Source organism: Oncorhynchus masou, chromosome 9 (genome assembly GCF_036934945.1).
Source record: "Oncorhynchus masou masou isolate Uvic2021 chromosome 9, UVic_Omas_1.1, whole genome shotgun sequence".
Classification (NCBI taxonomy): domain Eukaryota; kingdom Metazoa; phylum Chordata; class Actinopteri; order Salmoniformes; family Salmonidae; genus Oncorhynchus; species Oncorhynchus masou.
Window position 1 is genome coordinate 66,104,212 of NC_088220.1, and position 144,179 is coordinate 66,248,390.

At 41.5% G+C, this 144,179-nt stretch overlaps 5 protein-coding genes, 1 non-coding gene and 1 pseudogene across 11 annotated transcripts; 5 read left to right on the forward strand and 2 right to left on the reverse strand.

Moving 5' to 3' along the window:
• Positions 1-22,996: 22,996 nt before the first annotated feature.
• Positions 22,997-83,696, forward strand: LOC135546498 (CD166 antigen homolog A-like). 2 transcript variants are annotated; one of them, XM_064974976.1, is made up of 16 exons: positions 22,997-23,245; positions 59,587-59,693; positions 66,514-66,715; positions 66,890-66,954; positions 67,392-67,479; positions 67,745-67,903; positions 71,882-72,006; positions 72,265-72,397; positions 72,949-73,061; positions 73,362-73,488; positions 73,769-73,890; positions 75,384-75,516; positions 76,127-76,156; positions 81,854-81,965; positions 82,075-82,224; positions 82,336-83,696. In XM_064974976.1, exons 1-15 carry the CDS (start codon positions 23,194-23,196, stop codon positions 82,187-82,189), a joined length of 1,683 nt encoding a protein of 560 aa, XP_064831048.1. In that variant the 5' UTR covers positions 22,997-23,193; the 3' UTR covers positions 82,190-82,224; positions 82,336-83,696. The 2 variants fall into 2 exon arrangements, with proteins under 2 accessions (XP_064831048.1, XP_064831049.1); XM_064974977.1 differs by lacking the exon at positions 76,127-76,156.
• A 1,082-nt stretch (positions 83,697-84,778) lies between these two features.
• On the forward strand, positions 84,779-97,064 carry LOC135546499 (dual specificity tyrosine-phosphorylation-regulated kinase 1A-like). 4 transcript variants are annotated; one of them, XM_064974978.1, is made up of 12 exons: positions 84,779-85,556; positions 87,323-87,392; positions 88,913-89,109; positions 89,285-89,377; positions 89,519-89,707; positions 91,266-91,413; positions 91,540-91,826; positions 91,999-92,145; positions 92,263-92,403; positions 92,526-92,829; positions 93,045-93,169; positions 93,506-97,064. In XM_064974978.1, exons 2-12 carry the CDS (start codon positions 87,383-87,385, stop codon positions 94,073-94,075), a joined length of 2,211 nt encoding a protein of 736 aa, XP_064831050.1. In that variant the 5' UTR covers positions 84,779-85,556; positions 87,323-87,382; the 3' UTR covers positions 94,076-97,064. The 4 variants fall into 4 exon arrangements, with proteins under 4 accessions (XP_064831050.1, XP_064831052.1, XP_064831051.1 ...); XM_064974979.1 differs by lacking the exon at positions 84,779-85,556 and adding an exon at positions 85,572-86,316; XM_064974980.1 differs by lacking the exon at positions 87,323-87,392.
• Positions 97,065-97,479: 415 nt separating this feature from the next.
• trnap-cgg (transfer RNA proline (anticodon CGG)) lies at positions 97,480-97,551 on the forward strand. Its single transcript has one exon. It is a non-coding gene; the product is annotated as a tRNA-Pro (tRNA).
• A 654-nt stretch (positions 97,552-98,205) lies between these two features.
• Positions 98,206-101,763, forward strand: LOC135546500 (52 kDa repressor of the inhibitor of the protein kinase-like). Its single transcript, XM_064974983.1, has 5 exons — positions 98,206-98,484; positions 98,920-99,040; positions 99,209-99,316; positions 99,479-99,515; positions 99,611-101,763. Exons 1-5 carry the CDS (start codon positions 98,396-98,398, stop codon positions 101,512-101,514), a joined length of 2,259 nt encoding a protein of 752 aa, XP_064831055.1. The 5' UTR covers positions 98,206-98,395; the 3' UTR covers positions 101,515-101,763.
• A 13,535-nt stretch (positions 101,764-115,298) lies between these two features.
• On the reverse strand, positions 115,299-118,460 carry LOC135545070 (diacylglycerol O-acyltransferase 2-like; annotated as a pseudogene).
• A 3,379-nt stretch (positions 118,461-121,839) lies between these two features.
• LOC135546501 (microtubule-associated protein 6 homolog) lies at positions 121,840-127,730 on the forward strand. 2 transcript variants are annotated; one of them, XM_064974985.1, is made up of 4 exons: positions 121,840-123,018; positions 124,176-124,401; positions 124,912-124,960; positions 125,739-125,824. In XM_064974985.1, exons 1-3 carry the CDS (start codon positions 122,273-122,275, stop codon positions 124,954-124,956), a joined length of 1,017 nt encoding a protein of 338 aa, XP_064831057.1. In that variant the 5' UTR covers positions 121,840-122,272; the 3' UTR covers positions 124,957-124,960; positions 125,739-125,824. The 2 variants fall into 2 exon arrangements, with proteins under 2 accessions (XP_064831057.1, XP_064831056.1); XM_064974984.1 differs by lacking the exon at positions 124,912-124,960 and having other exon boundaries at positions 125,739-127,730.
• A 3,550-nt stretch (positions 127,731-131,280) lies between these two features.
• On the reverse strand, positions 131,281-143,310 carry LOC135545071 (mucin-2-like). Its single transcript, XM_064972717.1, has 8 exons — positions 143,197-143,310; positions 140,243-141,931; positions 134,617-139,767; positions 134,170-134,427; positions 133,923-134,035; positions 133,613-133,829; positions 133,286-133,423; positions 131,281-132,764 (listed from the first exon to the last, which is right to left on the reverse strand). The coding sequence occupies exons 1-8, from the start codon at positions 143,243-143,245 to the stop codon at positions 132,505-132,507; spliced, it is 7,875 nt and encodes a 2,624-aa protein (XP_064828789.1). The 5' UTR covers positions 143,246-143,310; the 3' UTR covers positions 131,281-132,504.
• Between the last annotated feature and the right edge of the window lie 869 nt (positions 143,311-144,179).

The following is a 144,179-nucleotide window of genomic DNA, read 5'->3' on the forward strand; positions in this document are numbered from 1 at the left end:
GAGGTGTACACTTGACCAGCTCAGAAACCGGATTGCACAGTGGAAAAGGTACGGTGGGATTCCAAATGGTCAGTGATCTGTTTATTAACTTGGCTTCTGAAGACTTTAGAAAGGCATGGCAGGATGGATATATATCTATAACAGTTTGGGTCTAGAGTGTCCCCCCCTTTGAAGAGGGGGAAGACCGCGGCAGCATTCCAATCTGTAGGGATCTCGGATGACATGAAAGAGAGGTTGAACAGACTGGTAAAAGGAGTTGCAACATTGGCAGCAGATAACTTTAGAAAGAGAGGGTCCAGATTGTCTAGCCCAGCTGATTTGTACTGGTCCAGGCTTTGCAGCTCTTTCAGAACATCTGCTGTCTGGATTTGGGTGAGGGAAAAGCTGGCGAGGCTTGGGCAAGTAGCTGAAAAGAGAACAAATAATACAACAAATATTGTGGTTAAAATCAAATATACTAATTGATTGAAAAACTATTTTTTTTTTAAAAGTATAATTTTTGTGAATGTTATCATAAATAGGACTGGTGGAGTTACAGTATGTCACACCTGCAGCTAACACAGACATACGGAAATGTCTGCTCAAACCAAAATTACAACCAATTAATTGCAGCATTACCACAAAAATGGAAGAGGCAAGTAGAAGGGGAAAAAGTAAGGAACTTGTATGTCATCCCTGTATTAAAGAACATAAATGGTTAAAGAAAAGTGTGATAAATAAAAACATACCAATTTCATTTAAGGACCAAAAAACTGACAGCGGTGCCATATAAACTGCAAAATAGTTGGGAAGAGATTTGCGATGTACCCATTCCATGGCACATGGTTTATGAATTGATACGCAAAACAACGGCGGATGCAGAACTTCACATTTTTCAATTTAAATGACTATACAAAATTCTTGCATCTAATAGAATGTTATATATAATGGGGGATACAATCTTCATAGCTCTGCAGATTCTGCTGTGAGGCAGAGTCATTAGATCATTTATTTTGGTATTGTCCATATGTAGCTCGTTTTTGGTCACAGGTCCAGGAATGGCTGAAGAATTGCAACATTTGCCTCGAACTAACGCTGCAGATAGCAATACTGGTTGATTTGAAAAGCCATAGTCAATCAACAATATAAGAATTATTTTAGCAAAAAAATGTATTTTTAATTTACAATCCATAGAAGCTATGAGAATAGAAAGGTTCAATTTGTTTGTGAAGCATCACAGCACAGTTGAAAAATAAATGGCAAATAGAAATCCAAAATGGATGATGCTGAGAGATAGATGGGAGAGGTTGAATGGAGCTGAAGGGTGGGACTAAAAGCAAGATAAAACATACGTGGTCTGTAAAATGTATATACTGTAGGTTCAGAACTTTTGTGAAATAGCACAGTGACAAATAGATATCAAACTGGATGGACATCAGAAATAGAGGAAGGAGTAAAAACAAACAAAAAATAACTATTGTAAAATAGACTGTAAAAGTATTTATTAGTTTACTCCAATTGGGGGATCGGCGGAAGGGTTTGTGGGGAATAATAATAAAGGTATATTCTTTAAAAAAGTATGTATGTCTATATAGGTATGTGTATGTAGATACAGTGGGGAGAACAAGTATTTGATACACTGACGATTTTGCATGTTTTCCTAGATTGTAGAGGTCTGTAATTTTTTATCATAGGTACACTTCAACTGTGAGAGACAAATCCAGAAAATCACATTGTATGATTTCTAAGTAATTAATTTGCATTTTATTGCATGGCATAAGTATTTGATACATCAGAAAAGTGGAACTTAATATTTGGTACAGAAACCTTTGTTTGCAATTACAGAGATCATACGTTTCCTGTAGTTCTTGACCAGGTTTGCACACTGCAGCAGGGATTTTGGCCCACTCCTCCATACAGACCTTCTCCCGATCCTTCAGGTTTCGGGGCTGTCGCTGGGCAATACGGACTTTCAGCTCCCTCCAAAGATGTTCTATTGGGTTCAGGTCTGGAGACTGGCTAGGCCACTCCAGGACCTTGAGATGCTTCTTACGGAGCCACTCCTTAGTTGTCCTGGCTGTGTGTTTCGGGTCGATGTCATGCTGGAAGAACCAGCCACGATCCATCTTCAATGCTCTTACTGAGAGGAGGTTATTGGCCAAGATCTCACGATACATGGCCCCATCCATCCTCCCCTCAATACGGTGCAGTCGTCCTGTCCCCTTTGCAGAAAAGCATCCCCAAAGAATGATGTTTCCACCTCCATGCTTCACGGTTGGGATGGTGTTCTTGGGGTTGTACTCATCCTTCTTCTTCCTCCAAACACGGCGAGTGGAGTTTAGACCAAAATGCTCTATTTTTGTCTCATCAGACCACATCACCTTCTCCCATTCCTCCTCTGGATCCTCCAGATGGTCATTGTCAAACTTCAGATGGGCCTGGACATGCGCTGGCTTGTGCAAGGGGACCTTGCGTGTGCTGCAGGATTTTAATCCACGATGGCGTAGCGTGTTACTAATGGTTTTCTTTGAGACTGTGGTCCCAGTTCTCTTCAGGTCATTGACCAGGTCCTGCTGTATAGTTCTGGGCTGATCCCTCACCTTCCTCATGATCATTGATGCCCCACGAGGTGAGATCTTGCATGGAGCCCCAGACCGAGGGTGATTCACGTCATCTTGAACTTCTTCCATTTTCTAATAATTGCGCCAACAGTTGTTGCCTTCTCACCAAGCTGCTTGCCTATTGTCCAGTAGCCCATCCCAGCCTTGTGCAGGTCTACAATTTTATCCTGATAACATTTTATCCCAGTCCGCCCACAGGAAGTTTGTGCTGGTTAAGGGCAGTCAGGTCTGGAGTGAACCAAGGGCTTTATCTGTTAGTTCTACATTTATGGAAAGGGGCATGCTTATTTAAGGCATCCTCGACTGACGGGATGAGGTCAATATCCTTCCAGGATACCCGGGCCAGGTCGATTAGAAAGGCCTGCTCGCAGAAGTGTTTTAGGGAGCATTTGACAGTGATGAGGGGTGGTTGTTTGACTGCGGACCCATAGCGGATGCAGCCAATAAGGCAGTGATCGCTGAGTTCCTGATTGAAAACAGCAGAGGTGTATTTGGAGGGAAAATTGGTCAGGATAATATCTATGAGGGTGCCCTTGTTTACAGATTTAGGGTTGTACCTGGTGGGTTCCTTGATAATTTGTGTGAGATTGAGGGCATCTTGCTTAGATTGTTGGACGGGGTGTTAAGCATATCCCAATTTAGGTCACCTAACAGAACGAACTCTGAAGATAGATGGGGGGGGCAATCAATAAACATTCACACAGGACACAGCTGGGAGCTGAGGGGGGGTCTATAACAGGCGGCAACAGTGAGAGACTTATTTCTGGAGAGAATCATTTTTAAATTAGAAGCTCGAATTGTTTGGACATAGACCTGGAAAGTATGACAGCTCTGGAGTAGAATGCAACTCCTCCCCCTTTGGCAGTTCTATCTTGATGGAAAATGTTGTAGTTGGGTATGGACATCTCATAATTTCTGGTGGCCTTCCTAAGGCAGGATTCAGATAAAGTACGACTGGAATTCATATATAAATGCCTGGAATATTTTAATTTTGGAGAATCTCTTATACAATAGGTTACGGTTTGTTTTGTTTGATCGTAGCTAGCTAGCTACATAGCCGTCTTTGTATCTAAGACAATTGTGTAGCCTAGAGCGATTTTCTAGGTTAGCCAGCCAGCTATTGTCGTTCTTTTAAGTAACGGAACGCAATCAACCTTGCTAGCTAGCCAGCTAGCCCCCGAATAGCAGCACTGTAGAAACTATTACACTCGACGGAACGACTTGATTAGTGTAGTGTCAACATCGCAGCCACTACCAGCTAGCCTACTCCAGCAGTACTGTTTCATTTCAATCATTTTAGTCAATAAGATTCTTGCTACGTAAGCTTAACTTTCTGAACATTCGAGACGTGTAGTCCACTTGTCATTCAATCTCCTTTGCATTAGCGTAGCCTCTTCTGTACCCTGTTAACTATGTGTCTATCTATCCCTGTTCTCTCCTCTCTGCACAGACCATACAAACGCTCCACACCGCGTGGCCGCGGCCACCCTAATCTGGTGGTCCCAGCGCGCACGACCCACGTGGAGTTCCTGGTCTCCGGTAGCCTCTGGAACTGCCGATCTGCGGCCAACAAGGCAGAGTTCATCTCAGCCTATGCCTCCCTCCAGTCCCTCGACTTCCTGGCACTGACGGAAACATGGATCACCACAGATAACACTGCTACTCCTACTGCTCTCTCTTCGTCCGCCCACGTGTTCTCGCACACCCCGAGAGCTTCTGGTCAGCGGGGTGGTGGCACCGGGATCCTCATCTCTCCCAAGTGGTCATTCTCTCTCTCTCCCCTTACCCATCTATCTATCGCCTCCTTTGAATTCCATGCTGTCACAGTTACCAGCCCTTTCAAGCTTAACATTCTTATCATTTATCGCCCTCCAGGTTCCCTCGGAGAGTTCATCAATGAGCTTGATGCCTTGATAAGCTCCTTTCCTGAGGACGGCTCACCTCTCACAGTCCTGGGCGACTTTAACCTCCCCACGTCTACCTTTGACTCATTCCTCTCTGCCTCCTTCTTTCCACTCCTCTCCTCTTTTGACCTCACCCTCTCACCTTCCCCCTACTCACAAGGCAGGCAATACGCTCGACCTCATCTTTACTAGATGCTGTTCTTCCACTAACCTCACTGCAACTCCCCTCCAAGTCTCCGACCACTACCTTGTATCCTTTTCCCTCTCGCTCTCATCCAACACTTCCCACACTGCCCCTACTCGGATGGTATCGCGCCGTCCCAACCTTCGCTCTCTCTCCCCCGCTACTCTTTCCTCTTCCATCCTTTCATCTCTTCCCTCTGCTCATACCTTCTCCAACCTTTCTCCTGACTCTGCCTCCTCAACCCTCCTCTCTTCCCTTTCTGCATCCTTTGACTCTCTATGTCCCCTATCCTCCAGGCCGGCTCGGTCCTCCCCTCCCGCTCCGTGGCTCGATGACTCATTGCGAGCTCACAGAACAGAGCTCCGGGCAGCCGAGCGGAAATGGAGGAAAACTCGCCTCCCTGCGGACCTGGCATCCTTTCACTCCCTCCTCTCTACATTTTCCTCCTCTGTCTCTGCTGCTAAAGCCACTTTCTACCACTCTAAATTCCAAGCATCTGCCTCTAACCCTAGGAAGCTCTTTGCCACCTTCTCCTCCCTCCTGAATCCTCCTCCCCCTCCCCCCCTCCTCCCTCTCTGCAGATGACTTCGTCAACCATTTTGAAAAGAAGGTCGACGACATCCGATCCTCGTTTGCTAAGTCAAACGACACCGCTGGTTCTGCTCACACTGCCCTACCCTGTGCTCTGACCTCTTTCTCCCTCTCTCTCCAGATGAAATCTCGCTTCTTGTGACGGCCGGCCGCCCAACAACCTGCCCGCTCGACCCTATCCCCTCCTCTCTCCTCCAGACCATTTCCGGGGACCTTCTCCCTTACCTCACCTCGCTCATCAACTCATCCCTGACCGCTGGCTACGTCCCTTCCGTCTTCAAGAGAGCGAGAGTTGCACCCCTTCTGAAGAAACCTACACTCGATCCCTCCGATGTCAACAACTACAGACCAGTATCCCTTCTTTCTTTTCTCTCCAAAACTCTTGAACGTGCCGTCCTTGGCCAGCTCTCCCTCTATCTCTCTCAGAATGACCTTCTTGATCCAAATCAGTCAGGTTTCAAGACTAGTCATTCAACTGAGACTGCTCTTCTCTGCATCACGGAGGCGCTCCGCACTGCTAAAGCTAACTCTCTCTCCTCTGCTCTCATCCTTCTAGACCTATCGGCTGCCTTCGATACTGTGAACCATCAGATCCTCCTCTCCACCCTCTCCGAGTTGGGCATCTCCGGCGCGGCCCACGCTTGGATTGCGTCCTACCTGACAGGTCGCTCCTACCAGGTGGCGTGGCGAGAATCTGTCTCCTCGCCACGCGCTCTCACCACTGGTGTCCCCCAGGGCTCTGTTCTAGGCCCTCTCCTATTCTCGCTATACACCAAGTCACTTGGCTCTGTCATAACCTCACATGGTCTCTCCTATCATTGCTATGCAGACGACACACAATTAATCTTCTCCTTTCCCCCTTCTGATGACCAGGTGGCGAATCGCATCTCTGCATGTCTGGCAGACATATCAGTGTGGATGACGGATCACCACCTCAAGCTGAACCTCGGCAAGACGGAGCTGCTCTTCCTCCCGGGGAAGGACTGCCCGTTCCATGATCTCGCCATCACGGTTGACAACTCCATTGTGTCCTCCTCCCAGAGCGCTAAGAACCTTGGCGTGATCCTGGACAACACCCTGTCGTTCTCAACCAACATCATGGCGGTGGCCCGTTCCTGTAGGTTCATGCTCTACAACATCCGCAGAGTACGACCCTGCCTCACACAGGATGCGGCGCAGGTCCTAATCCAGGCACTTGTCATCTCCCGTCTGGATTACTGCAACTCGCTGTTGGCTGGGCTCCCTGCCTGTGCCATTAAACCCCTACAACTCATCCAGAACGCCGCAGCCCGTCTGGTGTTCAACCTTCCCAAGTTCTCTCACGTCACCCCGCTCCTCCGCTCTCTCCACTGGCTTCCAGTTGAAGCTCGCATCCGCTACAAGACCATGGTGCTTGCCTACGGAGCTGTGAGGGGAACGGCACCGCAGTACCTCCAGGCTCTGATCAGGCCCTACACCCAAGCAAGGGCACTGCGTTCATCCACCTCTGGCCTGCTCGCCTCCCTACCATTGAGGAAGTACAGTTCCCGCTCAGCCCAGTCAAAACTGTTCGCTGCTCTGGCCCCCAATGGTGGAACAAACTCCCTCACGACGCCAGGACAGCGGAGTCAATCACCACCTTCCGGAGACACCTGAAACCCCACCTCTTCAAGGAATACCTAGGATAGGATAAGTAATCCTTCTCACCACCCCCCCCCTTAATGACTTAGATGCACTATTGTATAGTGGCTGTTCCACTGGATGTCAGAAGGTGAATTCACCAATTTGTAAGTCGCTCTGGATAAGAGCGTCTGCTAAATGACTTAAATGTAATGTAAATGTAAATGTAAATGTTAAAGTTATGCATAGTAAACCTAGTATCATGGCTCAGGATAAGACCAAGATGCAGTCACAGGAGGGCGGAGGGTTCGAATCTCAGATATTTATTATACGACAGGCAGGTTCAGGATCAGGACAGGCAGAAAGTTCAGAACCGGGAAGACTATAAACAAATCTTGAGAACAGGAAAATGGCAAGACGAACGGGCAACAGACAAACAGAAAATGCAAGTATAAATACACAGGAGATAATGGGGGAAAATGGAAGACACCTGGTGGGGGGTGGAGACAAGCACAAGACAGGTGAAACAGATCAGGGTGTGACACCTAGCTGTAAAATAGTAAATAATTCTCGAACGTATTAAACTGTAAAACAAGGTTGTCCACTATCAGCATATCTATTATTATGAAACGTTAGCCATTAAAATCAGATCCAACAATAATATCAAGGGCCTAGAAATCCACGGCTCAAAAACAAAGGTGTCATTGTAAACTAATGTTTGCTTTTAAACCCACAGCCTCATAGATGATCTAGATACTTTTTTCAAACCTTCAAACCTTTTCAAACCTCTCTGGAGTACATGATGAGTGTACTATATTTCGTATTGGATCACAAAAAAAATATAACTTTACATTATAATATAACTACATTACCGTGTAGTTCACCAATAAAATGGTCTGACAATGAAGTGGACATACTCTGTATTCATATCCCAAAAGAAAGAAATTCTCACTACAATATTTTTTTATTAGAAAGATGGGAAAACAGAAAATTCCTGTCTATTTGTGGTAAAATCACCTTGATTAACTCTTTAGTCATATCCCAATTCACATATGGCCTTGCCTACAGCTAGCAACTTAAATAATAATATTCAATTTTATTTGGAACAGCAAGCCGGAGAAAATCAAACGGGCCTATTGTTCAGAGATAGATGGGAGAGGTTGAGTGGAGCTGAAGGATGGGACTAAAAACAAACAAAAGATAACTATTGAAAAATATACTGTGTCCGTAAAATGTATATGGTATGTATAAGCTGGAAGTAGAAGCCTAAGTGTTGTTGTCCATTAGTTTACTCCAATTAGGCGGCAGGGTAGCCTAGTGGTTAGAGTGTTGAACTAGTAACCAAAAGGTTAGCATAGTTCAAATCCCTGAGCTGACAAGGTACGAATCTATCGTTCTGCCCCTGAACAGGCAGTTAACTGACTTGCCTAGTTAAATCATGTAAAAAAAATAAAAAAATAAAAAAAATCTTCCATATCTTAATTTACTTCCACAATTAACAAATATTATGTGTAATAATGCTGGCAGTTCATACGAAAGATTGTTACCTTTAACCAGGATTAACATTACATTAAAATTACATTTTTGGAAAGCAATTATTATTTCTGCGAACAATTATTGTGATTCATCCTGTATTGTCCCTAACATCATTACCTAATAGCAACAGATATGGGTTACATAAACCACACACACTCCCCACCGTTCCCCCACAAACAGTCACAAGCTCAGATGTTCAACAATTGTTCCATCCCAGAGCCCAACTCAAGAGAAGACTTGATTTGTGAATACATTAATGTAAAGTATTGGGTGGCAAGCACAAAATGCATCAGTTTGTGCATTTTACCATGGGGCTGGCCATGGGCCTCTTTGTGTCACACCCTGATCTGCTTCACCTGTCCCTGTGATTGTCTCCACCCCCTCCAAGTGTCGCTTATTTTACAAGTGTATTTATCCTTGTTTTTCCTGTCTCTCTCTGTGCCAGTTCGTCTTGTATGTTTTCCAAGTCAACCAGCGTTTTTCCCGTTCTCCTGTTTTTTGCTATTCTCCTTTTTCTAGTCCTCCTGGTTTTGACCCTTGCCTGTTTCTGGACTCTGTACCCGCCTGCCTGACCTTTCTGCCTGCTTTGACCACGAGCCTGTCTGCCACTTTGTACCTCCTCCACTCTGATCTTGTATTGACATTTTGTCTGTCCACGACCATTCTCTTGCCTACTCCTTTTGGATTAATAAACATTGTAAGACTCCAACCATCTGCCTCCTTTGTCTGCATCTGGGTATCGCCTTGTGTCATGATATTTTGGTGTTGTATAGAGAAGGAATCAGATCCCCATTGGTACAAGTACATTAAAATCACAGTAGTAGCACACTCTCCAACACATTTACCAAGACCTGAGTCAAAGAATTAAAGAGGGCTCAAATATATTTGGTTCCTTTTGAGAAAAACATCACAGGTTGTTTTCATGCAGCAAACAATCCTCAACCATAATCGGGAGAAAAGATTGGATTCCACTTCTTTGTCAGCTATTTTAATATCAGAACATATTTCCCTGTGAATGAAAGTACCCGGTGTGAGATGAAACAAAATTGCACAAAACAACAGTTGAAAAAGAACATCAAATAAAAGAAAGCGTGTACCCCCCATGTAGAATACTTACAGACAATAATTTGTGTGACTACAGGCTACATAGAAATGAATTGATTCTTTTCAGATGTCTTATACTGTCTGGATTCTTACAATAGACCTAGTCATCAAACATTTACATATCCTGATTCAAATCCACCGTACCATCCAAAGGCATTGCTATAGGGAGAAATATATTGCCAAGATGGGCTTTACTGTTAGCTGCTGCTTTCACCTCCTCTTGAAACAGGTAATCCATTTCATAAAGATTGTGTTTCACTAGAACACATTAGTTTTGAATGGCACAATTAGATTATCTCCATATGAAATGAATGCAACAAAGAATAAAAATTAGGCCCAAAGTTACATTTTTTTCCAAATAGGCCATTGGGGGAGGCAGTTGAGGTTGTGAAGAGTGAGAAGGCACCAGAGCAGGGACATGGGGGCTTGCTCAGTCAAGTGCTGAATTACTTAGACGACCCCCCCCCCCCCACCCCATGTGTTCCTGCACTGAAACATTTTCTACCAAAGGTAATTAAAATCTGCAGCAAGCACTTAACAAGATTAATTCCATCTTGATCTCCCAAATAAGGGGGGTTGCAACACATGTGGCTCAGGATCTCAAAATATGTTTGAGCTAGGAGGCACTGCACTCTAATAAATTCCCAGGTTTTCTAAAATAACTCAAGCAATGAGCTTCAAAGTAAACACACCAAGACAGTCATGAGGGGGGTACAACAACACCTTTTCCCCCTCAGGAGATTGAAAAGATTTTGCATGGGTCCCCAGATCCTCAAAAAGTTTTACAGCGGTTGCATCACCGTCTGGTATGGTGACTGCTCGGCATCTGACCATAAGGCGCTCCAGAGGGTAGTGCGTACGGGGTAGTGGAACAAAGCTTTCTGCCATCCAAGACGGTAGGCTGTCATTGTAAATAAGAATTTGTTCTTAACTGACTTGCCTAGTTAAATAAAGGTTTAATAAAATATTATAATAATAATTAAAACTGTACTGGAGCTCCAAGTCTAGGACCAAAAGGCTCATTAACAGCTTCTACCCCCAAGCCATAAGACTGCTGAACAATTAATCAAATGGCCACCAGGACTATTTACGTCGACCCTTCCCCCCAAATTCAAATGTCACGGGACTTACCTTCTCCGCTGTTCTGCTTTGCCCCCTAGGCCAACTTTAGAGTGAACGACCTCTGTTGAACCAATCTATTAATCAGTTATGTTTGATGATTGAGCCGTTGACAGAAAGTTGAACAGGATCAGGTGTTACCGGTCTGTAAATTGAGAGAGGGGATTGGAGGACAGGAGTTCTGTACAGTCATCCCTCTGGCGCTGGACAACATGCTCTCCACAGGTTCTTGTCACCACTCTTGTCATGACAGTAACAAATTACTTTTGCTTGTCTTTTTAGTTTTGACTTTGCAACTTTGTAATTTTGGGCTAGGGGTTGAAAGAACTGTCATTACATCAAAAAGTATTTTCTCTGGAGTAGTTTTTGAACCACTTTGTTCCTACCTGACAGGTCGCTCCTACCAGGTGGCGTGGCGAGAATCTGTCTCCTCGCCACGCGCTCTCACCACTGGTGTCCCCCAGGGCTCTGTTCTAGGCCCTCTCCTATTCTCGCTATACACCAAGTCACTTGGCTCTGTCATAACCTCACATGGTCTCTCCTATCATTGCTATGCAGACGACACACAATTAATCTTCCTCCCCCTTCTGATGACCAGGTGGCGAATCGCATCTCTGCATGTCTGGCAGACATATCAGTGTGGATGACGGATCACCACCTCAAGCTGAACCTCGGCAAGACGGAGCTGCTCTTCCTCCCGGGGAAGGACTGCCCGTTCCATGATCTCGCCATCACGGTTGACAACTCCATTGTTTCCTCCTCCCAGAGCGCTAAGAACCTTGGCGTGATCCTGGACAACACCCTGTCGTTCTCAACTAACATCAAGGCGGTGGCCCGTTCCTGTAGGTTCATGCTCTACAACATCCGCAGAGTACGCCCCTGCCTCACACAGGAAGCGGCGCAGGTCCTAATCCAGGCACTTGTCATCTCCCGTCTGGATTACTGCAACTCGCTGTTGGCTGGGCTCCCTGCCTGTGCCATCAAACCCCTACAACTCATCCAGAACGCCGCAGCCCGTCTGGTGTTCAACCTTCCCAAGTTCTCTCACGTCACCCCGCTCCTCCGCTCTCTCCACTGGCTTCCAGTTGAAGCTCGCATCCGCTACAAGACCATGGTGCTTGCCTACGGAGCTGTGAGGGGAACGGCACCGCAGTACCTCCAGGCTCTGATTACACCCAAACAAGGGCACTGCGTTCATCCACCTCTGGCCTGCTCGCCTCCCTACCACTGAGGAACACAGTTCCCGCTCAGCCCAGTCAAAACTGTTTGCTGCTCTGGCCCCCCAATGGTGGAACAAACTCCCTCAACGCCAGGACAGCGGAGTCAATCACCACCTTCCGGAGACACCTGAAACCCCACCTCTTCAAGGAATACCTAGGATAGGATAAGTAATCCTTCTCACCCCCCCCTCCCCTAATGATTTAGATGCACTATTGTAAAGTGGCTGTTCCACTGGATGTCAGAAGGTGAATTCACCAATTTGTAAGTCGCTCTGGATAAGAGCGTCTGCTAAATGACTTAAATGTAAATGTTAAATGTTTTGGCCTGTACTTTCTCATATTTCCAGGCTTTAAATAAATTATATTAATCCCTTTCAAATTCCAAAGTACTGGATTCTGAAGAAAGCGAATCGATACATGCAATGTTAGGTAAGGGTAGCTAGCCTATTACCTTTTTCCTCAAAGCAAGAAATTACAGTTTTTTTTATTGCTTTGGTGCAATTTTCACAGGTATGTGGTAACATTTTCACCACTCATAGTACAAAACTCAAAACAGATAATCAAAAAGGCAGATGTTTCAAAACTCTAAGCACATTTTCATTTGACTAAGCACAACACACAAAATCATACAGATTTTTCTTCACCAAACTTAATCAGTGTTTCATCTAGAAATATACAGTTGAAGTTGGAAGTATACATACACTTAGTTTGGAGTCATTAAAACTCGTTTTTCAACCACTCCACAAATTTCTTGTTAACAAACTATAGTTTTGGCAAGTCCGTTAGCACATCTACTTTGTGCATGACACAAGTAATTTTTCCAACAATTGTTTACAGACAGATTATTTCACTTATAATTCACTGTACCACAATTCCAGTGGGTCAGAAGTTTACATACACTAAGTTGACTGTGCCTTTAAACAGCTTGGAAAATTCCAGAAAATGATGTCATGGCTTTAGAAGCATAACATAACATTCAGTTGTTCCATGAGGGTTAAAGCCATTAGAACTAAAACGCTTAATAAACTAAAATGTTGAATGTAAATTGCCTTTCACGTTCCTTTTCTTGCCCATACCATCAAGGTACCATAGTACACCTCAGTTATCAAGGGAAGGATCACTTAAGAATGTTAATCAACTCAAGAATGTTAATCAACTCAATCATATAAATACAGTTGTTTTTATCGTTTTGGTGCTATTTTCATTCAGTATGTGGTGAATTTTAAAATCACAGTACAAAAATCCAAACTGGTAATACTTGTAATGTCTCATATTTAAACGTTTAAAATTAATTTTGCTTGAAGACAACCATTGATACAAAATCTAGGTTTACTGTGAAATATCATGAGAACATTGATTTAATTGCCAAAAAACAACATAATGATATCTTCTCAATTTAGTTATTTGAACAATCAAATCAAATTTTATTTGTCTCGTGCCGAATACAACAGTTGAAATGCTTACTTACAAGAACTTAACCAACAATGCATTTTTAAGAAAATAGAGTTAAGACAATATTTACTAAATAAACTAAAGTAAAAACAGTTTTTTTAAGTAACACAATGAAAACAACAATAACGAGGCTATTTACAGGGGGTAGCGGTACCGGGTCAATGTGCGAGGTAATTTGTACATGTACAGTACCAGTCAAAATTTTGGACACACTTACTCATTCAAGGGTTATTCTTCATTTTTACTATTTTCTACATTGTAGAATAATAGTGAAGACATCAAAACTATGAAATAACACATGGAATCATGTAGTAACCAAAAAAGTGTTTTATATATATTTTATATTCTTCAAAGTTGCCACCCTTCGCCTCTATATTTAACCAGGCAAGTCAGTTAAGAACAAATTCTATTTACAGTAAAGGCCTAGGAATAGTGGGTTAACTGCCTTGTTCAGGAGCAGAATGACAGATTTGTACCTTGTCAGCAGGGGGATTCGATCTAGCAACCTTTCGGTTACTGGCCCAAAACTCACCACTAGGGTACCTGCCTTGATGATAGCTTTGCACACTCATGGAATTCTCTCAACCAGTTTCACCTGGAATGCTTTTCCAACAGTCTTGAAGTAGTTCCCGCATATGCTTTTTTATTTACATTTTATTTAACCTTTATTTAACTAGGAAAGTCAGTTAAGAATAAATTCTTATTTACAATGACGGCCTACAAGCTGAGCACTTGTTGGCTGCTTTTCCTTCACTCTGCGGTCCAACTCATCAAACCATCTCAATTGGGCTGAGGTTGGGTGATTGTGGAGGCTAGGTCATCTGATGCAGCACTCCATCACTCTCCTTCTTGGTCAAATAGTCCATACACAGCCTGGAGATGTGTTGGGTCATTGGCCAGTTGAAAAACAAATGATAGTCCCACTAAGCACAGACCAGATGGGAGGGCATATCGCTGCAGAATGCTGTAGTAGCCATACTGGTTAAGTATGCTTTGAATTCTAAATAAATCTCTAACAGTGTCACCAACAAAGCAACCCTACAACATCACACCTCCTCCATGCTTCACGGTGGGAACCATACATGTGAAGATCCTCCGTTCACCTACTCTGCGTCTCACAAAGACACCGTGGTTGGAACCCAAAATCTCAAATTTGGACTCATCAGACCAAATGTTCATTGCTCGTGTTTCTTGACCAAAGCAAGTATCTTCTTCTTATTGGTGTCCAATAGTGGTTGGTAGTGGTTTCTTTGCAGAAATTCAACCATGAATTTCTGATTCACACAGTCTCCTCTGAACAGTTGATGTTGAGATGTCTCTGTTAATTGAACTCCGTGAAGCATTTATTTGGGCACAGTTAACTAATGAACTTATTCTCTGCAGCAGAGGCAACTCTGGGTCTTCCATTCCTGTGGGGGTCCTCATGATAGCCAGTTTCATCATAGCGCTTGAAGGTTTTTGCGACTGCACTTGAAGAAACTTTCAAAATTCTTGAAGTTTTCTGGAATGACTGACCTTCATATCTTGAATTAATGATGGACTGTCATTTCTCTTTGCTTATTTGAGCTGCTCTTTATATAATATGGACTTGGTCATTGACCAAATAGGGCTATCTTCTGTATACCACCCGTACTATACCTTGTCACAACACAACTAATTGGCTCAAATGCATTAATTAAGAAGGAAAGAAATTCCACAAATTAACGTTTAAGGCACACCTGTTAATTGAAATACATTCCAGGTGACTACCTCATGAAGCTGGTTGAGAGAATGCCAAGAGTGTGCAAAGCTGTCAAGGGAAAGGGTGGCTACTTTGAAGAATATCAAATAAAATATATTTGGAGTCTTAAGACATTTTTGGTTACTACATGATTCCATGTGTTATTTCATGGTTTTGATGTCTTCACTATTATTCTACAATGTAGAAAATAGTACAAATAAAGAAAAACCCTGGAATGAGTAGATGTGTCCAAACTTTTGACAGGTACTGGATATAAACAAGGTATTTCTGTTTATTATTATTAATTTAAAAAAAAATTCAAACCTGTTTTCACTTTGTCATTATGGGGTATTGTGTGTTGATTGATGAGGAACATTTTTTATTGAGCATTGCATTAGCCAAATACATTTAAACTCAGTTTCCCAATTCCTGACATTTAATCCTAGTAAAAATTCCCTTTATGTCACGCCCTGATCAGAGAGCCCTTGGTTCTCTATGGTGTAGTAGGTCAGGGCATGACTAGGGGGTGTTCTAGTTCAAAATTTCTATGTTGGTGTTTGTATGGTTCCCAGCCTTTATATTCTCTATTTTGGTAAGGTTGAGGTGTGACTAGGGTGGGTGATCTAGTGTGTTTATATCTATGTTGGCCTGGTATGGTTCCCAATCAGATCCAGCTGGTAATCGTTGCCTCTAATTGGGGATCAAATTTAGGTAGCCATTTTTCTCACCTGTGTTTGTGGGATATTGTTTGTTAGTGTGTATGGGCACTACTACTTCATGTTCTTTGTAAATTTTGCATTTTTGTTTCCAGTTTCACTTTGTATTGAAAAGATGTGGAACTCAATGCACGCTGTGCCTTTGTCCGCTCATTTTGAAGATCGTGACACTGTCTTAGGTCAGTTAGGATCACCACTTTATTTTAAGAATATGAAATGTCAGAATAGTAGTAGAGAGAATGGTTTTAGTATTTGGTAGCATTGCCTTTAAATTGGATCAAACATTTTGGGTAGCCTTCCACAAGCCTCCCACAATAAGTTGGGTGAATTTTGTCCCATTCCTCCTGGCAGAGCTGGTGTAATTGAGTCGGGTTTGTAGGCCTCCTAGCTCACACGCTTTTTCAGTTCTGCCCACAAATGTTCAATAGGATTGAGGTCCAATACCTTGACTTTGTTGTCCTTAGCAATGTCATGAAGTTGGCCTGGGGGAAGGTTTATGACAGTCATAAATACCTCTTCCCCCCCTTTCTCCACTCTCTACCCTACTGATGTTACATTTGCAAAACCCTTGGTTAACAGAGATTCTGGGGACATCAGAAGGTGGGGAGAAATTAACTTTATTCTGGTAATCTGACCAATCAGTGGCCCACCCCTGTGAAGGGACACGGGCTATAAAACTTTTCAAACACGCCCTTCTCTCCCTTCCCATATAAAGCCTTGACGACAATATAACCTCCTGTTCCGAGGACGTGAAGACGACGGTCCAATGTCAGAAAGGTTCAGAAAATAACTACAGAACGAAGCCAACATCAGAGTGAGCTTTGGTTGCGAATGGTATGAACTTTGAACTCTTATTCACTACAGAAGTGATACCTCCTAGCCGTTGAGTTAGCAACAGCCGCTGCAAACGAGGGTAGGAAGGAACAGACAGAGTATCCCGTCTACCACACAACAACAATACTACAACGTATTCAATTTACCTTCATTTGCCTTCAGGTACCTTCAGGCATTTGAAAATTGCTCCCAAAGATGAACCAGACTTGTGGCGGTCTATAATTTTCTGTAGGTCTTAGCTGAGTTCTTTAGATTTTACCATGATGTCAGGCACTGAGTATGAAGGTAGGCCTTGAAATACATCCACAGGTACACCTCCAATTGACTCAAATTATGTCAATTAGCCTATCAGATGCTTCTAAAGCCATGACATCATTTTCTGGAATTTTCCAAGCTGTTTAAAGGCACAGTCAACTTAGTGTATGTAAACTTCTGACCCACTGGAATTGTGGTACAGTGAATTATAAGTGAAATAATCTGTCTGTAAACAATTGTTGGAAAAATTACTTGTGTCATGCACAAAGTAGATGTGCTAACGGACTTGCCAAAACTATAGTTTGTTAACAAGAAATTTGTGGAGTGGTTGAAAAACGAGTTTTAATGACTCCAAACTAAGTGTATGTATACTTCCAACTTCAACTGTATATTTCTAGATGAAACACTGATTAAGTTTGGTGAAGAAAAATCTGTATGATTTTGTGTGTTGTGCTTAGTCAAATGAAAATGTGCTTAGAGTTTTGAAACATCTGCCTTTTTGATTATCTGTTTTGAGTTTTGTACTATGAGTGGTGAAAATGTTACCACATACCTGTGAAAATTGCACCAAAGCAATAAAAAAAACTGTAATTTCTTACTTTGAGGAAAAAGGTAATAGGCTAGCTACCCTTACCTAACATTGCATGTATCGATTCGCTTTCTTCAGAATCCAGTACTTTGGAATTTGAAAGGGATTAATATAATTTATTTAAAGCCTGGAAATATGAGAAAGTACAGGCCAAAACAAAGTGGTTCAAAAACTACTCCAGAGAAAATACTTTTTGATGTAATGACAGTTCTTTCAACCCCTAGCCCAAAAATGGTATCCGTAGATCCAGCTGCTTCGTTTGTGGTTGAAAAATAGTGTCTTTAATGTTGGATTTCTGTGTCATCTCTTTGATATTCTTGACATGCCCTTTTCACTCAAATCTATCAGGTTTTATCTAGCTTTTTCTGCTATATATCTCCAGCTTTTGCTTTAAAGATTAAATGGCTAATAGAATATCAACCTGCTTTCTTTCTCACAAAGATTTCTGTGTTGTTTGAATTTGGATCTGTAGCAAATGCTGGTGAACAGAAAGAGGACTATTACAACATCTTTACCTCTAAAGTCAAACACAGCTGGGTCAGAGGATTAGCAGGCTAAGGTTTTCCAATGCTTTCAATTGTTATAAAGCCACACTACAGTGAATAATAAGCATATAAAACTGATGATGTAGTAATTAATACCGTGATACCTAAAGTGTAGTAAGTAAAGTAGTATTAAAGTAATAAACTATTATTGGTTGTAAACATCTTTCACTACATTTTTGGAGAGTCCGCTGTCTTTGGAGACTGAGTAAAATGAATCAGCAAAAGGGTCCACAGTCCCAGACTTGTTCGAGGCAAGACAACATTGCAAAGTTGGAGATCCATACTCTTTGGCAGCTTGGCAGATGCATAGGTTATTGCAGGTCTGTGAGCAAGCCCAAACCATCCCCATGATAGACACAATGTTTATAATTACGTATCAAAATCCAATAATCAAGATACTGTAGTGTTCCAGTGCAATAACTATGAATTGGACTAGACTCCTAAATTAATGTGGGACTTGATCTGGCCTCACATTAAAGAGAGCGAAGTTCAACATTTAATGATTTTCCAGTTTTCCTGTAAAAAAACAACAACAACATATACATTAAAACACAATCCATAATTAACCTGTATCATTGTCATCATTCATTGCATTAGCTTGTAATGTTATACAAACAGTTGGATTAATGAAACGCTTCAGACCATTGTGCACATGTTGCACATTGGGAGAAAAGAGTAATTAGGTATCTATTAACATAGCCGGGAAGATGTTTTGCTGTCAATATTTTCTCTAGAGGGGGGACCAGATTTATTTGTTTGCCAGTGCTACAGACGGCTATGATGGTCCACTAATACAGCACAGTAATGGCCCAGTGCACTACTTTTGTAAAGAAAAAAACATGTTTTATTCTGATTTTTCAGTGGGTGCTGCAGCACCCTCAGAACCCCTACTTTCCCACGGCTATGTCTATAAATCTCACCTCATTAAACACACAATTTTCAAAAGTTATCATTTGTTTATTTTCTGGGTTTGCTTTCTGATTGTAAGCCTGCAGGCAGAGAAAACATAAGTACGGTTGATTCCAGAGGCATCATTAGCTGACAAACCAACAAATAATTGCAGGTTTGGGTGAGCATAAACATTAGTGATGCCTGACAGCTGCCTGAATCCTAGTAGACAGGACGATGTCTTTATGAATAAATTCTTCACCTCTCTAGCTATTAGCGAGTAACATTTAGGGATATAACAGGTACCAAACAAACAGCACAACACAGCACAGCACAGCACAACACAGCAGCATGCATGGCAGACTACACAGTGAATGCCACAGACTGCGTAATAGAGACTGTGGGTAATTAGCCCAAGAGAAACAATATGATGGGCCTAACTACAATAAAGATGCAACCTGCCTTGTTGCTTTAATAGATAGCATCAATAACCCATTTTTATTGATTAATGTAATATAATGATGGAGGACTTGAAGGGGATCAAAAAAAGTTGAACTCTACAAAGAACAATAACATTGATTCCGACACTGACTCTTCGCAGAGGCAGAGCTAACCTGCCATTGACCACTGGGCGCTCGCACACTCAATCAGATTAACTAGTGAAGCAATCATCGATTGGAGGCTCTGCGGCTGGCTGACACAGGGTTGGCCATTAAGTGGATCCTCATCTCCCATGGACACAGCACAGAGAGAATGTCAGGGTCACTGTGTTCTCCGTCCGCTCTGTTCCACGGCCTTGTCACAGAGCCTATTCACAGGGAGACTAATCACTCCACCACTGGCCCCTGGAGGAGATGTGACCTAGGCCTCCTGCTTCATGGGACTTGCAATATCATGTCCCCAAGGCCCAGTCAGGGGACAGCATGCACTGTGTCATATCATACATGCTGCTTCTCCACAACGGAACACAGAGACAGAAGCAGGATTAGTATCAAGGCTATGATGGTGTAATTAATGCACCATGTTTCATTAAAATGTCACACTGCTGTCCTGCTCAATGCTTTATATAGCCTATTCAGAGCATGAGATGATAAAATGCACTTAGGTAATCAATATGTCATTATGTTAGTCACTTAAAACCCTCAAAATAAGTAATAAAAACTCACCAGCAATGTAATGATTTCAACCCATGAAAGATTCACTGTGTCGGTATGTTGACTGCCCCTAGATATAACTAGTTTTATTCTACGAATCCATAGAAACGCAAGGTTATTTTTATTCACCCTGATAGCAAGGGCAATGTCACAAGATGTCTCAAAAGATTTCAAGGCGAGAACATTCTCTTTCATCAAATAAAAATGTGAGCATCGGTACAGTGGCTCAGATATGACATGATATGCTGTAATTCATTATTCTCTGTGAAACCTTATTATTTAGCTCTGTGGATAGCAAATACTTTCCAGTGCATACTAAATAGTACTACTAAATTACTGGGTATTCATTGTCATTCTTTCCCTCCTAAACATTTTTTTGTTTGTTCCCGAGCCACTGTGCTTCTACATCTGCATTGCTTGCTCTTTGTGGTTTTAGGTGGAGTATCTGTATGAGCACTTTGTGACAATTGATGGTGTAAAAAAGGCTTTATAAATATTTTTGATTGATTTTAGTATTGTACTATTTTGTGTGCATCTTTTAGAACTAACAAAGCTAAATTCGCTAGGATTTGCATAATATGTCATTTGTAATCTATAACACAATAAAAAAACTCTGCATTTTCTTGCAATCTTGTATAGTATGAGGAGTTAGAGATAAAGTTTTTCATGTTCTTGTTCAACTATCTCAACTATATATGTTGGCCATCACTTCTTTCAGATGTTCAGTCTTGGAATAATTTGCTTTAGCCTTGTCTACCCTAGCTAGTTTATGGGTCTCCTGAGATCCTAGCTCAAGTGCCAATTATACCAACCTGTTTTTGTTTGGTAATTGAATGACCAAGTCTAAGGCTTTGTTACCATTCTGACCTAATCATTCTCACCCTTGTGGGAATTTAAAAAAAAATATTTTTCTTCCTGTGCAGTCAGGCATATCACTCTCACAGAATATTGCTTTGTGGTTCACTCCTAATCAAATTGCATTTAGTTTTTCACAACCAGTGCACGCAGTACATCCTTACAAAACCATTGTACTTGAAATCCTTCCCCGGTTAGATACATTTTCACCCCCACAAATCGGCTTTTTACCCAAGCTTGACCACTCAGTTAATAGCACAGTGAGAGCTAAGTTCACAGTGTCTGGTTTTGTCAAACGCAAACTCCATAATCTCACTCACTTCTGATTCTCAGTCCCACCTCTGAATGTCTAGCAGCATTAGAAATGATGCTCTGCTCGTCTGATCACCTCCTGAAATTGGTGCTTTGGTGGAGTCACTGGCAGAGGCTTCAAGGTAAGATATGAAGCTCAACAGACACAGAAATAAACTCTGAGTCACAGAAACCATCTAAAACCCACGGCCATCTCAGTTAACTGCAGCAGCAGCACACCTCAGCCTTGTACAAATTATCTTGACTAACCCCGCACATTGACTCGGTACCTCCTGTATATAGCCTCGTTATTGTTATGTCATTTGTATTAATTGTTCTTTTCTTTTTTTTCTCTTTAGTTTATTTAGCAAATATTTTCTTAACTCTATTTCTTGAACTGCATTGTTGGTTAAGGGCTTGTAAGTAAGCGTTTCACAGTAAGGTCTACACCTGTTGTATTCGGCACGTGACAAATACAACTTGATTTGAAAACAAGTAAAGCCAGCAGCAGCACAGTCTGAGTCTAGTGGGAGTATTGACTGTATAGTACTACCTACCCAAACATAAGTACTGACAGCACACATATTCTCCAACCTTTTAAGATACCGCTGTCCTCATTTCAATCAACACAGGATTAAAGTTTAACACCTGACGTTGCACAATGCTGAGCCTCTAATCAGGACGTTAGTAAAGGGCTAGTTTGAACACCTACTGTCTCTCTCTGCCATCAGCAACTGAAATCAGGATTCAGTATGGGAGGAGCAATGTAATCTAGACATCATGCATTTGAAATTTTAGTAATTTAGCAGACACTCTTATCCAGAGCGACATAGAGCAGACATTGGCAGATCTTTCACATAGCGGGCTCTGGGATTTCAACCAGCAACCTTTCGGTTACTGGGCCAGCTCTCTTAACTTCTAGACTACCTGCCAGCCTCATCATGCATTTTATTTCAGTCATTAGCATTAGAAACCTGGGTGGCACATAAAACAGCAACTTAGCTATGAGGAGTCACAATAGAAACTGGCTGCAGTGGAGACTTTAGTGCTAGCCCACACCCCACCCTTTTCACATCCAGCCTGGCCTCAGAGCCATACGAAACATACTATACTTGGGTGTAATCCACGATAGTCTAGCAATCCAGAGGTTGCAAATTCCACTGGTATTTTATTCAAACTATCTCTTGCAATGCAAAGAGGCAATGTAAAATAACAGTGCGCTGCAGTTATGAATTTAAACTATGAAGAGCCACCTTGAGCCTTCCCACTGGGCAAAAACTGGTTGAATCAACGTTCATTGTGATGATGTTGAATCAACGTGGAAAACTTATTGATAAGGGAAATTCTTGTTTTTTAACCTAAATCCAATGACATGGTGATTTCACATTGAATTCACATTAGTTGACAACTCAACCAAATGTAAATCTAAACTAGACGTTGAAATGACATCTGGCCACTCTGTATGCATATATTCGTCTTATTTCACACACCTACAAGTGTGTATTAATTTCAAAATGTGTTTTTTGCAAATCCCAGTCTCCCTGAGAACCTCTGAGCGTGGGGTCACGGACAGGGTCTGCCATTATCAACAGCGGACCTGAAGCAATTTGGGTTAAGTGCCTTGCTCAAGGGCACATAAACAGATTTTTCAAATTGTTGGCTCAGAGATTCTAACTAGCAACTTTTTCGTTACTGGCCCAACACTCTAACCGCTAGTTTGTGTGTGTGTGTGTGTGTTTGCGTGTGCGTGTGCGCGTGTAATGCAGTGCGGAGTGGGATCCTCAAGATTGTGGTAGATCCTGGGCGGAGTTGCTGTAAAATCCTACCCTACAGAGCTTCCCGTCGTCGCTCACTCGATGCACTCCCACATTTGTTTGCCAAGGCAAGTGAGAGAGCACATGTTATACAGCAGTAACTGCACGCTGTTAGTGAGTATTTAACCCTTAAGTTTACGGAAAGAAGTTAACTGATCGATAATAACAAACATATTATCGAACTTTAGGAACAGCAGGGCAAGGATATCTGGCATTCGCCAGGATGCATTTTTCCGGCTGTCTGTGTGCCCTCCTCGTCGCGCTTGTCTACCAAGGTACTGTATGTAGCCTATCATGCATCATATCTTACATTGTTTAAAAGAAAACGGATAAATTTTGTCAACATTTTTAATAAACACATCATGGGAATTGCATGGTGATGATGAGTTTGTAGACGATACATCTGAAGTGAAAATACATGTCATTCGATTAGCAATCTTGATTTGCACCCTAGGTTTGTGAATACAGAGTTATAGCTAGTTATAGTCACGGTTAGAACGTTATTTTTCCGCTCTACCATTATTGCTCATAGCATAACTACTGCGTAACTACAAGTTGTATAGCGCATTAAGTGTGTACAACCACTGGCCACACTTCCTGGGAGTGTTGAGCAGGTTTCGCCAGGTGATAGTCATGCGCTCTCAATTTGGGAGCGCTGTCCTCTCATTTTATTTCAATAATTACAACAGTAAATCGACTTTTCACAATAATTTGTGTGGTAATCGTTAATTCCGAAACATATACATTACTTACTCAAACGCGCACACTTAGCAGTGTTTTCCCACGAGGCAGGAACGCCTTGCAGATTAAAGTTGGGCTTTTTTACATTCTGTAAATGTCGTTAAAGAAAGCTTTTTTTTCCCAATCCAACAAGTACGCACCATGTGTTTAAGCATTCAGACGCAACATTTAACCAATCTGCAGTGGAGCTCTGAATAGTCCTTTGGGAGAGGGAAAAACCTGTTCTCAGAGCATTTCGTATTATTTTTTTTACGTAAATCAGAGACGTGCCATTTGGTATGATATGTTATGTTTCGTATGGTATGTATTAATTTATGGATGTCCATCACCCATTTCATATGATATGTTACGAAATACAATTAGTATAATATGTTACGAATTTTCAAACTTTCAATATGTTACGAATTTGCAAAATGCATGATTTGTTACGAATTCCAGCTAGGTGGCGCTAGCTAGGCTAGGGGTTAGGTTTAAGATTAGGAGTTAGGTTAAATCAAATCAAATTTTATTTGTCACATGCGCCGAGGGGTTAGGTTTAGGGAAATAATTAGCTAAAAGGGTTAAGGTTAGGGGAAGGGTTAATTAGTAGCTTAAAAGTAGTAAGTAGTTGAAAAGTTGCTAATTAGCAAAATAAATGTAAGTTGTCCTTGATGAGATTCGAACGCACAACCTTTGGGTTGCTAGACGTTTGCGTTATATGCCCGACCAACCAACTGCCCTTTGTTTTTGTCTTAAGCAACCATCTGTCTTATGTAACCATACCAAACATAACATATCATACTAAATGGTGCGTCTCGGAATTACATACAGAATAATATGAAATGCTCTGTGACCAGGTTGGGAAGGGAGCTGGGTGATCTGACTTAGGTCCTACTCTGTCTGACACTGTCACTTGACATGCCTGTCATTGTAAATTACAGTGTGCCTCACTTGTCACTGTCACCCGCTCTCAGGCGTTTTTACTTGAACTGGTTGGAAAAAAGAGCCTCCCCTATAATAATAGCATGTCGCATGTTAACAGTTTTTCTCGTTGGACTGTGTGTTGTCGTTCTGTTGCCAATTGCCACTGGTTTTAAAATAGTGGAATTTGAAGGCCTTTAGGGTGGGGCTGTAATTTAGGTTTATAGCCCCCCCAAATCAACATTTGATGAGTTAACATGATGCTGGCAGTTTGGCCGTCAGTCCTCCATAAATGGTGAAACCATGTGTCTTTTTGTTTGTTCTATGGAGGATTGATGATGACTTTTCAATGTGCTGGTTAGTCATTACAACTTCATATGCAGTGTCATTTTAAGAAGCACTAGGCAACCATCTAGTTATTCATGTTCATCAAATCACAAAATTCCTTAGTCTAAACACCACATATTTCATCTATCACTCATGCCACCTTGTAAATGTTGAATTGGAGGTTTTAAACTAAGTGCTCAGTTTGTGAAGGTAATTTTCAGAATAGACACCATCAGTCAGTAATTAGATACACTGTTGATCTTTTATTCCAAAAATTCTCCTCTGGCAAGCTGTTCAGGCCAATCATGACCAAAACCTCCCGCAACCTGAACAGTTTCTTTCCCCTGGCTGTGGCCCTCACCAACCGGCCATTGGGCCCATAGAGACTAAAGGACTATGCACTCTATGCACTCTATGCTGCACACGGGATCAAGCCATCTCTGAACTGTACACAAAATAACTGCACTATACTATATTTGTTTACTGACTGCACATTCTCTTATATGTTTATCCTCAATCTATCTAGTTGTATATAATGTACCATATGTCAACTTTGTTTCAAATCCACTGTCGGTATTCTGGCTCTAAAGGTTGTCTATGACTAGCAACACCATATCACCAAGTCACATTCTGAGTATGTGTAAACGTACTTGGTGAATAAAGGTGATTCGGATTCCATTGTTTTAGAGGGAAGCGGAGGTTGTTAAATGCAGTACCTCCGGCTCAAACACTGAGAGCTGTGACCCTCAGCCTAGACCAGATAGTCTGGAAAAACAGGGCCCTGAAAGACTTTTAGAACAAATAGTCTGCATAGGTGCATTTGTTTTTTTGTTCCTGCTTTCCCGCCACCCCTCCCCTCCCCCATCCTCACCCTACCCCCCCTGGAATAGACAACACTCAGTCACACCTGGTATTACTCGTCAAGCAAGTAGGGCCCTTCATTTGCTAATGGACTAATCTGACCCCTGTTCGCGTGGGGACCACAAGGTTTCATTGTCTGAGTGAAACCTCATTGAAATATATTCATCCACTCTCTCACTCTCCGTAACCAGTTTTTGTCCTGACATGATAGATACATGTTCAGTTGATTGGTGTAGAGAAAGACTGGAGCGATTTGCATTCTCAGTTTGCACTTGGGATTTTGCGCATGTTAATTTGTGTGACTGCACGTCACGTCTTGTTTAGAGGCGGGTTTGTCTAGATGTTTGTGCTTGTTCTATCTCCCATTGACTCCTTATACAATATAGCCCTTCATGCAAAATGTAGTTTCATGGACTGAAAGCACAATAACATGAAACTCTTCATCTTTAATCGTAGATGTTTATGATCCAGATCCTATTTTCAAAGGAGAGTGTATGTGGGTGGGGCAAGACAGTGATATCAGATAATGCAATTGTAATATCATTATTATTAACTTGATGTCCTACAGTTAAATAAAGGTTAAATAATAAAAATGTAAACGCTGATGACAAGTTCCATGACAGTGTTACAGGGAGGTGACATGTTAGAATATAAATAAAGTACCACTGCCATGCTGAAAATGCCACACTTAGCTCTAAGGAGAGCGGGTGTCACTCAGGATGACATCATCATTTTGTGTGCTCTACACTTGCATTTACAGGTCTTCCTGTAGTATCTTTACAGAAAATGTCACCATCCTACATCATAATACTGCAAATATGGATGTTTTTAATTAGTTATTTGTGCATTGCATGACAGTATCAACAGTTTGGTATACAGGACTATATATATATATTCCTATGAGTGTCTTTCTCTCCTTTTCTGAATTCATTTCCTACCCCTCATTTAGATTTGAATTACTGAAAATGGCCTAAATCACACATCATACCCAATAAACATACCACTTTTATCCAGCTTTGCAAATGTTCAACTCGCACTGACAGCTCTTCATTTCCTTCAAAGCCACTGTGGGACAGTCAGTGTTGTGTTTGAACTGACAGTTTATGTATGTCATAGGAAATTGCAATGAGCAACGTTAAATGGTCTCATTCTTTGAGGGTATCTCTTGCTTTTCTCAGTCTTTCCACTATATCATTGAAGTGCTAGAAAACAACTGGTGAAAAAAGAAAATAACATGCATATTTCGATAAGGGGCATCATATTTTGGGCAATCTGGGAGTGGGAGGACATATTAATTCTAGTAAACCTACTGCACTATTGTGGCTCTGCCTCTTTATAATTGAATCCAGATTAGGGTGACCGAGACTAGTTTAGTTTTAATCCACTTTGAGGCCTCTGGAGAAAAGGGGTGAGTGAAAGATGGACCCTATCCTTTTACCCAAATGCTGTGGATGAGGGTGAGCTAGCCAATAGGTCAGGGTTCCCCAACTGGCCGCCCATGGCCCGAATTTGGCCCGCAGGTGTTTTTATTTAATTGGGAGGACAATGTGTACAGAGACAGTTGACTAGGTGGAGGGTCCAGGATCCTACTGAGGGACCTGTAGTGGTTGCAATGGCCCTGCTCTTTGTGTGTTCTCAGTCGTTAGTAGGACCAAAATTCAGTGTCTTTATGTCTACATATCATTACGATAACTGCTGGTGAACTGGCCAATATTTACCTAGCTATTTGAAGTGGAGCTTTCCCGATACAGCTAATATCACAGGTGAGATGGAGAGCATATAGCTCTATGAATGAAAACTCATCCCTACACTTTAGGAAAAGGGGTTCCAAAAGGGTTCTTCGGCTGTCCTCATAGGAGAACCCTTTTTGGTTCTGTGGAGAGGGTTCTATATTGAACCTAAAATGATTCTTCCTCGAACCAAAAAGGTTTCTTCAAAGAGATCTCTTATGGGGACAGCCGAAGAACCCTTTTAGGTTGTAGATAGCACCTTTTTTTCTAGGAGTGTACATGAGTGAGAATGGGCTGTGATATGCAGACATCTAGCATACTAGATTCATTCACTCTGGTTCAATCTCTGATTTCTCCCCTGAAATGTTCAATTCTCACTATTCACTTAGTTTAGAGAAAAGTATCGCCACTTTCTGTTAAGAGCTCAGGATTCTCCGACATTATCTGTAGTGAGAAAATGTTTCAGCACTACAGAGCTATAGTCAGGCAGCAATGAGAACATTTAAGCCAACACAGAAAACAGTGAACTTCCGCAATGTAAAAAATAGTATTCACAGTGACTGGACACACACAGCTATAAGATGTACAGCTTTGCTTAAGGAAAATGAAAGGGCTTGTGTGGCCATTGTAATCAGTCTCAAACAATGACTCACTGGTGAAAAAAAAACATTTTGTCTGCCTGTGACAGTTTTACACATGAGGGTATCAGTAAAACAGCCAAGGGAGTCTCAATTACACTAGCTAGTATGATTAGCTCATCCCAGTTTTAGAAAGGAGCGGGAGATACGTTCGGTTTCAACAGTCATGATTGAGATTTCTCCTTCATCCTCCCCTTATCCAGAAAACTCACAACTCTGCTTGTATTGTCACTGGTTAGACAGGTTATAAAGGCCTGGGTTGGGTTTTATTAGACAGCTTAAGATATATGACATGTTTTACATATAGATTACATTTCCAGTCACACATTCCTGCGTGAAAGCTATAATGTAAAAATGTTGGAGAATGGCACAGAACACCTTGGTATTTCATTGAATGGAGATGCCAGCCTTCGAGTCTGCATATGTATTCTACTCCCCATTATCTCTCAGCAATCTTTCTTCATCATAGCACTCCTGCTATTCACACACAAAAAATATATTTATTTGTTATATAGAGGGAGTAACTACATTTTAGAGAAAGCCTTTAATAACAGGAGTGAGACAACTGTGCAACAGCACTCTTTCCCTAGTCCCTTATGCTGAAATGCACCCATTGACATGTATGAGGGTATCTTTGGTTTTGGGGAAAGCCTACAGATCACTGGAAACGGCTCGCCCCCTGTTTTGGGACAAAATGTGACGTTGTTTCTCTGTTTTGTTATTCACATTATCCCCCCTGCTTTCTCTGGGTTCCTGCGAACTCCCCCCGACAGTATTGATGCTGACTTCTCCTGCTGTCTCCTCTCTTTGTCATGAAGATGGCACAGCCCACCCCCCCCCCCCCCCCCCTGGGAGGGCATGGAGTATCTTCCCCCTGTTCTCCCACCTCTCATATGCGCAAGGCAATCCAAGCCTACTGGGGGAAAGTATGTCTGGTCCATATGAAAGCTAATGACATGGCCCATAATGAATGACACAACAATCTTAGTTGAAATATTCCCTGGAAAGCTTTTTACTAGGTGTCATTTAATGAGAATAGTTCATTAGCTATACCATTAGCTGTGTGCATGAAGAGGAAGGGGAGGTGTTCCCAAGCTCTTTGTTCTCAGAACTCATAGTTCTCAGAACTCAATGTATCTTGTCTTCATTTCCTCACATTGCCTGATGGAATCTGAAAAGAGAAAAAGCAGAAATAGCTCTCAATAAGAGAGCTCCCAAGCACTAGGAACGCAACCAGACCCACTAAAGGTCAGTGGGGAAACTGCCAAAATGTACACACCCATAAAGTGATTATATTGCCACCTATTTACATGGAGTCAGGGCTGAAGCCGGTGGTACTATTTTATCACACCTATTTTTGAATCTCTGCAATCCAGATCGGTCTATTGAGATGACAATGTCATTGTCCAAAAGATGAAGCAGAAATAAGAAGCATTGGGCAATAAAATGTCATGCAATTTTCACTTTCCCATTCACTTTTAAATCGCTTTTTGGTCAGAAACAGTCCATCAATAGTGACTGGTCTCTATTCATTCAAACTTTATTTTGCAATTTTCAGCCATGAAAACACAATGTCATATTTAGTGTAGCTCCATGAAGTATCCTGCCCCAGGGATCCAAACATAAGTGTTTTGTGTCTGCATTTGACCTCAGTAGTCCCCCATTCTAGCCTTTATAAAAGCTAGTTCTTTGTGCACTGTTGATGTCCCTCATCTATCCTTCTGAGAAGGCGGCACACTACGGAGCCTGGAGCTATCTATGATTACATGCTGCTTCAGATGAACTTGCAGGAGTTCTCATTCAAACCCAGAGAGCGCCTCACTTTCAACAAGGGACAGACACTCAGTCACTGCATATCTCTGCTTTCTGGAGATTAAAACGCCTGTCATTTTTGCATGCCAGGGTATATAAACTCGTAAAAATACAGAATATCATATTCAACCCTTTTTCTTCAGCCCACTCACATGTCAAGAGTGCAGGGTGTACTCTTCCTTAGTTGCTTTGAAGTATTCTTCAAGGTCCTAAACATGTTGCTCAGGCAGTTTCAAATGCATGCTTCCTCTCATGCGTTGGATTCCTGGCTCTAAATCCCAGGTGGTAAAGGACTTTGTAAGAGAGTGGTATTTATGCTGATACTTATCTGGCTGTGGAGCTCTCGCTGCCTGGAATTCAAAGTCTTGTATTAGCCTTGGGTGTATGGAGTTACTTCACCTGATGCGTACATGAAAAATCCAGAACCAAGGCTTTTGTGATAATTTGTAACAATACATTTTAGTACATCTTTTATATATTCTAAACATAAATCTGAATGATTCTTTTTACAATATGATAAAAGTATGTTAAAAGGTGTCTGGTGAGGTTGAGAACTAGACATATTTACTTGTCACTTCCTGACCATAGTGAGCCCTTATTTTCTATGGTAGAGTAGGTCAGGGTGTGACTGGGGGGTTTTCTAGTTATTATTTTCTATGTGTGGTTCTAGTTTAGTTTTTCTATGTTGGTGTTTGGTATGATTCCCAATTAGAGGCAGCTGGCTATCATTGTCTCTAATTGGGGATCATATTTAAGTAGCATTTTTTCCAGCTGTGTTTTATGGGATATTGTTTTGAGTTAGTGTATGTTACACCTCTTAGTTACGGTTCGTTGTTTGTTTCATTCTTTCTTTGTTGTTTTGTGTGTTTCTAATAAATAATATGTGGAAAACATATCGCGCTGCAGCTTGGTCCGATAATTATTCCAGCGAACATGACTTTGCTGGTCAGTCACTGGTTGATTCTGGCCTTAAGGGCGTGATCCTCATAAAACTGCATTGTGAACGACCACTGCAATTTACTGTTTATATAGAAGGTATATACAGTACAGTGTATTTTTTAAATTAAATCTAAGTACTCAGAATTCTTCACACCTGCTCTATTATCTTAGATGTTGAACCACTTCACTTTCAATGAAGTAAAATGATGCTCTAGTAAATGTGTCACAGTGTGGATGTCGTTGATAATGAATGCCATGTAAAACTGTGAGGTGTTTCATTAGCTAGTTGCTACTGTGCAGTAGCTGTATTCTAACCCTTCCATTGTCAGACATTAGTGGGTAGGTGAAAAGCCTCTTGTGCACCATTTAGATGGAGAACCTAATTATCTAATGGGACTCACCTTGAGAGGTCAAGTAGCCCCATGTTCCTGCAGAGAATTCTGAAAAGTACCCTGTTAAACCAGGGTTTCCCAAACTCGGTCGTTGGGACCCCAAGGGTTGTACGTTTTGGTTTTTGCCATAGCTCTACATAGCTGATTCAAATAATCACCTAATTATCAAACTAATCATCAAGCTTATCTATGCATTGTCACTTCACCCCTACCTACATGTACAAATGACCTTGACTAACCCGTACCCCCGCACATTGACTTGGTACCGGTACCCCCTGTATATAGCCTCGTTATTGTTATTTTATTGTGTTACTTTTTATTACATTTTTTTATTTAGTTTATTTATTAAATATTCTTAACTCTTTTTCTTGAACTGCATTCTTGGTTAAGGGTTTGTTAGCAAGCACCTGTTGTATTTGGTGAATGTGACAAATAAAATTTGATTTGATATGAAAAGCTTTGATAATTTGAATTAGCTTTCAAGTGTTAGGGAAAAAACAAAATATGCACTATTTGGGGTCCCCAGGACCGAGTTCGGGAAACGCTGTGTTAAGCAGTGAGACAGCTTAAGACGGATCACAGGAATTTGCAATGAAACACTAGAATCTGTTCTACAATGATGAGTCTTTTGCTTTAGAAACACCTTTCATGTTAGAGAGAAGGAATTGTGTTTTCTAAAGGAATCACAAACAAATTCAGCTGCATAGTTCCGTGTCAAATAAATGCTGCATTATTCGAAGTGCCAGCCCCAGTATATGAGAGCGAAGCAGTTGTAAAATAAACTTCCAGGTGTTTCATTTTGAGTAATGGAGGTGCCATAACCCATTACGAATGTGTTTACATTCTCACCTGCAGTAGATACAACAAGGAGAGGATTTCTCTTTTCCTAATGTAATGATAGTGATTTCATTTAAATTCTCCGGGTTATGCAATAAGAGATTCTCACAATGGAAAATGCATAACAATTGGCTAGTCATATTAGTTTATGTGTTGTATGGATGAATGGGTATGGCATTCCCCCTCTCTCTCTGAGGAATTCTCTGGATTACCTGTCCCATGCTCTAGACCTTGCCATTGTGTGTTTGCCTATAAACAGATCTGACACAGGCAATGCATCACAGTGGAGAGCATCACTACCCCTGTCTGCCATTACATGCACATTTACCCAGACAGTAATGTCTCCAGATGGCCTCGCCAGTAATTGGATCGCTTTGTCACCCTTTGGCACCAGACAGTACTTTTCCGGGTTCTCATATACATTTGTTATTGATGTCCATGCTTCATAGAGTGTTGTCTCATATTGTGATCCCCACACAGAATGTTGCTGTTGCTTGTTCCTTTGTCCGTGTGGACTGTTGAGAGGCTGTTGTTCTGTACGTACGGAATGTTCTAGGGCAGGTTTTACATTTGACTATTCAAAGTGTGAGGATCCAGCCCAAGAGCTCTCCAAGCCAACGGACTCTTTAATCAGGAGATGTTTGCTGCGTGGATTCATTCTGTTGGAATGATATGAGTCATACAGCTGAAATGTTGCATATCGACAGGCTCCTGTGAAGTTGTCGTGTCTTTCTGCTGCTGGTGATAGTGAAGGCAAATCAGCTCATTATCAGGGGAATCGGCAAACCTCCTGTTCAAAAGCACCAATGTTGGAATATGTTCTGTACAGACAGACAGGAGGGGATACTAGTGAAAGACGCATGGCGCCAGGCTAAATGGTTTAAAGCACTTATGTTGATATATGGCTGCTCTCGTGTGACGATGGAAGGAGAAAATGTAAGGGCCATTGAGTCATTTGTAGTAAAACTAATGAAAATATGTTACACCTGATAATGAATGCTCATAAACGAGGGACACCTAAGTGAATGGTAATACTCGATGTGAGGTGACAGTTCTAACAATTGATTGATTTGAAAAGAAAAATACAAGTGTTCAACTTCTCTCCTTTGTTTCTGAAGAACGTAATAATCTTACCAGAACATAACCTTTTTAAACAAGTCATGTTCTCTACCCCACTCTGTGTATAAAATGTATTAATTTTAGTTTTATAATACTCCCTGTGTTTTCAAGCCTTTAAAAAAAAGGGAACATTTGTCAGCAGTAGGCAGTGAACTTAAATAAGCAATTTTGTCTTGTAATTGTGAGGGGAAGAGTGGCTGAAGTATGCAATTTTCTCAAAGTGCTTGAATGACATTTGAATGTATGCAATTTCTCCCATGGATTTTTGTGACAATGCCACGTTTTATAATAATGGATCAAAAGCATACTTATATTATAATTTTTCATGTGCCACATTTGCATATTTACTGTATGTAGTACACTTACCATTTTATACCAACTGTAATCTCGCCAAAATCCCTGCACAGAAATGCTTATTACATACTTAGTGGAATACAGCCTCTTGAGGATTTAATCATATCTTATGAAGGTTGATAGTAAATTCATTATATTTTCTGTACAGTTGTCTGTTGGGGAACAGCTTTGCATTGCACACGTTAATTGACTGAAAGCCTACTTAAATTGAAAAATACATCTGCATATTATGATTATGTTGGGAGAGCGCTCAAGCACTGCAGTGTGGTGGTTAGAAAACGACAGGTATTAAAACCTACTGCCTCCCGAGCTTTACAGGCTGCATCCTGCTCAACCAGTTTGAAAAATACTTTTTAATTAAAAAAAAAAAGTTGTATAATTGTAAGTGTCGCTCTTTGCCAGCGAGGCCAGGCGTGGAGACAGTGATAACAGTGTAATAATAGTTGTAGTAATACTTGTAGTAATAGTTGAGTTCAGCAGGGCATTGGGTTTTCAACTCATGCTGTCCTGGAGGCATCCATGTTAGTCACTGGACTGTGTGCTCAGTCTGTTCTTGGACCAGCACAGCGTTCCCTCTCTCCATTTCTCCTTAATCTCTGTGTTAATCTCTCTGAGGGAGTGGAGTGGGGAGATCACTGCACTCTATTCTAGATACATGACTCAACATTGACCTCAGGGTCAACAGGCAGAACCTTTGGCAGCCTAGCCCAGAACCCTATAATGGGGGGTGCCAAAGAGTGTGCCAAGTCACACACAAAAGCTTTCTCTGTTTTGTTCTGCACATTGAATGTTACTTCCCGGTCCACTTTATTTAGATAGTGCATCTGTAGATGCTCTACCGACTGTCCACAGAATATCGGTAACATTTGTACTAACTATCTACTAACCCTAGCTCTAACCCTAACCTTGACCCTTATTCTAACTCTAAACTGAACCCTAACCTTAACCCTTAACCTAACCCTTATTCTAATCCTTACCCTAACCGTAATATTAGCAAGCAGATGCTTATCAACAGATAGTTTGTTGATATTATGACTGTTTTATCTATTATCTGTAGAGCATCTATCTGTAGAGCATCTAAAGATGCAAAATCTGCATTATACAAATAAAGTGTGACCTCCCTTGTTATACATTTACTAAAGCAGAGTAAACAATATTATTTCTGCAAGGAAGACACTCGAGAAACGACATCTTCCTTTTGGAATTGATAAAAACTGTAACTAGGAGCATGATATCCCCCTCATAAATCAAATCAAATATTATTGGTCACATGCACTGAATACAACAGGTGTAGACTTTACAGTGAAATGCTTACTTACGAGGCCTTTTCCAACAATGCAGAGTTAAAAAGTAAGAGAAATATTTGCTAAATAAAAAAGGAAATCGTAACTATATAGAGACTATATACAAGGAGTACCAGTACTGAGTCAATGTGCAGGGGTACAAGGTAGTTGAGGTCATTGAGGCAAGTCAGTATGTACATATAGGTAGGGGTAAAGTGACCAGGCAATAAGGATATATCATAAACAGGATATATAATAAACAATGTAGCAGGCAGCAGTGTATGTGAAGAGTGTGTGTGTGTGTGTGTGTGTGTGTGTGTGTGTGTGTGTGTGTGTGTGTGTGTGTGTGTGTGTGTGTGTGTGTGTGTGTGTGTGTGTGTGTGTGTGTGTGTGTGTGTGTGTGTGTGTGTGTGTGTGTGTGTGTGTGTGTGTGGGGCGTCAATATGTGTGTGTGTAGGTAGCCATTGGATGAACTGTTCAGCAGTCTTATGGCTTTGGGGTAGAAGTTGTTCAGGAGCTTTTTGGTCCCAGACTTGGCACTCTGGTACTACTTGCAGTGCAGTAGCAGAGAGAACAGCCTATGACTTGGGTGGCTGGAGTCTCTGACATAGCCTTAGACTTTGGACACATTTTCAACCTGTCACAGCAGTCCTCCAAAACATGTGACGTTGGTTGGTGGGCATAACATTTTAAAATACACAGACAGGATGCCCATGCAGATATTTAATCATCTGTGTGTATTATCTGCATTCCATGTGTTCATTCATGTTATCTGTGTTGCCTTCTGAGTGACCTCAAACCCCCCGTGTTTAGAATGTCAAGCAGAACACAAACTCTCCGAATTCACAGCTAATGCCCTCTTAATACCAACCAGGCTGTGGACCTTATTGGAATGGAAGACAGGCCAGGTCTGTTTCACAGTGAAGGGTTGAAAGTCCTGTCATTAGATGTTCCACAACACAGTGCACTACTTACTGGGATCATGAGGAAGCATCAAGCACCGCTATGGCAATTACACAAGATGAAAGCCATTGCCGGCAGTCAGTTGAACAAATGGACATATTTGTATTAGCTTTTTTACAACATAATAAGACATACATTATTGATAGTGCAAAGTACAAACAAACAATGAAACTGTAGGTTCTGTTGAGTGTATACACCCATTAATCATTCATTTTGCATTGGGGAAATGTCAACTCCTGCTTCTTACACCATCTAATGAAGCACTTTCAGATCAATAGCTGGATGGTGTTTTGTTTACACATAAATATAAGTGATCAGCCTTGGGGTCGTATCACCTAACTCCCTCCACACACACCCCCATCCAAACAGCCAGGGCAGGAGTGGGGCTGCTAGCATGATCGAGGCTATAGAAAAGGGAGAGAGGGGGGGGGGGGTAGTAATGAGCCCTGCAGGGGATGCTTTAGGCAGAGACGCGTGCCTGTAACTGAAACATACTAGATGTTTGAATGCAGGTTAAACTACAGGCATTCTTACACGAAGGGCAATGGGTTAAGAGCAGCCTATAGCTTTGGTTCCTCTCTGTTTTAATCTGACTACTCCAAAGTGCCTTTCCTTGTCATTGTTGATATAATAGGCTAGCCACAAGGGTTTTGGGTGTCCAGGCTTGCTTGTGAAGTGGTTTGTTACAGGGACATTGTTAGAAACCCCCAGGGCTACTAATGAAATCGAACTGAATGGTAAATTGAATGTCAAACGAACCCAGTCTGAGAGAGGACTGGGCCTAGAAATTGTGCTCATGCTCTGCTGCTTGTGTGCTTGCTTTGCCTCAGGCAGGGAAGGATAGGATAAGAATTTTATGGCTGGCCATATGCAAAAAAAAAAAACATGTGCTGTCTGGTGCAATACCTGTTGAAGAGGTGTGTTGAGAGTAGGAACACTTTGATGTTAAGAATGTTGTCTTCAAGTGCCAAGACCATTTTGAAGTTGCCTCAATAACACTTTTGTCAGAGCGCAGTCATACCAAGCCTGTCAGAATGGACCAGTGTGCTATGTAATGATTTATCTGTGAGGAGGCTAATGTCTTTGTAAAGAATAGAAAGGCCCTGGCACCGTTTATGCTCCCAATTCCCCCGCTTTGTCTTTTCCATAGACATGGCGGAATCAATTCAATTTCTGCAGCAATTAGAAGAAACATGTTCTTCAAAGGTCACATGTCGACACAGCTGTTGAGCAGATGTTTAGTGAATAACCTGGAAAGAAATAACACTGAGGTAAGAATGTCTGATTTGTCATCAAGTTCATTCAAAGTCAGACTCCAAAATGTGGTTCTGACTTGGTAATCAAGAAGCTCCATTAGCCCTCCCACACTGTTCTTTCACTCTGTAGTCTGACTAGTTCAAAGTTACATTAAGTGCTTCCGTAATATACAGTACGTAACCCATAGACTACTAGACTGAGGTAGTCTCCGTTTCTGCAGAAGCAGCAGAATGACATCATTGCTACAAATCTGGATGCAGTGAATTAGATTAGGAGTTAATGGACCACAGGGGAAGCAGTGTGGCTGTGCTTTGTTAATGTCCTGATGTGGCTTTAATGGCACGCCGTTAATGGGAGATGTTGGTGGATCTTTGGGGTCAGTACTGTGAGCCTCTGTTGGGGTTTGTTCCCTGTTCCTTGTCAATCATTGGCTCATTGGTGAAATTAGCATTCAGACAATTGCAGACAGAAGTTGACAACAGGAACATAGCACACATGTCTCTGAGTAAGTTCTGCACCCCACCTAAGGGCACAGCTGATTTTATACATGTGATCACTCCCTAGTGGTATGATCACCTACATCAATGTATGTGTGTATCAATAAGCTGAGGTTACCTTATAAGGCAACCTAGTACAGTAGTTTCTCTGAATTTATTAGAATTGTTCACTGTCTCACAAGATCAACATATCAAAACCAGACAGTGGTTACATCTCTTTATCTAGTTTCGGTCTGACTCAGGCCTAGCCTGCAAGCACACTCTCACAACAGCCAGGGCTCAACCACAAAGACTAATATAGATAGCTTGTGCAACGTATAGTGTCAGAGTTTTTAGACACATAGCAACAGTATCTTATTATAAGGTCTGCAGCAAAACATATGAATCTTAAGGTCACCTTAATCAATAATGGGGAGGGTCTTTGGGACCCATCCCCTACACCTCCCATGATCTGGCCCTCCCTTGTCTGGAGAGACGTCCCTTAACCACCCCTCCCCTGGGGTCCCCTCCCCGGCCGCCCCCTTCAAATACATCATTCACAACATAATGGATGTGATTTCAGAGTGCACTTATCCCGTAACCCAACAGAAGGCTTCTGTTTCTGAAAGCAGTTCCTGTACCCTCCCTGCTCATCCACAGAGATAATTTATTAGTTTTTTTAAGAGGCTTTACTGGAGCCTGCGTCGGGTTTGAGTGCATAGAAGAGGGCATTTGAAAGGTTAATGATTCCCACAAAATCAATTTCAGGCCAACCATGCTGGTCTTTCTAATTTGGTGGCTTTTCTTTTTTCTTATAATGTGCTTTGTCTCTTCCTGTCTGTCTCGTCCACGTACATACATGCATACATGCATGCATACATACATACATACATACATACATACATACATACATACATACATACATACATACATACATACATACATACATACATACATACATACATACAGTGGGGCAAAAAAAGTATTTAGTCAGCCACCAATTGTGCAAGTTCTCCCACTTAAAAAGATGAGAGGGGCCTGTAATTTTCATCATAGGTAGTACACTTCAACTATGACAGACAAAATGAGGAAAACAAATCCAGAAAATCACAATGGGATTTTTAATGAATTTATTTGCAAATTATGGTGGAAAATAAGTATTTGGTCACCTACAAACAAGCAAGATTTCTGGCTCTCACAGACCTGTAACTTCTTCTTTAAGAGGCCCCTCTGTCCTCCTCTGTACATACATACATACATACATACATACATACATACATACATACATACATACATACATACATACATACATACACACCCTCATTCAACCTAATGTCCTCTCTTTTGTACTGCAGTATGGCACATCAGTCCTTAGACATAATGTCATAGCACAGCATAGATATATAGCTTTGTAGTGTCCCAAAATTGAACTCTGTCTGTATTCGTACATAAATCCAGCTATACTAATATAGGTAGCTGCCAAATTTCATTTGGGAGTGAACTTTCCCAAATAAAAAATAATTATCAAACTAAACTATAAAAATAATGTAAATGTTTTTTATTCAGCTTTATGGTAAGCATTTATTCCTAATTACTCTAAGCTCCAAGGTAAACAGCATCCCCAGATATTCCTCTTTCTAAGTGAGTGCTCTGCTCAAGCATGTGAACATTTTTAATTAAACAATTTCAGTTAATTGGAAGTTAGAGATACAAGATTTTCTCTCTCGATTGCGCTGTCAGCAAGATTCAAAAGCCTTCTTTAAATGAGCATAGGATAGATTGCAGGTTGAAAATGGAAAATTTAAGTATTAATCATTTACTGAAATGATCTGCCAATGCTTTCCTCGTTTCATCACTGTAAAATCAACTGAGCTATTTTAGGCATTTACTGTTGGCAATAAAAATCAGTAACATACATTTTTTATGTTCAGTGACTCCTGAGCTTGAATGCTATTGAGCTGGAACCTGTGTGAATATCAAGGCCTGTTTTCTTCTCTGTGACACTGGGATGTGGAAGGCTTCTCTCATGGGAGGGCAGGTGGAGGAAAATGAGGCACCTGTTCACAAACAATGCAAAGACTGCTGGGTAATTTGTTTGCATCACCTAGCGATGGCTTAGGGCTCAGAGGAGACAAGAGACAGAGAGAGGCTTCATATTGTCTGCCTCATTGTGTTTACTCTTCAAAATAAACTCTGGTGATGGAGAATCTAGAATAAACTTTTCAGCAGGTGTTGCTGGTGCCTGTGTTGTAGGGTGATAAAATAAATGTGTTAAAAGGGAAATTCCATAACTTTTCAACTTAATTTTCATTATCTCCAGTACAATACCAGTGTCCCTGTCTACATATGTGAAAACGGCGCATTTCCACGCTTTATGGAAAATAATATGAAGTTAAAAAGTTTTACCCGGTGACATCATAAAAAGTTAAAACATTTTAAAAACAGTCATTTTCAAACATTGTGAGATTCGCAGTGATGTGGAGAGCAAGAAAACACCCTCCCTCTGGCTAGAAACTCGTTGCAGGTTTTGAAAATTACCGTTTTATTTTTTACTTTTAATCCTACCTTTTGATGTCACAGACAAACGTTTTTTAGGCCCTTTCTTGTTATTGTTTTAACCACAGTTCATAGAAGCGTGCTGTTTTCACAAACACTCTGTGGACACCACTTCAAATTAGTGGAATTGGCTATTTCGGCCACACCTGTTGCTGACAGTTGAAAAAAATCGAGCACACAGCCATGCAATCTCAAAAGACAACATTGTCAGTAGAATGGCCCGTACTGAAGAGCTCAGTGACTTTTAATGTGGCACCTTCACAGGCACTGTCACATTTCTGCCATGCTAGAGCTGTCTCGGTCAACTGTAAGTGATGTTATTGTGAAGTGGTAACATCTAGGGGCAACAACGGCTCAACCACAAAGTGGTAGGCAACACAAGCACACAGAACGGGACCACCAAGTTCTGAAGCACGTAGCCTAAGATCACCATGCGCAATGCCAAATGTCAGCTAGAGTGGTGTAAAGCTTGCCGCTATTGGACTCTGGGGAGGTGGAAATGCGTTCTCTGAGGTGATGAATCATGCTTCTCCATCTACCAGTCCGACGGATGAGTCTGGGTTTGGCGGATGCCAGAAGAGCGCTACCTGCACGAAGAATGCATAGTGCCAACTGTACAGTTTGGTGGTGGAGAAATAATGATATGGGACTGTTTTTCATGGGTCAGGCAAGGGCCCTTAGTTCCAGTGAAGGGAAATCTTAACGCTACAGCATACAATGACTTTCTACAATGATTCTGTGCTTCAAACTTTGTGGCAACAGTTCGCTGTTTTAGCATGACAATGCCTCCGTGCACACACCGAGGTCCATACCGAAATGGATTTTCGAGATCGGTGTGGAAGAACTTGACTGGCCTGCACAGAGCTCTGACCTCAATCTCATCAAACACCTTTGGGATGAATTGGAACGCCGACTGTGAGCCAGGCCTAATCGCCCAACATCAGTGCCCGACCTCAGTGACCTTTGTGGCTGAATGTAAGCAGGTCCCTGCAGCAATGTTCCAACATCTAGTGGAAAGCTTTCCCAGAAGAGTGGAGGCTGTTATAGCAGTGAAGAGGGTACCACCTCCATATTAATGTCTGTGATTTTGGAATGAGATGTTCGATGAGCAGGTGTCCACATACTACATACACTACATACCATGTAGTGTATGTAGACACTGGTTTGGTGCTGGACATAATGAATGTGGTTGAAAAGTGGCGGAATTGCCCTTTAACCTGTTTGGTGTCTTTTCAGGGCCACATCCTGGATAGTATTAGAATAGTATCATTATGCACCGATCAAACAAAACATAGGTAACTGTGTATCATGCACCAACCTTATTTATTGGCATTGAGCAGTTGAAAGACGTCTAGTTTCTAGTCCTTCATGTTTTTATGTCTTTCTTCTCCTTTGTTTCCTGAGTATTCCCTGCTACCACAAAGAGAGGGAAAATGGAGGACCTGATCCTGTCTAGTGGCAAGTCTGCACATGTACTGACTGAGGTCTCCTCAGGATCTGTCTTGGACAGAGATGACAGGAGATGGAATTTCAGTCATTAGATGACAATGGATGCGGGACAGGTGGGACTGCAGGCTAGGTATGGTATGAGCCCTTAAAACCTCTTGAAACTCTGGGGGCGGTATATCATTATTGGATAAAAAACGTTCCCGTTTTAAGCGCGATATTTTGTCACAAAAAGATGCTCGACTATGCATATAATTGAAAACACTCTGACGTTTTCAAAACTGCAAAGATATTGTCTGTGAGTTCAACAGAACTGATGCTACAAGCGAAACCAAGATGAAATTTCAAACAGGAAGAGCCCCAGATTTTGAATGCGCTGTGTTTCAATGACTCCTTATATGGCTGTGAATGGGCCACGAATGAGCCTACACTTTCCGTCGTTTCCCCAAGGTGTCTGCAGCATTGTGACGTATTTGTAGGCATATCATTGGAAGATTGACCATAAGACACTACATTTACCAGGTGGTCACTTGGTGTCCTCCGTCGCAAATATTGCGTAAGCTCCAGTACTTTTCCGTTTGCTACAGAGGAGAAACCCAACTGCCACGAATGAATTATCATCGAATAGATATGTGAAAAACACCTTGAGAATTGATTCTAAACAACGTTTGCCATGTTTCTGTCGATATTATGGAGTTAATTTGGAAAAAGGTTTGGCGTTGTAATGACTGAATTGTCGGTGTTTTTCTTAGCCAAAACGGAGCGATTTCTCCTACACAAATAATATTTTTGTAAAAAATGAACATTTGCTATCTAACTGAGAGTCTCCTCATTGAAAACATCCGAAGTTCTTCAAAGGTAAATGATTTTATTTGAATGCTTTTCTTGTTTTTGTGAAAATGTTGCCTGCTGAATGCTAGGCTTAATGCTATGCTAGCTATCAATACTCTTACACAAATGCTTGTGTAGCTATGGTTGAAAAGCATATTTTGAAAATCTGAGATGACAGTGTTGTTAACAAAAGGCTAAGCTTATGAGTGAATATATTTATTTCATTTCATTTGCGATTTTCATGAATAGTTAATGTTGCGTTATGGTAATGAGCTTGAGGCTATGATTACGCTCCCGGATACGGGATTGCTCGTCGTAAGAAGGACGTAAGGTGCTTGTATTTGTATTTATTATGGATCCCCATTAGCTGCTGCCATTACAATACATTCATAAAGGATTTCACAACATATTAAATGTGTCTGTGTTGCTTCACAGTCCCCGCTGTTCAATAAGGTGTATTTGTATCTGTTTTTTAAATCTAATTTTACTGCTAGCATGAGTTACTTGATGTGGAATAGAGTTCCATGTAGTCATGGCTCTATGTAGTACTGTGCGCCTCCCATAGTTTTTTCTGGACTTTGGGACTGTGAAGAGACCTCTGTTGGCATGTCTTGTGATATGGATGGGTGTCCAAGCTGTGTGCCAGTAGTTCAAACAGACAGCTTGGTGCATACAACATGTCAATACCTCTCACAAATACAGGTAGTGATGAAGTCAATATCTCCACTTTCAGCCAGGAGAGATTGACATGCATATTATTCATGTTAGCTCTCTGTGTAAAACCAAGGGCCAGCCGTGCTGCCCTGTTCTGAGCCATTTGCATTTTCTCCCCATCCCAGCTACTGTTGCATCAACATGTTTTGACCATGTATCAGAACTCAGGATAAGACTCAGATGCAGACAGCTAGAGTCACATATGTTTATTGGCCCAAGCAGGGGGAGGCAAAATACAGGTCAAAGGCAGGCAGAGGTCCATAAACCAGGGCAGAGTCAATAAGGTACAGAACAGCAGGCAGGCTCGGGGTTAGGTCAGGCAGAGGTTCGTCAACGGGTTAGAGTCAGGCAGGTACAGAACGGCAGGCAGGCTCGTGGTTAGGGCAGGCAGAAATGGTCAGAACGGGAGAAACTAGGAAACAGAACTTGAGAAAGCAGGGAAACGGGAAATACGCTGGGAAGACCTGACAAGACAAGACGATCTGGCAACAGACAAACAGAGAACACATGTGTAAATACACTGGGGATATGAGGAAGATGGGCAACACCTGGAGGGGGTGGAGACAAGCACAAAGACAGGTGAAACAGATCAGGGTGTGACACCATGACAGTTTACAATTCAGGGTTACTCCAAGCAGTTTAGTCTCCTCAACTCTCTCTTATTTTCACTTTATTCATTACAATATTTAGTTAAGGTTTAGGGTTTAGTGAATGATTTGTCCCAAATACAATGCTTTAGAAATATTTAGGAATAACTTATGCTCTTTGTTAAGTGTTGCTGTCATTTCAGTCGCTGTGGTAGCTGACATGTATAGTGCTGAGTCATCCTCATACATAGACACACTAGCTTTACTCAAAGCCGGTGGCATGTCGTTAGTGAATATTTTTAAAAGTAAGGGGCCTAGACAGCTGCCCTGGGGAATTCCTGGTTATACCTGGATTTTGTTGGAGAGGCTTCCATTAAAGAACACCCTCTGTGTTCTGTTAGACAGGTAACTCTTTGTCCACAATAATAAGGGGAGTAAAGCCATAACACATACGTTTTTTTCAGCAACAGACTATGATCGATAATGTCAAAAGCTGCACTGAAGTCTAACAAAACAGCCCCCACAATCTTTTTATCATCAATTTATCTCAGCCAATCATCAGTCAGTGCTGTGCTTGTTGAATGTCCTTCCCAATAAGCGTGCTGAAAGTCTGTTGTCAATTTGTTTACTGTAAAATAGCATTTTATCTCAAACACGTTTTTTCCCCAAAAGTTTACTAAGGGTTTATAACAAGCTGATTGGTTGGCTATTTGAACTAGGTAAAGGGGCTTTACTATTATTTGGTAGGGGAATAACATTTGCTTCCCTCCAGGCCTGAGGTCACGCACTTTCTAGCAGGCTTAAATTGAAGATATGGAAAATAGGAGTGGCAATATCATTCGCTATTATCCTCAGTGTTTACTTATTTACACCAAGATCTCACCAGTCATCTCAAACAGGCACAGCAGCTCAGGACAAGTTCCTTTTCAGCTGAGTTAGAGAACTCAGTTTATATGCCCCTTCTCCTCTAAGAGCTGCATGTTAAATATATTTTGTACTTTTCTGGAGTGACTGTCACTGTAACACAACCATTTTTTGGTGTGGCCAGTAAATAGAGTATTCACTATAGCATCTTTCCTTTCTGGTATTTCCTTCTTCTGGTACACAGGAACTCACAAGGAATGTGTTTCTTACAATGCCCTTCTTGCATCATCAACAACATATTCTTTACTACTCGTCATAGAGGCTGCAAATTTGGCAGTTCTGTCAGTTCTTTTGAAAATGGGGCTGTAGGCCTAAGTGTTGCTACACTAGCTCTGTGTAGAAAATAAAGCCAATGTTCCATCTGGAGGTTTTGTCACCATACATGATTGACTCTAATATCTGGGGAATCTACAGTAAGTCACATCTCCTATAGAGGACTGATTCATCATTGCCCAGTTCAACAGAGCCCGGGGAAACACTGGTTTTGGTCTCAGTGTTAAAGAAACTACATGAACATTCAAATGTACCCTTTTCAATAAATAATTGATTGCAAAATATATAGCCTAGCTTTGAAAGTGAGAAAGAAACCTTGGGTTCCTCCTCATTTTTCTGCGTCTCAGAATCTCTGTACGAAATGTTTCAGTCATAATCCCCTCAGCCATAGAATTGATGACCTGAATTGATAAAACCCCAGCTTAATTTAGTCCCCATTAGAATTCTAGAATACTGCTGTAGATTACTGATAATTTACAAGATAAAGCTCATTTTCCCACACATTTCAAATAAACAGACATAGCTCAAAAACAAAGAACAAATGACAATTACAAGTTAACTTACTTTTAAAGAGCACAACCTGACACCACATTCATGGCAATAGCAATAACAGAAATGTAGCCTTCCATTGTGTGAATACACTCACTATCAAAAAAGGGTTAACACTCAACACAACAAAAAACCCTAGAGAATTTCATTGTAGTACATTTGATTAAATGACTCACTCAACATGTACCAAGTATAATATATTATACTTATAAATATTATTTACATATAAATAAATACAATTATCCAAAATGTGACCAATTTTCAGAAAGTATTTGGAAACCCACACAAAGTAGACGATATGATTGACAATGATTCTTAATTCTGTAAAAATGTGAACAACTATTTCAGAATGTAGGTAACCTCTCTCAATAAGATTTAGTACAGACCAGGCCTGACACAAAATGTAGAAATAGCAGCCTACTGTGACAACAATTCAGTGAATGCAACAAGTATTAGATAGAGGCAGAGAAAGAGAGAAGACACAAAACACAACAGTTCAGAAACAATAAAATATTTGTATGACAAAATATTTCACACTGTCACTTTAGTGTTTAGCCTTAAACATGTCATGGAACTTCTGGAAGCACTGCCCCATCCTGCAAAGTGGCACAGAACACGTAGAGCACACAAAGGATGTTTCTACTACACATCTCCAACTCTTTGCCCTGCGTCCACTTCGGATGCAGACCACACACCCTCTCTATTGCCCTTCAAACTTCACCTGCTTTCAAATGAGTTACAACTCAGTCTACACACCCTGGTGCCACAATCTTGGCTCCCCTCTTCCTGCCACTGTAGCCATATCACAAAGTGGATATACAAGCTGCATTTTGAATGCCTTCAGTGACCAAAGCCTGCAGTTTCTGGGAAGGGGCTTTGCAGGGTCCCCGACACAATGTATGCATTTATGATGGCAATGTTGAGCATCCCCCAAAACACATACTTCCATCATTTTCTGCCTGCGCGTCCAACATTGTAATAGCTCCTCAGTTGGTCAAGATGGCCAACCCCCTCCCATTTTCTTGTTGTAATCCATTACAAGCTCTGGAACAGATATAAGTTCCTACCACTTTTAAAAACAACTCCAAAACCCCTGCCACTATCACTTATGGCCCAGGCTGTGTGGTACAAGGATGAGACACACTCCATGGAAATGTAGGCTCCCCTCTCAGGTGTACTCTCCCTCTTCTTCCTCTTCTCCCTCTACTTTCTCCTCTCCCTCTGCTCTGTACTCTACCTCTGCTTCATACTCTCCCTCCTCCTCTCCATGTTTGTCACCCTCCAGTCTCCTCTCCCTCCACTTTATTCTCCTCTTCCTCTCTCCCTTCACTCTCCTCTCGCTCTACTCCTTCCTCCTTGCACCACATCACTATCCCTCCAATCATCTCTAACTCCTCTTCCTCCCTGCCTTTTGCTGCTGAGCCCTAACTTTACACATCACTTCCCTCACTTTCACTGACCTAGAGGAACATAGTAACAGAGGGAGAGGAGAGGAGCAACAAATAGGATATTTGTGGTCAGGAACAAAATCTCTCTCTCCCTCTCACACTATTTCTCTCTTCCTTCCTCTTTCTTTTTCACAACCATACACATACTATCTTCCTAATAAGGTCTTTCCATAATAAATTGTGTGATACAGTTACTCACCTCCTCCCCCACCCCACCCCCACACACACGCTCTCTCGCTCGCTCTCTCCCCTCCAATCAACTTCCTTTTTTGTCTGACAGACTAACTACAGAGTGTGCCAGTGTTAGCTGATTAGTTACTAAATTAGGACAGTTTCCAAATGAATTGCATCGGTAGAAACTGGACTAAACAAGCAACTTGTGAGCTATAAACAAATATCCAACTCATAATCTGAGCTCTGCACGGGCATCTACTACCCTAACACGACAGCTAAGCTGTCAAATAATAGGTAAACAAAGCAATGTATAGCCTATGAATATCTGCACCTAGCAAACATGACAAACCATAACCCAAGCCCAACAGATAAAAACAAATTACTCTAGCCTTCATTCTGGTGGCTAGTTAGCTGGATGTCTTTATGCTAGTGAAAGTGACAACTGAGTTTGACACTTTGTGAGCGCAGACCTAATTTACCGCAACACACACAACTTTTCTTGCCTGACAGACTAACTTGGGCTGTTTCCAAATGAATTACATCGGTAGAAACAAGACAAAACAACCAACTAGTTCGCTGACTATATACAGCTAAACACTGCAACTACTTCCATGAGACAGAGAGCAATCATTCGAGCTCTGCCGCTAATGTGCTCACCTGTACCAACCAAGTTAACATGACAGGATTTGCTAATCGGAGTGTTATTGCCCAAGTTTCACAGCATCAAACATCGACAACACCAAACATATATCTGCTGTTTACTTACTTCCCTCACCTCATCACTTTTCAAAGTGCAAGGACATGTCCAGATCAATTTACTGTAGGGGGTGTAGACATTTCATAATTTTTTCTCTCTTTACTGGTCCCCCATGCGAATCAACCCCACAACCCTGGTGTTGCAAGCACCATGCTCTACTAACTGAGCCACACATCACCAACATAGATGCAGCTTATTTTACAGTGAACAGTCGTGTCCGGTTCTGCGCCGTAATTTTGAGTAATGAAGTTTTAAAAACTTTCAAACGTCCAATGACAGAATACCCTGTATACAGTTTCTGGTTGGTGACAACAGCCACGCGAATACAACAACAGGTTGCTAGCAAGTAGATTTTGCGATAGTGACACAGATATTATTGTTAGAAAAACAAGGCTGTTCACGGCCGCTATAGTAATTTAAAGAAAGGCCCTCGACGGCCGCTATGATTCAGTTGCCTTTACCCTGTCGTGTCTAATCATTAAGCTAGTTGGGCTGGATAAAGTCTGCTGAACAACATGTAGCTTGTCAGGGGACAGCATCAGGCAGAACAACATGTAGCTTGTCAGGGGACAGCATCAGGCAGAACAACATGTAGCTTGTCAGGGGACAGCATCAGGCAGAACAACATGTAGCTTGTCAGGGGACAGCATCAGGCAGAACAACATGTAGCTTGTCAGGGGACAGCATCAGACAGGACAACATGTAGTTTGTCAGGGGACAGCATCAGGCAGAACAACATGTAGCTTGTCAGGGGACAGCATCAGACAGGACAACATGTAGTTTGTCAGGGGACAGCATCAGGCAGAACAACATGTAGCTTGTCAGGGGACAGCATCAGACAGAACAACATGTAGCTTGTCAGGGGACAGCATCAGACAGGACAACATGTAGTTTGTCAGGGGACAGCATCAGGCAGAACAACATGTAGTTTGTCAGGGGACAGCATCAGGCAGAACAACATGTGGTTTGTCAGGGGACAGCATCAGGCAGAACAACATGTAGCTTGTCAGGGGACAGCATCAGACAGAACAACATGTAGCTTGTCAGGCGACAGCATCAGACAGGACAACATGTAGTTTGTCAGGGGACAGCATCAGGCAGAACAACATGTAGTTTGTCAGGGGACAGCATCAGGCAAGAAGAATGGACACTAAAGAGCACAACACAGATGGCCAAGTGCTCCCATGATATAGCGGCATGGTGCGTTGAACAAAAAGGGCCCTGTGCGATAAGGTTGTTGTGCAAGTGTGCTGTCAGTCATCCATCAACGAGATGATTACACCCCTTCCTCAGAGAGTGAGACAGGGAGAGAGAGATAGAAATAAAGAGTGAGATGTGCAGCTGTGTGTCACAAACCTGTTCAACTGGTTGCTCTATGCATGTCAAAAATGTTTCCTAAGAACAGGAATCAGTTGAATAACATTGACTTAGAATCATTGTGCAAATTAGCATATGAAACCCTGCCATTGTAACTGACTTACAATGAGCTTGATGAATCGGTGACTGAACCCCATTGATATAGTATGGACAAGACAAACATACAGTAACTCAGCTTTTATCCTCAGCCTCACATTCCAACCTAGTTACATTAGTTAGCTCATAGTACTGAACAGCTGTGAGGAAATGGTAGGCTAGGCTAAACTGCTCTGTATTGTTTTGTTTCTTCAGATTCTAGATGAAAGAGTTTGTTAAATTACTGTTCTCTGTGCTCTCTCAAGAAACTCCAGGGATATGGGATTCCGTGGTGCCTGCTTAATAATTCACGAATACATGGAAGGAAAATAAAACTGTCATGCAGAGTTAAGTTTCCTTTTATTTCTGCTGCCTATACAAGTAGTGTTCACTGTAGGAGTCTGGCCTTTCTGCAACCAGTATTGATCTAGTTAGAGTGGTTCTCCTAGCTGCTCTCTAACCCCTGCATTCCCAGCTATTTGCCATGGTGCCTTTGTGGACATGCGCCACGGGATCACCATTCATTGCACAGCCCGTCAGTTTCACCACTTAATAAGTGTGGGCTTATTTTTTGTATCTCTCTCCGAAGAGGTGTGTGGCACAGAAAGAGAGCGAGATAGAGAGGACGAGGAACAACAGAGAGAGGCAAAGGAGAGGAATGCAGGCGGGGTGTGGGGGGGAGCTGATTTCCCCAGTGAGAGCGTATCGGAGCTGTCTTCAGCTGTCTCTCCTCAGGGACAGAGCCACCTTAATCAGGAACATGAAAGTATCTCCCGTCCTGTGGTGCCTCTGTCTGTCTGTCTGTCTGTCTGTCTGTCTGTCTGTCTGTCTGTCTGTCTGTCTGTCTGTCTTGTCTGTCTCTCTCTGTCTCTCTCTCTGTCTCTCTCTCTTATTTGATTTCCCATTTCCACTCTATGCAGTATCAACTAATTTCCACTCTATGCAGTATCAACTCATTCCCACTGTATGCAGTATTAACTCATTTGAACCTGAGGATCCAAAACAGGCTGAAATTTCAGCCGGTCTTTTCAAACAGTTCTTACAATAAAAGGGCATTATCAGCATTTTCACAATTTCAAAGTAGTATTCCAACCTCATAGTGTGGAAATATATATATAAAACACAAGAAATCAAATGTTTGACTGCAATGGGCATTTAAATCTTCAGAGGACATAACCATGTCATAATATGTCATAACAGCTGACTTAACGTGACATAACTTTTCATAATATGGTCATAACACTGTCATGACACATATATCCAGACCTGTTGTGACATTGTGTTATTTTATGACTGGTTATTACACCTACATGAGAGTGTCAGATACCACAAAACCTACCACACAAGGAAAAACATTCCATTACACCATAGCCTACTTGTCAACAGTATGTTTATGTTATTTTAACATTTTCGGAAATTGACCATGTTAAATTATCATTGTAATTGGAATGGCCAATTAATTAGGGCCAATTTCAAGTTTTCATAACAATCGGTAATCAGCCTTTTTGGATGCCGATTATGGCCGATTACATTACACTCCACGAGGAGACAGCATGGCAGGCTGACCACCTGTTACGCGAGTGCAGCATCAAAAAGACCTTGTGGCTGCAAGGAGCCAAGGTAAGTTGCGAGCTAGCGTTAAACTTATCTTATAAAAAACAATCAATCTTCACATAATCACTAGTAAACTACACATGGTTGATGATATTACTAGGTTAACTAGCTTGTTCTGCGTTACATATAATCAATGTGGTGCCTGTTAATTTATCATCGAATCACAGCCTACTTCAACTTGATGATTTAACAAAAGCGCATTCGCGAAAAAAGAACAGTTGTTGCAATAATGTACCTAACTATAAATATCAATGCCTTTCTTAAAATCAATACACAAGTATATTTTTTTAAACCTGCATATGTAGTTAAAAGAAACTAGGGAAATTGTCACTTCTCTTGCGTTCAGTGCAAGCAGAGTCAGTATATATGCAGCAGTTTGGCCCAGAATTTTACATAATTATGACATACCATTGAAGGTTTTGCAATGTAACAGTAATATTTAGACTGAGGGTTGCCACCCATTCGATAAAATATGGAACGGTTCCATATTTCACTGAAAGAATAAACGTTTTGTTTTCGAAATGAGAGTTTCCAGATTTTACCATATTAATGACCAAAGGCTCGTATTTCTGTGTGTTTGTTATATTATAATTAAGTATATGATTTGATATTTGATAGAGCAATCTGACTGAGCGGTGGTAGGCAGGCAGCAGGCTTGTAAGGACTCATTCAAACAGCAGCTCTTTGCAATGCTGGGACGCACAGCGCTGTTTATGACTTCATGCCTATCAACTCCAGAGATTAGGCTGGCAATACTAAAGTGTATATATGAACATCAAATTGTCAAAGGTATATGAAATACAAATGGTATAGAGAGAAATAGTCCTATAATTCCTATAATAACTACAACCAAAAACTTCGGGATAGCCACCTTTAAAAATGATTTTAGCCTAAAATGACATACCAAATCTAACTGCCTAGAGCTCAGGCCCTGAAGCAAGGATATGCATATCCTTGGTACCATTTGAAAGGAAACACTTTGGAGTTTGTGGAAATGTGAATTGAATGTAGGAGAATATAACACAATAGATCTGGTATAAGAAAATACAAAAAAAATGTTTTTTCTCCCACCATCTTTGAAATGCAAGAGAAAGGTCCCAGTTCACACTGGTTGTAATTCTGAGGGTGTCCTCAAGTAGTAGTGTATGTGCAAAGTTTCAGATGGATAACTTGAAGAATGAGCGAACTACATGACATTTAGTGTGAAGTCACCCAGGTACATTTGGGCAAATCGTGAAGGATACATTTGCATTCATATTACATTTTTCTGCAAGAATATCGTCAAATCTGTATACTTTGACTTTGATTTAGCTTTTCAAGTATTAGTAGCCATATTATAGGTTCAACATTTACAAAACAACCAGTGAATATTCTTATAATTTTTGTCCAAAAGGAAAAGGCATGCTGTCATACAAGGTTAGTACCTACATTTTTTGACATATACAGGGTTTCCGGATACTCCAGTAAGGCCCAGCTCATTGGCTATCTAGCTAGCTTTGTTGACCCCGATTGGTGCTTATTTAGTTAGAGTCGTTCAAGTGAAGACCGCCCACCTCATCGGCGTGCCATGAAGGCGTTGCTCTCTGAACGAATATGGTGTCCTATAGGAAATACTACACCCCTAATGATATAGTGAAGTCTAGTTATGTTCTAGTATCTCTGAGGAATACATATGAACGTGATTTGACCGGTTGAAGCAACGTTTAGGGTCATATCTAACTGACAGGAAACAGTCCACCTATATCAATGGTTCATTTTCTTCCCCTCATGTGTTAAACTGTGGAATACCGCAGGGCAGCTGCCTTGGGCCACTTCTTTATTTAATATATAACAACGACCTTCCCTATGCCTTAGTTGAAACTCAAGCTACTATATTTGCAGATGATACTACGATTTATGCAGCAAGACAATCGGTTCAACAGGTATAGCAGGCTTTACAAGGAGATTTGGAGAATATCAGGAAGTGGGTTTTCCAAAACAAACTTGTTTTAAACACCAAGAAAACCAAAGTTATGTTGGTCTGTTCAACTAGGAAAAGGCCAAAACAGCATGGGATACAAGTACGGGAGGAGTACAAATTGAAGAAGTGGCAGAAACCAAACTATTGGGAGTGCAGCTAGACAACTGCTTATAATGGTTGTCTCAAATAACTAATCTATGTAAAAAAATAAAATTAAAAAAATAACTTCTTGACGCTACCAATCCCTGTACCGGGATAATTTCCGTCTGCAACCACTGAATAGCATAGCGCAACAGTCAAATAATATTACTAGAAAATATTCATATTCATGAAATCACAAGTGCAATATTTTGAAACACAGCTTAGCCTTTTGTTAATCACCCTGTCATATCAGATTTTGAAATTATGCTTTACAGAGAAAGAAATCCAAGCGTTTGTGTAAGTTTATCGATAGCCTAGCATAGCATTATGTACACTTAGCATCAGGAAGCTTGGTCACGAAAATCAGAAAAGCAATCAAATTAACCGTTTACCTTTGATGATCTTCGGATGTTTTCACTCACGAGACTCCCAGTTACACAGCAAATGTTCCTTTTGTTCCATAAAGATTATTTTTATACCCAAAATACCAACGTTTGTTTGTCGCGTTATGTTCAGAAATCCACAGGAAAGAGTGGTCACGACAACGCAGACGGAAATTCCAAATAGGCTTCATAATGTCCACAGAAACATGTCAAACGTATTTTATAATCAATCCTCAGTGTAAGGGCGTTCGTCTGTTGAAGGAGAAGCAGACCAAAATGCAGCGTGGTGGTTACTCATGTTCTTTAATAAAAATGACTCGACATGAAATAACTTTGAAAATACAAAACAACAAACGGAACGTGAAAACCTATACAGCCTATCTGGTGACAACAAATACAGAGACAGGAACAATCACCCACGAAATACTCAAAGAATAAGGCTGCCTAAATATGGTTCCCAGTCAGAGACAACGATAATCATCTGACTCTGATTGAGAACCGCCTCAGGCAGCCATAGACTATGCTAGACACCCCCAAGACAAAACACACCACAAAAACCCATGTCACACCCTGGCCTGACCAAATAAATAAAGACAAACACAATATATATCTACCAGGGCGTGACACTCAGGTTGTAATATATAATCGATAATATATCAACCGCAAATGTCTTTCACAGTAGGAGAGGGAAAAACAATAGCTGTCCAAACTCTGTTGCGCGAGCAAAACTCATGTGACCACCTGACGCAATGTTATCTTTCTGGCTCATTTTTCAAAATAAAAGCCTGAAACTATGTCTGAAGACTGTTGACACCTTGAGGAAGTGATAGGAAAATGAATCTGGTTGATGACCCTTTAAATGGAGCAATGGGAGGCTATGGAACATGTCTCTTCTGAGTCTGTATGGGAGTTGCAGCGATGGGACAAGACTGTTACTACCAATTGGATATCATGAAAAAGGGGTAAAAATCAAAACTGGTGAGATAGCCAATTCAAAACATAACTTGCAGCAGCTATCTAGTTAGTCTGTCATCAAGGCAAAGGGTGGCTACTTTGAAGAATCTGAAATATAAAATACATTTGGATTTTAACACTTTTTTGGTTACTACATGATTCCATATGTGTTATTTAACTTCATGTAACGAGCAATCCCGTATCCGGGATCCTATTTATAGCCTCAAGCTCATTAGCATAACGCAACGTTAACTGTTCATGAAAATCGCAAATGAAATGAAATAAATATATTTGCTCTCAAGCTTAGACTTTTGTTAACAACACTGTCATCTCAGATTTTAAAAATATGCTATTGAACTATAGCTAAACAAGCATTTGTGTAAGAGTATTGATAGCTAGCATAGCTATAAGTCTAGAATTCAGCCAGCAACATTTTCACAAAAACAAGAAAAGCATTCAAATAAAATCATTTACCTTTGAAGAACTTCAGATGTTTTCAATGAGGAGACTCTCCGTTAAATAGCAAATGTTCAGTTTTTCAAAAACTATTATTTGTGTAGGACAAATCGCTTCGTTTTGTTCACGTTTGGCTACGAAAAAAATCTGTATCCAATTTAAGCCTCAAGCTCATTAGCATAACGTAACGTTAACTATTTATGAAAATCGCAAATGAAATGAAAAAGGTATGCTAGCTCTCAAGCTTAGCCTTTTCTTAACAACACTGTCATCTCAGATTTTCAAAATATGCTTTTCAACCATAGCAAAACAAGCATTTGTGTAAGAGTATTGATAGCTAGCGTAGCATTTAGCGTAGCATTTAGCGGGCAACATTTTCACAAAAACCAGAAAAGCATTCAAGTAAAATCATTTACCTTTGAAGAACTTTGGATGTTTTCAATGAGGAGACTCTCAGTTAGATAGCAAATGTTCAGTTTTTCCTGAAAGATTCTTTGTGTAGTAGAAATCGCTCCGTTTTGTACATCACTTTTGGCTACCAAAAAAAAACGAAAATTCAGTCACCAAAACGCCAAACTTGTTTCCAAATTAACTCCATAATATCGACAGAAACATGGCAAACGTTGTTTAGAATCAAGGTGTTTTTCACATATCTATTCGATGATAAATCATTCGTGGCAGTTGCCTTTCTCCTCTGGACCAAATGAAAAGTGGACGCAGCTGGAGATTGCGCAATATTTTCGACGGAGGACACCAAGCGGACACCTGGTAAATGTAGTCTCTTATGGTCAATCTTCCAATGATATGCCTACAAATACGTCACAGTGCTGCAGACACCTTGGGGAAACGACAGAAAGTGTAGGCTCATTCCTGGCGCATTCACAGCCATATAAGGAGACATTGGAACACAGCGCATTCAAAATCTGGGGCATTTCCTGTATGAAAGTTCATCTTGGTTTCGCCTGTAGCATTAGTTCTGTGGCACTCACAGATCATATCTTTGCAGTTTTGGAAACGTCAGAGTGTTTTCTTTCCAAAGCCGTCATTTATATGCATAGTCAAGCAATCTTTTCGTGACAAAATATCGTGTTTAAAACGGGAACGTTTTTTTATCCAAAAATTAAAAGAGCGCCCCCTATATCGAAGAAGTTAAAGACTTACCTAGACACACTCACAGTTGTAATCTCCATCAAAGGTACTTCTACAAAGTATTGATTCAGGGGTGTGAATACTTATGGAAATTTGATATTTCTATATTTCATTTTCAGTAAATTTGCTAAAAATGTTTTCACATTGTCATTATGGAGAGTTTGTAGAAAGAAATATTTTATCAATTTTGAATTCAGGCTGTAACACAACAAAATGTGAAGTAAGTAAAGGGGAATGAATCTTTCCTGAAGGCACTGTATATGCCAATGATTTTTTTAGCATAGCAATGTCGAATGAATAGAAATATTAGAATTAAGGACTGGTTCAAAACATGAGAAAATGTCTAATGACCAGCCCACTTGGGTAGCAACTTCACAAAATGCGAAAAAGATTTTACTCGTTAAAAATGTTAATGAAAACATTTATTTAATTTTATATAAATACGTTGGAAACCGTTTTGTGAAAGCAAAAAGGCTCTTGAGCCAGGGGATTATCGTGTGATAACTTCCGACTAAGGGCTGTTCTTAGTGATAATCCCTGGGTTCTTATGCCTTACTTCTTAAGTAGTTCTACACACCGTTCTACTACTAATGTTCTGTTTTTGAAACTGGAGTGTACATGTCATACATAAATGGAGTGTACATGTCATTTGTAATAAAAACATAGTGGGGTTTTAAGGCTAGTAATTTAAATGGCTGATTATTCGGTTCATGGTCAACATTGTGTCATGTTGTTACGGCTCGCGTTGGTGGTAGGAAGAGTGGACCAAAGCGCAGCGTGGTAAGTGTTCATGATTCCTTTTCTAAAAAAACAAACACGAAAACGAACATTTCTGTCAGGCATTAAACAGAAAACAAGATCCCACTGTCACGCCCTGACCTGAGATATCTCTGTTTTCTTTATATTTTGGTTAGGTCAGGGTGTGACTAGGGTGAATACACTAGTTTTTGTATTGTCTAGGGGTTTTGTATTGTCTATGGGTTTTGTAGGTCTAGGTATTTGCATGTTTATGGTGACCTGATAGGGTTCCCAATCAGAGGCAGCTGTTTATCGTTGTCTCTGCTTGGGGATCATATTTAGGTAGCCTTTGGTGTTTGTGGGTTCTTGTACTGTGTACTGTGTTTAGTTGCCTGTCTGCACTATTAGCTTCACAGTTCGTTTTGTTGTTTTGTTAGTTTGTTCAGTGTTCATTCTTTAAATAAATTAGAATGTAAGCATACCACGCTGCACCTTGGTCTCATTCGTACGACGAAATGACAACTTATATGTGATCCCCAATCAGAGACAACGATAGATGGCTGCCTCTGATTGGGAACCACACACGGCCAAAAACAAAGAAATAGAAAACAGACTGTCCCACCCGAGTCACACCCTGACCTAACCAAACATAGAGAATAAAAAGGACCTCTAAGGTCAGGGCGTGACAGTACCCCTCCCCCAAAGGTGCGGACTCCGGCCGCAAACCTGAACCTATAGAGGAGGGTCCGGGTGGGCATCTACTCTTGGTGGGGGCTCCGGTGCTGGACGCAGACCCCACTCTGCTTGAGGCTCCCCCCACTTCGGTGGCGCCTCTGGTGCAGGGATGGTCGGCGGGACCTCCAGACTGTAGATCGCCACTGCAGGCTCTTAACTGGGGACCATCGCTGGAGGCTCCAGACCGGGGACCATCGCTGCAGGCTCTGGACCGTGGATCATGGATCCATGGATCATCACTGGAGGCTTTGTACGTGGAGCCGGAACAGGTCTCACTGGACTGAGGAGACATACTGGAAGCCTGGTACGTGGAGCTGCCACAACGAGTCCTGACTGGATACCCACTCTAGCTCGGTGAGTGTAGAGAGCTGCACAGGACACACTGGGCTATGAAGGTGCACTGGAGGCATAGTGCGTAGAGCCGGCGCAGGATATACTGGACCGTGGAGGCGCACTGGAGGTCTGGAGCGTAGAGCTGGCACAACGCGTCCTGGCTGAATGCCCACTCTAGCACGGCAACTACGGGGAGCTGGAACAGAGCGCACCCGGCCAAAAACAAAGAAATAGAAAACATAGACTTTCCCACCCGAGTCACACCCTGACCTAACCAAACATAGAGAATTAAAAAGGATCCTTAAGGTCAGGACGTGACACATGTTGATGGTCACCTACTCTTGTTGCTGAGGATTACCTTATCTCAACAGGCAGCAGGAGCTTTATCCTCTGTAATCCTGTAATTTAGCACACTGTGATTCGTTCCCATTGTGGTCCATTGCAGTCTGGACAGATAGTATTTTTTTAATACTAACTAATTTAAAGTTCTCCAAAAGGGTGAACACGGCTTTATTTGACTGTTCAAAAATCCATATTTGAATTTATCCAATGGAAATAGGATAACTTCACAACTGCTTTGTTTGAGATTATACTGTGGGGGTGTAATATTTAGAACTTGGATTTTAGACTTTTGGTTAAACATTTATATTGAATAAGGTTGTGTTCTTTTTGTAAAGCCTTGTAACTCCCTTTGTCACTGTCCAGTATTTGCAGGTCTACCAGGTTTTATTACTGTGTTCAGTTTGATGTGTAACAGAATAGGTATTGAGTGTAGAAAATCACACGTTGGGCTATTAGATCTGGTGTGCACATACAGTGCAGGATGCAGGATGCCACTGGTCACTCTGGACAGATCTGTGTGGACTCCATGGTAACCATGGAAAAAGCATTTACTCCCATTCAAAAGTGATTCAAATTCAGTGGTGCATGGGAAGCAAATGAAAACACTTCTAATGGTTACTTACTGCTTGCTGACAGGAACTTCAGCTCTGCCAAAAAACATTTTTATTTCTGTGTTTTTCATTGGGGGAAAAACAACACTATATTGAAGTGGCATGTGTAAAGAGTGTAGCGAGCGTCTATACAGATAGCATACCCTGCTGCTGCTGCTTTTGTTGAGAAGATTAGATCCCCTGATGTTGCAATGGTGGTGATCAATTTAGGTTTGAATGTAAAATTGATCTGGACAGTTGAGTACTTAGTTAATTGTTTACGTATGGGGTTAAGGCTTTTTACCAGTAAATCTAGCAGGTACAGTATGTTAATTGCCATCCTTTAGCCTCCGTTCAAGGGGTTTTATTGGTTCCATGGCTCTCCTATGTCATTTCCTTTCCTACACACCCCCTAACACTGACCTGAACTCTGGAAAGGCTGAAATGTGAGCGCTGTTTATGGCTAGCTGAGCAACACCTTGTAATCAGTTGAACCATGGAGGACCTCTTTTTTTTCTCTATGCCTGTGTGACTATCCCTCCCCTCAGTCCCCTGTTTTTTCTCTCTCTTATGCTGGACTTTGTCTCCACAGCAACATATTGGGGGCGGGAAAGGTTGTGAAGTAAAGTGGCTGTAAATAAGCAATTTCAAACGTTGGCTACCCTTGTGCATTTCGTTAATGTGCTATAAGGTAGACAGACACCTGTCAATTAACAACCTTTTAGATTAGATATATTTATGAAGATGAGCTGGAATTCCCCACAAAAATCAGTAAGACCTGAATACATTTGAATGTCAATAGATCTCGGGCTGTGTTAAATATTTAATAAAATTTTCCCACTGACTGAGTAAATAACCATGTGTTTTTCACTCTCTCTCAGTGAGCGGTATGGATACAGTTATCGGCCTGTATGGAGAGACCATTGAGGTGCCATGCAACAATGGAGCCCCCAAACCAAAGGACCTGTTCATGACCAAATGGAAATACGTAAGTTGTTCATACACTGAGTGTATCAAAACATTAAGAACACCTTACTAATATTTTGTTGCTCCCCCTATTGCCCTTAGAACAGCCTCAATTTGTTGTGGAATGGACTCTAAAAGGTGTCAAGTGTTCCACAGGGATGCTGGCCCATGTTGACTCCAATGCTTCCCACAGTTGTGTCAAGTTGGCTGGATGTCCTTTTGGGTGATGGACCATTCTTGATACACACAGGAAACTGTTGAGCGTGAAAAACCCAGCAGCGTTGCAGTTCTTGACACACTCAAACCGATACCATATCCTGTTCATAGGCACTTAATAAATCTTTTGTCTTGCCCAAAAACTTGAAATTGGTGAACATAATTATAGAATAAATCAAATCAAATTGATTTATATAGCCCTTCTTCCATCAGCTGATATATCAAAGTGCTGTACAGAAACCCAGGCTAAAACCCCAAACAGCAAGCAATGCAGGTGTAGAAGCACGGTGGCTAGGAAACACTCCCTAGAATACCACGTAATTATGCAGTTAAATTAAATCATAAGAGAAAATATATATTTTACTAACATGCTTTTATTGATTGTAAAAATGATTAAAAAAGGTATGGAATACAGTTATGGGCATACTTGGTAAATCTATTTCATCATACCCATCTAGTGTGGAGGTTGACGGGAGAACAATAACAGAACCAGCTGATATTGCCAATAGTTTTGCAGATTTTTTTTTTTACAAATAAAACTAATTTACTGAGAGATAATGTAAACACCCATTCTTGCAAACAAGCCAATGGATTGATGATCATATTATTAGCACAAGAAACTGTTATTTTAGTCTACCATTGGTGTCAGTAGAGGAGGTGTTAAACCTTTTAAAGTCATTACCTATGGTTAATCTACAGATGATGATCTTATGGACAATTTTTTACTTTACTATACTGCTCCCCAGATTGCAGCTCAACTGAAATACATATTTAATTGGTCACTGGAAAATGTTTGGAAGAATGCTAAACTGTGCCCAATCCGAAAGGCGGCAAAGAACCCATTACTCCTGCCAATAGTCAACCAATCAGTCTACTATTGTGTGTAGACAAATATGGGAGTATCTGGAAAATAATTATCTGATCACAGCCAATCAGCATGCTTATCGCAAAAAACATTCCACTACCACTGCATTGGTTGACATGAATGCTATGGGTAATGACAGGTTTGTGGGTGTACTATTTTTAGATTTCAGTGCAGAATTTGATTTAGTGGATCACTAAATAACTAGGACAAAAATATTGCATTATGGGTTTAAGGGGGCAATTGGGTACAGTCATATCTAACTGAGAGGAAACAGTCCACCTACAGTATATCAGTGGGTTGTTTTCTTCCACTCATGCTTTAAACTGTGGAATACCGCAGGGCAGCTGCCTTGGGCCACTTATTTACTTAATATATACCAACGACCAACGACCTTCCTTATGCTTTATCTGAAACTCAAGCTACTATATTTGCAGATGATACTACAATTTATACAGCAAGACAATCGGTACAGCAAACAATCGCTACAGCAAGCTACAAGTAGAACTTGGAAATATCAGGGAGTGGGTTTTCCGGGAAACAGACTTGTTTTGAATGCCAAGAAAACCAAAGTTATGTTGGTCTGTTCCACCAGAAAAAGGTCAACACAGCATGGGAATGCAATTAGGCTTGGGGGAGTACAAATTGAGGAAGTGGCAGAAACCAAACTACTTGGTGTGCAGCTAAACAACTGCTTATTATGGTCGTCTCATATAACTAATATATGTAAAAAAATAAAAAAAATAAAAAAAAACATTTAAAAAAACTCCATGCATGATCAGAAGGATAGCTAAATATTTACCGGGAAAGATTCTGAAGCTAACAACCCAAGCATTAATTGGGAGTGAACTACTGTTCTGTGGTCTGGGGAAATGCATCATCAAATCAAATGTTATTGGTCACATACATATGATTAGCAGATGTTATTGCGGATGTAAGGAAATGCTTGTGCTTCTATCTCCAACAGTGCAGTAATATCTAACAAATTACACAGCATATACCCAATACACACAAATCTAAGTAGGAATGAATTAAGACTATATACATATGGACGAGTGATGTCAGAGCGGAACGGACTAAGATACAGTAGAATAGCATAGAATACAATATATACCTATGAGATGAGTAATGCAAGATATGAAAAACATTATTAAGTGAATGAGATACCGTAGAATAGTATAGAAAACATTATATACATATGAGATGTAGCAATTGATGCATGATTGCAACAACACATCATCAGTAACAATTGCAACAACACATCAGTAGGGTAAAACTAACCTGTCTCACGACGGTCTAAACCCAGCTCACGTGCCTATTAGTGGGTGATCAATCCCAACGCTCGGTGATTTCTGCTTCACAATGATAGGAAGAGCCGACATCGAAGGATCAAAAAGCGACGTCGCTATGAACACTTGCCAGATTTGTAAACACTATTAAAGTGATTAGTGTTCCATTCCTTAAAGTGGCCAGTGATTTATAGTCTATGCCTATAGGCAGCAGCCTCTAATGTGCTGGTGATGACTGTTTAACAGTCTGATAGCCTTGAGATAGAAGCTGTTTTTCAGTCTCTTGGTCCCATCTTTGATGCACCTGTACTGACCTCACCTTCTGGATGATAGCGGGGTGAACAAGCAGTGGCTTGGGTGGTTGATGCCCTTGATGATCTTTTTGGCCTTCCTGTAACATTGGATGCTGTCGGAAACCACATATCCTGAGGCTGCATTCATTGAAGCTGGGGATTTTAACAAGGCTAATCTGAAAACAAGACTCCCTAAATTCTATCAGCATATCGATTGTGCTACCAGGGCTGATAAAACCCTGGATCATTGTTATTCTAACTTCCGTGACGCATGTAAGGCCCTCCCCCGCCCTCCTTTCGGAAAAGCTGACCACGACTCCATTTTGTTACTCCCAGCCTATAGACAGAGACTAAAACAGGAAGCGTCTATTCAACGCTGGTCCGACCAATCTGATTCCACGCTTTAAGATTGCTTCGATCACGTGGATTGGAATATGTTCCGCATTGTGTCAAACAACAACATTGATGAATACGCTGATTCTGTGAGCGAGTTTATTAGCAAGTGCATCGGCGATGTCGTACCCACAGCAACTATTAAAAATTCCCAAATCAGAAACCGTGGTGGCAGCATTTGCGCGATTCACTGCTTTTAACCAGGGCAAGGTGACCGGAAACATGACCGAATACAAATAGTGTAGCTATTCCCTCCGCAAGGCAATCAAACAAGCTTAAGCGTCAGTATAGAGACAAAGTAGAGTTGCAATTCAACGGCTCAGACACAAGAGGTATGTGGCAGGGAAAACCAGCACCGTCGTGGACCAGGATGTCTTGCTCCCAGACAGACTAAACAACTTCTTCGCTCGCTTTGAGGACAATACAGTGCCACTGAAACGGCCCGCTATCAAAACCTGCGGGCTCTCCTTCATTGTAGCCAACGTGAGTAAAACGTTTAAACGTGTTAACCCTCGCAATGCTGCGGGCCAATACAGCATCCCCAGCCACGTCCTCAGAGCATGCACAGACCAGCTGGCTGATGTGTTTACGGACATATTCAATCAATCCTTATCCCAGTCTGTTGTTCCCACATGCTTCAAGAGGGCCACCATTGTTCCTGTTCCCAAGAAAGCTAAGGTAACTGAGCTAAATGACTACCGCCCTGTAGCACTCACTTCCGTCATCATGAAGTGCTTTGAGAGACTAGTCAAGGACCATATCACCTCCACCCTACTTGACACCCTAGACCCACTCCAATTTGCTTACCGCCCCAATAGGTCCACAGACGACGCAATCGCAACCACACTGCACACTGCCCTAACCCATCTGACAAGAGGAATACCTATGTGAGAAAGCTGTTCATCGACTACAGCTCAGCATTTAACACCATAGTACCCTCCAAACTTGTCATCAATGTCGAGACCCCGCCCTGTGCAACTGGGTCCTGGACTTCCTGATGGACAGCACCCCAGGTGGTGAGGGTAGGTAACAACATCTCCACCCCGCTGATCCTCAACACTGGGGCCCCACAAGGGTGCGTTCTGAGCCCTCTCCTGTACTCCATGTTCACCCACGACTGCGTGGCCATGCACACCTCCAACTCAATCATCAAGTTTGCAGACGACACAACAGTGGTAGGCTTGATTACCAACAATGATGAGACGGCCTACAGGGAGGAGGTGAGGGCCCTCGGAGTGTGGGGTCAGGAAAATAACCTCACACTCAACATCAACAAAACAAAGGAGATGATCGTTGACTTCAGGAAACAGCAGAGGGAGCACCCGCCCTATCCACATTGATGGGGCAGTAGTGGAGAGAGTAGTAAGTTTTAAGTTTCTCGGCGTACACATCACGGACAAACTGAATTGGTCCACCCACACAGACAGTGTGGTGAAGAAGGCGCAGCAGCGCCTCTTCAACCTCAGGAGGCTGAAGAAATTTGGCTTGTCACCAAAAACACTCACAAACTTTTACAGATGCACAATGCAGAGCATCCTGTCGGGCTGTATCACCGCCTGGTACAGCAACTGCTCCGCCCACAACCGTAAGGCTCTCCAGAGGGTAGTGAGGACTGCACAACGCATCACCGGGGGCAAACTACTTGCCCTCCAGGACACCTACACCACCCGATGTCACAGGAAGGCCATAAAGATCATCGCGGGCAACACCCACCCGAGCCATTGCCTGTTCACCCTGCTATCATCCAGAAGGCGAGGCCAGTACAGGTGCATCAAAGCAGGGACCGAGAGACTGAAAAACAGCTTCTATCTCAAGGCCACCAGACTGTTAAACAGCCATCACTAATATTGAATGGCTGCTGCCAACATACTGACTCAACTCCAACCACTTTAATATTGTAAAAATGTATGTAAAAAAATGTATCACTAGCCACTTTAAACAATGCCACTTAATGCAATGTTTACATACCCTACATTACTCATCTCATATGTATATACTGTACTCGATACCATCTACTGCATCTTGCCTATGCCGTTCTGTACCATCACTCATTCATATGTCTTTATGTACATATTATTCATCACTTTACACTTGTGTGTATAAGGTAGTTGTTGTGAAATTGTTAGGTTAGATTACTCGTTCGTTATTACTGCATTGTCGGAACTAGAAGCACAAGCATTTCGCTACACTCACATTAACATCTGCTAACCATGTGTATGTGACAAATACAATTTGATTTGATTTGAGGGCAGGTCGTTTTCCCCTGGTAATGTATTGGGCAGACCGCACCACCCTCTGGAGAGCCTTGTGGTTGCGGGCGGTGCAGTTGCCGTACCAGGTGGTGATACAGCCCGACAGGATGCTTTCAATTGTGCATCTGCAAAAGTTTGTAAGGGTTTTAGTTGACAAGCCAAATTTCTTTAGCCTCCTGAGGTTGAAGAGGCTCTGTTTCGCCTTCTTCACCACACTGTCTGTGTGGGTGGTCCATTTAAGTTTGTCAGTGATGTGTATGCCAAGGGACTTGAAGCTTTTCCACTGCGGTCCCGTCGATGTAGATAGGGGTGTGCACCCTCTGCTGTTTTCTGAAGTCCACGATCATCTCCTAATCAGCAGGTGAGATTAGGAGGCTGCAGATTGGACAGAACAAAGCAGCAAGAATTGGTGGAGATATGATTCTTCTGTTGTAGTCATGCACAATGCTCTTGGGTGGTCATCAATCAATAAAAAACATGGTTATTTTATTTCACAATGTACACCATTTAAAACGGCCAAACTCCATTCACAAAAGTATTCAGTTAGTAAGAGACAAACATTCAGTCAATACTAAGAATAGATTGTCCACCGTCTATGTGTTATCCAGACAGAAAAGAGAAAAAGGCTAAATAACATTTAGATTCAGAGCAATAAAGAAATTAAATAATTTATCTGGGCAAACCAGAAACCTTTCAATATATAAATTCAAACAATACTTTAGAACCATTTAAATATAATAAATTGGAAGGTTGTGCAGGGCTATGGTAGATGAAGGAACAAATCTATCTTTTCAGACAGTTAGAGTATTTATCTGGTCAATATGTCAGTGTTTTATGTCTGTTGTTTGTAACAGTGTGTTATATGTGAAAATGTGTTTGTATTATAAACTGTATTTTAATGTTTAAGGACTCTTGGAAGATTAGTCAAAAAATGAAGACTAAAAGATCCTAATAAAATAAAATCAAAATCACCCTCTGAATGGCACACACACAATCAATGTCTCACTTGTATCAAGGCTTAAAAATCCTTCTTTAACCTATTTCCCCCCTTTTAATGACACTTGTTGAAGTGGATTTAACAAGTGACATCAATAAGGGATCATAGCTGTCACCTGAATTCACCTAGTCAGTCTATGTCATGGAAAGAGCAGGTGTTCCTGCCTAAAGTCCACCGGGCTAATGTTGGAGAGACTGATAGAGACTGAGACAACCACATATCTGAACCCCACCCTGTCTGGACACACGTATACACCTTTAAGTGTATTTCCACTGTGAAGACCACAAGGAGATTTCATATTTTGTATACTATATGTGTACATGTTCTCTTTACACCTTCAAGCTTCCACAGCAGCAACAGTGTAAAAATAATGGTTGATATTCTAAAATAGCTATTAATAAGTAACAAACTAAGTCTATTTAGCTCCTGCACCATTAGTGGGTGCATGTTTTGGTCAATGGTTTTTATACCAAGACAGTCTTAAAGTAGTGCAGCTCCATTAGCTAAGTTTTTAAAACCCAAACTGTTTTATATTTACAGGACGATGGAGACCTGCTGACCCAGCTTAAAGACCAGGACGTCTCTGTCATAGCCACTGACAAGTACAAGGACCGTGTCAGCATGGCCGAAAACTCCAGCTTACTGATTGCTGCAGCAACACTGAAGGACGAGAAGACTTTTACTTGCATGGTGGTGGCTGGGGCTGACATCTCAGAATACCCAGTCAAACTCCTTATCCACAGTGGGTACATAAGGGCAATAGTGCAGCCATACTAATGCATGCTATGGAATGGGTCTTTGAGGTACAATTCAATGCTGTGCTGTGCTGTGTGATATTATTATGGTTATCCCTGGTGATAGTGAGTGCTCTCTGAGATGCCTACAGCTAGTTAATGTTATGAACTGTGTTCTACAGAGGCTCCAACCGGAGTGGAGATCACAGCCCTAGCCACGGAGCTGGAGATTGGCAAACCAACCCAGGTAGGTTCATCATGTGCTTTGCTTATGCCTACATTATGTTAAGCAGGAAATCAAGGGAAATCCTTCATTGCAGATGAAGTATCTTGAGGCAAACTAAGGAAGGATGGTGCTGCTGGAATGAAGAGAGATTTAAAGTGATCTTGATGAATTAGTAAACAGCAGAATATCCCTCCTCCAATTAAAACAACCATGGGATCTAAGAGGGGGTTTAAAATGCTTTGGGCATTTCATGCTACATGAGGGGAGTTCACAAATGCAGTAAAGCCAACACAGATGAGAGCTAGTTTGCACAGATATTTGATCAATTTAGCAACAAAAATATTGGAATTTTACTGGGCTATAACATAAGGATTTTCCAACCTTTTGTGTGCCCTTGTGGATTGTTCTAAAAGAGGATTTTGCAGTTTTTTCTTCACTTTGTTTTATCATCTGCACAGCTAGGGCAATGCAGCACCTCTGATGCCAACCCAGCTGCCAGCATCACATGGTTCAAGAACAAGAAACCTCTGGTGGCTGATGGGAAAGGTAGGTTATTGAAATTCTGATGGATGTGGTAAATAATGAAGATTGCACATTCACACATTTCACTTGTTCGGTGTGAGATTCCACTAGAACGGAGCAGTGAAATATCACCTCTACAGCTACATATTTTCTTCAATACTCATAAATGTGTCTGTTTCTACAGGATCTAAAATGTCAGTGACTTGGTGATCATATTATTAATTATCTCTGTGTCTGTAGGCTACTCCGTGACCATACCATTTCTAATCAGTATTGTTGTGATTTATAGGCATTATAATCAGTTCCAAAGTAAAGGTGGACGAAGTCACTGGCCTCACCACCACCTCCTCCATTCTGCAGTACACAGCTGAGAAGGGAGACACAGCAGCTCTGTTCACCTGCGGGGCTTTGAATACCTTGTCCTCTCCAGTCTCCTTCAGTGTCACCTGTAAGTAACCAGAGAGCCACCAAACTACTCCAACTACCCAAACTAGCCCAACTGCCCCAAAGACCTAAACTGACCAAACCAACCTCAAACTGCTTCAACTACCCTTACTACCTAAACTACCCAAGCTACCCCAACTACCGTAACTGCCTCAACTATCCGACACAACTTCCCTAACCGCTGGTTGTCCTAGGAAGGCTATTGATCTGCTATCAGCCTCAGCAGTCAGCAGTTAGTGTATCGACAAACAGATTAATGGCTATTTTATTTTCACGTTATAGTTGTAAAGTTTGTGCCTCTATGGCTTTTTTCTTGCAGCCCAGACAGACAACAACAATGACACCATAATGGCACTAATTTAAAAATGAGCTGAGCATGAGTCTGTTGTGGGAGTGTTTTGGAGCATAGCGGTCAATGAATAGCATAGTCAATGTTATTTGCTCTAGATGGCTCTTTAAATAGGACAGGGCTCAGATGCTGTTTGAATCCTGTTTTTAAAGAAATGTGGGCAATTTGGCTCGTCTGAAGCAGTACCATTGACAAGCTTTTTGTCTAGAGCCTTGGGATGTGACTGCCATTCGAACAGCTCCACCGCTGCATTCAAAAGCAGCCATCGCCACAGAACACACTCAGAAATGGAGTGTACAGCTCTGAGGACTTCACTAGCTTGGCTTGTCTGCTCCCTGTGATGGTCTCAGAAGCCCTGTCTGTCCAGGGTCACTGTCAATCACCACATTCTTATCGGCAGACTCAACAGCCTTGGTTTCTCAAATGACTGCCTCTTCTGCTTCACCAACTACTTCTCAGACAGAGTTCAGTGTGTCAAATTGGAGGGCCTGTTGTCCGGACCTCTGGCAGTCTCTATGGGGGTGCCACAGGGTTCAATCCTCGGGCCGACTATTCTCTGTCTACATCAATGATGTCGCACTTGCTGCTGGTGATTCACCTCTACGCAGACAACACCATTCTGTATACTTCTGGCCCTTCTTTGGACACTGTTTTAACCAACCTCCAGGCAAGCTTCAATGCAATACAACTCTCCTTCCGTGGCCTCCAACTGCTCTTAAATGCAAGGAAATCTAAATGTATGCTCTTCACCCGATCGCTGCCCACGCCTGCCCGCCCGTCCAGCATCACTACTCTGGACGGTTCTGACTTGGAATATGTGGACAACTACAAATACCTAGGTGTCTGGTTAGACTGTAAACTCTCCGTCCAGACTCACATTAAGCATCTACAATCCAAAATAAAAAGAAATCTATAATCAGCTTCCTATTTCGCAACAAAGCATCCTTCACTCATGTTGCCAAACATACCCTCGTAAAACTGACTATCCTACCGATCCTTGACTTCGGGCGATGTAATTTACAAAATAGCCTCCAACACTCTGCTCAGCAAATTGGATGCAGTATATCACAGTGCCATCTGTTTTGTCACCAAAGCCCCATATACTACCCGCCACTGTGACCTGTATGCTCTCGTTGGCTTGACTGGCCCTCGCTTCATATTCATCGCCAAACCCACTGGCTCCAGGTCATCTATAAGTCTTTGCTAGGTAAATCTCTGCCTTATCTCAGCTCACTGGTCACCATAACAGCACCCACCGGTAGCATGCGCTCCAGCAGGTACAGTGCCTTGCGAAAGTATTCGGCCCCCTTGAACTTTGCGACCTTTTGCCACATTTCAGTCTTCAAACATAAAGATATAAAACTGTATTTTTTTGTGAAGAATCAACAACAAGTGGGACACAATCATGAAGTGGAACGACATTTATTGGATATTTCAAACTTTTTTAACAAATCAAAAACTGAAAAATTGGGCGTGCAAAATTATTCAGCCCCCTTAAGTTAATACATTGTAGCGCCACCTTTTGCTGCGATTACAGCTGTAAGTCGCTTGGGGTATGTCTCTATCAGTTTTGCACATCAAGAGACTGAATTTTTTTCCCATTCCTCCTTGCAAAACAGCTCTAGCTCAGTGAGGTTGGATGGAGAGCATTTGTGAACAGCAGTTTTCAGTTCTTTCCACAGATTCTCGATTGGATTCAGGTCTGGACTTTGACTTGGCCATTCTAACACCTGGATATGTTTATTTTTGAACCATTCCATTGTAGATTTTGCTTTATGTTTTGGATCATTGTCTTGTTGGAAGACAAATCTCCGTCCCAGTCTCAGGTCTTTTGCAGACTCCATCAGGTTTTCTTCCAGAATGGTCCTGTATTTGGCTCCATACATCTTCCCATCAATTTTAACCATCTTCCCTGTCCCTGCTGAAGAAAAGCAGGCCCAAACCATGATGCTGCCACCACCATGTTTGACAGTGGGGATGGTGTCTTCAGGGTGATGGGCTGTGTTGCTTTTACGCCAAACATAACGTTTTGCATTGTTGCCAAAAAGTTCAATTTTGGTTTCATCTGACCAGAGCACCTTCTTCCACATGTTTGGTGTGTCTCCCAGGTGGCTTGTGGCAAACTTTAAACAACACTTTTTATGGATATCTTTAAGAAATGGCTTTCTTCTTGCCACTCTTCCATAAAGGCCAGATTTGTGCAATATACAACTGATTGTTGTCCTATGGACAGAGTCTCCCACCTCAGCTGTAGATCTCTGCAGTTCATCCAGAGTGATCATGGGCCTCTTGGCTGCATCTCTGATCAGTCTTCTCCTTGTATGAGCTGAAAGTTTAGAGGGACGGCCAGGTCTTGGTAGATTTGCAGTGGTCTGATACTCCTTCCATTTCAATATTATCGCTTGCACAGTGCTCCTTGGGATGTTTAAAGCTTGGGAAATCTTTTTGTATCCAAACTTCTTCACAACAGTATCTCGGACCTGCCTGGTGTGTTCCTTGTTCTTCATGATGCTCTCTGCGCTTTTAACGGACCTCTGAGACTATCACAGTGCAGGTGCATTTATACGGAGACTTGATTACACACAGGTGGATTGTATTTATCATCATTAGTCATTTAGGTTAACATTGGATCATTCAGAGATCCTCACTGAACTTCTGGAGAGAGTTTGCTGCACTGAAAGTAAAGGGGCTGAATAATTTTGCACGCCCAATTTTTCCGTTTTTGATTTGTTAAAAAAGTTTGAAATATCCAATAAATGTCGTTCCACTTCATGATTGTGTCCCACTTGTTGTTGATTCTTCACAAAAAAATACAGTTTTATATCGTTATATTTGAAGCCTGAAATGTGGCAAAAGGTCGCAAAGTTCAAGGGGGCCAAATATTTTCGCAAGGCACTGTATATTTCACTGGTCACCCTACAAAGCCAACACCTCATTTGGCCGCCTTTCCTTCCAATTCTCTGCTGCCAATGACTGGAACAAATTGCAAATATCACTGAAGCTGGAGACTCATATCTCCCTCACTAGCTTTAAGAACCCGCTGTCAGAACAGCTCACAGATTTCTGCACCTGTTCATAGCTCATCTGTAAATAGCCCATCCAACTACCTCATCCACTTACTGTTTTTTATTTTATTTATTTTGCTCCTTTGCACCACAGTATCTCTACTTGCACACTCATCTTCTGCACATCTATCACTCCAGAGTTTAATTGCTATATTGTAATTATTTCACCACTATGGCCTATTTATTGCCTTACCTCCCTCATCCTACCTCATTTGCACACACTGTATATAGACTTTTTTTATTGTATTATTGACTGTATGTTTGTTTATTCCATGTGTAACTCTTTGTTGTTGTTTGTGTCGCACTGCTTTGCTTTATCTTGGTCAGGTCTCAGTTGTTCTCTCAACTAGCCTACCTAGTTAAATAAAGGTGAAATAAAAAAAATAAAACTGTGTGCCGGGTCTCAGTCTGACTGTGTCCTCCTCCTCTCTGACCCCTTTTCTCTCTCTCTCTCTCTCTCTCTCTCTCTCTCTCTCTCTCGCTCTTTCCCTCTCTGCTGTTCACTCTCTGCTGTTCTCTTGCTCCTGTTTTCTCTCTCTTGTTCTGTCTCTCTGTCCTCTCCCAACAGACCCCACAGAGAGGATCAGTCTGCATGTCATTTCGAAAGGGCCCCTAATGGAAGGAGCCAACGTGACTCTGAAGTGCAAGGCCGACGGGAACCCACCTCCCACCAGCTTCAACTTCCACATTCTGGCAAGCTCTCAGTGATATGACTCCATTACCCTCTCACACAACCAGAAACCCCACCTGGCATACTGTATGCCCTTAGTTCCTACTCTGATCCCATTAATTACTTGCCTTCTACTGCTATTGTCCTCTTTAACCCAGTCGAACCCTACACCTTGTCAAAGTCTACACATCCTACCCCATCCACCCTGTCTTTAAAGCGCTACATTAACCTAGACTCAAGCCCATCTGAGCGTTTCAAAATGTATTCTTATGTTCCTAAAGGGAAAGGTGGTGAAGGTGGAGAACTCTGACTCCTACACTGTGACTGATGTCACACGTGAAAGCACAGGGGAATACAAGTGTTCTATCATTGACAATGCCAAGATGGAAGACTCCAAGAACATTACCATCAATTGTAAGTCACTCTTTATCTACAGATATCTTGATCAATGGTTTAAGTTATTGATTATGCGTTCTTCAATTAAGTTAGTTATTATCTTCAACTGAGATACTGCCAGCAATTTCTTTAACGATGCTAGGCCAGCAATGAATTCATGGGAAATACCAGCCATAATGATAGCCCACTTCCTCCTGCTATAGATTGCAATATTCATCATCTAATTCATAATTAATTTTATGTCCGGCTGTATAACCTCATTAGGGTTAGTTTTCTCAAAGGGGAACATTGTCAGAGTATATTTCCGTTTGCAACCTCATCCCTCAGCAGGAAAAGACATACGGTTTGTTATAGAGAATAGAAGCCGAGCATCTCCTCTCACGCTGTGAGGTGAAAATGCTTGGAGAGCTCAGGTCCTTTAATACGTTAAATAACCTGGATCAATGAGAAGGTGCTGGGGCTTCTGTAGGGAGCTGATATGGTTTTCAACAGGAGTGCTCTTGCCCCTTCTCCTCCAGACTGTTAAACTGCTTGTTTACAGTGTGTCCTCCTCCCTTTCTCCCTTTCAGACTTGGATATGAGTTTGAGCCCCTCAGGGAAGGTTATGAAGAGCTTTGGCGAAGGCTTGGCTCTGACCCTGCAGACCCATGCATCTGGAGAACTTAAGGTGTCTTGGACTAAGGTAAGACTAAACAGTACCAAAGTTATTATAAGGCCAAGATGTATGTTTTTGGTTGGAAATAGGTGATAAAACCTTCTCAAAGCGATAAGATGACTTTACGTGTTTTTAAAAAAAAATGTAGGTGAAGGTAGCCTAGTGGTTAAGAGTGTTGGGCTGATAACCTATGGTCTGATAACCTACAGGTTGATGGTTCAAATCCCTGACACAACTGTGTGAAAAATATGTTGATGCTCCCTTGAGCAAGGCACGTAACCCTTTTTGCTCTGTCTGGTAATTGTCAGTTTTGTTCATTCATTTCAGGACAATGGCAAGTTGGACAGTCGTCCCACATTTGACAAGTTGACCTACTCTGATTCTGGAAAGTATGAGGTTGTGGTCACCATGGGTCCTCTCATCAAGAAAGCCTCTTTTGAGCTGGTTGTTGAAGGTAAAGATTTTGTGACAGTTTCTCAGATATGGCTTTGCTGTTGTTACTGGGCACATTCAACACTGTTTCTCAAAAATCGATTTTTGTACTTGTTCCTAATGATAGAGATTTTTATTCAAAGATCCCGAATTCCCAGTGGATGGCAGTCTCACTTGAGGAAGAGGCTTTCTCCATATTTGTTTGTGTTGTCCATACCTTATCTGGTGTTGTGGCATGGCATGGTGTGATCATTTTCTTGTTTGTTCTGGTGTAGCTGAGGAGGATGTGCGTCTTCTTGCAGGTGTTCCAGTCATTCGGCGGGTGGCCAAGCGGCGCGGCGAGGACGGCCAGCATAAGGTACTTACCTGCGAGGCTGAGGGCTCCCCCAAACCCACTGTGGCCTGGAGCGTCAACGGTACCTCGGTATGAACAAACACAAACATCTTCACTCAGGCGCCAGGACAGTCCACTGACACACAGGAGGCGCCATTAGACTTCACACCCATTGAGACATTCATTATACAGACCACACATACTGTATTTATCCATCAGTTACTGTAAAACACACACCACCCTTATCTATCTTAGAATTGCAGCAAAGACTCACAAAATCATTAGTCTATCTGGAATTCTCGAATTCTCTCAAAGCAACACTTTGTGCCATGCACCCATTTTTGTGTGGCATGTCACCACATGAACGGAACGGAACACACAAATCCTCGCCATCTTTCCGGATGTGTTACTGCCAATATGAAAGCAGCTCCTGACCTTATAAAAAGAGTCCATTTAAGCTTCCTTTTATTGTAATCTGTCAGGAAGCCAGGGAACTCTAAATCTGGGAGGTTTACAGTCAATGAACCTTTGGATGTCTTTGTAGTGAATCAGTGCTTGTGGGTTTTTACTCTCCACACTCTATTTCAGACAAGCAGAAACTTCCCCCATAATATTTTCACTATGTTACTATTTGTGACTTCCTAAGTAACTTGTCTTCTTGAAACTTTTCTGACTGACACTTTCCATATGGATGGGCTCAGTGTTTTTGTATATAGGTTTCCTTCTCTCAGATGCACACCACGTTTATTATGCATTAGCCTGTCATGAAGACAAAGGCTTTTTGTTCTTGGCGTACCTGTGTGTGCACTGATAGCACAGCTACACAATGAGCCAGCGTGAGATGATGTGCACCTGTCTGTGTGTGTGTGTGTGTGTGTGTGTGTGTGTGTGTGTGTGTGTGTGTGTGTGTGTGTGTGTGTGTGTGTGCGGTGCGTGCGTGCGTGCGTGTGTGTGTGTATTTTTTATGTGGGTGTGGGTCCATGACCACGCACACACACATTGGGTCTGCATGACTAATCCAATCCAAGGCAGCACTGACCTCTTTCAATGACTATTCTAAGGCTGAGTCACTCACACACAGTAATTTAGTCACAGCCCACATTGCTGCGCATCTGGGGACAAACACACCAGTGCATTCAAAGTTTAGTCTTTCGTCTCTTATTGTGTGATAAAGAGTTCTTTAAAACAGTAAATAGGATAAGAGATCAAATGTAAGCTTAGTGCAGGCTCTTTTCATAGCAGACGCACACTGTTTGCCTGTGTGTCTGGGGGTTTCTCTAGTCACCTCCCTCTATGCCCTCTATGCCTCCTTATCAGGAGTAGGTTGAGCCTCACAAAAATACAACACCACCTCCTAGTGATAGTACATAAAATGCACATATTTTATTTTATTCTAGCAATGTTCATTATGCCATGGAATAATATAAGATTCCATATATCCCTCGCAATAGATTTACATGATATGCATCTTTGTGCTATTCCTGAAGAAGAAGCAGCTATGTTCTGCCATTGTTAAATCTCAGATACACAAGATACAAGATAAGCCATTGTACACTAACTAACTGCGTCTATTTGATTTTCAGGCTGATGAGAGTCCCTATGTCAATGGAAAGATCACACACAAGCTGACCATTGTGCCTACAGTCAACCTGACCGTTGTCTGCACTGTGTCCAATGAGCTTGGCCAGGACACCAGGACTATTAACGTGTCGACCTGTAAGTACAGTGTGGTGGTATGGCCTACAATTCCCTGCCCTATCCCCTTCCTTCCTCTCTAAAGGGTAACTCACTAATTCTTGCGTGGGTCTGGTCTATCACCCTCTTCCGACACTAACAAACTCACCCACTGTCTGTATGCATGATGATTAGTCAAATAATATGGAACTGTTTATGGAGGGAACCTTGGCCATGGGGGCCTAGTTCTTGTCTCTAGCCAACCTAAAACATGCTCGTATGCATACTGGGCATACTATGCATGCTCCTTGGCAATAATAATCTCCCTTTGGTTTCTGCAGTATCTGAATAGATAAATCAGTATAGACAGCCATATCTCACTCATCTTTGTGTGTTTTGAAAGGAATTTGTCCCTTTTTAATTAGACTCCGTCACTTTTGGTCTGTTTGTCGGGATGCTGGACTCTATCCTTTCCCCTCTCTGCGTCACGTTCTCAGTTTGCATGCGACCGGAAAATCTACACAACTCACAGCGTTACACTCAAGCTAGAGTCTAACATAGCCAATAAAGCACTGTCTGACCAATGACATTATACAGTATACTTAATTGATTTCTGGGTTGGACGTTAATATCCCTTTATATCTGATTTCAGTATTTGAGGAGGTGAGAATGGATAAACAAGGTAAGTTGTGATGGTCTTCTTTATCATTTCCTGTAGCAAGAGGGAGGAGAGGAGGGATTCTGTATAAAATATATAGGATTCCCAGAGAAAGTGGAATCTGCTATTGTGTATTATACCCTTCAGAGCGCAATATCAGATTAACAGCATCCAGAAATTTCCCACTGCTGAAAATCTGTTCAACAACAAGATGTGGTGCTGGGGATGTTGGAAATATTTGTTAAGATAAACATACAAATTCTGAGGATCAGAAGGAGTGGAGCCACCAGCATCCTGACAAAATCTCTATCCTTTCATTTGCCAAAATTGTACGTATTACCCGTTCACAAGGAACAGATCACATTTTCACACATGGCTTAGGGGTAAACTCGGTTTGCATACTGTTCGTATGTAGTCAGTGATACATTTATTTAAATCATAATACAGAAGGTTACAAATTGTATAACAACCATCTAATTTTGTGACATGTTTGTGTATACCTTATTCATTCATCCATATGTATTAATTCACATTTAGTTGGTTTTTTTTACCCCTTTTTCACCTCAATTTCATGGTATCCAATTGGTAGTTACAGTCTTGTCCCATCGCTGCAAAGTTCGAGAGCCGTGCGTACTCCGAAACCAAACCGCACTGCTTCTTGTCATAATGCCCACTTAACCTGGAAGTCAGCCGCACCAATGTGTCGGAGAAAAACACCATACACCTGGCGACCGTGTCAGCATGCACTGCACCTGGTCCGCCACAGGAGTCACTAGTGTGTGATGGGACAAGAACATCCCTGCCGGCCAAACCCTCCCCTAACCTGGACGACGCTGGAAAAATTGTGCGCCACCCCATGGGTCTCCCGGTTGCGGCTGGCTGCGACAGAGCCTGGACTCGATTCAGGATCTCTAGTGGCACAGTGAGCACTGTGCCTTAGGCCACTGCACCACTCTGTAGGCCATTTATTGACATTTATACACTGGTTTGAGCAGTAACTTTCTTTTAACTTAAAAAAAATATATGTTTTACCCTCTTTTCTCCCCAATTTTGTGGTATCCAATTGTTAGTAATTACTATCTTGTCTCATCGCTACAAGGTCAAAAGCCATGCTTTCTCCAAAACTGCTTCTTAACACAGCGCGCTTCCAACCCGGAGGCCAGCCGCACCAATGTGTCGGAGGAAACACTGTGCACCTGGCCACCTTGGTTAGTGCGCACTGCGCCCGGCCCACCACAGGAGTTGCTGGTGCATGATGAGAGAAGGATATCCCTACTGGTCAAACCCTCCCTAACCTGGACGACTCTAGGCCAATTGTGTGTCGCCCCACAGACCTCCCACGACAGAGCCTGGGCGCGAACCCAGAGTCTCTGGTGGCACACCTAGCACTGCGATGCAGTGCCCGAGACCACTGCACCACCTGGGAGGCCTGGGCAGTAACTTTTAACAGTTACTTGTAATCTGATTACAGAAAAAACAAACTATAATTGTAATCAGATTACAGATACTTTGGAAAACCTATATGGTCCTGTGTGGCTCAGGTGGTAGAGCATGGCACTTGTGTTTACAAGGGTTGTTGGTTCAATTCCCATGGGGGCCCAGTATGAACAAATATAAAAATCTATGTACTGACTGTTGTACATCACTCTGGATAACAGTGTTTGTCAAAAATGTAGATGATTACATTTAGAAAGGATATTTTTGAAAACACACATTATGACATCTTTCTATTTTCTTAATGACATTTCATTCAGACTTGAAAAAAGGCACGTTTAACTCCATTGGTCCTAGGACTCCCACAGTGAAAAAGCTGAAATTCACTGCTTTCATTAATCTGCTTGCACTGCCCTCATATTTATCCTCACATTGAAGTGTTTTACCATTTTCTTTTCAGGACAACCATGGCTACAGGTAGAACACAAAACAATGGCTTGTGAGCGTCATAGAGCAAAACGTGTTAGTGAGAGTTTCAGCCAGTGGAGGCTGCTGAGTGGGGGGACAGCTCATAATAAGGACCGGATCTGAGCTAATGGAACGGCATCAAGCACATGTAAACCATGTGCTTGATGTATTTGATACCATTACACCCATTCCGCTCCAGCCATTACCACAAGCCTGTCCTCCCCAATGAAGGTGCCACCATTCTCCTGTGGTCTGTATAGATGGGTCATAATAGTTTGTAGCTCAAACTGTTCTGACTTTACAGATGTTTTTGTGAGATGAACCACTTTTGGGATCCGCCCTTGTCTCACAAACACCACTCTAGCACAGCCCCTGTTAATTACACACACTAATGGATAGCATCAGCGGATGCAAAAGAAATAGAAGAATCTAATGCAGCAGTAGTCTGGAGCTCAAACACACAATGTTTAAAAGGAGTTAGAAGTCCAAAATGCACCAGTGTGACCATGGGACTTAAGTTTGTTCCACCTGAGCATTTTACTTGCCATTACTGTGAGATGTTGTTGTTGTTTATCAACCTTAGTTGAATGCATTGACTGTAAATCGCTGTGGACATCAGAAGTCTGCTGGCACAATCAAATCAAATTGTATTGCTCACATACACATGGTTAGCAGATGTTAATGCGAGTGTAGTGAAATGCTTGTGCTTCTACAGTTGTGGCCAAAACTTGAGAATGACACAAATATTAATTTTCACAAAGTCTGCTGCCTCAGTTTGTATGATGGCAATTTGCATATACTCCAGAATGGTATGAAGAGTGATAAGATGAATTGCAATTAATTGCAAAGTCCCTCTTTGCCATGCAAATGAACTGAATCCCCCAAAAAACATTTCCACTGCATTTCAGCCCTGCCACAAAAGGACCAGCTGACATCATGTCAGGGATTCTCTCGTTAACACAAGTGTGAGTGTTGACGAGGACAAGGCTGGAGATCACTCGGTCATGATGATTGAGTTTGAATAACAGACTGGAAGCTTCAAAAGGAGGATGGTGCTTGGAATCATTGTTCTTCCTCTGTCAACCTTTGTTACCTGCAAGGAAACACATGCCATCATCATTGCTTTGCACAAAAAGGGCTTCACAGGCAAGGATTTTGCTGCCTGTAAGATTGCACCTAAATCAACCATTTATCAGATTATCAAGAACTTCAAGGGGAGCGGTTAAATTGTTGTGAAGAAGGCTTCAGGGCCCCCAAGAAAGTCCAGCAAGCGCCAGGACCATCTCCTAAAGTTGATTCAGCTGCGTGATCGGGGCACCACCAGTACAGAGCTTGCTCAGGAATGACAGCAGGCAGGTGTGAGTGCATCTGCACGCACAGTGAGGCAAAGACTTTTGGAGGATGGCCTGGTGTCAAGAAGGGCAGCAAAGAAGCCACTTCTCTCCAGGAAAAACATCAGGGACAGACTGATATTCTGCAAAAGGTACAGGGATTGGACTGCTGAGGACTGGGGTAAAGTCAATTTCTCTGATGAATCCCCTATCCGATAGTTTGGGGCATCCGGAAAAAAGCTTGTCTGAACAAGACAAGGTGAGCGCTACCGTCAGTCCTGTGTCATGCCAACAGTAAAGCATCCTGAGACCATTCATGTGAGAGGTTGCTTCTCAGCCAAGGGAGTGGGCTCACTCACAATTTTGCATAAGAACACAGCCATGAATAAAGAATGGTACCAACACATCCTCCAAGAGCAACTTCTCCCAACCATCCAGGAACAGTTTGGTGACGAACAATGCCTTTTCCAGCATGATGGGGCACCTTGGCATAATGCAAAAGTGATAACTATGTGGCTCGGGGAACAAAACACTGATATTGTGGGTCCATGGCCAGGAAACTCCCCAGACCTTAATCCCATTGAGAACTTGTGGTCAATCCTCAAGAGGCGGGTGGACAAACAAAATCCACAAACTCCAGGCATTGATTATGCAAGAATCAGCTGCCATCAGTCAGGATGTGGCCCAGAAGTTAATTGACAGCATGCCAGTGCGAATTACAGAGGTCTTAAAAAAGAAGGATCAACACTGAAAATATTGCCTCTTTAAATCAACTTCCTGTAATTGTCAATAAAAGCCTTATGAAATGCTTGTAACATCTGACAAAAATATCTAAAGACACTGAATCAGCAAACATTGTGGAAATTAATATTTGTGTCATTCTCAAAACTTTTGGCCACGAATGTACATATAAATTATATGGATGAGCGATGGCCAAGTGGCATAGGCAAGGTGCAATAGATGGTATAAAATACATTATATACAGTACATATGATAAGAGTAATGTAAGATATGTAAATATTATTAAAGTGACATTGTTTAAAGTGACTAGTGATCTATTTATTAAATTGGCCAGTGATTGGGTCTCAGTATAAGGCAGCAGCCACTCTTGAGTTAGTGATTGCTGTTTAGCAGACCTTGAGATAGAAGCTGTTTTTCAGTCATTTGGTCCCAGCTTTGATGCACCTGTACAGACCTCGCCTTCTGGATGGTAGTGGTGTGAACAGGCAGTGACTCGGGTGGTTGTTGTCCTTGATCTTTTTGGCCTTCCTTTGACATTGGGTGCTGTAGGTGTCACGGAAGGCAGGTAGTTTGCCCCCGGTGATGCGTTGTGCAGACCGCACCACCCTCTGGAGAGCCTTGTGGTTGAAGGTGGTGCAGTTGCCGTACCAGGCTGTGACACAAGTTCGACAGGATGCTCTCGATTGTTTATCTGTAAAAGTTTGTCAGAGTTTTGGGTGACAAGCCAAGTTACTTCAGCCTCCTACTGTCTGTGTGGGTGGACCATTTCAGTTTGTCTATGATATGTACGCCAAGGATCTTAACTTCACACCTTCTCCGCTGCTGTCCCTTCCATGTAGATAGTGTGCTCCCTCTGCTGTTTCCTGAAGACCATGATCATCTCCTTTGTTTTGTTGACGTTGAATGAGAGGTTGTTTTCCTGACACCACACTCCAGAGTGCCCTCACCTCCTACCTGTAGACTGTCTTGTTGTTGTTGGTAATCAAGCCCACTACTGTTGTGTCGTCTGCAAACTTGATGATTGAGTTGGAGGCGTGCATGGCCTACACAGTCATTGGGTGAACAGGGAGTACAGGAGGGGGCTGAGCACACACCATTGTGGGACCCCAGTGTTGAGGGTCAGCGAAGTGGAGATGTTGTTTCCTACCTTCACCACCTGGGGTGGCCGGTCAGAAAGTCCAGGACCCAATTGCACAGGGCGGGGGTTGAGACCCAGGGCCTCCAGCTTAATGATGAGCTTGGAGGGTACTATGGTGTTGAAGCTGAGCTGTAGTCAATCAACAGCATTCTTACATAGGTATTGTGATAAGAGTGTCTGCTAAATGACCAAATATAAATATTTTGCAAGTATTCATTTTACATTTACATCTTCGTCATTTATCAGACACTCTTGTCACACCATTGTTCTAGCAGACTTCTGATACCAGTGTAGGATGAAAGGGTGACACAACATTGTGGACCGCTATTAGATAAAATGGTATAGAAAGTATTTTATTTATTTTTGGAAAACAATTACATGCCCAGGAAGTATATTGTTACCAAATACATTGGATGTAATAGTTCAGACCGGTGAAATACAAATTACTAAATACTTAAAAGAAATTGAAATAAAGGATTACATTCAGAAAGTAGCCTACCCAACCCTGTTTATGCATACATGTACGGAAATGTCTTTTTTGCAGTCTCTTCATTTGCAGAATGTTCTCTCCTAGTTTCTGATTTATCCTCTCTCTTTGTGCCTTTACAGACTCATCCGATGAGGGTGACACGACAAAGTTGGTGGTAGGAGTTATTGTTGGTCTGCTCCTGGCCACCGTTGTTGTGGGTCTAGCATACTGGCTGTACATGAAGAAATCCAAGTAAGTGCATCAATTCAAAATGCCATTCGTATATAGCATGTTATGGTGAAATATGTATTATTATTGGAGGGCTGTGATTAGTGTTAAACAAACTGATTTGTGTTAAAAGGCAAGGCAGCTGGAAGACTGGTGAGAAGGAGGATGGATCCACTGAGGAGAGCAAGAAACTGGAGGAGAAAATAGAAGAAAAGCTGGAGGAGAACAGCCAGAAAGTTGAGGTGTAAAGAAAATAAATGTTTAAAGAATGAGGGAAAAAAAGGTAAAGAACTTGTTTTGAAAAACACTTCTACTACTGTATATTAGAATATTTGCTTCTTTTGTTTTAGATTAAAATATGCCAGTAACATCATAAATTTTTATTTTTATGCAGTGTGGAAGCAGCAACTAGAAGATTTTGCACACTTCTGTTAAAATTTGAAAGGGGGCATTGAATTGGATGAAGATCATTTGGATTCGGACTTATACACAAAACTTTGTTTCCTCTCAATATTGAATGAAAAAAACTGGCTAAATGAACAGATATGTGTTGTACATAAGCCTAAATTGTCTACACTCTAGATAAAATGCATTAACTTTCCTACTATAATAGTTTTTGTTTCAAGTGTTGGTTAAGAGGGATTTGGTCAAATTGAGAAAAATTACAATTGGAGTGTTTGGCTTGGATTTAATTAACATTATTGCTGGTAGAATTACTACTGGACCAGTTGCCTTTTCTGTAAGGATGTGTACATTGGCCTATACCTCCCTGACTCTCAATGCATCCCGAAGAGCTGAAGGTCTTCACTGCAGTTACGTCTCAGTTCCATATCATCAACACAACCAAACACCCATCCACACAACCACAGTCAGTGCATTTTGTCTGTTTTTAATGGCACATACACTGCCATTTTTGTAGTCTCCATTGGGAAAATAAATTGTAGAAATGTTAATGAAAGGGCTAAGGGTATAGGCTACATAAACAGCTTTGGGTGTTGTAAGGTAATATGAGTTAAGCATTATACCAAGATGCATTGCCTTGGAAGTAGAGGATCTGTTGTACAAATTATTTCATGACATGTTTCATGGTTCCTGTTTATTTTTTAACATTTTTTTGACCATCAAAAGTATCAGGAGATTGAGTCATGCTGTTAGGCATCCATTACACTCTTACCATTTGTTTGTGTATCAGTGGGTCGTGTTTAATTTGAATGTAACCACTACATTACAGAATATGTCTTATCTCAGTTGTGTTCATAGTGTTTATTTCTGTGCATTCATGTCATTTTTTATGTGGAAAGAGACAAGTTGTCCAGCAGTTGGTCAGGGTTATGAGGAGCATTTAATGAACCTGTAAATATATCAGATCTGGATGTAATTGTGATTTGTTTAGGTTATTTTTCGCTATTTATATTGTTCAAGATTACACAAATAGCATCTCTGTTAGTTATATTCAATTATTCTCACAAATTCCACCACTTAGTTTTAAAGGTACTGAACAATTGATAGTACTTTCTTGCAGGTATTTGACAATGATAATTATAATGTAAGCCTTCTGTGGATTTCTATGAGATTTACCACATGATATCTCATACTGTCAGCTGGCTGTTTGTTTCCTACATTGTAGTTAATCTGAAACCATCAAATTGGAAATAAGACCAAAGAGGGTAAATGTTGCCATGCAAGTATTGTAAATACTGGCTTTTGTTTTTGTACTTTTGTTTAAAATAAAGTGTAGCCTACATTTTGAAGAAAGTTGTTAAAGAATGTTTTGTTGGCTCTGTCATTCTTCTCACAATACATCCTAAAAATGATCACCCTTCGGTCATCATTGAGAATAGGTACATATACACACCAAAATCCCAGAGAATCAATCTCTATTCATCCCTATCATCCATAAATCCATATTTTACAATTGGACCACTATTGAGCATTCCTCAACACTAATAGCATGACTCTGACAAATCAATACAGAATCATACAAGACCATGATAATCAGAAATCCAGAACTGCACATAGAAAGGATGTATGCTGCCATCCATTGGCCAAAGAACATAGCACGTGGATTTGCTTCATCCTCATTCAGAGAGATCAAAAATGTTACAAAAAAGATCCCACTTGGATATTTAAATTGGGTTACTTTCTGTAGTTGGATCTGATTTGTGAATATCTTATCACATGTTAAATGTTACTAGTAAATTGTCAAGCATCAGGTTTTGCTAAACTGAGTTCATGAACTTTAGAGAACCGTTAAACTGACAGCCATACAGTATAGGCTACATGTGGGTGGCCTTTATACCTCTAGTCTCTGCTGTAAAGCACAACAGCCACTAAAAGAAAAACTGAATTTAATTCTGTCCTGATAAGGAATGTATTTTATAGATGTGTTCTACGCAACAATATCACACAGCTTGTTCATATTCAGGAATCATGATGTCAATCTAACTGTTTTTTTATTTATTTTTTATTTAACCTTTATTTAACTAGGCAAGTCGGTTAAGAACAAATTCTTATTTAGGTCTGCATGTCTTGCATTTCATTTTCTACTAATTTCTTTTTGCAGTCATACATACAGTTTTATGACTGCCTCAAAAATGCATGCAAAAAAGTTTGGCAATTTCCTATTCATGCATTTTCTCAAAATAATTTAGAAATCCTATCTGGATGATTTTATTCTACTTTAGAATGTTATAGTTAAATTGAGACAATTTCTTAATCAAAATTACTGATTGATTGACAAGCTATGACAGCATGCAACGTTGAATCTATGGTTGAGTTATTCTCGTCATTGGTTCATCCCGGATTGGATAGTTTGATTGACAGTTGTCATAGTAACAACTCAGGCCATCGCCATTTTGTCAGAAGGTTTTTTTGCGGATTATTTTCAAATTTTCTCCCTTCCCGCCGGAATAATGCAATCACTGGGTATACCATTGACATTTGTGTTGAAAACAATGCGTCGAATGGATCGAATTTAGACAATTAAGAATCAAATTATGTAGCATAGTTTAAATATATTTAGGGGGAGCCGCACTTGGTCTACCGGGCCGGTTCACTGCGCAGGTTTGGGACGCGCGCCATTTTGTGAAAATTGACATAAAAATTATTGTCTAAAAATAAGCGTATATTTTAGGGCATGATATTTGTTTCATATTTTGGTGGGATTTAGATTATTATTCGTTATGATTGCCTACGTTCGTGTTTCCCGTGGTGAGCTTGCAAGAAAACGGAACAATCTGAATGTAGCAACCTTTTATTTAGCTATTGAATTCCTAGCTACAGAATCTTGTTAGCTAAACCTTAGCTAGTCAACAGCAGTAGCCACGTTCGTTTTGTCAGCTAGCTAGCATACGAGCTAGCTGGCGCTAGTCATCAGCTGATGCTAGTCCAAGTTGAGTGGATAACTAATTTTGTTGGTTGGGAACGCATTTGATCGTCAAGAAGTTTTACTTGGCTGGCCAGTGGGGGACACTTTTCACCTTCGCGTTACGGGAATTGAGTTGACTGACTGCTACGGTTAACTTAGCCGACGATTGAGGGCGGAGAAGCTCAAACTGGATAAGTTGCCCTATCATACAGGTTATTTGACTTTAAATGAAGATCGTGCCATCAGAGGTGAGCCCGTATATGAAGCTGACTATGTGTGTTGTGTAATAAAGGTAGCTAACGTTACATGGGGTGGCAATTAGCTAACTAATACACTATCTAGCTAACGATCAGCAACCATTGCATTGGCCGGAGGATGTCATCAGAATGTCGCTAACATTAGCTAGTACAGATTTGTTAGCAAACGTTAGCGCTCTGGATCTAGCTACACCTAACATGTTTTAAACCTAGCTAGTGAGCTAACAACATTGTACCTTTAGTTGTAGCTAGCGGCTAACGTTACGTCAGAGTGCTAACGGAAGTTAATAGCTATCTAACGTTAAGTGTTTATGGGCAAGCATTTCTCGTTAGCTAGCTATGATCGTTAACGTGCCAAACCTGTTAGAAAGGTGTGGGCAAGGTAACAGTAACAAGGTAGCCAGTTAACAATTCAGGCCCCATATCTTGCGTTATTGGCTTGCTAATAAGTTGGCAAGCTCGCCACATAGCTAGCTGGTCATCTAACGCGTAGCTTGCTAGTAGGCCCATACAGCTCGCTCGCAGAACACATCGTCACTGCAATCACTCTGGCGAGAGGAAACGGGTGGCTTGCCTTAACGTACCAAAGCTAGAAGGGTAACGTTAGCTAATGAGCAACCAAGCTAGGTAGTGTTTGTCATTGTGAACGAAGCCAGACTTTGCCGTTGACAATTCTGCTCTTGAGAAGGCTAAACTAAACAGATGATTTCCTTTCCAAATTCCAACCATGGCGAGAAATACTCCATCACCTGTGAGTAGTTAGCTAACAGTTGACAATTCCTTATTTTGAACTGATGACAGCCCGATTTGAAAGTGCGAGTATGTAACAAAACTGAGGGAATAATAAATGTCATAGGATAGACATAGTTAGATATGAAGATGCATACACACAATTCGTATTATAACGGTATATCAGTGTAACTAGGCCTGTGTTCATGTCTCGACTCAATAGCCAGAAAAGGAACTGTTCAGAAGACGGTCCTGAAAACGGAATGTTATGATCGTTTATGCTTTACAAGTAATTACCTTGTTTTTCCTTAGTGGAACAGTTGGATGCGTTATTTCTACTTTATATGCACTGTTCTGAATAATTTAAATGGTATACAGTTTGTTTTCAAAACACTTGCATTGCAATATAGGCTTATACTGCATATCATATTTAGCAACCCTTCCCACACTGAAAATACTTCAGCTCACTGTCTATACATAGTGTAATATTTGATTTTCTTTTATTAGTTAGTTGCTGTTGAGGCATTCGGGCCATCTTCATCACAGGCATATCATAATGGCTTTGACAATGAGTATAGACATTCTGAGAGGAGATCTTTAGTTTTACTAGGTCCAAAACAATGGTCAACCTGATTTGACCTGCTTATTAGGATGGCACCTGTCTCGGTGTGAACCATGTTTCTGAACTGTTCTTGCAAAAAGTAAACAGCTTTATACTTCTTAGATTTATATGGTTAATTGTCAACATGCTAAACACAATCTTTGAGTCATTGGTTCAATGAAATTAACCAGACTGACTGGGAAAATGTGATTTGTTGGATTGATTAGAGCTTTCTATTTTCTAGAGTTACAGAATGTGAATTTTCCAATATATATTTTCTATAAAAAAAAAACATTGAGAGTCATCCTTTCCAATGTTTTGGTATTTTTCCTCCCTCTTTTTTCCACCAAAGTTTTTGTGCTATTGGAAAGTAGATACCACCAGAAATGCACAGTCAATGATACTTATCTCTTTTTGTTCTTCATAGTGGGTTGTGGTTTGCTGCTGGACTCTCCTCCCAGGATGATATGAAATTTTACAGGAGACGATGCATCCAGGTTAGCTGCAATATCTGCAATATTTTCTCTTTGGTGGGGAGGAGGCAGTCTTCTGACAATTTGGAATTGGGATTACATTAAATGGAGTGAAGTTTAAAATAAACCATGGTGCACCTCAAGATGTCAGCCAAGAAAGTGGAGAAGAAAGAAATGCCAGTCATCCTTACAGATGAATCTTTTGTATTTAGTGAGCTTGGAAGGATGCTTCAACAACTGGCAAGCATTATTATTGAACAGTTATACAAAGGACAAGCGTGAACTGACCAGACCCAGATATAAAGGCCTATATAATATTAAATGTACAATATTACACATGTAATATAAATCACAATTTATAAGGAATAGTACTGTACAACTTATAGTGAGAAACGGGGTTAGACTAGGCTACCTTATTTGATTTTTGTCCGATTCTGATGTCACCCCCATGATCAGTTATACCTAATACATGTGTTATTATTGTATGATGTGTCAGAAATGGCATATTACAATTGTATAATTCTAAACTGGTTTCTCCTGGAATGTAGCTACTGTACATCTTTATTTCCAAGGTTCTTCGAATAATATCTATCAGTCTGGATATATTTGTTCCTCCACAGCTGGGTCAGCTCTGTTTCTAGTGCTCTCAGATGGAGTGCAGGTTTTAGGCTGTGCTGCTATTTTGCTGTCAGGCTCTAGTGTACTGAAAGCGGCCTCTAAGTGTGCCAAAGTTCAATTTTATTTCTTGTTTATTTCTTGCTTTCTCATTGGAAAATGGGAGCCGCTCTGCCCTGGCAACAAAAGTAGTCTATTTGCATACTGCGTTGTGATTGGCCTGTGCATTGATGGGCTTGCCAAATCACGCTGTATCTCTGTGGTGATAGGCTATGCTAATTAGGTGCTGTTGCTGGGATTCTGAATAGTGGTTACTGTGTAACGCTAGTGAATTGTGTTGTCTAGTGAGATGCTGATAGATGAACAAGCTACGTAATACTTTTCTAATTTCTTTTCACATAAAGAGAAGGTTGATTAACTACCCAGGCTATATAAATATTGAATCTTTATTCCTGATCTAAAAATACATATTCTTTAGCCTCCCGCTGTTCTGACGGCACCTTCTCATGGGTGCTAATACAACAAACATACTGTATATAATTTGAATAACAATGCTATTTAACAGTAAGAGTAAGGCCTATGTCTTCCTACTCATGTCAATTATATGAGAGAAATTACACTGACCGTAACATGTTAGTTAGAATTTACCAACATCCCATTTGGGAATTTCAGTTGATAATCATAGAGATTCATACTACATAGTAAATGTTAAAGCTGTGTGCCTACATTTCTAGACCCCTTGATGTGATATTTTAGATCAGTTTGTTACTGCAGGAAACCTGCCATTGATAGAGTAATCAGTCTGAAATCAACTTGATTTTTCACTACTTCAGGGAAAGTTTTGTATGTGTTTTTAAAATGTGTGCATATATATATATATATATATCTCTCTATCAGCATTAACTCGTATAAATGTTGACTTATTTCAGGAGGAGAGACTTCAGCATGCAAACCTTCGTCCGTCCGGCTTGCGCCCTCTTTTTCTTTCCACGCTGCTGGTCTTCAGATGGCTGCTCCAATGCCCCATACGCACCAGCAGTACAGTGACCGCCACCAGCCAAGCACTGACCAAACTGCTGCGGTCCTACCGTACAGCGACCAGGCGCAACAGCTCACTGCCAATCCGGTATACAAGCAACCCACAAACCTCTCAATTTGTCATTCACTTTTAAACACACACTTGCCCAGTAGAAATCAGAACTTTAAGTAGCCTATCATTTTGATTGAAAATTGTAAGAAAAGTTCCTACACCTTTTTTTTTTTTTTGTCTGAGATAATGTTTTTCTTGTGATTTGTTACAGAGGCACATGCCCCAGTGCTTTCGTGACCCTACTTTGGCTCCCCTGCGGAAGCTCTCCATAGACCTTATCAAAACCTATAAACAGATCAATGAGGTGAGACTGGTTTCTGCTGTTTAATGTACTGCAATTGCCACAACATAAAAAATATTAGTTTTGAATATTTTTCATGTAGTCGGTTAGATCAGGAAGTACATATGCTAATGTCTGTATTGTGGTTATTTCCTGGACTCTAAGGTGTATTATGCAAAAAAGAAGCGGCGGCACCAAACGGGTCAAGGTGAAGACTCCAGTCACAAGAAAGAGAGGAAGGTCTTCAATGATGGCTATGACGATGACAACTACGATTACATTGTCAAGAATGGGGAAAAGTGGATGGACCGCTATGAGATTGACTCCTTGATCGGCAAAGGGTCATTTGGACAGGTATAATTTTGTAAATGATTCAACATTATTCTTGTGATCACTTGTGTAGCTAGTGTGATTAAAACATAAGAAAATACAGTAGCAGTTGAAAGTTTGGGCAGACTTACTCATTCAAGGTTTTTTCTTTATTACTATTTTCCACATTGTAGAATAATAGCGAAGACATCAAAACTATGAAATAACACATGGAATCATGTGGTAACCAAAAAAGGGTTAAACAAATTAAAATAGATTTTAGATTCTTCAAAGTAGCCACCCTTTGCCTTTGACAGCTTTGCACACTCTTGGCATTCTCTCAACCATCTTCACGAGGAATGCTTTTCCTACATCTTGAAGGAGGTTCCACCTATGCTGAGCACTTGTTGGCTGCTTTTCCTTCACTCTGTGGTCCAACTCATCCTAAACCATTGAAAATTGGGCTGACGTCGGGTGATTGTGGAGGCCAGGTCTTCTGATGCAGCACTCATCACTCTCCTTATTGGTCAAATAGCCCTTACACAGCCTGGAGGTGTGTTGGGTCATTGTCCTGTTGAAAAACAAATGATAGTCCCACTAAATGCAAAGCAGATGGGATATCACAGCAGAATGTTGTAGTAGCCATGCTGGTTAAGTGTGCCTTGAATTATAAATACGTCGCTGACAGTGTTACCAGCAAAGCACCATCACACCTCCTCCATACTTCATGGTGGGAACCACACATGCAGAGATCATCCCTTAACCTACTCGGCGTCTCACAAAGACACGGCGGTTGGAACCAAAAACAGCTCATTTGGACCAAAGGACAGATTTCCACCGGTCTAATATCTATTGCTCGTGTTTCTTGGCCCAAGCAAGTCTCTTCTTTAGTGGTTGTTTCTTTGCAGCAATTCGACCATGAAGGCCTGCTTCATGCAGTCTCCTCTGAACAGTTGATGTTGAGATGTCTGTTACTTGAACTCTGTGAAGCATTTATTTGACCTGCAATCTGAGGCTGGTAACTCTAATGAATTTATCCTCTGCAGCAGAGGGTCTTCCTTTCCTGCGGTGGTCCTCATGAGTGCCAGTTTCATCATAGCACTTGATGGTTTATGCGACTGCACTTGAAGAAACGGTCAAATTTCTTGACATTTTCTAGATTGACTGACCTTCATGTCTTCCAAGTAATGATGGACTGTGTCTCTTTGCTAATTTGAGCTGTTCTTGCCATAATATGGATTTAGCCCTATTTGGTGAAAGACAATCTCCTGTATACCACCCTGCCTTGTCACAACACAACTGATTGGCGCAAACGCATTAAGAAATTCAACAAATTAACTTTTAACAAGGCACACCTGTTAATAGAAATACATTCGAGGTGACTCCCTCATGAAGCTGGTTGAGAGAATGCTGTCATCAAGGCAATGGGTGGCTACTTTGAAGAATCTCAAATATGATTCCATGTGTTATTTCATAGTTTTGATGTCTTCACTATTATTCTACAATGTAGAAAAAAGAAAAATCCTTGAATGAGTAGGTGTTCTAAAACTTTTGACTGGTACTGCATGTGTTGGTGTTTTTTCTCTCCTTGTGATTGCTGTAGGTTGTAAAAGCGTATGACCGTGCAGAGCAGGAGTGGGTTGCCATCAAGATCATCAAGAACAAAAAAGCTTTTCTCAATCAAGCCCAGATTGAAGTGCGTCTCCTAGAGCTCATGAACAAACATGACACTGAGATGAAATACTACATAGGTAATGCACTCTAGTGCTTGTCTATTGTCCAAGCCATTATGGAGTACTGTTATGTTTTACACATACAGGAGAGATTGGTGTATCAGCCAAATTTGACTGGCAGAATGTCTTTTTCCTATCATGTAGTTCACCTGAAACGTCACTTCATGTTCCGGAACCACCTCTGCCTGGTGTTTGAGATGCTCTCGTACAACCTGTATGACCTGCTGCGGAACACCAACTTCCGTGGCGTCTCTCTAAACCTGACCAGGAAGTTTGCCCAGCAGCTTTGCACTGCGCTACTGTTCCTGGCCACACCTGAGCTAAGCATCATCCACTGTGACCTGAAGCCTGAGAACATCCTGCTGTGCAACCCCAAAAGGAGCGCCATCAAGATAGTGGACTTTGGCAGCTCCTGCCAACTGGGACAGAGGGTATTCTAATCTACTACTTATTGTCTTGGTCCAAAAGAGTTTAACCTTGTGAAAGACAAGTCTAATTTCTTGCATATGTTCTGTATACCTCTGATGTATATTCTGTTCTCAAGCTTTTAATGCTGTTATCTTTAAGAATGGGTTGTGATTTACTCTTTTTGTCTTTCCTCAGATATACCAGTACATTCAGAGTCGTTTTTACCGCTCCCCAGAGGTGCTGCTGGGCATGCCCTATGACCTGGCCATCGACATGTGGTCCCTGGGCTGCATCCTGGTAGAAATGCACACCGGAGAGCCCCTCTTCAGTGGCGCCAATGAGGTACAGTAGGCTTGACTGACTAGCTGGAGATCTTTTTAAATGTAGCCAACTCTGAGTAAATTTAATTTGATACATGCAATTAACATTAAACCATGGCAGTATTTTGTTCTGTTTCAGGTGGACCAGATGAATAAGATAGTTGAAGTTCTAGGTATCCCCCCCAATCATATTATGGACCTAGCCCCAAAAGCCAGGAAGTTCTTTGAGAAGCTATCAGATGGCACATGGGGCGTTAAGAAGACCAAAGATGGCAAAAGGGTGAGTGTTCTGCAGTTCCTCTCTCAATGTGGTGTCCTAGCAGTGGCTTTTGGTAGTGTTGTGTATTTGAGTTCAAGTACCTGACACCCCCTCTCTCTTCCCCTTGTCTTTCCTCTGAGCAGTATAAACCTCCAGCCTCTCGAAAGCTCCACTCCATCCTGGGTGTGGAGGCCGGGGGTCCAGGTGGCCGGCGAGCAGGGGAGTCTGGCCATGCCGTCGCTGACTACTTGAAGTTCAAGGACCTGATCCTGCGGATGTTGGACTACGACCCCAAGAGCCGCATACAGCCCTACTACGCCCTACAGCACAGCTTCTTCAAGAAGACTGCAGACGAGGGGACCAACACGAGCAGCAGTGTGTCTACCAGCCCAGCGCTGGAGCAGTCCCAGTCCTCTGGAACCACCTCCAGCACCTCCTCCAGCTCCGGTAACACTCCCTGGCTCAATTGACCCTCTTTCTCTCCTCGGAATATTGCGGTTGCGGGCTCATATCTCAAAGTGGTGCCTTTTCAGTGCACTGGTGGGAAACCCAATAGTTGATGGTGCTTAAAAAAATATATACTATTTTAAACCTTTGCTAGGTTGTCATTTTTTAGATGTGGTGTGATGGGCTGAGGTTGTGCCCTCGTCTCTCTCTTGCAGGAGGATCATCTGGGACAAGTACCAGTGGCAGAGCAAGGTCTGACCCCACCCATCACCACCTACACAGTGGAGGGCACTTTGGGGCAGTGCTGCCAGCCATCGATGGTGACACCCTCTGTCCACAGGTGACATGTCTTTGTCATTCATTTGAAGAAGCAAATTAATCAATAGACAACATGTTGTAAGTCCTAATGTAGTCAATATTATTTAAATGAACTGGGAATGTAATGGTATGACATTTTCCAAGTAGCATTTGCCAAGAGTATTGAAATTGACATTTTAGTCATTTAGCAGATGCTCTTATCCAGAGTGACTGAGTTGGTGCATTCATCTTAAGAGCTGGGTGGGACAACCACATCAGTCATATTAAGTACATGTTTCCTCAAAGTAGCTATCAGCAAAGTCAGAGCCAGTATGAGAGATGAATTGATTTGATTTCTGTTTCTGTGATCCACTGACAGGCAAGGAAGAGTTACCCTCCACCATTGAGGGGAGGCGGCGTTGGACCAGAGCCAGTGGCCGGAGAGACCCACCCAGTCCAGGAGACCACCTTCCATGTCCCTCCTCAGCACCCCAAGGCCCTGCACCCCCACTCCCACCCCCATCATCACCACGCGCAGGTGATGGCCACAAGGCCCCGGCCCCGGCATTACACCTCTCCCACACACAGCGCCTCCACACAGGACTCCATGGAGGTGGTGCATGGCCATCTGTCCATGACCTCCCTGTCTTCCTCTGCCTCCTCTTCCTCCACATCTTCCTCTTCCACTGGGAACCATGGCAACCAGGCCTACCAGCTCCGCCACCTGCCCTTTGGGCATCACGGCGGGCTGAGCATGGGATTGGGCGCCTTCTCGAACCCCCGGCAGGAGACGGGCATGGCCGCCCACCCTGCGTACCCCATGGGCACAAACACTGGGCCGGCTCACTACCTACCAGAGGGCCACCTGGGCATGAGGCAGGGCATGGACCGGGAGGAGTCTCCCATGACTGGAGTGTGTGTGCAGCAGAGTTCCATGGCCAGCTCGTGACTGCACTAACATTTGGCTGTGTGTTCCCCTGTGCGTCATTTTTAAGGTGGTGTTTTTTACTACAGATGTGTCGAACTAAAGCTGCTCACGTCAGAAGGGAGATATCACTGAACCGCTACTACAGAGAAGATCCTTTGTTAAAAGAATGTGGTTTCCGTTTTTCCTTTGCAATCATTACACATAGTAATGTTGCAAAATAACCATAGTAAAATTGAGACATCCATCTGCCATTTCACAAAATTCATGTAACAAATAACCACCGTCTGGTATTACGTGGCAAAATCTTCTGGTGAGCATTGGGGATACAGTTGGAAGCAGTTTTACAGGTAGCTGTCAGTAATGAATTGCTAACACCTCTTATTTAAAACTGTGGAATTTCTGACATTTTTGTTCCACAGTTGTTGATTGTTTTACCCTTTTTTTTAAAGTGAATTGTCACAAAAGAGCTGCTTTTAAAAACATGTAGCTTGACCTGAGGAAAGTGTTTGCAGTGATATTTCGTGTTGTCTGTCGGTATTGTGTAACTCTGTGAGAGGGGAGCACATAGCAGTGGAGTTCCTATAGCGTGCGCTGGCCCAGACAGTGGAGGAATTACCCTGCAGGTGGAAGATGTTGAGTGGGGAGGTTCTGAGGGGAGCGCTGCCCCCATTAAGTCCAGGGGCCCGGTGAGCTGGGTCCGGCCTGGCACAGACGAGCGATTGGCTCTGGAGAAGAAAAGGATCCGGTGACGCGCAGGGAAGACTGGTTCAGTCAGTGGCTGGTTCTCAGATAACCCTTTGGCCTTACGACTCATGGACTTGGAATGGGACGGAGCTGGACATTATCATTTGAATTAACATGGCTTTCCTCTTTTTTTTTTTTCTCTCTAGACAGCCCTTAATTCTTTAAGGAGAATAAACATAATAGAAAAAGGTCATTTAAGAATCAGGCCTTTCTCTACAAAGATTTCTTATTAATGGGGCCCCACATTACAGGGTCTTCTTGTACACACCAATCTCCTAAACATTACTTCCTCAAATCTTGTTCACAGATTAAGGATTTCACAGTGGAAAGAACTATCTTTTCCCTTTGCTTACCCCCCCCCAAATCTGCATGTAGTTCCTCATCTGAACGCCTGCACAAATTCTCCATCTTAAACGGAAACTGAAAAGAAAAACGAGTTAAGTGACTGCCTTTTTTCCTCAAATTATGCTGTGAATTTTACAATAATTTATTTTCCCTTTGGATATTTTTTATACCAAAGCAGTTGTTTTTAAAGCATATTAGGTGTCTGTAACCAATAATGTAGCAGTTCACCACTTTTGACTCCGTTTATCAAGATCTTATTTTAACGTCAATACAAAACAGCAGCAATATATTGCTCTAGCAAAACTGGAACCCGTTGTTCAACTTAGCTACCATATATTTTAACAGTTAAGGTTGCAATGTTTTACCAAACCTGTTTCCATATTATTTGGTTGATTTTAATTTGTGGGGTCTCTCTTTTAACCTAAGTATGTTTAGTGACATTGGTAGTTACTCTGCAGGCTCCAGAGTAGTAGAATTAAAAGCTCATGGTTCAATGGAGACAACTGCATTCTATTTCTGCATTTTCCCCCACGTATACTATTTTTAAGGGTTTCACTGCCTTTCATACATAATTTGGTTGACATGCTAGCTACTGCCATAACTCAAGACTATTTTAGTTTCATTACCCTGGCAGTGTCTAGACAATTTTGAAACAATTATTTGGCAGAGCACCTTGTGAGCCTGGTCCTATTCAAATGGAAAGCGTGCCAGCAGCCCTCTTGCTAATGTCCTGAGGATGATGCTCAACTTAGGCAGACATGCATGTCCGTAGAACTCGACAGTAAATAAAATACATGTTTCATTCAGTTTATTTTATATCAGGGATTTTGAAGTGCTTTTTTTTTTTTTTTTTTTTTTTTTTGTCATCTCTGGAAAAATAACAAGACCAAAGTCCTGCTCATAACAGCCTTAGTTAAACACACACAGACCGCAGGACACCATTCTATTGTCATCATAATTCAGGGGAGAGACCATCACAAGGACAAATCATGTTTGGTATAACCACAAATGCAAAGCTACCTGTAATGATATTTTGATTTTATCTAAATGTTAAAATTATAATCACAATCATTTGTCATACCCCTCATGATTTTTGAGATTCAGAAATTGACAGTGGTTTTGCTGGCACTCATACTGGTACTAAACATTCCAAAATAAAGGTTAAAAAAACATATTTAAAAATAATAAACTTGAGTGACTCTTAAGTGTGAGCCTGTTTCAGATCATGCTGAATGACCTTTGATCTAGAGCAGTTGTCATGACATGCAGCCCCTTTTTAATAGTTGAAATAGAATTTATGTATATATTTATATTTTTTAATAAAGGAAGTATAGAACTCACTACCTTGCTCCTGCTGGTATGATGATTGTTTGTCAATTTGGTGACCATTCAGTGGCAAGATCTCAGTTTTCTTAGTCAGTGGTGTATCATGGTCTCTGGTCAGAGGTACTTGACTACATCAGGACAACACTATGAGGTAGGGTTTGAATCAAACAGGGAAAGCTATATCTTCAAACCTTAATTTTCACAGGGTATATTGTAAGTGCATGTACATCCACAAACCTTACATTTTGGTTGTATGAGAAGCACATGGTGGGGAAAAAAAAGTGGTTCCATTTTCAATAAGGCTGTTATGTTTGGGTTTCACACATGTGAGAACTTGTTGACATATCCCTCACCCTACAGAAGCGCAAGTCCTCAGATTTCATTTGAATATCTTTTCCTTCATTTTTTTTTTTTTTTCATCAAAGTTTTTGTACATGCAACATGCACTATAAAACTGAACAGCATGGGGAAAAGGATAAGTCCATGTATCCACAGATTGTAAGATCTAGTCAAGACTTTGCTGTGTATATGACAATGCCCTTTGTATTATATTAAGACAGTCTTATGTATGATATATAAAAAGAAGTTAATTGAACTGTTGTGAGCCTCTGTTCCTCAACTTATCTTCACACACCAATATGTATTTCTTCCAGGAATACACTGTCTATTGTCTCAATGCTATTTATACCTGCACAAATACCAAATAAATTCACGATAGTGGACACTTTCCTGCTCAATAATAATAACTGTTTAACACCATAACTCCTTTGTGCAGCCTATAATTATGATTCACACTCAATATACTGATCAGCACAACAAACCGGCAACGTTATCGTACTAGTGTTGTAATAAAGCCTGAGTGATTCTCTCCACAACAGCAAGCTACATGTAATGGGTGTAGAAGAGATGTATCATGATTGAAGTGACCTTACGAACTCTTTATCGTTCGCCAAATTATCACTCGGATTTTCTGATTTTATAACCATATAGATCAGTTTATTTTACGTTGTGGCTCGTTGGTCTAGGGGTATGATTCTCGCTTCGGGTGCGAGAGGTCCCGGGTTCAAATCCCGGACGAGCCCGTCATTTTAAATTTAAAGAGCAATGCTAAGATACTAGTAATTGAATGCTGTAACATAGCAACAAAGTAGTGAAAAGTGGTATATTTGGTGCAACTACATACAATATAACAGAGATTGAACAATAACTCTATGACGCATTGAGTTCTATTTTTGCTGGGTCGAACTCATGCACATGTACAGCGAATTCACCGTGTTTCCATCCACAACGTTGACATATTTAATTTTAGACATAAAAAGAGGGCTCGTCCGGAATTTGAACACGGGACCTCTCGCACCCTAGACCAACAAGCCAGATGAAGCATGTGTTTTGTCTTTATTCACGCTCGTTTATAAGTACATTAGTGTTTGTTTTTTTAATGAATCCGAACCGTAGCCGTTTAAAGTTGACTATATGTCCAATTGCCATGACAAACTAGCTATATTTTTGCAAATTTGGGGTACCTCTTACACGAGTGTAACGAAATCGTTAGTGTAACGTAGAAGACGCACAGTCATCTAGAAGTCTATTCACGGGTTTTACACTGATCTGAGGTACGCTTTTCTTTTAACCCTTACAATGTAAATGTGTAATGGTTGTTAGTTAGAGCTGATCCTGGATCTGTGCATAGAGATAACACAAATGAGCACGTGACAAGACATCACTGTGACGTACATTATTTGTTGAACGGAAGCAGTTCGGTTTCCTCTTTCTCAAATCCTCCAGGCCACCCTTAGCAGTGTTGCGCGCCTTTTAGGTTAATTTCAAAGTAACAGGTAGATAGCTTGTGTAATATACATTATTCAAACGCAAAGCATATGTCTGAATACTAAATTCATTTGAAATTGAATCGACGTTTAATGCACAATGCCCAATTTTTGCGCGGCTCCAAATTGTACCAGGAAGAGCACTCAATCCGATTTGGCTTTTTTCAGGTTTCCAAGAGATCCAGAAAGGTATGACAAAGTCTGACCGTCACAATATGAACCCTTACCTTTCTCGGGGAGTAACTAGTTATACGATAGCTTGCTAAATGTAGCTATGTTGTGTTCAGTAGCACGCTAGTCATCATAGCTAACTTTCGTATGTGGAAACTACCTAGCTAGCCAGCTCACTTGCAGCGAGCCAAGTGGTGTGTGTGGTTTACAGTGCTGACATCGACGGTAGCTGAGTTGCACAGATAAGTTTGCCACCATGGCATTTGTGGTGTAAATCCATCGTACCTCTATTGAAACTTTGGGACATATATACATTAGGTACCACCCCAGCACTAACACGCCTAAATAATAAATGAATCAGTCTGGACCATGATTCTTTAAAACGAATAGTTTACAGGTAACTAGGCCAATAAAAAAAAATCCACCTAACTCCTTATATTCTGGTTTGTTCAGATGTAGGCTCTGGGTTGAGAACTGTCGTCGGGCGGATCTGGAGGCGAAAACATCAGACCAACTCAATAAACACTACAGACTGTGTGCCAAACACTTTGACCCGGCTATGGTTTGTAAAACAGTAAGTGCATGTCAAACCACAAAGGTCTTTGCTTGAAACATGTCGACCTCACTGAACAATCTGTCTTTGTAGAGATGATCATAATCTTACATTTGAGAGGTCTTGAGCTGTGTGTTTTGATATTCATGTATTTGAATAACTTGTTTTGTCTTAATTATTGTTTTTCAGAGCCCTTACAGAACAGTACTGAAGGATACTGCTATTCCAACCATATTTGATTTAACAAGCCACCTCAAAAATCCTCATAGCAGACATCGTAAGCGGATCAAAGAATTGGTATAATATCGCTTATTTTTTTACTAGAACTTTATGTCCTTGTGTTGCTTCAAAAATAAACATTTCTGTTAACTACTACTGGCTATATTTCTGTAGGTCTGTTTTCAATGTAATAGTTAACATAGTTACATTGTCTTATGTTTCAAATAATTGTTTTAACAGACTGAAGAAGACATAAGGAGAATTAAAGAGAGAAGATGTAAGTTGCTTTGTTTTTGTTTAAAAGTATTGTTGTATCCATACACCTTTTAAACATAAGCTTATATCGAATTTCATTTTTTTGTTTCCTTGCAGTGGCATCCTCCATTGAACAGCTCCACTCAAAGAAAGACATTGAGGCAACTGAGGGTCAAGATGCGGCTGAGGAGGAAATCAAGCTGTCCCCAGAGGAGAAGGAGTTTCGAGATTACCTGAGGTCTCTGTTTGAGATTGTTTTCATGCTAGGAAAGCAGAACATCCCATTGGAGACCAATGTCCCAGAAGGACTGGAGAAAGATCCCAGTAATTTCCAGGCCTTACTGGAGTACCGCATTAATGCTGGAGATGAGGCTCTGAGGAGACGGTTTGAGGCCACAGCAGTGAATGTGGAGTACCTCTCCACGGCCCAGCAGAGCCAGCTCCTAGACGTCTGTGAGGGCACTGTCAGAGAGGAGGTCCTCATGGAGGTGAGAGAGAGTCGCTTCTTCTCACTGGTCACAGGGGACCTGGTGGAGTTCGCTGGGGAGAGACACCTGCCTCTCTTTCTGCGGTTTGTAGATCAGTCCAACACTCTCAGGGAGGAGTTCTTGGACTTTCTGCCGTTCGAGGGGGACGAGGCCTCACTGGTGGAGAGGCTAGAGACCCAAGTGACAGACGGGTGGGGGCTGAGGATGGAGGACTGCCGTGGCCAGGCCCATGTAGCCACCGGCACCTTTGCCACTAAAATGAAAGCTGTGGCAGTTGGACTGATGGGAAAGTACCCCATGGCAATGCACACGCCTTGTTCCACCTGCGCACTGAATATACACCTGGCCAACAGCCTTCCCTTCCCCAGTGTTCAGGTTGTCATGGCAACCCTGAGAAAGATTGGCAACTTCTTTAAGCAGTCTCCATCCTTGCAGGCTGAGCTGGAGAAGGCCATCTCTGTTTACCACCAGGGAAATTATGAGAAGGCAACCGAGCTGAAGGAGGCCTGCAGATCTAACTGGACAGTGCAGCATAACGTGTTTGAACTGACTGTGGACCTGCTCGAGTCCCTCCTGCTGTGCATGGACTGCATTCGGGACAATGAGAACGTCAAGTTTCCTGACGCTATGACTGGGGACGCCTACTCGATTGCAGAGACCCTGGCTGACTTTGAGTTTATTGTCACCTTGGTCATCCTGAAAAATGCTCTTTCTTTCACACGAGCCTTCGGCAAAAACCTGCAAGGGGAGGCCCTTGATGTGTTCTTCGCTGCCAACAGTCTAACAGCTGTCCTGCACTCTCTGAATGAAGTCTTCGACAACATCGAAGTCTACCATGAGTTTTGGTTTGAGGAGGCTGTGAATCTGGCGGGTACCATGGAGATCCCGGTGAAGGTGCCTCGTCTGTTCCTCCGGAAGCACCGATCGCCCGACACAGGCGAGATCCCGCCAGAGACTTACTTCAAGGAGTATGTGACGGTCCCGGTGATCCGCGGCATCATCGATGAAGTGGACGACATCTTCTCCCAGAGCAACCTCAAAGCCCTCAAGTGCCTGTCCCTGGTCCCTGCCATCATGGGCCAGATGAAGTTCAACACCTCAGAGGAGAACCATGCAGATGTGTACCGCAAGGACCTCCCCAACCCAGACACCCTGCCCGCTGAGCTTCATTGCTGGAAGATCAAATGGAAGCACCGGAGCAAGGAGGTCCGCCTGCCCTCCACCATCCACGAGACACTTCAGCTGTCGGATGTCAAGTTCTTCCCCAACGTCAACTGCTTCCTGAAGGTCCTGACCACCTTGCCTGTCCTGATGCTGGAGGACAGCAACAGCTCTGAGACATCCAGGAAACGCCTACAGACTTATCTCAGTGACACACCTATCAAACACAGGTGCAAGAGTCTAGCTGTGCTCCACATAAACTCTCATGTTAAGCATGACCTGGATGTCATGGTTGAAAAATACTGCAGACTGTACCCCGAGGATGAGCCTGAACCCGAGCCCGAGTCTGAGATCAGCACTGTGGTGATATAGCATATTAAGTTTGAACTTGTGGAGTTTTTTTCCGAATAAAGGGTACAAAACTCCAATTAAAATTACATTCAAATGATGTCTCGCTGTTGTATTATAGCTTTAGTCTGATAGTTTCATGAAAATGGTAACTGTAAAATCTGAGTAAAATATGACCCCTCGACAAGGTTTTTTGGGAATAATTGTGTAACATTTTGATCATTAATATTGCTCTGTACCTTAAGAATATTGCCATTAAACATTTTTTTAATATTTTGTTTTGTTCTAATTAAATGCCACTTGGTGTCTTGAATGATACAGCTCTTTATTTTATGGGAATTCGTCATATACATTTGTTGAATTAGGACTATAGGCAATTAACTATTTTTTTATGAATTTTATTTTATTTCACCTTTATTTAACCAGGTAGGCAAGTTGAGAACAAGTTCTCATTTACAATTGCAACCTGGCCAAGATAAAGCAAAGCAGTTCGACACATACAACGACACAGAGTTACACATGGAGTAAAACAAACATCCAGTCAATAATACAGTATAAACAAGTCTATATACGATGTGAGCAAATGAGGTGAGATAAGGGAGGTAAAGGCAAAAAAAGGCCATGGTGGCAAAGTAAATATAATATAGCAAGTAATACACTGGAATGGTAGATTTGCAATGGAAGAATGTGCAAAGTAGAAATAAAAATAATGGGGTGCAAAGGAGCAAAATAAATAAATTAAATACAGTAGGGAAAGAGGTAGTTGTTTGGGCTAAATTATAGGTGGGCTATGTACAGGTGCAGTAATCTGTGAGCTGCTCTTGACAGTTGGTGCTTAAAGCTAGTGAGGGAGATAAGCGTTTCCAGTTTCAGAGATTTTTGTAGTTCGTTCCAGTCATTGGCAGCAGAGAACTGGAAGGAGAGGTGGCCAAAGAAAGAATTGGTTTTTGGGGTGACCAGAGCGATATACCTGCTGGAGCGCGTGCTACAGGTGGGAGATGCTATGGTGACCAGCGAGCTGAGATAAGGGGGGACTTTATCTAGCAGGGTCTTGTAGATGACATGGAGCCTGTGGGTTTGGCGACAAGTATGAAGCGAGGGCCAGCCAACGAGAGCGTACAGGTCGCAATGGTGGGTAGTATATGGGGCTTTGGTGACAAAATGGATTGCACTGTGATAGACTGCATCCAATTTGTTGAGTAGGGTATTGGAGGCTATTTTGTAAATGACATCGCCAAAATCGAGGATTGGTAGGATGGTCAGTTTTACAAGGGTATGTTTGGCAGCATGAGTGAAGGATGCTTTGTTGCGAAATAGGAAGCCAATTCTAGATTTAACTTTGGATTGGAGATGTTTGATATGGGTCTGGAAGGAGAGTTTACAGTCTAACCAGACACCTAAGTATTTGTAGTTGTCCACGTATTCTAAGTCAGAGCCGTCCAGAGTAGTGATGTTGGACAGGCGGGTAGGTGCAGGTAGCGATCAGTTGAAGAGCATGCATTTAGTTCTACTTGTATTTAAGAGCAATTGGAGGCCACGGAAGGAGAGTTGTATGGCATTGAAGCTTGCCTGGAGGGTTGTTAACACAGTGTCCAAAGGGCCAGAAGTATACAGAATGGTGTCGTCTGCGTAGAGGTGGATCAGAGACTCACCAGCAGCAACTATAGGCTACCACTATAATTTTGGAGGGGAAATATGTATTTGTCACCATTATTTGCCAGTCTGTTTTATGACAACTTTACAAAAAAGGTTATACAATGTCCCTCCTTTGTGCCACAAGCACAAGTCTACCAGTTACTGTGATCTGCCCATGACCTTCCACAGAGGAGGGAAGATGATACCAATATACTATAATCGTATAATGTTGCAATTTTACTGTAGGCTATGTTATTACTATGATGTCCGAGTTTTGTCTTGAAATTATTTAGAAAATTCCACAAGAGGGCTGTCCAATCTCAAACGTTGCAAAGTAGATATCGTCATCCCGAAAGATAGCCATAAACCTAGTAATGGCGTCTTTTGTAGGCACTAATTCCGCTATTGTTCGTTGGACAAAGCCTATGAGTTAATTCATGGAGTTTTTTTTTACACCGAAAATAAGGTCTGTGGTAAATTCATAATGGCCATGTTAACTGATTGATATTATATAGGAATGGCTGAACAAACCAGAGGTAACTCATTTCCAGTTTTTAGGACGACAAGCTGGCCGGATGGTAAATAGTTAAACATTATTGTGGTGCAAAATTACCTGTTGGAAATAATTCTGATAATAACTAGACTTTGTAATATGTCTTGGGAACAACAACCTTAATATGGTGCTTTAGTATGTCATCACTTAATTGGGGGAGAGTGTGCATGTGGCTCTATTTGATAGCTGTTTCTGTTTGGTATGTATGACATCCCACAGAGCCCAGAACAAGGCCTCACTCATTTTTTTGTTGTTGTTGCTCTTTTGCATGTTATTTTGGCATTAATACGTGTCACATATCAGTTTGCAAACAAACAATGTAAAAATATATATATATTTTCATTATAAAGCTGCATACACACATGGTCTTTCTTGCTTTTCTTAAATAATGCAACTCCAAAATGCAGGTGTTTCAGTCGAGCTCAGTGCTTTCTGTGATGGAGGGTCAGCCAGCGGAAAATACAGAGCATAGGGGTTGGTAATCTTCTCTAGTTGCGCCGTGATTGGCTCAGTGTTCTGTCACTCATGGGGACTGCGTCACTGCAAAATCTACAGGGATAGCTTGAAAGTGCCCATCCAAGAAGGTTCAAGGTCATTGGCCAAAGATACAATTATGTAAAATCACGTTAAATCTACCATAGCCTTGATTGAACTGATCATGTCAACATCATACTTTCAAAATCTGAGCTAGCAAGCTTGACAAGCAGTCATCATCATTTTCATACCTTGTCATATGAAGAGAAATTATAGATAAAATGTATCAATGCTCATCGGCCATTGGACATACATCACACAACAAGTTGGAAATCGCAAATTCAACAAAGAGTGGTTTGGAAGGAATCCGTTGCTAACTGCAAGCTTTGCAAAGCAATCCCTATTTTGCTTCCCCTGCCTGCTATTCGGTGGAGAGGGTGTGTGGTCCAAGTCTGTGTTTAAGAGTCTCTTTTCCAAGCTTAAAACCGTAGGATAAATAAAGGGGGCATATAAGCAGACTATGAAAACTCTTACAATTTGGATGATGACATTTCTCTAAAACAGGTTATAGGCTACATGTGCACCACCAAGTCAGAACAGTAGGCTAAGTTATGAGGGGGAAAGGGACCAATTTTGTAGGGTGAAGCACATGGGTGACTAACAGCTTAGTACACAACATAAACTTCGTATTACTTTCTTAGCTACAGTATACATATCTCCCTGACATATTACATAATTTATGCAGCAGCATAAAATACATTTTTGGACTCGCCTTGTTGTGTTGTGAATGCTTGAACAGGAAGGTGGCGCAGCGGTCCTTTTTGTGAGCAAATTTTGTCATGAAACTTTGTTATCTAAGTCTAGCTTTCATGGTTCATTCTATTAAGGTAAGTCGTCAAGGTCCTGAGGCAGCAAAGCATCCCCAAACCATCACACTACCGCCACCATGCTTGACAGTTGGTATGAGGTTCTTCCTCTGGAATGCACCGTTTGGTTTTCGTCAGGCATAATCGACCATCAAGACGCTTGGAAGAATGTTCTATGGCCAGATGATTTAAAAGTATAACTTTTTTTGTGTTTTGTTTAGTCACCAATACATCAGATAATTAATGATAGGCTCACCATTTAGTCATTTTTACTAACATTTAATCCAGTAGCATAAAATTCTAGATACACATTTCAAAACTGTTATTTTTGAAGTGCTGAATAATAGATGGTAAATATAATTTTCCATGCAGTATTTGACTATAACTTTACATGCCCAATTTATTAAATATTTTGCATCCAATGACAGGTTATGAGCATGTCAGTCTTACAATTTCATTGTCCATTTTCTCTGAACACTTGGTCTACTTAGTGCAAAACACTTGCGTTGTTTTTCTTTGGTTTAGTTTTTAGCAATTACTCTCTTGGTTTTTAAGATATTTTCATCATTGCAGAATTACGAGTTTTGTCCTTGTAGCCTCTCATTTAGAATTTCTGTCATTTTCTTAGCATTGCTGTCAAAATCTGACAGATGGCCACAAATTAATTTAACCCCGCATAACTGGCTATATGGTATACCATTCTTGAGGGGAAGTGGATGCATACTATCCACCCGTAGCAGGGTGTTGTGGGCTTTGTGTATAAGTCTGTATGTAATGCATCATTCTCTTTGATGATCCATAAGTCCAGGTAATTCATTCTTCTCTCATCAGTCTGCATGGTGAATTTGAGATATTCAGAGCTTTTGTTTAACAGAGTTTGGAATTAATTTAGTTCCTGCTGACTTCTTTCCCAGAGCAAAAATACATAATATATGTATCTCTTCCATATGAGGATTTTAGAAAGTAGGTGGTGCATCTCTGTTTTGTAAATTGTCCCACATACAGGTTCCCATAGTTAGGTGCAAAATAGGAGCCCATGGCTACACCTCGAATTTGAATGTAAATGTCTGACACAAAGACAAAGTCGTTTTTGAATAATACCAGTTCAGTGAGTTGCAAAATGCAATCATTGGATGGGGCAAGGGTAGGGTCTCTCTGCTGAAGGAAGTGTTGTTGTGCCTGCAAGCCTCCAGAGTGTAAACTGTTAGTGTTCAAGCTCCTCACATCAAATGTTGCTAGCAGGGTGCCCTCCGATATCCTTCTTAAGCCCTCTATCAAGGAGATCATGTGACCGGTGTCTTTGACATAAGATGGGAGATTCTCAACCAGAGATTCTTAATGTGGTGGTCCACAAACGTAGAGATGTTGGACGTCACGAGTGGCCACCTGTCATTCAGGGCAGGTGGGGCAGAGACCCCATTTTTAGCAAAATTAACAATAATAATATACAGTGGCAAGAAAAAGTATGTGAACCCTTTGGAATTACCTGGATTTCTGCATAAATTGGTCATCAAATTTGACCTTATAGTTCATCTTAGTCACAACAATAGACAAACATAGTGTGCTATGTTTAATAACACTCAAATGATTGTATTTTTCTTGTCTATATTGAATATATCATTTAAACATTCATAGTGTAGGTTGGAAAAAGTATGTGAAGCCTAAGTCTAATGACTTCCCCAAAACATAGTTGGAGTCAGGAGTCAGCTAACCTGGAGTCCAATCAATGAGACGAGATTGGAGATGTTGGTTAGAGCTGCCTTGTCCTTTAAAAACACTCACAACATTTGAGTTTGAGTTTGCTATTCACAAGAAGCATTGCCATGCCTCGAACAAAAGAGATCTCAGAAGACCCAAGATTAAGAATTGTTGACTTGCATAAAGCTGGAAAGGGTTACAAAAGTAACTCTAAAAGCCATGATGTTCATCAGTCCATGCTAAGACAAATTGTCTATAAATGGAGAAAGTTCAGTACTGTTGCTACTCTCCCAAGGAGTGGCCGTCCTGCAAAGATGACTGCAAGAGCACAGTGCATAATGCTCAATGAGGTTTAAGAAGAATCCTAGTGTCAGCTACAGAAATCTCTGGAACATGCTAACATATCTGTTGACAAGTCTACGATACGTAAAACACTAAATCAAATCAAATGTATTTGTCACATACACATGGTTAGCAGATATTAATGCGAGTGTAGCGAAATGCTTGTGCTTCTAGTTCCGACCATGCAGCAATATCTAACAAGTAATATAACCTAACAATTTCACAACAACTACCTTATACACACAAGTGTAAAGGAATGAATACGAATATGCACATAAAAATATATGAATGAGTGATGCCCGAACGGCATAGGCAAGATGTAGTAGATGGTATAGAGTACAGTATATACATATGAGATGAGTAATGTAGGGTATGAAAACATTATATAAAGTGGCATTGTTTAAAGTGGCTAGTGATACATTACATCAACATGGTAAGATGCAGTAGATGGTATAGAGTACAGTATATACATATGAGATGAGTAATGTAGGATATGAAAACATTATATAAAGTGGCATTGTTTAAAGTGGCTAGTGATACATTTAATTACATCAAGATGCAGTAGATGGTATAGCGTACAGTATATACATATGAGATGAGTAATGTATGGTATGTAAGCATTATATAAAGTGGCTAGTGAAATAGAAGCTGTTTTTCAGTCTCTCGGTCCCCACTTTGATACACCTGTACTGACCTCGCCTTCTGGATGATAGCGGGGTGAACAGGCAGTGGCTCGGGTGGTTGTTGTCCTTGTTGATCTTTTTGGCCTTCCTGTTTCATCGGGTGGTGTAGGTGTCCTGGAGGGCAGGTAGTTTGCACCCGGTGATGCGTTGTGCAGACCTCATTACCCCCTGGAGAGCCTTACGGTTATGAGCGGAGCAGTTGCCGTACTAGGTGGTGATACAGCCCGACAGGATGCTCTCCATTGTGCATCTTCAGCCTCCTGAGGTTGAAGAGGCGCTGCTGTGCCTTCTTCACCACGCTGTCTGTGTGGGTGGACCATTTCAGTTTAGTCGTGATGTGTACGCCGAGGAACTTAAAACTTTCCACCCTCTCCACTACTGTCCCGTCAATGTAGATAGGGGGCTGCTCCCTCTGCTGTTTCCTGAAGTCCACGATAATCTCCTTTGTTTTGTTGATATTGAGTGTGAGGTTATTTTCCTGACACCACACTCCGAGGGCCATCACTTCCTCCCTGTAGGCCGTCCCGTCGTTGTTGGTAATCAAGTCTACCACTGTAGTGTCGCAAACTTGATGATTGAGTTGGAGGCGTGCATGGCCATGCAGTCATGGGTGAACAGGGAGTACAGGAGAGGGCTCAGAACGCACCCTTGTGGGGACCCAGTGTTGAGGATTAGTGGGGTGGAGATGTTGTTAACTACCCTCACCACCTGGGGGCGGCCCGTCAGGAAGTCCAGGACCCAGCTGCACAGGGCAGGGTCGAAACCCAGGGTCTCGAGCTTAATGATGAGTTTGGAGGGTACTATGGTTTTAAATGCTGAGCTGTAATCGATGAACAGCATTCTTACATAGGTATTCCTCTTGTCCAGATGGGTTAGGGCAGTGTGCAGTGTGATGGCGATTGCATCGTCTGTGGACCTATTGGGGTGGTAAGCAAATTGGAGTGGGTCTAGGGTGTCAGGTAGGGTGGAGGTGATATGGTCCTTGACTAGTCTCTCAAAGCACTTCATGATGGCGGAAGTGAGTGCTACAGGGCGGTTGTCATTTAGCTCAGTTACCTTAGCTTTCTTGGGAACAGGAACAATGGTGGCCCTCTTGAAGCATGTGGGAACAGCAGACTGAGATAAGGTTTGATTGAATATGTCTGTAAACACACCAGCCAGCTGGTCTGCGCATGCTCTGAGGACGCGGCCTGGGATGCCGTCTGGGCCTGCAGCCTTGCGAGGGTTAACACGTTTAAATGTTTTACTCACGTTGGCTACAGTGAAGGAGAGCCCACAGGTTTTGTTAGCGGCCCGTGTCGGTGACACTGTATTGTCCTCAAAGCAAGCAAAAAATTTGTTTAGTCTGTCTGGGAGCAAGACATCGTGGTCCGCGACTGGGCTGGTTTTTCTTTTGTAGTCCATGATTGACTGTAGACCCTGCCACATACCTCTCGTGTCTGAGCCGTTGAATTGCGACTCCACTTTGTCTCTATACTGACACTTAGCTTGTTTGATTTCCTTACAGAGGGAATAGTTAAACAAGAATGGTGTTCATGGGAGGACACCACAGAAGGAGCCACTGCTGTGCAAAAAAAAAACAGTTTGAAGTTTACAAAAGTGCACCTGGATGTTCCACTGCGCTACTAGCCCAGTCAGAGTCCTGACCTCAATCCGATTGAGATGCTGTGGCATGACCCAAGAGAGCAGTTCACACCAAACAACCCAGGAATATTGCTGAACTGAAACAGTTTTGTAAAGAGGAATGATCCAAAATTCCTCCTAACCATTGTGCAGGTCTGATCCGCAACTACAGAAAATGTTTGATTGAGGTTATTGCTGCCAAAGGAGGGTCAACCAGTTATTAAATCCATGGGTTTGCATACTTTTACCACCCTGCACTGTGAATGTTTACACAGTGTGTTCAATAAAGACATGGAAAATGTATAAAACGTATAATTGTTTGTGTGTTATTAGTTTAAGCAGACTGTGTGTGTCTATTGTGACCTAGATGAAGATCAAATCAAATTTGTTGACCAATTTATGCAGAAATCCAGGTATTTCCAAAGGGTTCACATACTTTTTCTTGCCACTTGCCAAACATTTTTGGGGGGGCTTGCCTGTTATGCATGTTATTTTGGCATTAATACATGTCACATATCAGTTTGCAAACAATGTTAATAAAGCTGCATACACACATGGTCTCTTTTTTATTTTCTTGAATAAGGCAGCTCCAAAATACAGGTGTTTCAGCCTAGCTCAGTGCTTTCTGTGGTGGGGCGAGCCAGCAGAAATAGGAGCATTTTGCCGGGATTGGCTCAGTGTTCTGTCACTCACTCATAAATCCTTAGTAAGGGTAGGCATCCAAAATTTCAGCCTTTTGGGGCCTGCCGTAGAGTGCCCTTCCAAGAAGGCTCAAGGTCATTGGCCAAAGATAAAATGACATGAAATCATGTTATATGTACAGTGGCTTTGATTGGACTGATCATGTCAACATCTTACTTTCAAAGTCTTAGCTAGCAGTCATCATCATGAATCAAGTCGATAATCTACTGGCAAATCCTTTTTAATCCTTGTCATTTGAAGAGAAATAATGAAAATAAATTATACATTTTGACCATTGGACATAAAGATTACACAACAAGTTGGAAATCGCAAATTCAACAATGAGTCGGTTGGAAGGAATCAGTAGCTAACTGCAAGCATTGCAAAGCAATCACTAACGTTAGCTTGCTATTCATTGGAGTGGCTGTGTGTTTTTTTTCTCAGAGCTCCCACCATAAATCCAGAGAATACCAGACTTTGATGACAAAATTTGCCCACAATGGACCACCGCACCACCTTCACAAGGTGAGTCCAATAATGTCTTGTATGCTGCTACATAAATGATGTAATATGTCAGGAAGATATGTATACTGTAGCTAAGAAAGTAGTACTAAGTGTATGTTGTATACTAAGCTGTTAGTTGCCCATGTGCCTCACCCTAATAATTTGGTCTATTTTCACCAAAGCGGTATTGTACACACATCATTCATGGTGTTTGTGTGCTTGTTTGGTACAGCTTTGACAGTGCTACTGATAGTAGGGGTGGCGCTTGGCTTGCAGGTGCAATTTCAGCACACACAACATTCTATAATAGAATTGTGTTATTTGACGTGTCAAATTAAAAGCTTATTTAATGCATCAAATAGTGTTTTATATATTTATTTTTTGACACACAAAGTCCCAAAAGCCGTTCAATGTGCCTCACCCTAATAATTTGGTCTATTTTCACCACTTAATTTTAGCTACTTTTCTAACTTGATGGTGCACATGTAGCCTATAACCTGTTTTAGAGAAATGTAATCGTCAAATATTGTAATAGCTTTCATTGTCTGTTTAAATGCTCACTTTATTTATCCTACAGTTCTGACTTGTTGTACAGGGAGTACACTGTAAGAACAGCCCATGTTCTGAATTCTGTCACTGTACATTTAAAAACTGCTGAACAAATAGTTATATTGATTATCTCCATCGTCGCTCGCTCATGAATGTCTTAATTGAAATTACGGATTGCCTCTTATCTGCTTTTCGTCCCCTTATGCCATAGTTTGCACATCTCAATTGTTAGTAGAAACCACATTTGTTTAAGTAAGTCAGCCATATCAGCTATGTTTTTTTAAAGGCAGTAAATGAGGCTGAATGAACTGTTTCACTGCCAGACAAGGCTCCGCTGAAAGCCAGGTGTAGCAGTGGTAAGGTGTTGGGACTGCTGTTGGGACTCTGCTGTTGGGACAGCTTTATGTAGGCCCTAACAGTTTGTGGGCACCGTTTGTCACCGTTATAGTGCAATTAATGTGTTGTGTAGTGGATTTGCTGGCATGCATCCCACTTTTTTGTTTTGCCCCACCAAGATTTACATTCTAGAATTGCCACTAAACATCACAGAGGCAATTGCTGCTACAATGGGTCTACCTGGGGGAGGAGACACTTGTTTGTGTCATTTAGAAACTGTATAAAAAGTTGGTATCTTAGGAAATTTCACACATAGAAATTCACATTATTTTTGGGTGATTTGTCCTGATTCCAAATAGATTTCCACTGTGGATATCAAATCAAACTTTGTTTGCCACATGCCCCCGAATACAATAGGCGTAGACTTGACCATGAAATGTTTACTTACAAGCCCTTAACCAACAGTACAGTTCATGAAGTAGAAAATATTTACCAAATAGGCTAAAATAAAAAATAAACAATAAAAAGTAACACAACATAAGAATAACAATAAGGAGGCTATGTACAGGGGGTACTGGTACCGAGTCAGTGTGCGGGGGTACAGGCTAGTTGAGGTAATCTGTATATGTAGGGGGGTGAAGTGACTATGCATAGGTAACAAACAAACAGTGAGTAGCAGCAGTGTACAGGTGGTGGTGGGAGGTTATGAATTGTTCAGCAGTCTAATGGCTTGGGGGTAGAAGCTGTTGAGGAGCCTTTTGGTCCTAGACTTGGTGCTCTGGTACCACTTGCCGGATATGATATTATGCTGGAATTCTAGGGTAGGGTCATGATTCAGTTTGTGAGAGAAGTCACCTTTAGATAGTTGTGAGCCACATTAATTTACATATAGTCACATTTGTTTTGTATGCAAATTCCTCCTCCTTTGTTATTTTTTTATGATAATAGAAGGATACTTAAGAGCCATTATCTCGTCTCTACTCGGGTTATCATAGGATTTCTGTTTCTGTTTGTCTTTCAGTCTGACACCTACATAATTTTCAACAATCCTGCAGAAGGTTTCTACGGATGCATTGCGTTTGGGGGAGGTATGAATGAACTTTTTGCTCTAAATGTGGTTCTCGCAGAGTTGTCAGGTACCTCAGCTTGGTTGATGGCTCCATCTCCTGCTTGGCTCACAGTAGGGCAGGTAAGTCTAGTAGTAGACCTTTGTGTATATCTCACTGAGGATGACATTTCAAGTGGAGTCATGTAAGTTTCACTCTTATTAAAGAACTCACACAATCTAAGATTACGGAAAAACTTAAAAAGATCTATATGGAGGTCAAAGTCATTAATGTATGTAGTACAGTTGAAGTTGGAAGTTTACAAACACCTTAGCCAAGTACATTTAAACACAGTTTTTCACGATTCCTGACATTTAATCAGAGTAAAAATTCCATGTCTTAGGTCAGTTAGGATCACCACTTTATTTTAAGAATGTAAAAGGTCAGAATAATTAGTAGAGAGAATGATTTATTTCAGCTTGTATTTCTTTCATCACATTCCCAGTGGTTCTGAAGTTTACATACACTCAATTAGTATTTGGTAACATTTCCTTTCAATTGTTTAACTTGAGTCAAACGTTTTGGGTAGCCTTCCACAAGCTTCCCACAATAAGTTGGGTGAATTTTGGCCCACTCCTCCTGACAGAGCTGGTGTAACTGAGTCAGGTTTGTAGGCCTCCTTGCTCGTACACACGTTTTCAGTTCTGCCCACATATTTTCTATAGGATTGAGATCAAAACTTTGTGATGGCCACTCCAATACCTTGACTTTGCTGTCCTTAAGCCATTTTTTCACAACTTTGGAAGTATGCTTGGGGTCATTGTCCATTTGGAAGACCCATTTGCGACCAAGCTTTAACTTCCTGACTGATGTCTTGAGATATTGCTTCAATATATCCACATCATTTTCCTCCCTCATGATGCCATCCGTGCTTCACGGTTGGGATGGTGTTCTTCAGCTTGCAAGCATCCCTCTTTTTCCTACAAACATAACGATGGTCATTATGGCCAAACAGTTGTATTTTTGTTTCATCAGACCAGAAGACATTTCTGCAAAAAGTACGATCTTTTGTCCCCATGTGCAGTTGCAAACCGTAGTCTGGCTTTTTTATGGCGGTTCTGGAACAGTGGCTTCTTTCTTGTTGAGCGGCCTTTCAGGTTATGTCGATATAGGACTTGTTTTACTGTGGATGTAGATACTTTTGTACCTGTTTCCTCCCGCATCTTCACAAGGTCCTTTACTGTTGTTCTGGGAATGATTTGCACTTTTCGCACCAAAGTACGTTCATCTCTAGGAGATAGAACGCGTCTCCTTCCTGAGCGGTATGACGGCTGCGTGGTCCCATGGTGTTTATACTTGCGTACTATTGTTTGTACAGATGAACGTGATACCTTCAGGCATTTGGAAATTGCTCCCAAGGATGAACCAGACTTGTGGAGGTCTACAATTTATTTTCTGGGGTCTTGGCTGATTTCTTTTGATTTTCCTATGATGTCAAGCAGAGGCACTGAGTTTGAAGGTAGGTCTTGAAATATATCCACAGGTACACCTCCAATTGACTCAAATTATGTCAATTAGTCTATCAGAAGCTTCTATAGCCATATCATCATTTTCTGGAATTGTCCAAGCTGTTTAAAGGCACAGTCAACTTAGTGTATGTAAACTTCTGACCCACTGGAATTGTGATACAGTGAATTATAAGTGAAATAATCTGTCTGTTGTCACGTTCTGACCTTAGTTCTTTTGTTATGTCTTTGTTTTAGTATGATCAGGGCGTGAGTTGGGTAGGTAGTCTATGTTCTTTTTTCTATGTTGTGGTTTTGTGTTTGGTTTTGTGTTTTGTGCACAAAGTAGATGTCCTAACCGACTTGCCAAAACTATAGTTTGTTAAAAATACATTTGTGGAGTGGTTGAGAAACTAGTTTTAATGACTCCAACCTGAATGGAGCGGCAGGGTAGCCTAGTGGTTAGAGTGTTGGACTAGTAACCGAAAGGTTGCAAGTTCAAACCCCCGAGCCGACAAGGTACAAATCTGTCGTTCTGCCCCTGAACAGGCAGTTAACCCACTGTTCCTAGGCCGTCATTGAAAATAAGAATTTGTTCTTAACTGACTTGCCTAGTAAAAAAAAAAATTAAAGTGTATGTAAACTTCTGACTTCAACTGTAAGTACAAATGATAACCCATGTCATAATAGAGAAATGGAAAGAGACATGAGGGCATAGGAAATGGTAAAAATTGGAAATGTATGTGGCGCATTTTAAATAATCATGCCAATATACATAGCATGCTAATCATATATTCTACAGCTGGTTGTGTAGTCTTTCATTTATTGATTCACTTTTAAGATTAGGTGTCAACCCAACTTTATGATACTACTATAAAGTATTTAGTTTTTTCCACATTTTGATTGTTTAGCTGTAAAATCCAGAAAATTAAAACAAATGCATCATTTCTTTACAATGAACAAACAAAGATATCAAATGTTTTACAGCATATGTAATGTTTGAGAAGCAACTGAAAGTCAATATGGTGACATACTGTATCTTGTTAAGCTGTGGTAACAAACACATTACTCCTTCCACAGATGCACATGTGGATGGATGAAGGGCCGGGGACCACTGCACTGACTGACAGGCAGATTAAGGGCTTTCAGTGAGGGCTTAGTGATTCAAACTATGATCAATAACATCAGAGGGCACCAATGAGAAGTCATGGCCTTCATACTTTATTATCGTTTTAAAGAAGGAATAAAAGATGTAGTGTGACGACAGTTGAATGTTTTTCGTGTTCTGTGCCCTTCTAAAATAAAGGGGGGGTGTTATAGTGTGTATATGTTTTATTAAAACCTATATTCTTATCACTGTTTTGTGAACAGATAGTCACAGATTATGATAATGTGGAAGCTACATCTTGAGTGTCTATTGACCTCACTTGTTCTTATGTGGAACAATTTGAGGACATGTGAATTTAGATAAATAGTGTCTCTCTGAACAATATCTTTAAATATACACACTGAACCACTGAATAGTTATATTAAAGCATACAACCGACTAATAATACATGATATTGCATGCCTGCTTGATATAAAATGTTTTACAAATTATTTGAATAGCTGGGATACATTGGTTCGTTCACTGTAGTGAAGAGTCAAGACACCCCCCGTGTGGCCATGCAAGTGACTTGTTAAGACAAATACAGAAATGATTTGACATCACTATGTTCTCGCTGCAAAATATATTTAGAAAGTGCCAAGAAAACAACCCAGTTCTGATTCAAAAAACAAATGTTATGGATTTAAAATACACATTATCTGTTTTTATTTTCATCAGCAGAAACATAAATTGAAGAAATGTTCTGGCCCCTGGGGGTTATATTGAATTGAATGATGCATCAAATGTGCTACAGCAGGCTATGGTTCCAGACAGAAAACAACAATCTTCCCCCAGGACACTTCACCTAGTGATTATCCTAGAAAAACCGGCAGCATCTATTGTGTTTCAGTCTGTCTTGACAAGTAGCCTTTGATCTGTGTGATGGTTCCTTTAGTCACAGCTTCAGTCATAATGTACACGGCTTATCTGGAGCAGCCAACGAGTATTGCTTGCGTCTGACCCGGCCAGGGTATGACCACTCCTCAGTGAATCACCAGAACATCCTCCTCCCTCAGCTCAAAGTGGGTCTTGTGCTTGTCAAAGAGCTGTGTAAGGGAGCTCATGTACATGGCGTGGTAATGATTCAATTCTTCTTGGCTGGGTGAACTGATCTTGGGCATCTCCATGGGTTTTCCAACTGAAAGGCAAAATAATTTTATCAGTGTTACTCACCCTAAAATAGATAAAACATGTACCTGAATTCTCCACATACATACCTTAATGGGGTAAAAAAAATCAAATTAAAATGTTTGGTTGCACTTTGTTTTAGAGGAACAGAAATGACTAAGAAATTACATGGTCAAATGGTAATTACATAGTAATAACATATAAATAACTTTTCACACATCCCACTACTATTTCTAGGGAACATGGTAAGCTTACCAACTGAGTTGATGGGTTTGGAGAAGGGGACCAGGCCCCAAGTGTCAGGGGAGAAGAGGCCCCGGCCCTGAAACACACAGGGGGCAAAGCCCAGGATCTTCTGTAGCCTCCTCTGGATCAGCCTCCACCACGATCCCTCATTCAGTATCAGCTGCTTATACACATCATTGTCTCCAAATGAGTACACAGGCACCAGGTCAGCCCTGGTAAACAATAACACAATAAGACACAACACAACATAGTCTCACCTCCAGATGATTAGTTAGACAGTCTGTTCAAAGTGTATCTCCTTGAATCAATGTAGCTTTCGGGTGTGGATAGTTTGTGTATACCAAAGCCAGTTTCACAAAGCCCTTGCGGTTCTTTAGGGTCATACAATGAACTCCTAGAGTACAGTATCGAGATTCAGCTGCCCCTCCAACACTAATAATGACTGCATTCCCTGTTCCATTACATGACAGAATGAACTCCAGAGTGATGCGATTCACAGGACAAACCCCTGAAGATTAATAATGAATCACTATTTTTAGGAGCAACATTTACAGAACTACTCAATCATATCTATAAATTAAACCTTTACTGTCCTTGGAGGGAAATTCATCTACAATGTATGTCCATGTTATGAACAATCACTCATTGTTTTAGTATGGGTTGAGACTAACCAGAGACCAGTGTCCTCACCTGCAGACATGAGGTACTCTCTGGCTAATGGCATGTGGAAGTTCCCAGCCAGGGTAGCCACAAATGGTGTTATTCCAGGGAACTTGGCTGAAAAACCATTGGACTCAGTTGCAAAGTTACAAAGTGCTCAAATTCCATGTGGGTGGTAGCCAAGGATGTAGTTTCGATTGGGCAACAAGTTGTGAGTCTTGATAAACTGAAATCACAAGATTGTTAAATATGAGACTCAACATTGAAATTATACTAAATAGCAAATATTGGCTTGAACAACAGTTAATTTGCCCTTGAAATGTGACAAATCAGTGTCACTCACTCGGATACGGACGTTGTCTCAGTAGTAGGTCCACGCTGTCCAGTTCCTTACACACGAGAACCTTCGGCCAGCTAGGAGTCAACACACCATATCATCAACAAAAAGCTACAGTAAGTCTGAAGAACAACCAGTGCCCTACTCCAACTATATTCTCTGAAGTAGCGATGTAATTGTAGCGATTAGCTTGCCCTGTTTGTGTGTTCCAATCATAGAAGAGCCAGATGGTACATGAGGCTGTGACACACCAGAGGTCAGTCCAGAGGAGGTACAGCATCACCACAGAGCATGTAGGGCCTGGTCCAACACAGACGCCAGGGAATGAAACACAGAATCATTTTGCATTGACAAACATCCTATTGTCCTTTAAAATCTGTAAAAATACAAAAAAGTATACAAAGAAGCACACAAGTTTAGAGAATCATATATTACTATTTGTGCTGTGTCATAGCCAGTTAGAGGCAATAAAAGGCTGGCCATTTATATTCTAAACATAAATAGAAACCAAAAATCCAGTGCTTCAGCCATTTGACAGTGAAGTGTTTAGAGCTCATCAGGGAATCTCACCCATGATAAGGAAGGAGACGATGGACTGCATGACAGAGAAGACCTGGACCTGATTCTCCAGCCTGGGACACCAGGCCCAGCGCACAGAGAGCAGGGACTGCAGGGCCGACAGGAGGACGGAGCCAATACCTGAAACACATCACATTAGGATTGATTAAGTTAAATGTCAACCCTTTTCTACTTAAAATGCAATCATATTCTATTCACATGACCTTGAAAACTACACAAAATATGTAACCAATATTCAACAATATTCAAGGAATCAACCAAATGTAATTAATAATGAAGATACTGGAATGGATTTATTGCACCCGTAAAACTGATCTTACCTCGCAGGACACTGGTGTATGCCACAAGTATTGTCTTAAAAACCACAATATTGAACATAGAAAGCCAAAAATGTTAGCAGTTAACAGGCAATAAAACGAGTGATCTCTATTACAATCCTTGACATCAGTGCTCTCACACTCAGTTGAGCAAGTTTATACTCCTCAAGGGAGGGGCGACAGTGTGAAGGGTGCTGGGATTGTCACAGAGAGCATTGTGTACTCTCTTTATTAGTGCAGGGGACATCTGAACATTATCCTTGTATATTATCTGTTCCATTATGTCAAAATGACCCGACTGGGCTATGTTGCCTCTCTTTAGTCATATTACATGCCATTTATAAGCTACATAAGCAAGCATCCTGGTCTCATGGACTAGACGTAACATAGTACATGTAAATCCAGGACACTCAAATTAGTGTTGTATGTTAAGTTTGGTATGGTTACATAAAACAGATGGTTAGTTAAGCCAGAAACGAAAGTAGGGTGGCTGGTCAAGGTGAACATCGAGCAACCCAAAGGTTGCGAGATTGAACTTCATCATGTAATTTGTCATTTATAATACGAAAGGGGTGATGCACATCCACATATTAATACATACCTTAATATGAAACGTAATATCATACTAAATGATGAAGTGTTGTGGATTTACGTACAGAATAATACAAAATTCTCTGAGACCAGGTAGAAGCAAGGGATCAATTGGGTGTCAATGATGATTGTCAACTAATAAAGGAAATGTGTCCGATAGCAAAATAAAACAGAAAGGTAAATGGATTTTTCTTTGATTGAACAAATGTGTTTTCCCTAAGCAATCAGTCCATGGATCATGGTATCAAACTCGAAATGAACAGATACACAAGCTGGGAAAATGGTAGTCATAGGGTGAGAGATTCCATTCCAGCGCTTTACATTTACATTTAAGTCATTTAGCAGACGCTCTTATCCAGAGCGACTTACAAATTGGTGAATTCAACGTGTCTCATAGACTGTCCTTGGTTCATAACAGCTACTGTAACAATTAACAGCATGTCTTTGTTTTGCAATGATCCTGTAATCTTAACATTTTTGTTTAATAAAGGAAACCTTGACCCCACATTGAAACCAATGAATGAATCATGGTGAAAATAAACATGAAAATATATCTTGCATACTGTACATATTTATAAGGAGTCTTCTGTGAATCAAGTATAATACAATAAATAATGCCACCTGAATTATATTGACAACGTTTCCTTACTTAATGTATAGATTTAAACAGATCACTATGAGCAAAGACAGGTTGGCGATCCATCAATGCCACTTTTAGTCTCATTAATGGAGACAAAATGCCTAAATGCATTATAAGCCTCATATTGGCTTATTCAATAACATTCCCACATGATATGAAACCTAAACAATTGTGCAATTTACCCGTTCACAAAGCCTATCTAATAGTTCCCTCCATTATAATTGATGATACTTTGCATCTCTCAGCCACATGTAAATGATTTGAATAATGCCCTGGTTGTTCCAACTGTTTGGAGCTTTTTCTATCCCTCTGTGTTTCTGTGTTTGTTCCCAACGGTGTCTCTGCGACTGATATTTGTGACCTTTACATACTCAACAAAGTAGGACTACTCACATTGAATCACACCCCAATAGCCTCAAGCACCATAGGTCTACTTATAATTATTCAGTATTGATGCTACGCTATATATAGAAAGGTATGTGGACACCCCTTCAAATTAGTGGATTCGGCTATTTCAGCCACACCCAGTGTTGACAGGTGTCTAAAATCGAGCAGCTATGCAATCTCCATAGACAAACATTCGCAGTAGAATTGCCTTACTGAAGAACTCAGTGACTTTCAATGTGGCACCGTTATAGGATTCCACCTTTCCAACAAGTCAGTTCGTCAAATTTCTGCCCTGCTAGAGCTGACCCGGTCAACTGTAAGTGCTGTTATTGTGAAGAGGAAATGTCGAGGAGCAACAACTACTGAGCAGCAAAGTGGAAGGCCGCACAAGTTCACAGAAGGGGACTGCGTAGTGCTTAAAAATAGTCTGTCCTCGGGTTGTAGCACTCACTACTGAGTTCCAAACTGCCTCTGGAAGCAACATTAGCACAATAACTGTTCGCCGGAGCTTCATGAAATCTGGAATTCTGACAGACGAATCTGGGAACCCTACCTGCCCCAATGCATAGTGCTAACTTTAAAGTTTGGTGGAGGAGGAATAATGGTATGGGGCTGTTTTTCAAGGTTTGTGCTAGGCCCCGTAGTTCCAGTGAAGGGAAATCATAACACTACAGCATACAATGACATTCTCGATGATTCTGTGCTTCCAACATTGTGGCAGCAGTTTGTGGAAGGCCCTTTCCTTTTTCAGCATGACAATGCCCCCGTGCACAAAGCGATGTCCATACAGAAATGGTTCAGTGTGGAAGAAATTGACTGGCCTGTACAGAGTCCTGACCTCAACCACATCAAACACCTTTGGGATGAATTGGAACACCGACTGCGAGCCAGGCCTAATTGCCCAACATCAGTGCTCGACCTCACTAATGCTCTTGTGGCTGAATGGCAACAAGAACCCGCAGCAATATTCCAACATCTAGTGGAAAGCCTTCTCAGAAGAGTGGAGGCTGTTATAGCAGTGGAGGGACCAACTCCATATTAATGCCCATGGTTTTGGAATGAAATGTTTGATGAGCTGATGTCCACATACTTTTTGTCATGTACTGTATTGAACTAAAGTCTACTCACAGAGCTTTAGGCTATAGACATACAGGTAACTGCCAAAATAAAGTAAATACCAACATAAAGTGTCTTAATTGGCCATTGGTGGCATAGAGTGTCTGGAACACTATTGGATGGGACACTATTCTTCCAAGAGAAATGCCACAATTTTGTGTTTTGTTGATGGAGGTGGAAAACGCTGCCTCAGGCACTGCTCCAGAATCTCACATACTGTAAGTGTTCAACTGAGTTATGATCTGGTGACTGAGATGGCCATGACATATAGCTTACATAATGTTCATGCTCATCAAACCATTCAGTGACCACTCATGCCCTGTGGATGGGGCATTGTCATCTTATGGGGGCATAGCCATGGCAGCCAAAATAATGGCCGAAATAATGTTCTGCCAAACATTTTTTATACATGACCCTTAGCATGATGGGATGTTAATTGCTTAAATAGGACAGGAACCACACCTGTGTGAAAGCACCTGCTTTTAATATACTTTGTATCCCTCATACTCAAGTGTTTCCATTACTTTGGCAGTTACTTGTACATCTCCCATCATACATTCTAATCTACAGTTTGTGAGGGCAGAGCTAAACTATACTGTACACTAGACCGAGGTCGGCCGTGTATGTACATCATCCACGGGAAAAGAAGGGTTAACCAGGCAGTGTCTCCTCCCTCTTTAAGGCCTAGACGTGGCCGACCCAGGTGACAGTTCACAATGCAGAACCAGGGCATCTTCTGAGGTTTTACAAAACGTAGCGGGGTGGGGTCGCTCTGATGCGCAACCAGAAAGCCGATCCAGACCGCGAATGCAATGTGCTCCACACAGCAAATCCAGTCTATTTCAATTTAAATTATTTTAGCTGCGCAGAACTAGTAGCCTACAAAGGTCGTTGCCTATTTGTATTCTAAGACTCTTACATTTCTTACCATCTAGCAAGCATCGTAGGATTTCTGAAAAAAATGAGACATAGGTGGACAAGTACATTTTCCTGACTGGACAGCATTTGAGTGGGTGCAGGGAGCATCATTTTCCCGTCTCCAGTCCGTGAGTAGGACGTTCTTTCAGGACTCTCATCGGTAGCCTAACACTTTGATTCAGATTTGAAGTACATAGGTTATTCTATCTCCATCGTTGATTATGGCATGGCCGTGCATCACACGGGCTTGCTGCATTAACCGCTTCTGGAGTGAATTAGACAAAGCGGACATCGCCGTGCCTCTGGTTTTCACGAAATATTCGGATGTGGCCGAGGTGCAACACCTCCATCCTCAGCCTCCATCTAGACAGAAGAGGACCGGACCTATCACCATAGAAACCCAACCTTCTCACAGTGAACCGGCGGCGGTGGCGGCCAAGGCACCGCCCGCGACTGGTGCCGCATCAGGAAAACATGGCTGTAGTGCGTCTGTGATGCGCCAGGATTTCAGGGAATGGAAAGATATACGCCCGGAGCCCAGCTACAAACCCAAGAATGAATATCACCCCTCGGCGACTCCTTTCAACAACGTAACCCAGTATCAGAAAGATTATAAACCATGGCCTGTCCCAAAAAAGGGAGACCACCCCTGGATCCCCAAACCCAGCCCCACTGCCTCCCCCGGTGCCCAAGAAGGAGGCGCCGGGACCAAATTGGAGCATGCAGCCACAGAGCCCGAGAGCGGTGTGGAGAAGAGTGAAATTGAAGAAAAGGTGCAAGAGAAAGAATCCATAGAGAGGAAAAAGAAACCATTGAAGGAGAAGAGTGTAGAGAAGAAAGTGAGTGCCAAAACCGAGGGACAGCCACCAGCAGGTGCCACTGTGGAGGGGAAAGGAAGGGCAGCAGCAGACGCGCTGAACAGACAGATAAAACAGGTCGTCTCAACTGGCACTGGCAGCTCTTATAGGTGACGATCTGATTACTGTGGGACTATGTATTTTCATTTTATGTTTAGTATTGAATTACTTTATGTACACATTTTCTGCCTCTGAAATATATTTTTTCACAGTTTAAATACAGTATATCAACCATAAATTAAACATGGAATGTAGGCCACAATTAACTTTATTGTGGAGTCCAGAATGATGTAACAAGGCATAACGCAATATTTTGTGTTGCTTAGCCAATACTCAAAGTACAATTAATTACACAACATCTTAATATAGCATTACAGTAACTACCTAAATACTTGCATCAATTGTTAATCAATTGTATTTAAATATTGTGCACATGTTGGTAAGATAAGAACATATTGTGCACAACATTTAAATACAATTGATTAACAATTGATGCATGCATTTTTGGTAGTTACTGTACTAGCAGTAGCAAAGCCAAGATGCATGTAGCCTTCCCTACTGGGCTTTATAATCTACTCAAGAAAGCCCACGCTGCCTCTCCATCATGAATTGTACATGTCAGTTTCTTTCTAGATTAATCTTACATGTTTTTTTTTTTGTTTGATATTTGATATAACATATGCTCTCTCATTTCAGTGTCCTGTGATCATGATGATCGGACTAATATTGTCATAGGTAGCTGCTGCAGCATTGATTGTCCCCTGTTTCATCCTCCTCTATTACCAGATCAATACAGAAGCACATCATGTCAGGGCCAAGGCAGTAAAGGAGCTCTGGATATAATCATGTCTACTGTTCTCAACCTATCCTTAAGGCCTGTCTGGGGGGAGGGGGGGGGGAAGGCTCTCCCTTTGTTTCCCTCATTTTTGACTGCAAGGTCAATGAGTTTTTGTGTAAAATATGGAGAGAGTTTTGCAGCTGTCGTCTGTGTGTAAAAGTAAGCAGAAGCTCTGTGTTGTAGTTACTGTAATGGGGAGTAAAGAGACTAACGAGTCATGCTACACTCCCGGTGTACACTTTGGCTGTAGACCACACTTTGGCTGGTCAATTTTCTCCCACCGATTTTGGGCAACAGCAATGTTTGTTTGGGATTCATAATAAGACTTAGTGATTTGTTTTATGATTTAATGCAATTAATACAGTGGCATCTAGAAAAAACAACAGTGGAACTGAGTTGAGCTGAGTTTGCTGATTCATTGATTTTCAGGAATGAGTTCAAGGCATACAAAGATGTGAAGCCAGTGAAGTTAACCAAGCCCCAGTCTCAGTACAAACCTCCTATGGATGAGAAGGACAAGACCAGCCTGGAGACCAGCTACAGCGCCACCTACAAGGGGGAGCAGGCTAAGGTGCAGCCCACTGACAACAAGCTGCTGGAGCGCAGGAGAATACGCAGCCTGTACAACGAGCCGGGCGGCAAGGAGACCACCAAGGTGAGCCCACATCAACATGCATATGACACTGAACACAAACTATTTTATGTTAAAATGTGTATCTAATTGCACAAAATACATGTTCAATTTAGAGTTTTCCAACCTGTTTCTGTGACGGGCCAATTCATTTTTATGTATTTATGTCTAATTGAAAATTAAGATCATGCAAATTACACTTCCAAATGCATTAGTTATTCTGGACATGGTTGTTTTCATGTATATGTTCTCCTTCAAGCAATATACTATTTGTATTTAGATGCTACAATAATAATGATTGAGATCATCACTGTTGCATGTTCCATGGTCCTAATTACTTTGCAAAGTTGTACAGCATAAAATCCCAGAGGAACTGTCTAAACTACAAAATGAAGATAAGCATTAGCACATCACAAAACTAATGTAAACAATCAAGGTTAATTAAATCTCCACGTGCATGTTTGTGCGTGGTAGGAAAGTCTCATGTGTCTGCATGCTATGTTTATATGGCCCCTCCCTCTCTCACTCTTGTAGGACTGTTCTGAGACTGAGAGCAGCTCTATTCTAGATCTGCTGTAGTCAGGTGTGTTGTCAATTTCTTCTGGAAGGCATGGAGGTTAACCTCAGATTAACTCACGCCTTGATGAATGCACCTTAACCAACAGGACTAGGGTCACATTAGCCACCAAACTGACAGATAATTCAATCCTTCTGTAAAGCTATCAGCCACATCTTCAGAGTTTGGAATGCCTCTCTCAAGACCACCAAGAGAGCTTGGATTCATTAAATTAATGTATTGTTTTGCATGACATTTCAACTCTCAGTTCTTTGGTTTGATTGGTGTCAATAGAGGCACTTTATACAAAAGGCAAACATCAAAATTTTCTTTAAAAAATAAAAAAGTTGAATGACCAAAAATATAGTCTCGTCACAGGGAAATAGAATAAGATTGTGCATATTAAGTTAGTTGTTCTTATACTAACCCCAATTTTATACTTGTGAAATTCATTTTTTCTAAGCAGAGATTTTGTTACAATAGACACAAGTGGTTTTCTTTCATTGTAAGTGCACTAACCACGCATTGCAAATATTACCAACAAGATGATGACATTTGCTATTTTATTTTTATTTGATGTTAGTAACAGGAAGGTATGTATTGCATGCTCATAATAAACATTTACTGTAACATCTCCAGGCAATGAATTACCTTAGAGATTCATTAGCTCTTTGTATTACTGTATCATACAGTATCTTTGCAAAGATGATACTGTAACCTGGACTGATGACATTTTGGCTGCATAGTTTACTTCCAGTTTTAGGAGGATGTCAAGTACAAACTGCCCTCGTCTCTGCCCCTATAGGTGGACAAGACAAAAACCAAACCAAAAAAGACACCAACAACAACGAGCAAAATGGTGAAAAAGGTGAAAGAGAAGACCATCGCTGGTGCACTGTCAACCAAGAAGAAAACCTCCACGAGCACCAAACCAGACGAGTCCAAGCCAGGAGGAGTTATCTCAAAGAAGAGCAAAGAGATAAGCAATAGACTGGCTGAGGCAAAAAAGTAAAAACAAAACATCTCTGCACTACTTAATTTGGGGAATTAAAGGCTGCCTAAAGAATTAGAGAACTCTCATCCATTTGGTCTATCTCTTTCTCTTTGTATTTTCCTTCATGTTCCTCATCTCTGTGTATACTCACTAGATGTGGAGCTTTTAAGTTGACAGTTTGACATCTTCACCATGCCCTCCTTTAACTATAATGCTTTGTGTGTGTGTGTGTGTGTGTGTGTGTGTGTGTGTGTGTGTGTGTGTGTGTGTGTGTGTGTGTGTGTGTGTGTGTGTGTGTGTGTGCGTGTGTGCGTGTGTGCGCGTGTGCGCGTGTGTGTGTGCTTGCGTGCGCGTGTGTGCACTTCCTCTCTGTTAAAACTTTAGCACCTTTTTTGCACATTATTTTGTTGCATTTGTCCAACCTTTGTAGAAAGAATGATTAACCATTCTAAAACAGAGAGACATTGATACACAGTGTGTGGCTCTTAAACGGCTGTTGAAGGCAGTGAGAGGTTTAACTTTTTTTTCTGACTACCTATCATCATAGTGATGATGGAATCTCTATGGTTCTTCTTTTCCATCTCTTAGACGGCATTGACTATGTGGTCTCTGCAGAAATAAAATCTTAACTACTGTAGCGTTTCCTGGTTACAGTGACTGCGCTCTTTCGACCAAGATTTAATATCATTTAATATTTCATCATATTCGGGAGGATATCTGGTTTCATAAATTTGGTTGCTAAGAAACCAATTGAACTGTAATGTAATTGCTACAGCTTGCATGCAAGGCCCTATTTGTGGTCCCAATCTAGCTTGTAATTGAAATCATTCATGAGAAATCAAATGGAGGCAAACCATTTCCAGAATAACTGCATGTGTAGTCATAGTCTGATCTCATACCATAAGTGTCTACACAAACAAACAAGAAAACTGTCACTGACTTACAGTACAAAAGCTAGCACTTAGTACTCTAGTGCCTATTGAAACTGTTATGTCAACCCACCAGCTTTGTAGTTCTGCCTTCACACACATGGTTCTACTGCCTTCTTCAATGTGAGAACCACTCTGTCCACTTTCCAATTATTTGATACAGTATGAAAACTGATGTATTTCTGATAATATACCCCTATTTAATGATTCGTCGTTATTGTAGCCATTATAAAGCTGTGATGCTATTGGTGTGCAAAAACATGTATAATGTAAAAAATGAGCATATGTATGATATACAACATAGGAAAACCTACTGTATTTACTCAATCACCTCCACTTTCTTCAATGGGCTCAGTAGTTAGGTGTAGAAAGATAAGGAGGGGGCCAAGATAAGAAGATCAAAACCACTTTTTGGAACATGCAGCTGTCTGTCTGGAACCATTGATATCACATCTATTCACAGTGAGTGCTACTCTGAAATCATCTCACCCTGTCTTTCTTATGTCTGTGCACCTGCAGTCCGCCAGTGTGTTAGAGTATGTGGCAGTCCTCTCATATGCTGCTGTGTGTCTGCTACTGTATATTGTACCCCCAGACCACCCTGCTCTCTAGTGCCTGTCAGGGTTCAGTGTGTTAGACCTCCGCAACTCGCCGGCTCCTAGCGCCTGCCCCCCCAGTACAGTAACTAACGTGCTGAGCACACCACACCTCGGTGCTATTACTCTCTCATCTATATGCTGTCAGTTTGATGCGAATGTACTCGAACCGTGTGAAATGAAGACAATATGATGTCATTTACTGCAGGCGTGTTGTGATTGTGTGCTTGTATTCTCAGCTTGCTCTGAATGAACTAATTAAAAATGTTGAAGCAGAATCTGAATGTTGTGACTTATTATCATGATAGAGTATTAGTTAATGCACTTGAAGTCTTGAACTGGCCCATAGACACTCTCTCAGACTCCTTTAGAAGAGGTAGTGATTTTTATTACGCTACATAGACAAAGAGAGATTGAAAAACCTATTGGAAAATGAGGGCACCAAAACTGCCTCTTTTTATTTTAGTGGACATTAAAGATTCAGAGAAATTATGTAAGGTTCAGTGAAGATGGTTTGGTTGCTTTGCTATTTTTCATTGGGTGGTACAATAAAGTGTTTGTTATGGCAGTGGAATTCACGTTCTGTCAAATTACAATTATTTAATCATATAAGCATAAAGTACAACTTGAACAAAAAAATGCTTTACAATTTGTAAAACAAGGAACACTTCCCACTATTGCGAAATGAGGAATAGAAAACCATCATCAGGAATTACTTCTGAGATATAAATGGCCCCATCAACAAGAAGTCAACAAATGATTTTGCTTCCCACAAACAAAAGGTGCCCTCAGACAACTGCAGCTATAAAATGGAAACAGTAATTGATTGCTTTCCTAGCCAATCCAATGAGGGACAGAACACATGCAGTGTCTGTTGTTTGTCTGTGATTCAGTCATCCTAATGTAAAACCTCCTGAATAATTAAGTTGTTATGGGCCACTATTTGGAGAGCTGTATTGAATATTTAATAAGGAGCAAAGATGGCAGTGGAACTGCGTAATGCAGAATCCCCTGTTTGGCCTGAAGTATCTTCACGCACATAGCTTGCTATACTGTAGACCTTTTACAATAATAAAGGTGATCTTTAATTATTTTAATCTACATTCACCAGGTCCACGCTAGCTGACTTAGTATCTCCAATTGGGTAAAAAGTAAAACATTAGTGCTCCGTCTTCAAACGGATATGATCAGACATTTCTTCTTCATTTACCTTTTGTAAAGAACAAGGTGAATCAGATAACACTACCACATTCTGCAGCTATTTAACTGAGAGACTGGACTCAGTTGGAGACATGAGACCTATTAATGAATAATGAGCGAATCAGGAAAGGACTCTGATCTGGAGTGACAGACAACTTCTCCTGTCTGGGAGTTAATACCCAGGGAACGTCAGGCTGTCTGCCCCAGAGAAGTCTAGTATACCAGGACTGCCCCTGTTGCCATGTGACCAGTCAAGACCCCACCAGTATAATCATTTTTGTTTATTTATTTCATCTTTATTTAACCAGGTTGGCCAGTTGAGAACAAGTTCTCATTTACAACTGCGACCTGGCCAAGATAAAACAAAGCAGTGCGACAAAACCAACAACACAGAGTTACACATGGGATAAATAAACGTACAGTCAATAACACAATAGAAGCATCTGTATACAGTGTGTGCAAATGAAGTAATAGTGGTGAAGTAATTACAATTTAGCAATTTACACTGGAGTGATATACGTGCAGATGAGGATGTGCAAGTAGAAATACTGGTGTGCAAAAGAGCAGAAAAACAAAAACAAATATGGGGATAAGGTAGGTAGTTGGTTGGATGGGCTATTTACAGATGGGCTGTGTACAGCTGCAGCGAACGGTAAGCTGCTCTGACAGCTGATGCGTAAAGTTAGTAAGGGAGTTATAAGTCTCCAATTTCAGTGATTTTTAACATTCGTTCTAGTCAATGGCAGCAGTGAACTGAAAGGAAAGGCGGCCAAAGAGGTATTGGCTTTGGGAAGGACCAGTGAAATATACCTGCTGGAGTGTGTGCTACGGGTGGGTGTTGTTATGGTAACCAGTGAGCTGAGATAAGGCGGAGCTTTACCTAGCAAAGACTTATAGATGACCTGGAGCCAGTGGGTTTGGCAACGAATATGTAGCAAGGACCAGCCAGCGAGAGCATACAGGTCATATTGGGGCGGCAGGTAGCTTAGTGGTGAGAGCATTGGACCAGTGATCGGAAGGTTGCAAGATCGAATCCCTGAGCTGACAAGGTAAAAATCTGTTGTTCTGCCCCTGAACAAGGCAGTCATTGAAAATAAGAATTTGTTCTTAACTGACTTACCAAGTTAAATAAATATGGGGCTTTGGTGACAAAACAGATTAGACTGCATCCAATTTTCTGAGTAGAGTGTTGAAGGCTATTTTGTAAATGACATCACCGAAGTCAAGTTTTAGTCAGTTTTACCAGGGTATGGTAAAATGAGTGCAAAATATGACGCCAATTCTAGATTTAACTTTGGATTGGAGATGCTTAATATGAGTCTGGAAGGAGAGTTTACAGTCTAGCCAGACACCTAGGTATTTATAGTTGTCCACATATTTTAAGTCAGAAGCGTCCAGAGTAGTGATGCTTGTCGGGCGGGCGGGTGTGGGCAGCGATCGGTTGAAGGGCATGCATTTAGTTTAATATGAGTCTGGAAGGAGAGCAGTTGGAGGCCACAGAAGGAGTGTTGTATGGCGTTGAAGCTCATTTGGAGTTTTGTTAACACAGTGTCCAAAGAAGGGCCAGATGTATACAGAATGGTGTCGTCTGCATAGAGGTGAATCAAAGAATCACCCACAGCAAGAACGACATCATTGATACATTGATATATTATGTAGTCTATACTAAGTGAAGGAGATTGGAGGAGCGAATGAGGTGCTTGTCTGCAAAATAGAATCACCTTCCTCCAAGACGAATACAGGTACGTTTAAAGGCACATTCAAAATGAATAATATAAAAATTCAAAATAAATGTTTATTTAAATGATTTTACCCAGCCCTCAATCATGCTGGTTACTAACTGAACAATAATAAGACTGCAATTTTTTTTAAATGAGCCCTTTATGAGTTTTGGGGCTCCGAGTGGTACAGCGGTGTAAGGCACTGCATCTCAGTGCAAGAGGCATCACTGCAGTCTCTGGTTTGAATCCAGGCTGCTTCACATCTGACGCACAATTGGCCCAGCATCACCCGGGTTTGGCCGGAGTAGGCCATCATTGTAAATAAGAATTTGCTCTTAACTGGCTTGCATAGTTAAATAACAAAACGTTTTTTGTTCTTTTTATGGGTTCATGGCATTGCACTCACACTCTGACACAGGTGATATCATGGTACTATATTCAGTTATCAGACAACTGTGGCTTCTGGTGGATTGCTTCAGTACTCTTATCCACTGCAATAAGATCCAGGCCATTATGCACTCAGTGAAGATGCATACTTACAAAATAGCACTTTAAAACAATATGTTTCATTCCCATTGCAATAGTAAATGTTTTTTCCAGATCCAAACCTTATTATTCCTGTTTTCATGAGTGACAAATCTTAATTCAGGGATTCTTGAAATTCGGGACAATCCTTGTCCGGCATGGAAACTAGATTTTTATACATATATATATTTTATACATATATATTTACATATATATTTTGCATTATTTGAGTTTAAAATACATTTTGGGGAATTTTATTAGAGCAAAGATTTGATTTTGGAATTGTCCAAATATTTTTAATATTATTAATTTCCATGTCGGCTCTATACCCAGAAATGCCCTGTCACGGCTGGCTGAAGGATTGGACCAAGGTGCAGCATGGTAAGCGTACATTTTCTCTTTATTCAAAAATTACACCGACAAAACAAAGAACAAAAACCAAACCGCGAAGCTTTGGGCTATGTGCCCTGAACAAAGTCAAAGTTAATCTCCCACAAAACAGGTGGGGGAAAAGGGTACCTAAGTTTAGTTCTCAATCAGAGACAACGATAGACAGCTGTCCTTGATTGAAAACCATACCAGGCCAAGACATAGAAATATAATATAGAAAAAAGAACATAGACTACCCACCCCAACTCACGCCCTGACCAACCTAACACAAAGACATAAAAAGAAACTAAGGTCAGAACGTGACATGCCCTTACAAAGGATCCCAATTACAAACTCTCCAAAAAAGTGTTTAACATTTTAAAAAACAAGCAATAATGAATACTAACTGAAAAAATATCGTATGTAGTTTCTTCCAATAGCCCTCTCTGACCAAACTAGGAGATTTGGTCAACATTGTCAGATTTGTCTAAAATCCTAAATGAATCATGAATGAGCAGGGACAGCTTCACCATCAGGACACCTTCTTCATGTCCTCATTACCTGTAGTGCAACTCATGGTCTGTAAAGTTCTCTCCTTTTGATAGATTTAAACAAACAATATTAAAATCACCATTGTCACAATCATAAACTGTCAACTCCATCTGCTGAATAGATTAAGATAGGACATTATATGATTAGGTTTTAGAGTCATAAAGAAACTGAGAATAAACTTTGCATATTACTTGATTGAAGAAGAAATATTTTATTTTTGTCAACTTCGTAAAACGTCAACTCCGTCAGATTTTTGTCTAAAGTCAACTCCGTCAGAGTGCTGAAAGATCTGATAGAATGGTTATATTTTTACAAGTGTTTGTATTAAACATTTCTTTTTAGAGTCTGTTTTGAGTATTTGTTGTCAGCCTCGTCAATGGCTTGTCAACTCACTGATGGCTAACCCTCTTAATATCGGTCTTTTTGTCAATATTCAGAAAAAAATATTTTAACATTGTTGCAACATATGCTTAAACTATTTGCTGTGTTAGACCTAAGGGTTATTGTTGGTTTTCTAAATGTTGTTTTATGTTCTGAATCTAGAAAAACATGTCAAAATGCTAACGAAATTAGCCGTGGAGCATTATCATATCATATTTGAATAATCTAATGTTAGAATTAAACAATCAAGTCCTTTATTTAACACTTGTTGGATAATAAATATTTGTCTGACGGAATATATAATTCAAATGTTATTAATATTCAATATCTTGATATTTTTGATCTGGTAAGAATAACATCCTTGTAAATAGTCATTGGACACCACCTGTCTGTTGTGCTCTGTGTGCTGGAGGTTGTATGAGGTCAGCTTGCTAGTTGCTTTCCTCACTGCGGTGCTGATCAGAATGACAACCCCGACTAACAAAATCAAGCCCAGCAGAACTCCCAGGACTATGGTCGCCACTTTCCAGCCTTCTCCCGGGGCCGTTGATATCTGGGAAACTCCTACAGGGAAAAACAAATGTTTGGTCAATGTCTGTAAGTAACTACTGAAAGGACAATATTAGATAAGCAGCATCCCACATAAAATAAAACAGAAGAAATAGTGAAACCACAACTAAGTCACATACATTAATTGAACAAAACAATTCTGGGGACAACCTGGATTTAAAAAAATAGTAAAGTAGATGTCTACATACATTTTGAAGCAGAGGGGTTAGTGTACCTATGCACAGCTTCCCAGGATTAACATGATTCTGATCTATCAAACCAGGATAGCAGCTACACTGCTGGCTGCCTCCAGGACCAACCACACACTGAGCAAGTGATGAACACAAACCTTTGCATGGATCTGCACCTGGAGTGATATTTCCAGGTAAATAGTGAGTACATACTGCTTAACTGGAGGTACTTACTAGGGTATTACAGGGTAATAACAAATGCTATTCCACTGGTAATTACTCTTGTATAAAGTACTTAGTTAATGTAAAGTGTAGCGCACATTTCAAACAACAAAGTTTTCTTACTCTTGCAGTCAGTACCCGGTACGGTTGGATTTTTGTCATAGAATTCTGCCTTGCATTCACATGTATGTGAAGGTCCCTCTCTGACACAGCTGGCATTTTTTGAGCATGTGTAACCTCCTCTTTGACAGATATCTGCCTCTGTAATAAAGTAATAAATGAAGTTACTAAAAGCCACTAAATACACATGGCGATATGATAACCACCTGGTGTGAATCTAGACTTCCAAAGGATCAATATTTCTGTTACTTCTTAAATATTTATTCCAAAATCACATGTTTGATTAACTAGCATAGAAAATATCATTGTACGTAGTTATTGGAATTGAACCTTTTACAGAGGTGATATTCAGATCCACTCCGAGTGCAGATAATTTCAGCGCATTGATGACGCTGTTCTGCACGTCAGAGGTTGACAGGTTGACCTCCAGAGCAGTGACCAGATCAAAGTCAACGATCACACTTCCTCTGCGAACACCAGTCACAACAATCACCATTTCTTTATCCCTGATAAGGTCCCGGTATTCCTTCGGGAGATTGTTTTCAACCTTTAAAGAAACATGTGCATTTAAATCATACAGGGTTACATTATATGACTAAAATGAAAAAGCAATTACAAAAGATGCTTAGTGAATATTTACCTGCATGGTGAAATGTGTTACAAAGTCTTTGTAAAGTTTGCTGGATTGATTTGTATAATCAGACACAAAATCTCTGCCTGGAATTCGAGTGAAAGATTCATAGACCTTTCCAGCTTTTGGAGAAAAAATTTAATTAACATTCACCAAAAGAAATGTCCCATTGTACTAATTTGATCTATATATATTTTTTAACAAAAGTAGGTTCTTAGTGAATTTAAGCAGATTACTTGAAAACATTTTGACATACCAGTGATTATGTTTGCTGAAATGTATTTCTTGATACTGCAGGATAAGTACTCAATAATCAGTGTGTACATGGTTCCAGGAGTAAGGTCTGAGAAAACAGCTTTGGTGGCTGAGGTCTCACTCTGGCTTGAGTTGGAACCAGACTCCAGCTTCACTTTGTACTGTATCTGCTGGTCCAGGTTAATACCTGTCCAACTCACACTGATTAACTTACTGGTGATTTTCTCCAGCCTGATGACATTCACCAGAGTTTCTGACACTGAAAACAAATGACAATAAATAAAGGTAAAATAATTTTCTGTATGTACAGCAATATTTTCACACATTTCAATAGTCGTTGGTATCAATTTGTAAGTTAAAAAATAAATAATTATATGTCTACTACTTTTGTTATTAAGAATCATATTATCTTATGATGGTTTTTGAGAATGAGTGCATATAATCTTACCGCATTCTGCAACAGTGGTTTTGATTGTTGTCACCAAAGTAGTGTCTCTGAAAGTTAGTCCCTGTGAGGGAGTTGAGGGAGTGGATACATCTACAAATGTTGATGTTCTTGTTATTACTGTAGTAGTACCACTTGTTGATGGCATTATTGGTCTTAGAGTAGTGACATCACTTGTGACTGTCGATGTAGCAGTGGGAGTTGTGGCATCACTTGAAGTGACTGTGGATGTAGTTGAGGGAGTGGTGGCATCACTTGAAGTGACTGTAGACGTAGTTGAAGTAGTGGTGGCATCACTTGAAGTGACTGTGGATGCAGTTGAGGGAGTGGTGGCATAACTTGAAGTGACTGTAGACGTAGTTGAAGTAGTGGTGGCATCACTTGAAGTGGATGTTGATGTAGTTGAGGGAGTGGTGGCATCACTTGAAGTGACTGTAGACGTAGTTGAAGTAGTGGTGGCATCACTTGAAGTGGATGTTGATGTAGTTGAGGGAGTGGTGGCATCACTTGAAGTGGGTGTTGGTGTAGTTGAGGGAGTGGTGGCATAACTAGAAGTGACTGTTGATGTAGTTAAGGGAATGATGGCATCCCTTGTAGTGACTGTTGATGTAGATGAGGGAGTGGTAGCATCACTTGAATTGACTGTTGATGTAGTTGAGGCAATGATGGCATCACTTGAAGTGACTGTAGACGTAGTTGAAGTAGTGGTGGCATCACTTGAAGTGGATGTTGATGTAGTTGAGGGAGTGGTGGCATCACTTGAAGTGGGTGTTGGTGTAGTTGAGGGAGTGGTGGCATAACTAGAAGTAACTGTTGATGTAGTTAAGGGAATGATGGCATCCCTTGTAGTGACTGTTGATGTAGCTGAAGGAGTGGTGGCATCACTTGAATTGACTGTTGATGTAGTTGAGGCAGTGATGGCATCACTTGAAGTGACTGTTGATGTAGCTGAGGGAGTCGTGGCATCACTTGAATTGACTGTTGATGTAGTTGAGTGAGAGCTGCCATTACTTGAAGTGGGTGTTGAGGGAGTGGTGGCATCACTTGAAGTCACTGTTGATGTATTTGAGGGAGTGGTGGCATAACTTGAAGTCACTGTTGATGTAGTTGAGGGAGTGGTGGCATCACTTGAAGTGGATGTTGATGTAGTTGAGGGAGTGGTGGCATAACTTGAAGTGGATGTAGACGTAGTTGAGGGAGTGGTGGCATCACTTGAAGTGGATGTAGACGTAGTTGAGGGAGTGGTGGCATCACTTGAGGTGACTGTTGATGTAGTTGAGGCAGTGATGGCATCACTTGAAGTGACTGTTGATGTAGTTGAGGAAGTGGTGGCATCACTTGAAGTGGATGTTGATGTAGTTGAGGGAGTGGTGGCATCACTTGAAGTGGATGTAGACGTAGTTGAGGGAGTGGTGGCATCACTTGAAGTGACTGTAGACGTAGTTGAAGTAGTGGTGGCATCACTTGAAGTGGATGTTGATGTAGTTGAGGGAGTGGTGGCATCACTTGAAGTGACTGTAGACGTAGTTGAAGTAGTGGTGGCATCACTTGAAGTGGATGTTGATGTAGTTGAGGGAGTGGTGGCATCACTTGAAGTGACTGTTGATGTAGCTGAGGGAGTGGTGGCATCACTTGTATTGACTGTTGATGTAGTTGAGGCAGTGATGGCATAACTAGAAGTGACTGTTGATGTAGTTAAGGGAGTGGTGGCATCACTTGAAGTCACTGTTGATGTATTTGTGGGAGTGGTGGCATAAATTGAAGTCACTGTTGATGTAGTTGAAGTAGTGGTGGCATCACTTGAAGTGGATGTTGATGTAGTTGAGGGAGTGGTGGCATCACTTGAAGTGACTGTAGACGTAGTTGAAGTAGTGGTGGCATCACTTGAAGTGGATGTTGATGTAGTTGAGGGAGTGGTGGCATCACTTGAAGTGGGTGTTGGTGTATTTGAGGGAGTGGTGGCATAACTAGAAGTGACTGTTGATGTAGTTAAGGGAATGATGGCATCCCTTGTAGTGACTGTTGATGTAGCTGAAGGAGTGGTGGCATCACTTGAATTGACTGTTGATGTAGTTGAGGCAGTTGAGGCATCACTTGAAGTGACTGTTGATGTAGTTAAGGGAATGATGGCATCCCTTGTAGTGACTGTTGATGTAGCTGAAGGAGTGGTGGCATCACTTGAATTGACTGTTGATGTAGTTGAGGCAGTTGAGGCATCACTTGAAGTGACTGTTGATGTAGCTGAGGGAGTCGTGGCATCACTTGAATTGACTGTTGATGTAGTTGAGTGAGAGCTGCCATTACTTGAAGTGGGTGTTGAGGGAGTGGTGGCATCACTTGAAGTCACTGTTGATGTATTTGAGGGAGTGGTGGCATAACTTGAAGTCACTGTTGATGTAGTTGAGGGAGTGGTGGCATCACTTGAAGTGGGTGTTGGTGTAGTTGAGGGAGTGGTGGCATAACTAGAAGTGACTGTTGATGTAGTTAAGGGAATGATGGCATCCCTTGTAGTCACTGTTGATGTATTTGTGGGAGTGGTGGCATCACTTGAGGTGACTGTTGATGTAGTTGAGGCAGTGATGGCATCACTTGAAGTGACTGTTGATGTAGTTGAGGGAGTGGTGGCATCACTTGAAGTGGATGTTGATGTAGTTGAGGGAGTGGTGGCATCACTTGAAGTGGATGTAGACGTAGTTGAGGGAGTGGTGGCATCACTTGAAGTGGATGTTGATGTAGTTGAGGGAGTGGTGGCATCACTTGAAGTGACTGTAGACGTAGTTGAAGTAGTGGTGGCATCACTTGAAGTGGATGTTGATGTAGTTGAGGGAGTGGTGGCATCACTTGAAGTGACTGTTGATGTAGCTGAGGGAGTGGTGGCATCACTTGAATTGACTGTTGATGTAGTTGAGGCAGTGATGGCATAACTAGAAGTGACTGTTGATGTAGTTAAGGGAGTGGTGGCATCACTTGAAGTCACTGTTGATGTATTTGTGGGAGTGGTGGCATAACTTGAAGTCACTGTTGATGTAGTTGAAGTAGTGGTGGCATCACTTGAAGTGGATGTTGATGTAGTTGAGGGAGTGGTATCTTCATTTGAATTGGGTGTTAATGTCATATTACTTGAAGTCAATGTAGTAGAGGTGGTATCACTTGAAGTAACTGTCATTGTAGTTGAATGAGTGATGACATTACTTTGAGTGACTGTTGATAGAGTGATGGCATCATTTGAGGTGGGTGTTGATGTAGTTGAGGGGGTTGTGGCATTACTTGTAATGAATGTTGATGTAATATCACTTGAAATTACTGTTGATGTATTTGAGAGAGTGGTGGCATCACTTGAACTGACTGTTGAGGAAGTGGTGGAATCACTTGAACTGACTGTTGAGGGAATTTTGGGAGGGTTGACATCACTTGAAATTACTGTTGATGTAGCTGAGGGAGTGGTGGCATCACTTGAAGTGGGTGTTGGTGTAGTTGAGGGAGTGGTGGCATCACTTGAAGTGACTGTGGACGTAGTTGAGGGAGTGGTGGCATCACTTGAAGTGGATGTTGATGTAGTTGAGGGAGTGGTAGCATCACTTGAAGTGACTATAGATATAGTTGAGGTGGTGGTGGCATCACTTGAGGTGACTGTTGAGGGAGTGGTGGCATAACTAGAAGTGACTGTTGATGTAGTTGAGGGATTGGTGGCGTCACTTGAAGTGACTATTGATATAGTTGAGGTGGTGGTGGCATCACTTGAGGTGGGTGTTATAGTTGAGGGAGTGGTGGTATAACTAGAAGTGACTGTTGATGTAGTTGAGGGATTGGTGGCATTACTTGAAGTGACTATTGATATAGTTGAGGTGGTGGTGGCATCACTTGAAGTGACTGTTGATGTAGTTAAGGGAATGATGCTATCACTTGTAGTGACTGTTGATGTCATTGAGGGAATGGTGGCATCACTTGAAGTGACTATTAATATAGTTGAGGTGGTGGTGTAATCACTTGCAGTGACTGTTGATGCAGTTGAGGGAGTGGTGGCATCACTTGAAGTGGGTGTAGGTGTAGTTGAAGGAGTGGTGGCATCACTTGAATTGACTGTTGAGGGAGTGGTGGAATCACTTGAAGTGACTGTTGATGTAGTTGAGTGAGTGGTGGAATCACTTGAAGGGGGTGTTGGTGTAGTTGAGTGAGTGGTGGAATCACTTGAAGAGGGTGTTGGTGTAGTTAAGGGAGTGGTGGAATCACTTGAAGTGTCTGTTGATGTAGTTGAGTGAGTGGTGGCATCACTTGAAGGGGGTGTTGGTGTAGTTGAGGGAGTGGTGGAATCACTTGAAGTGACTGTTGATGTAGTTGAGTGAGTGGTGGAATCACTTGAAGAGGGTGTTGGTGTAGTTGAGTGAGTGGTGGAATCACTTGAAGAGGGTGTTGGTGTAGTTGAGGGAGTGATGGAATCACTTGTAGTGACTGTTGATGTCATTGAGGGAATGGTGGCATCACTTGAAGTGACTGTTAATATAGTTGAGGGAGTGGTGGAATCACTTGAAGTGGGTGTTGTTGTAGTTGAGGGAGTTATGGTATAACTAGAAGTGACTGTCGATGTAGTTAAGGGAATAATGGCATCACTTGTAGTGACTGTAGATGTTGTTGAGGGATTGGTGGCATCACTTGAAGTGACTATTAATATAGTTGAGGTGGTGGTGGAATCACTTGAAGTGACTGTTGATGCAGTTGAGGGAGTGGTGGCATCACTTGAAGTGGGTGTAGGTGTAGTTGAAGGAGTGGTGGCATCACTTGAAATGACTGTTGAGGGAGTGGTGGAATCACTTGAAGTGACTGTTGATGTAGTTGAGTGAGTGGTGTAATCACTTGAAGAGGGTGTTGGTGTAGTTGAGAGAGTGGTGGAATCACTTGAAGTGACTGTTGATGTAGTTGAGTGAGTGGTGGAATCACTTGAAGAGGGTGTTGGTGTAGTTGAGTGAGTGGTGGAATCACTTGAAGAGGGTGTTGGTGTAGTTGAGGGAGTGGTGGAATCCCTTGAAGTGACTGTGGACGTAGTTGAGGGAGTGGTGGCATCACTTGAAGTGGATGTTGATGTAGTTGAGGGAGTGGTAGCATCACTTGAAGTGACTATAGATATAGTTGAGGTGGTGGTGGCATCACTTGAGGTGACTGTTGAGGAGTGGTGGCATAACTAGAAGTGACTGTTGATGTAGTTGAGGGATTGGTGGCGTCACTTGAAGTGACTGTTGATGTAGTTGAGTGAGTGGTGGAATCACTTGAAGAGGGTGTTGGTGTAGTTGAGGGAGTGGTGGAATCACTTGAAGAGGGTGTTGGTGTAGTTGAGGGAGTGGTGGAATCACTTGAAGTGACTGTTGATGTAGTTGAGTGAGTGGTGGAATCACTTGAAGAGGGTGTTGGTGTAGTTGAGTGAGTGGTGGAATCACTTGAAGAGGGTGTTGGTGTAGTTGAGGGAGTGGTGGAATCCCTTGAAGTGACTGTGGACGTAGTTGAGGGAGTGGTGGCATCACTTGAAGTGGATGTTGATGTAGTTGAGGGAGTGGTAGCATCACTTGAAGTGACTATAGATATAGTTGAGGTGGTGGTGGCATCACTTGAGGTGACTGTTGAGGAGTGGTGGCATAACTAGAAGTGACTGTTGATGTAGTTGAGGGATTGGTGGCGTCACTTGAAGTGACTGTTGATGTAGTTGAGTGAGTGGTGGAATCACTTGAAGAGGGTGTTGGTGTAGTTGAGGGAGTGGTGGAATCACTTGAAGAGGGTGTTGGTGTAGTTGAGGGAGTGGTGGAATCACTTGAAGTGACTGTGGACGTAGTTGAGGGAGTGGTGGCATCACTTGAAGTGGATGTTGATGTAGTTGAGGGAGTGGTAGCATCACTTGAAGTGACTATAGATATAGTTGAGGTGGTGGTGGCATCACTTGAGGTGACTGTTGAGGGAGTGGTGGCATAACTAGAAGTGACTGTTGATGTAGTTGAGTGAGTGGTGGAATCACTTGAAGAGGGTGTTGGTGTAGTTGAGTGAGTGGTGGAATCACTTGAAGAGGGTGTTGGTGTAGTTGAGGGAGTGGTGGAATCCCTTGAAGTGACTGTGGACGTAGTTGAGGGAGTGGTGGCATCACTTGAAGTGGATGTTGATGTAGTTGAGGGAGTGGTAGCATCACTTGAAGTGACTATAGATATAGTTGAGGTGGTGGTGGCATCACTTGAGGTGACTGTTGAGGGAGTGGTGGCATAACTAGAAGTGACTGTTGATGTAGTTGAGGGATTGGTGGCGTCACTTGAAGTGACTGTTGATGTAGTTGAGTGAGTGGTGGAATCACTTGAAGAGGGTGTTGGTGTAGTTGAGGGAGTGGTGGAATCACTTGAAGAGGGTGTTGGTGTAGTTGAGGGAGTGGTGGAATCACTTGAAGTGACTGTTGATGTAGTTGAGTGAGTGGTGGAATCACTTGAAGAGGGTGTTGGTGTAGTTGAGTGAGTGGTGGAATCACTTGAAGAGGGTGTTGGTGTAGTTGAGGGAGTGGTGGAATCCCTTGAAGTGACTGTGGACGTAGTTGAGGGAGTGGTGGCATCACTTGAAGTGGATGTTGATGTAGTTGAGGGAGTGGTAGCATCACTTGAAGTGACTATAGATATAGTTGAGGTGGTGGTGGCATCACTTGAGGTGACTGTTGAGGGAGTGGTGGCATAACTAGAAGTGACTGTTGATGTAGTTGAGGGATTGGTGGCGTCACTTGAAGTGACTGTTGATGTAGTTGAGTGAGTGGTGGAATCACTTGAAGAGGGTGTTGGTGTAGTTGAGGGAGTGGTGGAATCACTTGAAGAGAGTGTTGGTGTAGTTGAGGGAGTGGTGGAATCACTTGAAGTGACTGTGGACGTAGTTGAGGGAGTGGTGGCATCACTTGAAGTGGATGTTGATGTAGTTGAGGGAGTGGTAGCATCACTTGAAGTGACTATAGATATAGTTGAGGTGGTGGTGGCATCACTTGAGGTGACTGTTGAGGGAGTGGTGGCATAACTAGAAGTGACTGTTGATGTAGTTGAGTGAGTGGTGGAATCACTTGAAGAGGGTGTTGGTGTAGTTGAGGGAGTGGTGGAATCACTTGAAGAGGGTGTTGGTGTAGTTGAGTGAGTGTTGGAATCACTTGAAGAGGGTGTTGGTGTAGTTGAGGGAGTGATCGCATCACTTGATATGACTGCTGATGCAGTATCACTTGGAGTGACAATTGATGTAGTTGAGGCAGTGGTGCCATCACTTGAAGTGGGTGTTGAGGGAGTAGTGGCATCACATGACACTGATGTAATGTATGTGACAACTGTGAATTTAAACAACAACAATGTATCTATTTGAAGAGAGTCGCACACTATATATCAATTGAGTAAAAAAAACAACGTTTCGGCATCACTGTGCCTTCTTCAGGGTAATTCATGAATGCTTGAAACAGGTTGTGTAGACAAACAGTGCAATTATTGCAACCAATGACAATAGTGAGGGGTGTGTCATTATTATTAGGTTGATTGGTATGAATTAAGTGTTATTGTGACATGTAATCTCTTAGTTCAGCCATAATGCATAATAAGCATCATCAACAGGGGGAACATGTTGGGTGTATGCTGATAAGCTGGATAAATAATAGAAACAATAGTACACCACCCTCCCCCTTTGCCCTCAGAACAGCCTCAATTTGTTGGGGTATGGACTCTACAAGTTGTCAAAATGCTGGCCCATGTTTACTCCAATGCTTCCCACAGTTGTGTCAAGTTGGCTGAATGTCCTTTGGGTGGTATACCATTCTCAATACACATGGTAATCTGTTGAGCATGAAAAACCCAGCAGCATTGCAGTTCTTGACACAAACCGGTGCGCCTGGCACCTACTAATAAACCCTGTTCAAAGGCACTTCAATCTTTTGTCTTGCACATTCACCATCTGAATGGCTCACATACACAATCCATGTCATAAGGCTTAAAAATCCTTCTTTAACCTGTCTCCTCCCCTTCATCTACACTGATTGAAGTGGATTTTACAAGTGACATCAATAAGGGATCATTGCATTCACCTCGATTCAGCTGGTCAGTCTATGTCATGGAAAGAGTAGGTGTTTTTAATGTTTTGTACACTCAATGTAGTATATTAACCATGACTAAAACGTCACACTGCTCTTTACTTTTTAAATGTCATTCAAATACTTAGCATTAGTTCATTTTAAACTGCTTTGACCTCAGACAGGAACGATTGAAGTGCCTCTAAGTCAGTTATGTGGTTTATGACATTGGAAAGCTGAGTCATAAACTATAGTCTACTTAAAGTTTATCACCTAGGACACAACTGGGTTAAAGTTACCAGTTATCTAATTAAAAGCTTCATGAAACCATACATAATAAAACATGTAAGAAAATTTAACAGAGATCTATTATTTTTTACACATTTTATTTTTTTACTCCATTTTATTATTTTGTAACCCGTGTCATCATGCTGTCGATTTATTCAGTAATAAGTTCAAGTAATAAGGAAAAGATGGACAACAAAAACGTTTTGGTTCCAGCTACTATGCAACATAATTAAATCAGTGGTACTTACATAACATAAAGGCAACCTTGATAAGCCAAGTGGATATTCTTTCTTGCATTTTAAAAATATATATTTTTCTTTACCAGGCACATCTCCTTTTAACCCAGCCCAGGTAGCCTGCTATGTGATGTGAGGCAGATATGATTTCCTTGTTCACAGGTGAAAAGCAAGCTGTTTTGTTTGGAACAACCCATTTTGCTCTCACATTTAAGTATAACCCATAGGATGGATCAGGGAAGTGTTGAATTCACAAAGAGACCTTTGATATGTTATGGCAGGACTGAGGGTGGAACACCATGGTAACCACAGTTGGTCATTCATTAGAAACTTTGCATGATGCAACCCCTGGTAAAAACATTGATGGAAATATTAAAACAGGCTGCTTCCAAAAACACTCAACCTCAGCTTTGCATATTGTAGACCGTGTCAGCATCCCAGAGTTGCCTCTCCACTGTTGACGGTGAGACTGGTGTTTTGCGGGTACCATTTAATGAAGCTGCCAGTTGAGGACTTGTGAGGCATCTGTTTCCCAAGCTAGACACTCTAATGTACTTGTCCTCTTGCTCAGTTGTGCACCAGGGCCTTCCACTCCTCTTTCTATTCTGTTTAGGGCCAGTTTGCACTGTTCTGTGAAGGGAGTAGTACACAGCGTTGTAAGAGATCTTCAGCTTCTTGGCAATTTCTCACATGGAATAGCTTTCATTTCTAAGAACAAGAATAGACTGGCGGGTTTCAGAAGAAAGTTCTTCGTTTCTGGCCATTTTGAACCTGTAATCGAACCCACAAATGCTGATGCTCCAGATACTCAACTAGTCTAAAAGAAGGCCAATTTTATTGCTTCTTTATTCAGAAGAACAGTTTTCAGCTGTGCTAACATAATTGCAAAAGGGTTTTCTAATGATCAACTAGCCTTTTAAAATGATAAACTTGGATTACACAACATGCCATTGGACCACAGTAGTGATAGTTGCTGATAATAGGCCTCTGTACGC

Bases quoted from the DNA above. Each gene is read 5' to 3' on its own strand.
- LOC135546498 (XM_064974976.1), top strand. From the start codon at position 23,194: ATGCATTTTTCCGGCTGTCTGTGTGCCCTCCTCGTCGCGCTTGTCTAC. The intron at 72,007-72,264 runs GCAAGCTCTCAG...ATGTTCCTAAAG, and splicing joins GCTTCAACTTCCACATTCTG to GGAAAGGTGGTGAAGGTGGA. The intron at 72,398-72,948 runs GTAAGTCACTCT...TCTCCCTTTCAG, and splicing joins CAAGAACATTACCATCAATT to ACTTGGATATGAGTTTGAGC.
- LOC135546499 (XM_064974978.1), top strand. The intron at 89,110-89,284 runs GTATACAAGCAA...GATTTGTTACAG, and splicing joins AACAGCTCACTGCCAATCCG to AGGCACATGCCCCAGTGCTT. The intron at 91,827-91,998 runs GTATTCTAATCT...GTCTTTCCTCAG, and splicing joins CCTGCCAACTGGGACAGAGG to ATATACCAGTACATTCAGAG.
- LOC135546500 (XM_064974983.1), top strand. From the start codon at position 98,396: ATGCCCAATTTTTGCGCGGCTCCAAATTGTACCAGGAAGAGCACTCAA. The intron at 98,485-98,919 runs GTATGACAAAGT...TGGTTTGTTCAG, and splicing joins TTTCCAAGAGATCCAGAAAG to ATGTAGGCTCTGGGTTGAGA. The intron at 99,516-99,610 runs GTAAGTTGCTTT...GTTTCCTTGCAG, and splicing joins GAGAATTAAAGAGAGAAGAT to TGGCATCCTCCATTGAACAG.
- LOC135546501 (XM_064974984.1), top strand. From the start codon at position 122,273: ATGGCATGGCCGTGCATCACACGGGCTTGCTGCATTAACCGCTTCTGG. The intron at 123,019-124,175 runs GTGACGATCTGA...ATTGATTTTCAG, and splicing joins GGCACTGGCAGCTCTTATAG to GAATGAGTTCAAGGCATACA. The intron at 124,402-125,738 runs GTGAGCCCACAT...CTGCCCCTATAG, and splicing joins GCGGCAAGGAGACCACCAAG to GTGGACAAGACAAAAACCAA.
- LOC135545071 (XM_064972717.1), bottom strand. From the start codon at position 143,245: ATGCAAGAAAGAATATCCACTTGGCTTATCAAGGTTGCCTTTATGTTA. The intron at 134,428-134,616 runs GTAAGATTATAT...ATTTGTTTTCAG, and splicing joins AACCACTGTTGCAGAATGCG to TGTCAGAAACTCTGGTGAAT. The intron at 133,424-133,612 runs GTTCAATTCCAA...ACTTTATTACAG, and splicing joins GAATATCACCTCTGTAAAAG to AGGCAGATATCTGTCAAAGA.